Source organism: Plectropomus leopardus, chromosome 16, assembly GCF_026936395.1.
Source record: "Plectropomus leopardus strain MGB_pleo_1.0 chromosome 16, ASM2693639v1, whole genome shotgun sequence".
Taxonomy (NCBI): domain Eukaryota; kingdom Metazoa; phylum Chordata; class Actinopteri; order Perciformes; family Serranidae; genus Plectropomus; species Plectropomus leopardus.
This window is the reverse complement of record NC_142191.1, coordinates 33,883,028-33,992,749: the sequence shown is the minus strand read 5'-3', so window position 1 is coordinate 33,992,749 and position 109,722 is coordinate 33,883,028. Positions and strand designations below refer to the sequence as shown.

The following is a 109,722-nucleotide window of genomic DNA, read 5'->3' as shown; positions in this document are numbered from 1 at the left end:
TTTGGGATGATGACTACTTTTATGTAAGAGTGCATGTGTATCCGTGTCCTTAAAGTGAACTTCAACATCCAATTGATTGTGTAGTGTAAATTTGGGGCCTTTAAATGTGGTTGTGTCCAAAAAATTAACCGAATTACGATGTGTTGTGGCTTTTAATTTGAAAGAGGGATTGTGATTGTTTAAGGTGTCCAAAAAAGCAGCAAATTCATCCTCAGAATAGGTCCAAATACCCCAAATGTCATCAAGGTATCTATAATAATGCAAGGTTTTTTTTTTTTTTTTTTAATAAAATTTGTCCAATTTTGCAGTCTCCCATGGGCCCATAAAAATATCAGCGTATGCTGGAGCAAATTTCTTGCCCATGGCTGTACCTTTTATTTGGAGAAAAAATTGTCCATCAAATTCAAAATCGCTATGGGTCATATTAATTTCCAATAATTTGAATAATTCCTTATCTGGTCTTCTTTTGTCGTGAAATTTATTAAAAATGTCTCTAACGGCTTGGATGCCTTCTTGTGTGTCTATATTAGTGTAAAGGCTCTCGACATCAGTAGTGAACAAAAGGGACCCTGTGGGGATGGTGAGGTTTTTAATTTTATCTATGAAATCACAAGTGTCCTTAATATAGCTTTTATGTTTTTTTGCCAATGGGTTTAAATAATAATCAATAAATTCAGCAGACCTGTATGTCTCGCTGCTACAGTCAGACACTATAGGTCGCCCTGGAGGAGTTTGAAACGGTTTGCTCCAAGTGCTCGGATCCTTATGGATTTTGGGAAGGAAATAAAATCTTCTGGGTCTAGGTTCTGAGTCTCCAGTTAAATAATTCCTTTGTTTAGCATTAATCAATTTTTTCTCATATGTTTTGTTAAAAATTTGGGTGATCTGAGTGAAAGTCTCCAGAAAAATGGGTTTATTTAATTTAGAGTAATATCTAGTATCCCTCAGTTGTCTACGTCCTTCCCATAAATACTGGTCAAGGTCCATCACCACCACCACACTCCCTTTGTCAGCTGGTTTAATAATGATGTTGTTATTGTTCCTAAGTTCCTCAAGAGCCAGATTTTCTTCAGGCGTCAGATTACATTTAACCCTGAGAACTTCAAATGAATTTTCAAAGAAGCTGAGATCCATCTTAATCAAATCACGAATGTGAGAAGGTAAATTTAATTCTGGGGGGGTCCAATTGGAAGCAGGAGTAAAAGGCTGTTTGACTGAGGTCCCCTTATCTTCATAATAAGCTAAAAGTTTTCATCTCCTGTGATAGGTTTGGAGGTCCAGCCTAGATTGGGGTTTGATATTTTTATTACTGCCCCTGGTGGGAATGAAATTCAAACCTCTGTTGAGTAGAGATATTTGACGAGTGGATAATTCAGTATGTTTTGCTAGGATCAAAACATTTTTAACCCCCTCCTGGAAAACCGGGCTCTCGGGGGCCTCTAGTTTACCCGGCGCATCCAATGGTCCAGCATTTTAGAGGCTGTGCGGTGAGTCCAGTGGGTTGTGTCCCTTTCTGTGTCGAAATCTTTGCTGGGAAGCTCTGCAATGAAATCACAGTTTTTCATGATGTGGTTGTTCAGTACCTGCAGGTTAAGCTGTTCCTTCTGTGGAAGAGCGGTGGAAAAGTTTATGACAGGTACGAGGATTGTGGCGTCAGGGAATCTGTGTTTTGTCACTCTCAGGGCTCCCTGCAGCTGTTTGATGGTGGTGACACGGGTCTTCTGCTGCCTGTTGTTGAGTCCAAAGGCCAGGATGATCACCTCAGCCTCGGCGGTGCAGACAGCCTTACGCAGGAGAGCCTCGGCGTGGTGGAACGTTGCTCCAGGATAGCTGTCGACCTGCAAGTCCTGGATCTGAAAGGGAGGAAACCTGGACACATTGGAGTCGCCGATAATGAGGAATTTTTTCCGCACACACAGACTCCAGTCTTTAAGTTTTTTTGTGGTGTTAACGTGTCTTGTAGGTCTGCGTGTGGGTGTGTGTGAAGAAGAACGTGACAGAGGATCTTCTGGAGGATCTGCCCCAGACCGGATGGCGTCCGTCTGAAGAGCAGCGGTGTCCTGTCTCAGAAGTAACAAATATGGAGTACATCACAGAAAAGATACAATATTTTTGGGGGGATGGATGGCATACAACATGCGTCACTGTAAAGTGGTTGATTCTCAATGGTAACAAGTACATGAGTGAACGGTCTCTGATAGTCACCAATGCAAATGAGACAGTACCTGTCTTTGGACTTATAAAAAACATTTATGTTCATTGTATTGTTTTGAATATCAGCTGTCCACTAGGACATTGATATGTTGCAGTAGTGATGAGGAATGTGGGTAAAAAGACAGAGTGTAGGTGATAAAAAGTCAGGTAAGAAGGCAGTGGAGATTATGAAAGCCATTTATTTATCTGTCAAATCAGAAATGTAGTTATGCTGGTGTGGAGCAACTGTTTGAGAGTTTAGGGTTAGATCAAGCAACCTTTGAGGCGGAGTATTATATTAATGTATTAGCAGAAATACACATACTGTATTAAAAAGACAGGTTGATGAAGTATTTATTAATCAATACAGCAAACAACTTTTAAAATGATGTTAACATGAAAATTGTTGTTAATGCATGTGTGTTTTGTGGATATTATTTCTTACATTTCTAAAGAAGAGAAGAAAATGGGATTATTGTTCGGGAATGCACATAGAGAAGCATCTAAACAGGGTAATGTGGATACAAGGATGCACTGAAAAAATTAGGGAGTGTTTATTTGCATGACAGAGATGTTTAGCTGCAGAGGCTGTGTATAGATGAACAAATATGCCTTTACAGGAATGTTGACAGAAGGTTCAGTTTGTGCCGACAGGACACAGTACTGCAAAAATCAGTTTATCTTGCAGAATTTTAATTTATTTTTTTTCTCATTTTAATGTTTTGCTAATAAAAGCTGCTTTACAGCAAACTTAGATATGTTAGTTATATGTTAATTTGCAAACTAGACAAATGGGATAACAAAATCTCTGTTTCACATTTTAAAAGTAATCTAACACTGTGTTTGCAAATAAACCCCGATCTTACGTGCAGACAATGAAAATGACATATGTTATAATATTCACCTACTAAAAATGAATGAACTTGCCCACAAGACAAAATCAACTTAAAAAAAATACGAAGGGACAAAAGGCTCCATTCTTACAGCAGGCCTAACTTTAGAAAACATGAGAAATGGGTCGAAAAAAAAGCACGATTATATATCAGTCTGAGCAAGAGAGAAATTGAGAACTCCGATTGTCAGCTCTTCCACAGTGACACGTGACGATACATACGATATATAGCCCGAATTAACATTACAAACAATAAAAAAACGTTCATTTCGTATTGCCTGGCAAAAAAAACCTGAGTTAAACAATAAAAGTTGAGCCTATTTTGATCAATAGTATACAGTTTACGCACATATACATCGAAATTTAGTACTTAAAAAACAGCTCACTTACATTCGTCAAGTTTGACTTTACGTTTGACACCGCAGTCGGAAAAAAAACAGTCAAATGGAAAATCCCCACTGAAATCACTGCTGCTCCAGTCGTCTGTCACTCAAAGGACAAGATAAACTCATCTCTTTAAAAAAAGTGGGGGAAACAGCGCCACCACAATCCACTTTTGGCCAAAAATATATTGCATCTGTAGTGATAATCGCTACCATAGACAATGAATGGGAAAAGTTAGTAAAGTTAGTGATCACTATATCCGGCTCCTGCACGAAAGGTCTCCGGTTTCTAAACCGGGCGGAAACATATGACACGTTTTGGAACAACTTGTTGTTTAAACTGTACAACGTGACCATAGGTCGCTTTCAGCACTTATTAACCAAGCATGGAAGACTAATATCTGATTTTCAGTTGATGCAGCACAAAGCTAGATATCAAGTTTCCGTAGTGTAGTGGTTATCACGTTCGCCTAACACGCGAAAGGTCCCCGATTCGAGACCGGGCGGAAACAATAAGATGTTTTCATTATCATGTTTCAAACATCACACATTTCCTGACACCGAATGACTAGCTCCTGCTGCTGGAGATGATCAAGAGGTCTGTAACTTCAGATGCGGCCCTGAACGTGGCCCTCAGGGGGAGTACATGTGTGGTGGTGCTCTGCTGTTTGGTGGCATGTTGCAGAGCTGTAGAGCCTCGTGAGGAGTCGTAGGCTACAAAACTAAACAAACATATACTTCATTCACATTTACAACCACAGGGGACGCCGGTTATTCCTCTGGTCTTTGGTAAGTGCTCCGGTGTAGCCCGTCTGTGCTAAGTACTACAAAGGACAACTGCATTGGCTGACAAGACAAAGAAGTTGTGCAACCATTGAGTCCATACAGCAATAAAGACTCAGTGCATTGGCCGGGAATCTGTCTAACTTACAAAGAAGTACTAAGTGGTTCAAAACCTGCCAATTGCAAATGACTTTGAGGTGCTTTCTGATGGTGTTCAACATTTCTGCTGTTTGCTCACATGCACAACACTGATGAGGCAGTACATGGATTTGCCAAATGTGCATGAGGCTCAGCAGATTCTTGATTCTGACTTAGGGATAGCATTGGTGGTTCAGTGGTAGAGTTCTCGCCTGCCTGACTGTAGAATGTTACAGTTCTGCAATGTTGATGTAACTGAAGAATGTTACAGTTCTAGAATGTTATGATGTAACTGTGGAATGTAAAAGTAATAGAATGTTATGATGTAAGTTTTGAATGTTAAAGTTCTAGAATGTTATGATGTAACTAGAATGTTACAGTTGAAGAATGTTGCTGTTACTGTAGAATGTTACAGTTCTAGAATGTTATGATGTAACTGTAGAATGTTAATATTCTAGAATGTTGCTGTTATTGTTCAATGTAATTGTTCTAGAATGTTATGATGTAACTGTGGAATGTAAAAGTAATAGAATGTTATGATGTAAGTTTTGAATATTAGAGTTCTAGAATGTTATGATGTAACTAGAATGTTACAGTTGAAGAATGTTGCTGTTACTGTAGAATGTTACAGTTCTAGAATGTTATGATGTAACTAGAATGTTACAGTTCCACAATGTTATGATGTAACTGTAGAATGTTAATATTCTAGAATGTTGCTGTTATTGTTCAATGTAACAGTTCTAGAATGTTATGATGTAACTGTGGAATGTAAAAGTTCTAGAATGTTATGATGTAAGTGTAGAATGTTAAAGTTCTAGAATGTTGTGATGTACCTAGAATGTTACAGTTGTAGAATGTTGCTGTTACTGTAGAATGTTACAGTTCTAGAATGTTATGATGTAACTGTGGAATGTTAAAGTTCTAGAATGTTGCTATTACTGTAAATTGTTACAGTTCTAGAATGTTATGATGTAACTGTGGAATGTAAAAGTAATAGAATGTTTTATGTAAGTGTAGAATGTTAAGGTTCTAGAATGTTATGATGTAACTAGAATGTTACAGTTCTAGAATGTTGTTGTTACTGTAGAATGTTACAGTTCTACAATGTTATGATGTAACTGTAGAATGTTAAAGTAAGAAAATGTTATAATGTAAGTGTAGAATGTTACAGTTTTAGAATGTTGATATAACTGTAGAATGTGACAGCTCTACATTTTTTATGATGTAACTGCAGAATGTTACAGTTCTAGAATGTTGATGTAACTGAAGAGTGTTACAGTTCTAGAATATTGCTGTTAATGTAGAATGTTACACTTCCACAATGTTATGATGTAACTGTAGAATGTTAATATTCTAGAATGTTGCTGTTATTGTTCAGTGTAACAGTTCTAGAATGTTGCTGTAACTGTAGAATGTTAAAGTAATAAAATGTTATGATGTAAGTGTAGAATGTTACAGTTCTACATTGTTATGATGTAACTGTAGAATGCTACAGTTGTAGAATGTTATGATGTATCTGTAGAATATTACAATTCTAGAATGTCTAGAAGGCTACAAAACTAAACAAACATATACTTCATTCACATTTACAACCACAGGGAACGCTGGTTATTCTTCTGGTCTTTGGTAAGCGCTCCTGTGTAGCCCGTATGCGATAAGGACAACTGCATTGGCTGGAAATCGAACCCAGGCCTCCCGCATAGCAGGTGAGAATTCTCCTACTGAACCACCAATGCTCATTGACACTGAATGACTAGCTGCTGCTGGCGATGATCAAGAGGTCTGTAACTTCTAATGTGTCCCTAAACGTGGCCCTCAGGGGGAGTACATGTGTGGTGGTGTGCTGCTTGGCGGCATGTCGCAGAACATGAAAATGTACTGCTGGTATAAATCTGGTCAGGTGGTCCCACAGCTTTGATATAGAAAGGCTCCCATTGATACCACGTTTCCGTAGTGTAGTGGTTATCACGTTCGCCTCACACGCGAAAGGTCCCCAGTTCAAAACTGGGCGGAAACATTGATAGATTTTAATTATCATATCTCAAAAGATCACACATTTCCTGACGCCTCATGACGCCTCTGCTGGCGTTGATCAAGAGGTCTATAACTTCTGATGCGTCCCTGAACGTGGCCCTCAGGGGGAGTACATGTGTGGTGGTGCTCTGCTGTTTGGTGGCATGTTGCAGAGCTGTAGAGCCTCGTGAGGAGTCGTAGGCTACAAAACTAAACAAACATATACTTCATTCACATTTACAACCACAGGGGACGCCGGTTATTCCTCTGGTCTTTGGTAAGTGCTCCGGTGTAGCCCGTCTGTGCTAAGTACTACAAAGGACAACTGCATTGGCTGGAAATCAAACCCAGGCCTCCCACATAGCAGGTGAGAATTCTCCCACTGAACCACCAATGCTCATTGACTCCAATACCACTTTGGTGATGGCACGTGCATACACCTGGAAGTTTGACTCTCCGCCTTCTGCGCCAAACAGGCACAAAATGCAGCTAAATTTAAGATAGGAGCAAGCCTTTTCTTACCCAAGAAAAACAGGGGGAAAAGAGTCACAAGTGTTGCTTCTGGTGTGGTGTATGACGTGTCACCAACGCCAGCATCTTCTAATGCTCCTCTCCCGGGTATTAACTGTAAGAAGACAAAGAAGTTGTGCAACCATTGAGTCCATACAGCAGTAAAGACTCAGTGCATTGGCCGGGAATCGGACCCGGGTCTCCCGCGTGGCAGGCGAGAATTCTACCACTGAACCACCAATGCTCACATGGCAGTGACAGCCACAGCCACCACTGCTTCTTTGACGCAATCTTGTCTTCATATTCTTCCTAGGCCGAATCAGGCGGGACACGACCGATCCATTTTGCGCCCATCAAGACTGCAACGGTGCGCCAAACGTCTTCTTTCATGGGGACCTGCACAGAGCCTGAGGGAGAGAAAGCCTGGGTAAACAAAGCTAGTTGATCGCCACCGTCGTGGTGCCAAGTTATTATGATCATATGACTACTGTAACTCACATTCATATGGTCACAAAAATATACAAATAGTTATGAAAATTAATAATAATTTGGCAACTAAAATAACAGAAATATAAAGTAGAACTATTTAAAATCCAGAGCCAAACAAAGGAACTTATATAATGAATAAAACAATTCTGATGAATATTAGGATTACTGTCATTTATTCAAAAAAATTTAGTTCAGATAATTCTTACGGGTGGCAGGGAGCACCAACGAGACAGAAGAGGCAGGAAAACATCAAGAGTGAACCCCTGCTTGTTTATACATGAAGACAGAAATGAATGGTTGTCACCAGTGCTCATGTGACAGTGCTGAAAGTTGTCCCTAATCCGTCTACGTCTGTTGAAGATTAAAGAGGAGTTCCACATCCTCGGGAATGAAGCTCCTCCCAAGGTTTAAGACAGAATAATCTCTGTTGCTCCTCTGTAGAAGTTAACCAGGATCTTGCTCCAGAATGTAGCCTTGCCAAGTTTCCGTAGGATGTAGAGCCTATTCTGTCCATTTCTTTTAGCCTGGATGGTGATGTGTGATGACCAACATATGCTCTCAGTGACTGTGATATTAAGGAACGTACAGCTGTTCTCCTGCTGCACCTCAGCTCAACTGATGCAGACAGGGTCTGTGTTTTTGCCTCCTTCTTTCTACAATCAACAGTCGCCTCAGTGGTTCAGCTGATGTTGAGCAGGAGGTACTTCTCTGCGCACCACTCTGCCAGATTTATTCCCTCCCAGGTAAGGGTTATATGTGTTTGCAAGGCTCAGCCTGACCATGATTTTTTTGAATTTTCCCCGTACAGGGACAAGGCCCGTCAATGGCTGACTGGCACCAACGGTGCAAGACACAGCCAAACCTAGGTCGACAAATGCTCACCAACAGTCCAACATTGAGCGTCGGACGACCGTGGGCTCGGTGTGTCAGGGCCCAAAGTGTGTCTTACCTGTCGAAATGAGCAGCCTAGACTGGGGAACTGCAAGGAAATTTGGGCTGTTTTCTCCTACTGATTTTTTGAAAGCAATTATGTGCTACATAACAAACCTGACACTGCAATTTCAGTCTTGCCAAAAGGTGTTGCATTGACTGGGAATCAGATGGCAACAACAAAAACAAAAACGAAACAACATTCCTGAATTGGCAGGAAAGTACCGACAATAGCAAGAGCACTGTAACGGTCATTGCCTGATTGCCCACTGACATAAAACACATAAAAGGCCCTATGATACAGTGTCAATGAAGCAACTGACAACTACATTGGCTGGGAATCGAATGCAAGGCCTCCTGCATGGCAGTTGAGAATTGAACCACCAATGCTCACATGGTTGTATTACCCACAGCCACAATGCAATCTTTTACCATAGGTCGCTTTCAGCACTTATTAACCCAGCATGGACGACTAATATCTGATTTTCGCTTGACGCAGGACAAAGCTAGATATCAAGTTTCTGTAGTGTAGTGGTTATCACGTTCGCCTAACACGCGAAAGGTCCCCGGTTCGAGACCGGGCGGAAACTATAAGATATTTTCATTGTCATGTTTCAAACATCACACATTTCCTGACACCGAATGACTAGCTCCGGCTGCTGGAGATGATCAAGAGATCTGTAACTTCTGATGCGGCCCTGAACGTGGCCCTCAGGGGGAGTACATGTGTGGTGGTGCTCTGCTGTTTGGTGGCATGTTGCAGAGCTGTAGAGCCTCGTGAGGAGTCGTAGGCTACAAAACTAAACAAACATATACTTCATTCACATTTACAACCACAGGGGACGCCGGTTATTCCTCTGGTCTTTGGTAAGTACTCCGGTGTAGCCCGTCTGTGTGAAGTACTACAAAGGACAACTGCATTGGCTGACAAGACAAAGAAGTTGTGCAACCATTGAGTCCATACAGCAATAAAGTGCATTGGCCGGGAATCTGTCTAACTTACAAAGAAGTACTAAGTGGTTCAAAACCTGCCAATTGCAAATGACTTTGAGGTGCTTTCTGATGGTGTTCAACATTTCTGCTGTTTGCTCACATGCACAACACTGATGAGGCAGTACATGGATTTGCCAAATGTGCATGAGGCTCAGCAGATTCTTGATTCTGACTTAGGGATAGCATTGGTGGTTCAGTGGTAGAGTTCTCGCCTGCCTGACTGTAGAATGTTACAGCTGTAAAATGTTGTTTTTACTTTAGAATGTTACAGTTCTAGGATGTTGCTGTTGCTGTAGAATGTTACAGTTCTACAATGTTATGATGTAACGTAGAATGTTACAGTTCTAGAATGTTATGATGTATCTGTAGAATATTACAATTCTAGAATGTCTAGAAGGCTACAAAACTAAACAAACATATACTTCATTCACATTTACAACCACAGGGGACGCTGGTTATTCTTCTGGTCTTTGGTAAGCGCTCCTGTGTAGCCCGTATGCGATAAGGACAACTGCATTGGCTGGAAATCGAACCCGCTCCCCGCATAGCAGGTGAGAATTCTCCTACTGAACCACCAATGCTCATTGACTGCAATACCACTTTGGTGATGGCACGTGCATACACCTGGAAGTTTGACTCACCGCCTTCTGCGCCAAACAGGCACAAAATGCAGCTAAATTTAAGATAGCAGCAAGCCTTTTCTTACCCAAGAAAAGCAGGGAGAAAAGAGTCACAAGTGTTGCTTCTGGTGTGGTGTACTGTAGAATGTTACAGATCTACAATGTTATGATGTAGAATCTTTTGATGTAAGTGTAGAATGTTAAAGTTCTAGAATGTTATGATGTAACTAGAATGTTACAGTTCTAGAATGTTGTCGTTACTGTAGAATGTTACAGTTCTAGAATGTTGCTGTTGCTTTAGGATGTTACAGTTCTACAATGTTATGACGTAACTGTAGAATGTTAATGTTCTAGAATGTTGCTGTAGCTGTAGAATGTTAAAGTAAGAAAATGTTATCATGTTATCATGTTACAGTTTTGGAATGTTGATATAACTGTAGAATGTGACAGTTCTACAATTTTTATGATGTAACTGTAGAATGTTACAGTTCTAGAACGTTATGATGTAACTGTGGAATGTAAAAGTAATAGAATGTTATGATGTAAGTGTAGAATGTTACAGTTCTAGAATGTTATGATGTAAGTGTCGAATGTTAAACTTCTAGAATGTTGTTATGTAACTAGAATGTTACAGTTGGAGAATGTTGCTGTTACTGGAGAATGTTACAGTTCTAGAATGTTATGATGTAACTGTGGAATGTAAAAGTGATAGAATGTTATGATGTAAGTTTTGAATGTTAAAGTTCTAGAATGTTATGATGTAACTGTAGAATGTTAAAGTAATAAAATGTTATGATGTAAGCTCTGGTGTAGCCCGTATGCGATAAGGACAACTGCATTGGCTGGAAATCGAACCCAGGCCTCCCGCATAGCAGGTGAGAATTCTCCCACTGAACCACCAATGCTCATTGACTCCAATACCACTTTGGTGATGGCACGTGCATACACCTGGAAGTTTGACTCACCGCCTTCTGCGCCAAACAGGCACAAACCGTGGGCTCGGTGTGTCAGGGCCCAAAGTGTGTCTTACCTGTCGAAATGAGCAGCCTAGACAGGGGAACTGCAAGGAAATTTGGGCTGTTTTCTCCTAATTATTTTTTGAAAGCAATTATGTGCTACATAACAAACCTGACACTGCAATTTCAGTCTTGCCAAAAGGTGTTGCACTGACCGGGAATCGAACCCACGTCTACTCCGTGGAGGGCTATTCCCTACAGACATATCCTCATTAGTGTAGTGGTGAGTATCCCCGCCTGACTCGCGGGAGACAATAGTAACACTGTAACAGTCATTTCCCGATTGCCCACTGACAGACGTGTCAGAGCTCACATAAAAGGCCCTATGGTACAGTGTCAATGAAGCAACTGACAACTGCATTGGCTGGGAATCGAATGCAAGGCCTCCTGCATGGCAGGTGAGGATTCTGCCAGTGAACCACCAATGCTCATATGGCTGTATTACCCACAGCCACCACTGGTTTTTTGATGCAATCTTTTCTTCATCAAGAGTGCAACAGCACCTGCACAGAGCCTGAGGGAGAGAAAGCCTGGGGAAACAAAGCTAGTTGATCGCCACTGTCGTGGTACCCATGTTGAGTTGCAGTCTTTGTGGAGCCAGCTAGGGCAAACAAAGTCCTGCGCTGTCTAACTTACAAAGAAGTACTAAGTGGTTCAAAACCTGCCAATTGCAAATGACTTTGAGGTGCTTTCTGATGGTGTTCAACATTTCTGCTGTTTGCTCACATTGTCAACTCAAAGAGGAAATGAAACATTTGAAATGTTCAGCTGAAGAAACTGCTTTAATCTGAATCTCATGTCATCAAAGTGTTATTGTGCTCAGAGCTCCTCAGAGCTCCAAAATCCAGGTCCCAGGTGTGCTGCTGATCAGGAGCTATTGGCTGCAGCTGTGATGTTCTCCCTCAGCTGCTGCCAATCAGCCTGCTGGGAGGCTCTATAGGGAGGTGGGCTTCTCCTGCTCACTTGCTCGTGTGTTTCCAGAGAGTCGACACCTTCAGTCGGCTTTCTGTGCTTTTGCTTTTTGACTGGTGATGTGAGTTGAGTGTGTGTTGGAAGTGAGCTTCTTCTTTTGGCCGTTCATTTAGTTTCCCCTCTATTCACTGACTCCCACTTTACTTTGGTTTGGGGAGCAAATCTTTGCTTTGTCTATCAGTCAGAGAGAATCAGTGGAGGCTGCTGGGAGCTTTATTTATATGTGATGAGGTTCTATCTGCCGCCTCTTGTGCAGCTCACGACGTTCTTGTAGAACTCTGCAGAATCCTGCACAGACTCTGAGGAGGGAAACTCAGTCTCATTTCAGGATAGTTGAAATAATTTCAGAGAATGAATCTCAGCAGTGACAGGTGAAGGATTTTGGAGCTCTTGACACAATAGTTGGCAATTCACTCACGTTTGTACAATAAAGTAAAGCATACCAAAAATACACAATATATCCTAACAATTAATAAATGCGTGTGTGTGTGCTCGGTTATGTGCACAACACTGATGAGGCAGTACATGGATTTGCCAAATATGCATGAGGCTCAGCAGACTGCACAACACTATAATGAGGCACACAGAAAACCCCAGGCCTTTGGAGCAATCAGCTCCTCCAGAAAAGCTGCTCTTCACTTCTCTGCCAGATCATTCTGCCTCGTTCCGTAGTGTTTCACTCCGTTCCTTCCTCCAGTGGTTTTCCCTAACCTTCCCGTGTATCCGGTCTCTCTGCTGCGTGTTTGGAGCAAGTGTTTTTCAGCCTTTGTTCCCGCTCATATAAATGATATTTCTTCATTGGTGGTTCAGTGGTAGAATTCTCGCCTGCCACGCGGGAGGCCCGGGTTCGATTCCAGGCCAATGCAAGATTCCTTTGCTCCACTGAATTCGTCTGTCAATGGAATCTTGCCATCTGGAAATGACTAATACAGTGCTCGTGCTTGTTGCCACTTTTCCAGCCGATTCAGCAATGTTGTTTAGCCATCTGACATGGATGAGTTGAGGTGATGCAGTATGTTTTGAAAAGGAAACTAACCTCCCCGTCGGGGAATTGAACCCCGGTCTCCCGCGTGACAGGCGGGGATACTGACCACTAAACGGGACTTCACCACCCTAATTGACCACCTGCTGGACACGGGGAAGCGGCTAATTATCTCAGGCCCGCTTTCCCCACCTCGTTACGGTGACGTCACCACCTCCCGTCTTCGTCAGCTGCACGTGTGGTTGAAGGGATACTGCCTGGGAAAAGGTATCCCATTTGTTGACAACTTTGCAGCTTTTTTAAACAGGCCCCACCTTTTCAAACACGACGGCCTCCACCCAAACAAGAATGGTTCACATCTTTTATCTGTGAACATTGACTTGACTATCCGTTCATGCTCCACACCCCTCCTGACTCACTAAGGACACACACACTTACAGACCCCCTGCCTCCCAATTACCTTCACCTCCACCGTCACCCTCCACTATACAGGCGCAGGATAATATTCAGACAATCAAAACCAGAATTACAAACAACAGACAGGTAAGACCAGGGTCTGTTCATAGAAATAACTGTATTTTAAACATCCCCCGAGTTGGAGGTGACAAGCACACGTCCAGTGCAGACACTAAAATAGCTGTCCTGAACGTGCGCTGCCTTTTAAACAAATCATTTATTATAAATGACATTATTGTAGACAACGACTTAGACATCATTCTCCTGACAGAGACGTGGCTTGGCACTGATGCACCTGTCGTTCTCACTGAGGCTTCCCCACCAAATTTTAACTTTTTATTTTCAACTCGAGAGGGCAAAAAAGGAGGCGGAACTGCTTCGATTACAAAGATTACCATGTGCTCAAATGAAGTATTTTTTAACAACTTCGTATCATTTGAGCATCATGCCTTTGTTTTTAGCAACCCCCCCATTCTTTGCTTAACCGTCTACAGACCACCCAGGTACTCATCATCTTTTATCAATGAATTTTCCGAACTTTTATCAATTATCTATAGTAAATACAATAGAATTTTAATAACTGGTGATTTTAACTTGCACATGGACAACTCCTCAGACACAGTGTCCAGAGAATGTTTAAACCTTTTACACTGCCTAGATTTTAGACAGCATGTCACACAGCCAACTCACAGCAGGGGGCGCACCCTGGACCTGGTCATAACTTATGGCCTGTCCATTGGTGCGCCCTCTGTTGTGGATCTGGCTGTGTCTGACCACTTTTGTGTGTTTTTTACAGTCACCAGTTTTAATCAACGGGAGGCCCCGGTGAGATCAGTGAGGAAACGCTACCTAACTTCTGAAGTGGCTGCAAAGTTTATCCGGATTTTACAGAGCACTCCAGCAGATATTTTACCAGAACCGTGTGATTTCATTGTTGACAGTTTTAACAATAAATTAAAGACAACACTGGACTCAGTGGCCCGACTTCAATTGAAGACTGTTAAAACAAAACTTACACCGCCCTGGAGAAATATGAACATCAAAAAGCTGAAGAGAAACTGCAGGAGTGCTGAGAGGAGATGGCGAAAGTCAAAGTTAACAGTTCACGAAATATTCCGTGAACACCTCAAAACCTACAATAACACAGTCAAACAGGCAAGAATTTCTCACTTTCAAAAATTAATCAACGACCATAAAACCAACCCGAAATTCCTCTTCTCCACAATTGACCTTTTAACAAACGCAAATTTTAATAGACCCTCCAAGATACCAAGTGACGCCCTTTGTGAGGATTTTGCAGACCACTTCAGAAGTAAAATCAATGACATCAGATCGAGTCTTTTACCGCATCAGATTTTAAGTGTTGACTTACCCAGATCATTGATTTTACCGGAGGAAACACTGGAGAGTTTTGCCCTGGTAGATGCGAAGACACTTGGTCGAGTTTTCTCCCAAGTAAAGCCCACAACCTGCCTCTTAGACCCAATTCCCACTCCATTTTTTAAAACGTTTCATGCATTCTTTGAGGAACAATTGTTATACATGGTGAATTGCTCTCTTCAGACGGGTGTCTTCCCCACCTCCTTTAAAACGGCGGTGGTGAAGCCCTTTCTGAAGAAGAGCAATTTAGATCCCAACATTTTTAATAATTATCAGCCTGTATCGAACTTACCATTTTTAAGTAAAATCTTGGAAAAACTTGTGTTTAACCAAGTAAATGACTTTTTAATCACAAATAACATTTTAGAGAGGTGTCTAAACCGGGCGGAAACCTATGACACGTTTTGGAACAACTTGTTGTTTAAACTGTACAACGTGACCATAGGTCTCTTTCAGCACTTATTAACCAAGCATGGAGGAGTAATATCTGATTTTGGCTTGATGCAGCACAAAGCTAGATATCAAGTTTCCGTAGTGTAGTGGTTATCACGTTCGCCTAACACGCGAAAGGTCCCCGGTTCGAGACCGGGCGGAAACAATAAGATGTTTTCATTATCATGTTTCAAACATCACACATTTCCTGACACCGAATGACTAGCTCCTGCTGCTGGAGATGATCAAGAGGTCTGTAACTTCAGATGCGGCCCTGAACGTGGCCCTCAGGGGGAGTACATGTGTGGTGGTGCTCTGCTGTTTGGTGGCATGTTGCAGCCAAGAAGATCCTTGATGAGGAGTGCGGTTTCCACGGCCCCACGTGTCCTGGGCCAACAGTGGAGCCTCCACACCTCCTTGGAGATCCTCTTCATCACCTCAGCATCAGTCAGGCCAACCATCCCGTGCTTCCTGTCCAGCTTGGACCGCTTAGCCTCGGTGAGACGGCGGGCATCTTCGGCGTCGACCTCGAAGATGCAATGAGACAGCTGCCTCATGAAGGTTGGGTACAGGTCGTGGCACTCTGTGGTCACACCTGATGCGAAGTGTCGCATCAGGTGCCAGATGTCGAGGCGCACCACGAGCTGTCCCCACTCCTGTGATAGAAGAACGTTTACATCAGCGGCACTCCAGGTATTCAGTGGCCATGAGATACCAGCCGTCGATGTCTAGGACCCTCCGGATGGTCCTGTACAGCCCAGCCTTTGTCATGGACCCTTTGCACAAAGGCTGGGGGCATGTCAGCTGTAGATGCCAGATGCGGTGTGGCATCCATAGGAACAGCCGACATGCAAAGAAGGGGTCGGGGGACACGGGAGGCTGGTTGTAGACCGGCCGGGGTTGTGGGGCTACCACCAGACGTTCAGCTCACTGATGAGCCGAGGCCTCCCCTAGCTGTCCCTGGAAAACAGCACCCGACCGATCCACTGCTGCTGCTCCACAGTGAGAGCTGCCCGCCAGGACTCTGGCAACAGCTGAAAAACAGAGGAACACAAGGAGCATTTTACAATCTGAGGACATCGATTTATGAGGTGGGTGGGCAGAGCGGCCACAGGTGCGGCCTGACGTGTTAGACAGACAACCTTTACCTCAGCACTGCTAGCAGGTGGTGGGGGAGGGAGGAAGGCAGGCCCGGGCAACTCCTCCTGTACTCCCTCCTCCGCGGCGGAGGCTTGGGCGGGGGCAGGTTTAGGTGAAGGATGGGGAGCTGGTGTCTCTGCTGGCTCGGCGATGACGAGGGCTGCTGGGGGTTGCAGGAGGGGGTGATGTTCTTGGCTGGCCTCCAGCAGCTCCTCGTCGGTGAGCTCACCCAGCGCAGCAGAGTCACCAGCCCCCATCTGAGTTTCCAGTGAGGTGAGGGTGGGAGGTGGATGCTGCTGGAGCGAGAGAGGGGCCGGTACATCTGACGTTGAAAGAGAAAAAGAACGATTCAGTGACATGAAAGAATTAGATTTTAGCGTTGACATTAAATGACAGACACAGTCAGCCAAGCTGCTTCTACAGAAACCAGGAGAAATACTGTTATGTTTTAATAACATGGTATTACAATATTTTATATTAAAGAGAGAAAGTGAGCGATGCAGGCTGCAGACAGGCGGGTTACACAGGCAGCGAGGAAAAGGATGATGAGGAGAATGTTACAGATAACAGATGCTCTCATTAGTGATGCTTTGACCGGCGATCAGCAGGCAGAGCTGTCAGTGATTGGAGACGAGCCGACGCAAGATATTTTTTCATTCGACCAAAACTTTCCTGTTGTTTGCTGTCCTCTCTGATTACAGAAGCATTTATAAAGCAAAATAAAAAATGAAATTAAAAAAGAGAGGCGTCAAGTCGAGGGGGCTTGTTGGATCAAATCAAGCCATCCATCTTTGGATGCCCAAAAGTTGGATCCTGTGTTTGGCAAAACAGCTTATAATGCTGTTTTGTAGTATTTGTTTACAATTACATATATAACAAACTTTGGCCACAGAGCTCACAATTTGGAAATTGGTTAGCTTGTGTGTCACTTGTGTTGCTGCTTACGGCCACACCACCCTGAACACTCCCGATCTCGTCTGATCATAAGTCAAGCTCATTCTTGGTAGTGAAGGCCAATCACCTTGCCATGTGTTACCAAGAATTCTAACAAGATTTAACCAATCGGCGCTCGTATCGCTACCAAGACTTGAACCCGCCTCCTCCAGCGGTGCAGAACACCAGTAAATGGAGACGGAGGACACCGACCGCCATACTTTTTTGGAAAGTAGGTCAAAGTTTTACAGTCTGGCTGTTGTCATTACCAAATAGTAATAGTTTCTGCATATGTATATTTGGTTTTTTTTATTGAATGAATGAATGAATGAATGACCCGTCGCTCAGCGATGTTGTTGACGACTTGTTTGCTAACGTTATCTCTCCCTTTACTTACTTAAATAGCCTGAATGTTTATTTGTTTGTCCTGCTTCTGATTTATTTATTTCTTATTTAGCTGTTATACAGACACACACATGTTTTTCTAAGTGTTTTTTTTTGTTGTAATAAAACAGGTTGCAACGTTTCTCTTTTCATTTCATCTTTGTCTTTTTCCATTTACTATGACTTGATCAAATTATTACAACGACTTAAAAATCTACAACTTTTATTATCTCACAAGACAGAATTATCTGAACTTTTTGTGTGTACAATTTGCATCAGGCAACTAGGCGTTGGTGGTTCAGCGGTACAATTCTCATTTCCCATGCGGGAGACCCAGGTCTGATTCCTGGCCAATGCAACGTGTTTCAGACTGCAGACTGTTAGAAATCAGCCCTTGAAAAATGTCTTTGTGTTATTGTAGTCAATAGCTGGAGAGACACATCAGAAGGTGCTGCCCCCCCCCCCCTTTCAGAACTAAGCCAAAGATTTACTGCTGTCTGTACTTTGGCTACATTATGCACCTGGTTTACGCAGCAGGCAGTGCGTCACTGTCGCAATCCGCAGGTCTTGAGTCACCTGTGCTGTCTTACTTACTACTTTGTAAGTTAGACAACGCAGGACTTTGTTTGCTCTAGCTGGCTCCACAAAGACTGCAACTCAACATGGGTACCACAACGGTGGCGATCAACTAGCTACTTTGTTTTCAGGTCCCCATGAAAGAAGACGTTTGGAGCACCGTTGCAGTCTTGATGGGCACAAAATGGATCGGTTGTGTGCTGCCTGTTTCGGCCTAGGAAGTATAGTGGATAGTAGTTGTAGTGGCTATCATAATAATGTAAGCATTGGTGGTTCAGTGGTAGGCCCGGTTTCGATTCTCGGCCAATGCAAGAATGCTTCGTTGAAATTGTTCAAAAGGGCCTTTTATGTGAGCTCATCATGAAATGACTAATACAGTGCTCTTGCTGCCACTTTTCCAGCCGATTCAGCAATGTTGTTTAGCCATCTGACATGGACGAGGTGAGGTGATGTGATGCAGTTCGTTCGAAAAGGAAACAATTCTCCCCGTCAGGAAATTGAACCCTGGTCTTCCGTGTGACAGGTGGGGATACTCACCACTATACTAACGAGGAGGTTATCTGCATCTGTGTCCTTTTGGCAAGACCGAAACTGCAGTGTCAGGTTTGTTATGTAGCACATAATTGCTTTTAAAAAATCAGTAGGAGAAAACAGCCCAAATTTCCTTGTGGTTCCCGTGTCTAAGCTGCTCATCTCGACAGGTAAGACACACTTTGGGCCCTGACACACCGAGCCCACGGTCGTCCGACGCTCAATGTCGGACCGTTGGTGAGCATTTGTCGACCTAGGTTTGGCTGTGTCTTGCACCGTTGGTGCCAGTCAGCCATTGACGGGCCTTGTCCTTGTACGGGGAAAATGAATAAAATCATGGTCAGACTGAGCCTTGCAAACACATATAACCCTTACCTGGGAGGGAATAAATCTGGCAGAGTGGTGCACAGAGAAGTACCTCCTGCTCAACATCAACTGAACCACTGAGGCGACTGTTGATTGTAGAAAGAAGGAGCCAAAAACACAGACCCTGTCTGCATCAGTTGAGCCCAGGTGCAGTAGGTGAACAGCTGTACGTTCCTTAATATCACAGTCACTGAGAGCATATGTTGGTCATCACACATCACCATCCAGGCTAAAAGAAAAGGACAGAATAGGCTCTACATCCTACAGAAACTTGGCAAGGCTACATTCTGGAGCAAGATCCTGGTTAACTTCTACAGAGGAGCAATAGAGATTATTCTGTCTTAAACCCCATCATGAGTTGACATAGTTTGTGCACTGCCCACGACAGGAAGGATCTGCAGCGGGTGATTGAAACTGCCCAGAACATCACTTATTCCCATTGACAGAGCTTCAGTGACATGGTTGACGTGAAATGGCTGCACGGGGTCCAAAGGATGCTGAGAGACAACACCCACCCCAGCCACCTTGCTGTTCACCCTGCTGCCATCTGGCAAAAGACTCAGAAGTATCTGCTGTCATAACGCCAGATTTTGGAGGAGCTTCATTCCTGAGGATGTCGAACTCCTCTTTAATCTTCAAAAGACGTAGACGGATTAGGGACAACTTTCAGCACTGTCACATGAACATTGGTGACAACCATTCATTTCTGTCTTTGTTCATGTATAAACAAGTATGAGTTTCACTCTCGATGTTTTCCTGTGTCTTTAGAATGTTACAGTTCTAGAATGTTGCTGTTTCTGAAGAATGTTGCAGTTCTAGAATGTTATGATCTAACAGTGGAATGTAAAAGTGATAGAATGATATAATGTAACTGTAGAATGTTAAAGTAAGAAAATGTTATAATGTAAGTGTAGAATGTTACAGTTCTACATTGTTATGATTTATCTGTAGAATGTTACAGTTTTAGAATGTTGCTGTAACTGTAGAATGTTACAGTTCGAGAATGTTATGATGTATCTGTAGAATGTTACAGTTCAAGAATGTTGATGTAACTGAAGAATGTTACAGTTCTAGACTGTCATGATGTAACTGTGGAATGTAAAAGTAATAGAATGTTATGATGTAATTTTAGAATGTTAAAGTTCTACAATGTTATGATGTAACTGTAGAATGTTAATGTTCTAGAATGTTGCTGTAACTGTAGAATGTTACAGTTCTAGAATGTTATGATGTATCTGTAGAATGTTACAGTTCTAGAATGTTGCTGTCGACTGTTACAGTTCTACAATGACATGATGTAAGTGTAGAATGTTAAGTTCTAGAATGTTATGATGTAACTAGAATGTTACAGTTCTAGAATGTTGTTCCTGTAGAATGGTACAGTTTTAGAATGGTGCTGTGACTGTAGAATTTTACAATTCTACAATATTATGATGTAACTATAGAATGTTACAGTTCTAGAATGTTGCTGTTATTGTTGAATGTTATAGTTGTAGAATGTTGCTGTGACTGTAGAATGTTACAGTTGTAGAATGTTATGATGTAACTAAAATGTTACAGTTGTAGAATGTTGCTATTACTGTAGATTGTTACAGTTCTAGAATGTTATGGTGTTACTGGAATGTTACAGTTCTAGAATGTTGCTGTTACTGTAGAATGTTATAGTTCTACAATGTTATGGTGTAACCAGAATGTTACAGTTGTAGAATGTTGGTGTTACTGTTGAATGTTACAGTTCTAGAATGTTATGATGTATCTAGAATGTTACAGTTCTAGAATGTTGCTGTTACTGTAGAATGTTACAGTTCTAGAATGTTATGATGTAACTGTGGAATGTAAAAGTAATAGAATGTTATGATGTAAGTTTTGAATGTTAAAGTTCTAGAATGTTATGATGTAACTAGAATGCTACAGTTCCACAATGTTATGATGTAATTGTAGAATGTTAATATTCCAGAATGTTGCTGTTATTGTTCAATGTAACAGTTCTAGAATGTTATGATGTAACTGTGGAATGTAAAAGTAATAGAATCTTATGATGTAAGTGTAGAATGTTAAAGTTCTAGAATGTTGTGATGTACCTAGAATGTTACAGTTGTAGAATGTTGCTGTTACTGTAGAATGTTACAGTTCTAGAATGTTATGATGTAACTAGAATGTTACAGTTCCACAATGTTATGATGTAACTGTAGAATGTTAATATTCTAGAATGTTGCTGTTATTGTTCAATGTAACAGTTCTAGAATGTTATGATGTAACTGTGGATTGTAAAAGTTCTAGAATGTTATGATGTAAGTGTAGAATGTTAAAGTTCTAGAATGTTGTGATGTACCTAGAATGTTACAGTTGTAGAATGTTGCTGTTACTGTAGAATATTACAGTTCTAGAATGTTATGATGTAACTGTGGAATGTAAAAGTAATAGAATGTTTTATGTAAGTGTAGAATGTTAAGGTTCTAGAATGTTATGATGTAACTAGAATGTTACAGTTCTAGAATGTTGTTGTTACTGTAGAATGTTACAGTTCTAGAATGTTGCTGTTGCTGTCGAATGGTACAGTTCTACAATGTTATGATGTAACTGTAGAATGTTAATGTTCTAGAATGTTGCTGTTACTAATGAATGTTACAGTTCTAGAATGTTGCTGTAACTGTAGAATGTTAAAGTAAGAAAATGTTATAATGTAAGTGTGGAATGTTACAGTTTTAGAGTGTTGATATAACTGTAGAATGTGACAGTTCTACATTTTTTATGATGTAACTGCAGAATGTTACAGTTCTAGAATGTTGATGTAACTGAAGAGTGTTACAGTTCTAGAATATTGCTGTTCATGTAGAATGTTACAGTTCCACAATGTTATGATGTAACTGTAGAATGTTATAGTTCTAGAATGTTATGGTGTAACCAGAATGTTACAGTTGTAGAATGTTGGTGTTACTGTTGAATGTTACAGTTCTAGAATGTTATGATGTATCTAGAATGTTACAGTTCTAGAATGTTGCTGTTACTGTAGAATGTTACAGTTCTAGAATGTTATGATGTAACTGTGGAATGTAAAAGTAATAGAATTTTATGATGTAACTGTGGAATGTAAAAGTAATAGAATGTTATGATGTAAGTTTTGAATGTTAAAGTTCTAGAATGTTATGATGTAACTAGAATGTTACAGTTCCACAATGTTATGATGTAATTGTAGAATGTTAATGTTCCAGAATGTTGCTGTTATTGTTCAATGTAACAGTTCTAGAATGTTATGATGTAACTGTGGAATGTAAAAGTAATAGAATGCTATGATGTAAGTGTAGAATGTTAAAGTTCTAGAATGTTGTGATGTACCTAGAATGTTACAGTTGTAGAATGTTGCTGTTACTGTAGAATGTTACAGTTCTAGTATGTTATGATGTAACTAGAATGTTACAGTTCCACAATGTTATGATGTAACTGTAGAATGTTAATATTCTAGAATGTTGCTGTTATTGTTCAGTGTAACAGTTCTAGAATGTTGCTGTTATTGTTCAGTGTAACAGTTCTAGAATGTTGCTGTAACTGTAGAATGTTAAAGTAAAAAAATGTTATGATGTAAGTGTAGAATGTTACAGTTCTAGAATGTTATGATGTAACTGTAGAATGCTACAGTTCTAGAATGTTATGATGTATCTGTAGAATATTACAATTCTAGAATGTCTAGAAGGCTACAAAACTAAACAAACATATTCTTCATTCACATTTACAACCACAGGGGACGCTGGTTATTCTTCTGGTCTTTGGTAAGCGCTCCTGTGTAGCCCGTATGCGATAAGGACAACTGCATTGGCTGGAAATCGAACCCAGGCCTCCCACATAGCAGGTGAGAATTCTCCTACTGAACCACCAATGCTCATTGACTCCAATGCCACTTTGGTGATGGCACGTGCATACACCTGGAAGTTTGACTCACCGCCTTCTGTGCTTTTGCGTTTTGACTGGTGATGTGAGTTGAGTGTGTGTTGGAAGTGAGCTTCTTCTTTTGGCCGTTCATTTAGTTTCCCCTCTATTCACTGACTCCCACTTTACTTTGGTTTGGGGAGCAAATCTTTGCTTTGTCTATCAGTCAGAGAGAATCAGTGGAGGCTGCTGGGAGCTTTATTTATATGTGATGAGGTTCTATCTGCCGCCTCTTGTGCAGCTCACGACGTTCTTGTAGAACTCTGCAGAATCCTGCACAGACTCTGAGGAGGGAAACTCAGTCTCATTTCAGGATAGTTGAAATAATTTCAGAGAATGAATCTCAGCAGTGACAGGTGAAGGATTTTGGAGCTCTTGACACAATAGTTGGCAATTCACTCACGTTTGTACAATAAAGTAAAGCAAACCAAAAATATACAATATATCCTAACAATTAATAAATGCTTGTGTGTGTGTACTCGGTTATATGCACAACACTGATGAGGCAGTACATGGATTTGCCAAATGTGCATGAGGCTCAGCAGACTGCACAACACTATAATGAGGCACACAGAATACCCCAGGCCTATGGAGCATGGATCTATTATAAATCTGGATACAGCCGTGGGGGCGGGGCCTCATTCATTCCCATGAGAGCTGCTAAGTGGCACATGAAGCAGAGAAAACTCTTTTTCCGGGTTTAGTAAAGTTCAAAATACCCACATCCACTGGCCCATAGAGCATCCGTGAAGTGACTAATGACAGCTGAACGCGGCCGAGTGTACCCGAGCACGGACTCCGACTCACTGGCTCACTCACACAGATGATCCAAGAAGCTCGCTTACATTTGTCGAGTTTGACTTTACGTTTGACACCGCAGTCGTAAAAAAAACACTGTCAAATGGAAAATCCCCACTGAAATAAGATAAGATAAGATAAGATAATCCATTTATTAGTCCCACAGTGGGGAAATTTCCAACATTGCAGTAGCAAAGGGATAGCAAAGTAGCAAGATAACTGTGCAAAATAAACTTAATAATAATAAAAAATTAATAAATAAGTACAAAAACGTGCAGGATGAAGATGAAGGAAATAAGCACACAGGACGACATAAACAAACAATATATACAGTATTTACAACGCCGAGAAACTCAACAGTTAAATAAAGAATGTTCACAGTTGCATGGGTGAAATTGAAATTGCACTTATGGTATTAAGCTGTACAAGTGGAGTCAGTTATTGTTGTGTGTGGTCTACTGGGAGCAGTGCTGGTTGTACAGTCTGACTGCAGCAGGGAGGAAGGACCTGCGGTTACGCTCCTTCACACACTTGGGGTGAAGCAGTCTGTCACCGAAGGAGCTTTCCAGTGCAGTCAGGGTGTCATGCATGGGATGGGAGTCGTTCTCCAGCATGGATGACAGCTTAGCCATCATCCTCCTTTCTCCCACCACCTGCACTGAGTCTAAGGGGCACCCCAGGACAGAGCTGGCCTTCTTGATAAGTTTGTCAAGTCTCTTCCTCTCAGCAGTCGTGATGCTGCTGCTCCAGCAGACCACTCCATAGTAAATGGCTGATGCCACTACAGAGTCAAAGAAGGTCCTCAGGAGTGCTCCCTGCACTCCAAAGGACCTGAGTCTCCTCAGCAGGTATAGTCTGCTCTGACCCTTTTTGTAAAGTGACGTTGTGTTGATTGACCAGTCCAGTTTATTGTTCAGGTGAACACCCAGGTACTTGTAAGAGTCCACTATCTCAATGTCCATTCCCTGGATGTTCACCGGTGTCAGAGGGGAGCGTCTGCACCTGCGGAAATCCACCACCAACTCTTTGGTTTTCCCCGCACTGATGTGGAGGCGGTTCCGCTGGCACCAGTCCACAAAGTCCTGAGTCAGTTCTCTGTACTCACTGTCGTCCTCATCTATGATGAGACCGACAATTGCAGAGTCATCAGAGAACTTTTGCAGGTGGCAGTTGGTGGAGTTGTACATGAAGTCTGCAGTGTAGAGGGTGAAGAGGAAAGGAGCCGGCGGGGCCCCCGTGCTGCAGACGACCATGTCGGAAACACAGTCCTTAGCCCTCACGTACTGCGGTCGGTCCGTGAGGTAGTCCAAGATCCAGGATGAAAGGTGGGAGTCCACACCTGAGTCCTCCAGCTTGTCCCTCAGAAGCTCAGGCTGAATGGTATTGAAAGCACTGGAGAAATCAAAAAACATGATTCTCACAGTGCTCCCAGGCTTTTCCAGGTTAGAGAGAGAAATCACTGCTGCTCCAGTCGTCTGTCACTCAAAGGACAAGATAAACTCATCTCTTTAAAAAAAGTGGGGGAAACAGCGCAACCACAATTCCACCTTTGGACAAAAATATATTGCATCTGTAATAATAATCACTACCATAGACAATGAATGGGAAAAGTTAGTAAAGTTAGTAAAGTTAGTGATCACTATATCCGGCTCCTGCACGAAAGGTCCCCGGTTTCGAAACCGGGCGGAAACCTATGACACGTTTTGGAACAACTTGTTGTTTAAACTGTACAACGTGACCATAGGTCTCTTTCAGCACTTATTGACCAAGCATGGAAGACTAATATCTGATTGTGGCTTGACACAGCACGTGTTTCCGTAGTGTAGTGGTTATCACGTTAAGCCTCACATCGCTGAAAGGTCCCGGTTCGAAACCGGGCGGAAACAATAAGAGGTTTTCATTATCGTGTCTCAAACATCACACATGTCTGTGTGGTCTGATGTCCTGACACCGAATGAGCTGCTGCTGGCGATGATCAAGAGGCCTGTAACTTCTAATGTGTCACTAAACGTGGCCCTCAGGGGGAGTACATGTGTGGTGGTGTGCTGTTTGGCGGCATGTCGCAGAACATGAAAATGTACTGCTGGTATAAATCTGGTCAGGTGGTCCCACAGCTTTGATATAGAAAGGCTCCCATTGATATCACGTTTCCGTAGTGTAGTGGTTATCACGTTAAGCCTCACCGCGAAAGGTCCCCAGTTCAAAACTGGGCGGAAACATTGATAGACTTTAATTATCACATCTCAAAAGATCACACATTTCCTGACGCCTCATGACGCCTCTGCTGGCGTTGATCAAGAGGTCTGTAACTTCTGATGCGTCCCTGAACGTGGCCCTCAGGGGGAGTACATGTGTGGTGGTGCTCTGCTGTTTGGTGGCATGTTGCAGAGCTGTAGAGCCTCGTGAGGAGTCGAAAGGCTACAAAACTAAACAAACATATACTTCATTCACATTAACAACCACAGGGGACGCCGGTTATTCCTCTGGTCTTTGGTAAGTGCTCCGGTGTAGCCCGTCTGTGCTAAGTACTACAAAGGACAACTGCATTGGCTGGAAATCAAACCCAGGCCTCCCACATAGCAGGTGAGAATTCTCCCACTGAACCACCAATGCTCATTACTCCAATACCACTTTGGTGATGGCACGTGCATACACCTGGAAGTTTGACTCACCGCCTTCTACGCCAAACAGGCACAAAATGCAGCTAAATTTAAGATAGCAGCAAGCCTTTTCTTACCCAAGAAAAGCAGGGGGAAAGAGTCACAAGTGTTGCTTCTGGTGTGGTGTATGACGTGTCACCAACGCCAGCATCTTCTAATGCTCCTCTCCCGGGTATTAACTGTAAGAAGACAAAGAAGTTGTGCAACCATTGAGTCCATAAAGCAGTAAAGACACAGTGCATTGGCCGGGAATCGGACCCGGGTCTCCCGCGTGGCAGGCAAGAATTCTACCACTGAACCACCAATGCTCACATGGCAGTGACAGCCACAGCCACCACTGCTTCTTTGACGCAATCTGCGCCCATCAAGACTGCAACGGTGCGCAAAACGTCTTCTTTCATGGGGACCTGCACAGAGCCTGAGGGAGAGAAAGCCTGGGTAAACAAAGCTAGTTGATCGCCACCGTCGTGGTGCCAAGTTATTACGATCATATGACTACTGTAACTCACATTCATATGGTCACAAAAAATATACAAATAGTTATGAAAATTAATAATAATTTGGCAACTAAAATAACAGAAATATAAAGTAGAACTATTTAAAATCCAGAGCCAAACAAAGGAACTTATATAATGAATAAAACAATTCTGATGAATATTAGGATTACTGTCATTTATTCAAAAAAATTTAGTTCAGATAATTCTTACGGGTGGCAGGGAGCACCAACGAGACAGAAAAGGCAGGAAAACATCAAGAGTGAACCCCTGCTTGTTTATACATGAAGACAGAAATGAATGGTTGTCACCAGTGCTCATGTGACAGTGCTGAAAGTTGTCCCTAATCCGTCTACGTCTGTTGAAGATTAAAGAGGACTTCCACATCCTCGGGAATGAAGCTCCTCCCAAGGTTTAAGACAGAATAATCTCTGTTGCTCCTCTGTAGAAGTTAACCAGGATCTTGCTCCAGAATGTAGCCTTGCCAAGTTTCTGTAGGATGTAGAGCCTATTCTGTCCTTTTCTTTTAGCCTGGATGGTGATGTGTGATGACCAACATATGCTCTCAGTGACTGTGATATTAAGGAACGTACAGCTGTTCACCTGCTGCACCTCAGCTCAACTGATGCAGACAGGGTCTGTGTTTTTGCCTCCTTCTTTTTACAATCAACAGTCGCCTCAGTGGTTCAGCTGATGTTGAGCAGGAGGTACTTCTCTGTGCACCACTCTGCCAGATTTATTCCCTCCCAGGTAAGGGTTATATGTGTTTGCAAGGCTCAGCCTGACCATGATTTTTTTGAATTTTCCCCGTACAAGGACAAGGCCCGTCAATGGCTGACTGGCGCCAACGGTGCAAGACACAGCCAAACCTAGGTCGACAAATGCTCACCAACGGTCCGACATTGAGCGTCGGACGACCGTGGGCTCGGTGTGTCAGGGCCCAAAGTGTGTCTTACCTGTCGAAATGAGCAGCCTAGACACGGGAACTGCAAGGAAATTTGGGCTGTTTTCTCCTAATTATTTTTTGAAAGCAATTATGTGCTACATAACAAACCTGACACCGCAATTTCAGTCTTGCCAAAAGGTGTTGCACTGACCGGGAATCGAACCCACGTCTACTCCGTGGAGGGCTATTCCCCACAGACATCTCCTCGTTAGTATAGTGGTGAGTGTCCCCGCCTGTCATGCGGGAGACTGGGGTTCAATTCCCCGACTGGGAGGGTAGCTTCCTATGCGAACCCACTGTGTCAGATGGTAACAACAAAAACAAAAACGAAACAACATTCCTGAATTGGCAGGAAAGTACCGACAATAGCAAGAGCACTGTAACAGTCATTGCCTGATTGCCCACTGACATAAAACACATAAAAGGCCCTATGATACAGTGTCAATGAAGCAACTGACAACTACATTGGCTGAGAATCGCATGCAAGGCCTCCTGAACCACCAATGCTCACATGGTTGTATTACCCACAGCCACAATGCAATCTTTTACCATAGGTCGCTTTCAGCACTTATTAACCAAGCATGGACGACTAATATCTGATTTTCGCTTGACGCAGCACAAAGCTAGATATCAAGTTTCCGTAGTGTAGTGGTTATCACGTTCGCCTAACACGCGAAAGGTCCCCGGTTCGAGACCGGGCGGAAACAATAAGATCTTTTCATTGTCATGTTTCAAACATCACACATTTCCTGACACCGAATGACTAGCTCCTGCTGCTGGAGATGATCAAGAGGTCTGTAACTTCAGATGCGGCCCTGAACGTGGCCCTCAGGGGGAGTACATGTGTGGTGGTGCTCTGCTGTTTGGTGGCATGTTGCAGAGCTGTAGAGCCTCGTGAGGAGTCGTAGGCTACAAAACTAAACAAACATATACTTCATTCACATTTACAACCACAGGGGACGCCGGTTATTCCTCTGGTCTTCGGTAAGTGCTCCGGTGTAGCCCGTCTGTGCTAAGTACTACAAAGGACAACTGCATTGGCTGACAAGACAAAGAAGTTGTGCAACCATTGAGTCCATACAGCAATAAAGACTCAGTGCATTGGCCGGGAATCTGTCTAACTTACAAAGAAGTACTAAGTGGTTCAAAACCTGCCAATTGCAAATGACTTTGAGGTGCTTTCTGATGGTGTTCAACATTTCTGCTGTTTGCTCACATGCACAACACTGATGAGGCAGTACATGGATTTGCCAAATGTGCATGAGGCTCAGCAGATTCTTGATTCTGACTTAGGGATAGCATTGGTGGTTCAGTGGTAGAGTTCTCGCCTGCCTGACTGTAGAATGTTACAGTTCTGCAATGTTGATGTAACTGAAGAATGTTACAGTTCTAGAATGTTATGATGTAACTGTGGAATGTAAAAGTAATAGAATGTTATGATGTAAGTTTTGAATGTTAAAGTTCTAGAATGTTATGATGTAACTAGAATGTTACAGTTGAAGAATGTTGCTGTTACTGTAGAATGTTACAGTTCTAGAATGTTATGATGTAACTGTAGAATGTTAATATTCTAGAATGTTGCTGTTATTGTTCAATGTAATTGTTCTAGAATGTTATGATGTAACTGTGGAATGTAAAAGTAATAGAATGTTATGATGTAAGTTTTGAATGTTAAAGTTCTAGAATGTTATGATGTAACTAGAATGTTACAGTTGAAGAATGTTGCTGTTACTGTAGAATGTTACAGTTCTAGAATGTTATGATGTAACTAGAATGTTACAGTTCCACAATGTTATGATGTAACTGTAGAATGTTAATATTCTAGAATGTTGCTGTTATTGTTCAATGTAACAGTTCTAGAATGTTATGATGTAACTGTGGAATGTAAAAGTTATAGAATGTTATGATGTAAGTGTAGAATGTTAAAGTTCTAGAATGTTGTGATGTACCTAGAATGTTACAGTTGTAGAATGTTGCTGTTACTGTAGAATGTTACAGTTCTAGAATGTTATGATGTAACTGTGGAATGTTAAAGTTCTAGAATGTTGCTATTACTGTAAATTGTTACAGTTCTAGAATGTTATGATGTAACTGTGGAATGTAAAAGTAATAGAATGTTTTATGTAAGTGTAGAATGTTAAGGTTCTAGAATGTTATGATGTAACTAGAATGTTACAGTTCTAGAATGTTGTTGTTACTGTAGAATGTTACAGTTCTACAATGTTATGATGTAACTGTAGAATGTTAATGTTCTAGAATGTTGCTGTTACTAATGAATGTTACAGTTCTAGAATGTTGCTGTAACTGTAGAATGTTAAAGTAAGAAAATGTTAAAATGTAAGTGTAGAATTTTACAGTTTTAGAATGTTGATATAACTGTAGAATGTGACAGCTCTACATTTTTTATGATGTAACTGCAGAATGTTACAGTTCTAGAATGTTGATGTAACTGATGAGTGTTACAGTTCTAGAATATTGCTGTTAATGTAGAATGTTACAGTTCCACAATGTTATGATGTAACTGTAGAATGTTAATATTCTAGAATGTTGCTGTTATTGTTCAGTGTAACAGTTCTAGAATGTTGCTGTAACTGTAGAATGTTAAAGTAATAAAATGTTATGATGTAAGTGTGGAATGTTACAGTTCTACATTGTTATGATGTAACTGTAGAATGCTACAGTTCTAGAATGTTATGATGTATCTGTAGAATATTACAATTCTAGAATGTCTAGAAGGCTACAAAACTAAACAAACATATACTTCATTCACATTTACAACCACAGGGGACGCTGGTTATTCCTCTGGTCTTTGGTAAGTGCTCCTGTGTAGCCCGTCTGTGATAAGGACAACTGCATTGGCTGGAAATCAAACCCAGGCCTCCAGCATAGCAGGTGAGAATTCTGCCACTGAACCACCAATGCTCATTGACTCCAATACCACTTTGGTGATGGCACGTGCATACACCTGGAAGTTTGACTCACCGCCTTCTGTGCTTTTGCGTTTTGACTGGTGATGTGAGTTGAGTGTGTGTTGGAAGTGAGCTTCTTCTTTTGGCCGTTCATTTAGTTTCCCCTCTATTCACTGACTCCCACTTTACTTTGGTTTGGGGAGCAAATCTTTGCTTTGTCTATCAGTCAGAGAGAATCAGTGGAGGCTGCTGGGAGCTTTATTTATATGTGATGAGGTTCTATCTGCCGCCTCTTGTGCAGCTCACGACGTTCTTGTAGAACTCTGCAGAATCCTGCACAGACTCTGAGGAGGGAAACTCAGTCTCATTTCAGGATAGTTGAAATAATTTCAGAGAATGAATCTCAGCAGTGACAGGTGAAGGATTTTGGAGCTCTTGACACAATAGTTGGCAATTCACTCACGTTTGTACAATAAAGTAAAGCAAACCAAAAATATACAATATATCCTAACAATTAATAAATGCTTGTGTGTGTGTACTCGGTTATATGCACAACACTGATGAGGCAGTACATGGATTTGCCAAATGTGCATGAGGCTCAGCAGACTGCACAACACTATAATGAGGCACACAGAATACCCCAGGCCTATGGAGCATGGATCTATTATAAATCTGGATACAGCCGTGGGGGCGGGGCCTCATTCATTCCTATGAGAGCTGCTAAGTGGCACATGAAGCAGAGAAAACTCTTTTTCGGGGTTAGAAAAGTTCAAAATACCCACATCCACTGGCCCATAGAGCATCCGTAGAAGTGACTAATGACAGCTGAACGCGCCGAAAGTGTACCCGAGCACGGACTCCGACTCACTGGCTCACTCACACAGATGATCCAAGAAGCTCGCTTACATTTGTCAAGTTTGACTTTACGTTTGACACCGCAGTCGTAAAAAAAACACTGTCAAATGGAAAATCCCCACTGAAATAAGATAAGATAAGATAATCCATTTATTAGTCCCACAGTGTGGAAATTTCCAACATTGCAGTAGCAAAGGGATAGCAAAGTAGCAAGATAACTGTGCAAAATAAAGTTAATAATAATAAAAAATTAATAAATAAGTACAAAAACGTGCAGGATGAAGATGAAGGAAATAAGCACACAGGACGACATAAACAAACAATATATACAGTATTTACAACGCCGAGAAACTCAACAGTTAAATAAAGAATGTTCACAGTTGCATGGGTGAAATTGAAATTGCACTTATGGTATTAAGCTGTACAAGTGGAGTCAGTTATTGTTGTGTGTGGTCTACTGGGAGCAGTGCTGGTTGTACAGTCTGACTGCAGCAGGGAGGAAGGACCTGCGGTAACGCTCCTTCACACACTTGGGGTGAAGCAGTCTGTCACTGAAGGAGCTTTCCAGTGCAGTCAGGGTGTCATGCATGGGATGGGAGTCGTTCTCCAGCATGGATGACAGCTTAGCCATCATCCTCCTTTCTCCCACCACCTGCACTGAGTCTAAGGGCACCCCAGGACAGAGCTGGCCTTCTTGATAAGTTTGTCAAGTCTCTTCCTCTCAGCAGTCGTGATGCTGCTGCTCCAGCAGACCACTCCATAGTAAATGGCTGATGCCACTACAGAGTCAAAGAAGGTCCTCAGGAGTGCTCCCTGCACTCCAAAGGACCTGAGTCTCCTCAGCAGGTATAGTCTGCTCTGACCCTTTTTGTAAAGTGACGTTGTGTTGATTGACCAGTCCAGTTTATTGTTCAGGTGAACACCCAGGTACTTGTAAGAGTCCACTATCTCAATGTCCATTCCCTGGATGTTCACCGGTGTCAGAGGGGAGCGTCTGCACCTGCGGAAATCCACCACCAACTCTTTGGTTTTCCCGCATTGATGTGGAGGCGGTTCCGCTGGCACCAGTCCACAAAGTCCTGAGTCAGTTCTCTGTACTCACTGTCGTCCTCATCTATGATGAGACCGACAATTGCAGAGTCATCAGAGAACTTTTGCAGGTGGCAGTTGGTGGAGTTGTACATGAAGTCTGCAGTGTAGAGGGTGAAGAGGAAAGGAGCCAAGACGGTTCCCTGCGGGGCCCCCGTGCTGCAGGACCGACCATGTCGGAAACACAGTCCTTAGCCCTCACGCATCTGCGGTCGGTCCGTGAGGTAGTCCAAGATCCAGGATGAAAGGTGGGAGTCCACACCTGAGTCCTCCAGCTTGTCCCTCAGAAGCTCAGGCTGAATGGTATTGAAAGCACTGGAGAAATCAAAAAACATGATCCTCACAGTGCTCCCAGGCTTTTCCAGGTGAGAGAGAGAAATCACTGCTGCTCCAGTCGTCTGTCACTCAAAGGACAAGATAAACTCATCTCTTTAAAAAAAGTGGGGGAAACAGCGCCACCACAATTCCACCTTTGGACAAAAATATATTGCATCTGTAATAATAATCACTACCATAGACAATGAATGGGAAAAGTTAGTAAAGTTAGTGATCACTATATCCGGCTCCTGCACGAAAGGTCCCCGGTTTCGAAACCGGGCGGAAACCTATGACACGTTTTGGAACAACTTGTTGTTTAAACTGTACAACGTGACCATAGGTCTCTTTCAGCACTTATTGACCAAGCATGGAAGACTAATATCTGATTGTGGCTTGACACAGCATGTGTTTCCGTAGTGTAGTGGTTATCACGTTCGCCTCACATCGCTGAAAAGGTCCCCGGTTCGAAACCGGGCGGAAACAATAAGAGGTTTTCATTATCGTGTCTCAAACATCACACATGTCTGTGTGGTCTGATGTCCTGACACCGAATGACTAGCTGCTGCTGGCGATGATCAAGAGGCCTGTAACTTCTAATGTGTCCCTAAACGTGGCCCTCAGGGGAGTACATGTGTGGTGGTGTGCTGTTTGGCGGCATGTCGCAGAACATGAAAATGTACTGCTGGTATAAATCTGGTCAGGTGGTCCCACAGCTTTGATATAGAAAGGCTCCCATTGATATCACGTTTCCGTAGTGTAGTGGTTATCACGTTCGCCTCACACGCGAAAGGTCCCCAGTTCAAAACTGGGCGGAAACATTGATAGACTTTAATTATCACATCTCAAAAGATCACACATTTCCTGACGCCTCATGACTGGCGTTGATCAAGAGATCTGTAACTTGCTGGCGTTGATCAAGAGGTCTGTAACTTCTGATGCGTCCCTGAACGTGGCCCTCAGGGGGAGTACATGTGTGGTGGTGCTCTGCTGTTTGGTGGCATGTTGCAGAGCTGTAGAGCCTCGTGAGGAGTCGAAAGGCTACAAAACTAAACAAACATATACTTCATTCACATTAACAACCACAGGGGACGCCGGTTATTCCTCTGGTCTTTGGTAAGTGCTCCGGTGTAGCCCGTCTGTGCTAAGTACTACAAAGGACAACTGCATTGGCTGGAAATCAAACCCAGGCCTCCCACATAGCAGGTGAGAATTCTCCCACTGAACCACCAATGCTCATTACTCCAATACCACTTTGGTGATGGCACGTGCATACACCTGGAAGTTTGACTCACCGCCTTCTACGCCAAACAGGCACAAAATGCAGCTAAATTTAAGATAGCAGCAAGCCTTTTCTTACCCAAGAAAAGCAGGGGGAGAAGAGTCACAAGTGTTGCTTCTGGTGTGGTGTGTGACGTGTCACCAACGCCAGCATCTTCTAATGCTCCTCTCCCGGGTATTAACTGTAAGAAGACAAAGAAGTTGTGCAACCATTGAGTCCATAAAGCAGTAAAGACACAGTGCATTGGCCGGGAATCGGACCCGGGTCTCCCGCGTGGCAGGCGAGAATTCTACCACTGAACCACCAATGCTCACATGGCAGTGACAGCCACAGCCACCACTGCTTCTTTGACGCAATCTGCGCCCATCAAGACTGCAACGGTGCGCCAAACATCTTCTTTCATGGGGACCTGCACAGAGCCTGAGGGAGAGAAAGCGTGGGTAAACAAAGCTAGTTGATCGCCACCGTCGTGGTGCCAAGTTATTATGATCATATGACTACTGTAACTCACATTCATATGGTCACAAAAAATATACAAATAGTTATAATAATTTGGCAACTAAAATAACAGAAATATAAAGTAGAACTATTTAAAATCCAGAGCCAAACAAAGGAACTTATATAATGAATAAAACAATTCTGATGAATATTAGGATTACTGTCATTTATTCAAAAAAATTTAGTTCAGATAATTCTTACTGGTGGCAGGGAGCACCAACGAGACAGAAAAGGCAGGAAAACATCAAGAGTGAACCCCTGCTTGTTTATACATGAAGACAGAAATGAATGGTTGTCACCAGTGCTCATGTGACAGTGCTGAAAGTTGTCCCTAATCCATCTACGTCTGTTGAAGATTAAAGAGGAGTTCCACATCCTCGGGAATGAAGCTCCTCCCAAGGTTTAAGACAGAATAATCTCTATTGCTTCTCTGTAGAAGTTAACCAGGATCTTGCTCCAGAATGTAGCCTTGCCAAGTTTCTGTAGGATGTAGAGCCTATTCTGTCCTTTTCTTTTAGCCTGGATGGTGATGTGTGATGACCAACATATGCTCTCAGTGACTGTGATATTAAGGAACGTACAGCTGTTCACCTGCTGCACCTCAGCTCAACTGATGCAGACAGGGTCTGTGTTTTTGCCTCCTTCTTTCTACAATCAACAGTCGCCTCAGTGGTTCAGCTGATGTTGAGCAGGAGGTACTTCTCTGTGCACCACTCTGCCAGATTTATTCCCTCCCAGGTAAGGGTTATATGTGTTTGCAAGGCTCAGCCTGACCATGATTTTTTTGAATTTTCCCCGTACAAGGACAAGGCCCGTCAATGGCTGACTGGCGCCAACGGTGCAAGACACAGCCAAACCTAGGTCGACAAATGCTCACCAACGGTCCGACATTGAGCGTCGGACGACCGTGGGCTCGGTGTGTCAGGGCCCAAAGTGTGTCTTACCTGTCGAAATGAGCAGCCTAGACACGGGAACTGCAAGGAAATTTGGGCTGTTTTCTCCTAATTTTTTTTTTTGAAAGCAGTTATGTGCTACATAACAAACCTGACACCGCAATTTCAGTCTTGCCAAAAGGTGTTGCACTGACCGGGAATCGAACCTGTGTCTACTCCGTGGAGGGCTATTCCCCACAGACATCTCGTTAGTATAGTGGTGAGTGTCCCCGCCTGTCATGCGGGAGACTGGGGTTCAATTCCCCGACTGGGAGGGTAGCTTCCTATGCGAACCCACTGTGTCAGATGGTAACAACAAAAACAAAAACGAAACAACATTCCTGAATTGGCAGGAAAGTACCGACAATAGCAAGAGCACTGTAACAGTCATTGCCTGATTGCCCACTGACATAAAACACATAAAAGGCCCTATGATACAGTGTCAATGAAGCAACTGACAACTACATTGGCTGGGAATCGAATGCAAGGCCTCCTGAACCACCAATGCTCACATGGTTGTATTACCCACAGCCACAATGCAATCTTTTACCATAGGTCGCTTTCAGCACTTATTAACCAAGCATGGACGACTAATATCTGATTTTCGCTTGACGCAGCACAAAGCTAGATATCAAGTTTCCGTAGTGTAGTGGTTATCACGTTCGCCTAACACGCGAAAGGTCCCTGGTTCGAGACCGGGCGGAAACAATAAGATCTTTTCATTGTCATGTTTCAAACATCACACATTTCCTGACACCGAATGACTAGCTCCTGCTGCTGGAGATGATCAAGAGGTCTGTAACTTCAGATGCGGCCCTGAACGTGGCCCTCAGGGGGAGTACATGTGTGGTGGTGCTCTGCTGTTTGGTGGCATGTTGCAGAGCTGTAGAGCCTCGTGAGGAGTCGTAGGCTACAAAACTAAACAAACATATACTTCATTCACATTTACAACCACAGGGGACGCCGGTTATTCCTCTGGTCTTTGGTAAGTACTCCGGTGTAGCCCGTCTGTGTGAAGTACTACAAAGGACAACTGCATTGGCTGACAAGACAAAGAAGTTGTGCAACCATTGAGTCCATACAGCAATAAAGACTCAGTGCATTGGCCGGGAATCTGTCTAACTTACAAAGAAGTACTAAGTGGTTCAAAACCTGCCAATTGCAAATGACTTTGAGGTGCTTTCTGATGGTGTTCAACATTTCTGCTGTTTGCTCACATGCACAACACTGATGAGGCAGTACATGGATTTGCCAAATGTGCATGAGGCTCAGCAGATTCTTGATTCTGCTGTGCTAAGTACTACAAAGGACAACTGCATTGGCTGGAAATCAAACCCAGGCCTCCCACATAGCAGGTGAGAATTCTCCCACTGAACCACCAATGCTCATTGACTCCAATACCACTTTGGTGATGGCACGTGCATACACCTGGAAGTTTGACTCTCTGCCTTCTGCGCCAAACAGGCACAAAATGCAGCTAAATTTAAGATAGGAGCAAGCCTTTTCTTACCCAAGAAAAGCAGGGGGAGAAGAGTCACAAGTGTTGCTTCTGGTGTGGTGTATGACGTGTCACCAACGCCAGCATCTTCTAATGCTCCTCTCCCGGGTATTAACTGTAAGAAGACAAAGAAGTTGTGCAACCATTGAGTCCATACAGCAGTAAAGACTCAGTGCATTGGCCGGGAATCGGACCCGGGTCTCCCGCGTGGCAGGCGAGAATTCTACCACTGAACCACCAATGCTCACATGGCAGTGACAGCCACAGCCACCACTGCTTCTTTGACGCAATCTGCGCCCATCAAGACTGCAACGGTGCGCAAAACGTCTTCTTTCATGGGGACCTGCACAGAGCCTGAGGGAGAGAAAGCCTGGGTAAACAAAGCTAGTTGATCGCCACCGTCGTGGTGCCAAGTTATTATGATCATATGACTACTGTAACTCACATTCATATGGTCACAAAAAATATACAAATAGTTATGAAAATTAATAATAATTTGGCAACTAAAATAACAGAAATATAAAGTAGAACTATTTAAAATCCAGAGCCAAACAAAGGAACTTATATAATGAATAAAACAATTCTGATGAATATTAGGATTACTGTCATTTATTCAAAAAAATTTAGTTCAGATAATTCTTACGGGTGGCAGGGAGCACCAACGAGACAGAAAAGGCAGGAAAACATCAAGAGTGAACCCCTGCTTGTTTATACATGAAGACAGAAATGAATGGTTGTCACCAGTGCTCATGTGACAGTGCTGAAAGTTGTCCCTAATCCGTCTACGTCTGTTGAAGATTAAAGAGGACTTCCACATCCTCGGGAATGAAGCTCCTCCCAAGGTTTAAGACAGAATAATCTCTGTTGCTCCTCTGTAGAAGTTAACCAGGATCTTGCTCCAGAATGTAGCCTTGCCAAGTTTCCGTAGGATGTAGAGCCTATTCTGTCCTTTTCTTTTAGCCTGGATGGTGATGTGTGATGACCAACATATGCTCTCAGTGACTGTGATATTAAGGAACGTACAGCTGTTCTCCTGCTGCACCTCAGCTCAACTGATGCAGACAGGGTCTGTGTTTTTGCCTCCTTCTTTCTACAATCAACAGTCGCCTCAGTGGTTCAGCTGATGTTGAGCAGGAGGTACTTCTCTGTGCACCACTCTGCCAGATTTATTCCCTCCCAGGTAAGGGTTATATGTGTTTGCAAGGCTCAGCCTGACCATGATTTTTTTGAATTTTCCCCGTACAAGGACAAGGCCCGTCAATGGCTGACTGGCGCCAACGGTGCAAGACACAGCCAAACCTAGGTCGACAAATGCTCACCAACGGTCCGACATTGAGCGTCGGACGACCGTGGGCTCGGTGTGTCAGGGCCCAAAGTGTGTCTTACCTGTCGAAATGAGCAGCCTAGACACTGGAACTGCAAGGAAATTTGGGCTGTTTTCTCCTACTGATTTTTTGAAAGCAATTATGTGCTACATAACAAACCTGACACTGCAATTTCAGTCTTGCCAAAAGATGTTGCATTGACTGGGAATCAGATGGCAACAACAAAAACAAAAACGAAACAACATTCCTGAATTGGCAGGAAAGTACCGACAATAGCAAGAGCACTGTAACGGTCATTGCCTGATTGCCCACTGACATAAAACACATAAAAGGCCCTATGATACAGTGTCAATGAAGCAACTGACAACTGCATTGGCTGGGAATCGAATGCAAGGCCTCCTGCATGGCAGTTGAGAATTGAACCACCAATGCTCACATGGTTGTATTACCCACAGCCACAATGCAATCTTTTACCATAGGTCGCTTTCAGCACTTATTAACCAAGCATGGACGACTAATATCTGATTTTCGCTTGACGCAGGACAATGCTAGATATCAAGTTTCCGTAGTGTAGTGGTTATCACGTTCGCCTAACACGCGAAAGGTCCCCGGTTCGAGACCGGGCGGAAACTATAAGATATTTTCATTGTCATGTTTCAAACATCACACATTTCCTGACACTGAATGACTAGCTCCGGCTGCTGGAGATGATCAAGAGGTCTGTAACTTCTGATGCGGCCCTGAACGTGGCCCTCAGGGGGAGTACATGTGTGGTGGTGCTCTGCTGTTTGGTGGCATGTTGCAGAGCTGTAGAGCCTCGTGAGGAGTCGTAGGCTACAAAACTAAACAAACATATACTTCATTCACATTTACAACCACAGGGGACGCCGGTTATTCCTCTGGTCTTTGGTAAGTACTCCGGTGTAGCCCGTCTGTGTGAAGTACTACAAAGGACAACTGCATTGGCTGACAAGACAAAGAAGTTGTGCAACCATTGAGTCCATACAGCAATAAAGACTCAGTGCATTGGCCGGGAATCTGTCTAACTTACAAAGAAGTACTAAATGGTTCAAAACCTGCCAATTGCAAATGACTTTGAGGTGCTTTCTGATGGTGTTCAACATTTCTGCTGTTTGCTCACATGCACAACACTGATGTGTTGGGTGAGGACCATCTTTACACGCCCTGTTTATTAGAAATGTTAATTAGAAAGTTAATAAAAGATGAAGCAAGGAGCAAAAGTCATTAGAATGTATTTTAAAATTGTGTATTTTATTTTCAGGTTGAAAATGTTTCAAGGTACCTCTACTATGTGGACCCTGAGGCACCATCCCTGCAGTTTGTTAAAAACAGAGCGAAGCTCCGACAGTACCTCCTTGAACTGTCTGAGGCAAAACTGAAAAAACAAACGCAGCAGAACTACCTCAAGAGTTTGAAAAGGTTGGTAGCATTTTATTATTATTATTATTATTATTATTATTATTATTATTATTATTATTATTATTATTATTATTATTATTATTATTATGGTGTCAACAGTGTAGATAGTACATGCGTAACATAAATCCCTGTACTTCCTCTGACAGATTCCTGCTTTTCCACACTATTCAAACCAACCTGAGGCATGAGGATGAGGCGCTGCATACAGAGTGCAAGCATTTCATTGATTTCATTGGTTCTCTGCAGAAAGTCACATCCAAGCAAGTCAGCAAAGAGATCGCCCAGAAGAGGTAAATTTAAGTGTTTGTCCCCATGTGAATGGATTACACTACAGAACTGGCAGTCCTCTCTCTCCCTGCTGCAATATGATTTCTTAACACAGTTGATGGGTTTTTTTTCTCATAGGTATAACATGTTGATTGACGAGCAACAATTAACACCGGGTGACTGCCGAGCTGTGCTGGTGAGGGCCAAGCCGCACTTTTGGAGATTATGAAAGAGCTGTCTGACAGTTGTTCTGGCACCCTGGAGCCTGCCCAGGCCATCTTTGTGGTGTACTACCTCGAGGCCATAATCATCCTGCAACACCTCCAACGACCGGGCGTGGTGGCGAACATGACTGTGAGTGTTACTGTGCTCTTTTGGTCTGTATTGATACATTTGTCCAGACAGCTAAGCCATTGCATTTACTAATCGTTGGGATATCTTACTTTTTTACAGGTCGGTGAGTGGGTTGACAGGATTGAAAAAAATCAACTGTACGTGATTGGCGTAAAAGAACACAAAACGGCAGCACATCAAGTGGCAGTGTTTGCCCTGTCACAGGAGGAGGAGCGCGTAAGTTCATCACAATGAGATCATATTTCCTGTCAGAACGTGCTCAACAGCAGAAATGAATCTTAACACCCTTCTCTCCTCTGCCAACAGTGGTTTGATATATACTACAGACTGGTGCGTCCACAGCTCCTGAGACCCTGTAAGAAAAGGAAGAGGGACGTGGAGGATGACTGCAGTGCAGAAGAGATGTTCTTTGTCTCCTCCACAGGGAAGCCAATTCACAACCCCTCTAATGACCTGATGCGGCTGCAGCAAAAGTAAGTGAATCATTTCCCCTCTCTGCTCATGTGCCGTTCATCACCGTCTCAGATGAGATGTCTCGATACATTTCTAACATACTGTTCAAACTTGCATTTTAGATACGATCTCCCGTGCGTGACCAGCCAGATGGCGCGCAGAGCATTTGAGACGGCAGCTCAGTACTTGCCGGAAAGTCAGAAGTCACTGGTGGCCGATTACCTGACCCATTCGAAGTGCGACTGCTGAGAAGCATTTCTGCATGAAGCAACGTGACCTCATTGTGAAGACTTCTCAGCTGTTGAGCACGATGAGCAAAGTTTCAAGGTGAGCATGTTTTATATTTGCCAACACAATGCAAACATAACCAAACACACCATAATCTATATTTAGACAATCTGAAAGTCTAATGTTTTTCTTATAATCTCAGTAATTTCTTTTGTTTCATGTAGTGCTGAGGCTTCTGGGGAAGGTACTGGATGTGAGCTTTCTGATGCCTGTTCCAGCCATGCTGTCCAAGACTCACCAACCAAACAGCCAGTGATCTGTCTGCCAAGGCTCCCTGCTGATAATGAGAAGGTCAAATTCTTCACCGCTCTTGAAACCCTACTGAAAACGTACCCTCTTTCACTGTCTGGGAAAGGGCCACACGTGAAACACCGGAAGGATGTGTCTGAAGAATTTGAGCGGAAACTTTACACATACTGGAGGAGGAAGCAGTTTGAAAAGCGTGTTGAACATGTCCGCTGTAAGTAGTTTTCTTACCATATTTCACATTATTTTCAAGCAAAAATGATTGCACTATTCAAAGTTTTCAATGATTGTATTCATGACTAACAAAACTTTTGTTATTTATTTTGACAGCACAATTCAGTCGGCGCGCGCCAACAAGAGATCGCCTCGAGGCTTGGATAAAGAAGCAGGGATGGAAAAACACTGGCTGCATCGCTGATGAAGTACTCAACAACTGGGCACCGTCTGGATCGGAGGACACCATCATGGACAGTAAACAGATTCAGATGTTGGTGAAGACACAGAAGTGGAGAGGACTTCATATCAACCAATGTGAAGACAAGGGCAGAGGGATCGTCACGACCCGCAGATTTGAGGCTGGCGAGGTGCTCTGCGACTACCACGGAACGGTTGTCACACATCGTGAGGGACAGAACATTCACAAAAGCACCACTGGCAAAGAGACTGACCATGGCTTCTTTTTTACAAATAAAAAGGGTGAGAAAATGTGCATTGATGCAAAATCAGAAACGTGTGATTGCCACCCTGGGATGCAGACTATCGGCAGGTTGATCAACCACTCGAAGAAAAAAGCCAACATCAAGCGAAGTACTTCAGCGTGGAAATAGACGGAGAGCAAAGAGATGTAATCCTTTTCCTCGCAACCAGGACTTTGATGGTCAATGAAGAAGTTCTGTTTGATTATGGTGTCAACAAGAACTCTTAAGGGAGAGGGTCAAGGACTCGACAGGCTCAACTAACTTGCCGAAGCGCCATGCTTTAGACCTTCTGTTGCACTTCTGTCTACAGTACATACACCGTACAGTACACCTGTACATTGCACCTCCCCTCCCTCCCACTCTCTCCAGAGACCGCAACAGATCACTTTCCAGTTTGGGCATATCAGATGAATATTTATTTCTCTCCTTTTTTGTTTCGTTGTTTTGGTTTCTGAATGTATATATATATCACCGTGCACTTTGGCAACATATATTGTGACTGTACTTTTTAAATATGTCTGTCTTAGTAAAGTGTGGTGTTGCTAATGCAATTATTTGTCTCCTGTGTATCATTTGGGGAATGTCAGCACAGGTAAGAGTGAGGGCCAGAACAAAAGCAGGGTCATTACAGGAACATGGCTCATCGGGGGATGGGACATGGCAGCTGCCCACAGAGCAGCAGTAGTTGCAGTAGTAGTAAGCCTGGACCCTGGCTTGCTGTGGGGGGAGGGGGGCTTTCAAGTGGGTAGGCTCATTCTGTGTAAGATACAGGTCACTGAAGGCAAGGAAGCCTGACAAAGTGATCACAATTATGGGGAGGTGTGTGGAACAATATCCCCCTGGCTGAGTCTCACCTCCTACACAAAGGCTACTACTGTATGAGAGGGCCAGAACAAAGTGCTGGTCTGTGGGGGTCAAGTTGGTAGGCTCATTTGTCCCAAGCTATGGAGGGGGATGTTCACCGGTGTCAGAGGGGAGCGTCTGCACCTGCGGAAATCCACCACCAACTCTTTGGTTTTCCCCGCATTGATGTGGAGGCGGTTCCGCTGGCACCACATTGGGAAAAGTTAGTAAAGTTAGTGATCACTATATCCGGCTCCTGCACGAAAGGTCCTCGGTTTCGAAACCGGGCGGAAACCTATGACACGTTTTGGAACAACTTGTTGTTTAAACTGTACAACGTGACCATAGGTCGCTTTCAGCACTTATTGACCAAGCATGGAAGACTAATATCTGATTGTGGCTTGACACAGCATGTGTTTCCGTAGTGTAGTGGTTATCACGTTCGCCTCACACGCGAAAGGTCCCCGGTTCGAAACCGGGTGGAAACAATAAGAGATTTTCATTATCGTGTCTCAAACATCACACATGTCTGTGTGGTCTGATGTCCTGACACCGAATGACTAGCTGCTGCTGACGATGATCAAGAGGTCTGTAACTTCTAATGTGTCCCTAAACGTGGCCCTCAGGGGGAGTACATGTGTGGTGGTGTGCTGTTTGGCGGCATGTCGCAGAACATGGAAATGTGCTGCTGGTATAAATCTGGTCAGGTCTGCAATCAGCTTTGACATAGAAAGGCTCCCGTTGATATCACGTTTCGTAGTGTAGTGGTTATCACGTTCACCTCACACGCGAAAGGTCCCCAGTTCAAAACTGGGCGGAAACATTGATAGACTTTAATTATCATATCTCAAAAGATCACACATTTCCTGACGCCTCATGACGCCTCTGCTGGCGTTGATCAAGAGATCTGTAACTTCTGATGCGGCCCTGAACGTGGCCCTCAGGGGGAGTACATGTGTGGTGGTGCTCTGCTGTTTGGTGGCATGTTGCAGAGCTGTAGAGCCTCGTGAGGAGTCGAAAGGCTACAAAACTAAACAAACATATACTTCATTCACATTAACAACCACAGGGGACGCCGGTTATTCCTCTGGTCTTTGGTAAGTGCTCCTGTGTAGCCCGTCTGTGCTAAGTACTACAAAGGACAACTGCATTGGCTGGAAATCAAACCCAGGCCTCCCACATAGCAGGTGAGAATTCTCCCACTGAACCACCAATGCTCTCCCGGTATCATCATAATCATCATAAAAACAAAATTTGCTACCAACCTTTTCAAGCTCTTGAGGTAGTTCTGCTGTGTTCTCTTTTCAGTTTTGCCTCAGAGAGCTCACGGAGGTACTGTCGCAGCTTCTCTCTATCACCGACAAACTGCAGGGATGGTGCCTCTGGGTCAGCATAATAGAGATACCGAGCAACATTTTCAACCATCTAGTCATGACTGTTTTGCCTTTTTATTAAACTGCATACAAAGTTTCTAATAAAAACAGTGTTTAACGGTGGCCCTCACCTCCTGTTTGTAATTCTCATTGCTGAGATCCTTCTTTAGGTAGTTGGCAAAGTCTTTCAGCAGTGGATGGTCCAGAGAATGCCTCTGATATAGGCCCTTCTCAAGCATGAGCTGCTTGGTCTGGATGCTGTATTTTGGAGCTTGGACACTGCAATGAGGGATAAGAGTTTTGTTTTAATAGTGCATCATAGTTATTGATGTGAGCCACATGCAAAAACAAGCATCAGATACGTAGAAAAACTGAGACTCACCATTGAATCACCTCGCCACAGTCCACAGCGGCCTCAGACAGCTCACCCTCTTCACTGTCAGGAGTCTGTCTTGTGGATGGTCCAGCTATAGCACTGGCATCAGGCAGTGTGTGAGCATCTTCAGGTGGCTGCCTGGTCGGTGGTCCAACTGTAGCATTTGCGCTGGGCAGTGGTTGAGGAGCTCCAGTCACAATCAGGTGATGACGCTCCAGCTCCTCAGTCAGTCTTTCAATAAAGAAAAACATATTTGAAAATGGTTCATGAAGTGAATGAAACTAAAGTGTGTGAAACTAAACTCAAAAGAAATATTACAGGGGACTGTGATGAAAGCAAACAATACTTGAGTGTGAAAGCATGGTATGAAGGCTTTTCACACACACTCACACAGCAGCACAGAGCCATCAACTAGAACAAAAGGATGGTCGTTAACTAAATAAAACAAAGAAAGTGGCCCATTGGGGGCTGGGACATGAGCAATAACATGATTCTGACGATGTGTGTTTTTGAGAGTGGCTCACATTATATCATTATTATGCAAAGTATTATAACAAGTGTTATCCCACATTGCAGTGACCGAGATGTGAAGTGCTCTGTCACGCCCAGGAGTCACATGCTGGAGAAGGGGCTTTATCAAAAGCATTCCTTGGACCATCCTCTACTGAGGGACTTTGAATATGGCTTATTATACCTTAAATCACATGTACAGGTCCTGGGCTTTCAGAAAATATAAGTATAGACAGTTTTTAAAGCTGTCTGGATGAAGGGGGACCCTAAAACTATCCCTAACCTAACCTACAGGCTGACCATTTAGGGCTCCAATTCGCTCTTTTGGGGAAGCCTCAGCATTTGTGACAGCATATGTGCCTTAAACCCAACATGTTAGACACCAAAATAAAGCTTAGATTGTGCTCTTTCCAACAGTATCAGACTTGTGTGTATATCTAGTAGTACTGCTGTGTAATTAGACAGTATGTGTAGTGTATTTCTGGCAAAGGCCTTTCCATTTTGAAACCCACCTAATGTCTGACCTCCTTTAGAGGTCTGACCTCCTTTAGAGAGCTCATAATGCTTTAAACCCAACACGTTAGACACCAAAATAAAGCTTAGGTTGTGCTCTTTCCAACAGTCCCATCCCCCGATGAGCCACGTTCCTGTAACGACCCTGCTTTTGTTCTGGCCCTCACTCTTACCTGTGCTGACATTCCCCAAATGATACACAGGAGACAAATAATTGCATTAGCAACACCACACTTTACTAAGACAGACATATTTAAAAAGTACAGTCACAATATATGTTGCCAAAGTGCATGGTGATATATCGTACTTTTATAGTACTATTCATCTGATATACAGCCCATTAGCCCATTAGCTGTAGATGTGGTTTAAAATAAAATATTTCATGGTAAACTCTCCTAGTGAGATTATTTATTTTGAATGTACATGTTTTCAAATATTGGCATCAGAAATCTCAATAGTCAGAATATAGTTTTAGACTAATCCTTCATTGAGAAAACTTTTAAACCTGTCTCTACTAATATTTCCTGAGAGCCCAGGACCTGGGTGGGTGGGGGAGTGGGGGAGTTACCTGTTAATGTGAAATGTGGGTGGGGCTGTAAGGTGCACAGTTTAAATACAGGAGGAACTTGGTCACTCACACAGACCTAGAGTCAGACCTCTAGCTGTAAACTACACTGCACCAGAGATTTTCATTTTTCTTGCTGCTGAAATGGCTTCAAGGTAAGTAACATTAATACTTGCTTAGATACTGGATTGTAAATAGGTGAAGATGGTTCTGCCTTTTTATTTGTCAAGGAAACCTACATCCAGACACTATCTGCTGTGCCCATTGTGTCTGCTTTTGCAAAGTTCAGAGTGCATGCTTAGCTTTTGAATTAGACCAACTGTGTTTTTCAGATTGTATATTTCATGCACCTTAATTAATGCATGTTAAGTAACCTTTTTTATTCCTATATTAACCACACTATCCTTACTGTCTTTTTGTCCAGGAAACCTTCAAACCGACACTGCCTGCTGTGCCCAAAGTGTATGAGGACTCACGAGGCCCTCTCAGTCCATCTGCGGAGGTCTTGCATGAAGAACAGCACTGAAGCAGCCATTGAAGCTGTGGTAAAAAAGGCCAAGTTAGACGTTGTTGACCTCCTGAAGAATGGCAGGACTTTTAATTACAAAGTCCTCAGACAAATTCTGTCAGATGCATGCCCATTGCAAAGGTAGGTGGCTTTACTTCAATATTACCTCCTCCTTCCTCACTGCTCATGCCCCCACTCCCCATTTTCAAATATATTGTTTTACTATTTCTTTGAGTTTTAGTTTCACAAACTTTATTTCATTAACCATTTCCAAAAATCTTGTTTTCCTTTTTGAAAGACTGACTGAGGAGCTGGAGCGTCATCACTTGTATGTGACTGGAGCCCCCCCCCCTCTGCCCAATGCAAATGTAGACACCAGGCGGCCAACTGTGGCCGAAGTCCAGGCTGAGCCGTCTCAAGTGTTTGAGCCATTGGACGAGGCGTCAAACAGCAGTGGAGAGCTGTTTCAATGGTGAGAACCTCAGTTTCACAACTTTTCTGATGATGTGTGTTTTTGAGAGTGGCTCACATTATATCATTATTATGCAAAGTATTATAACAAGTGTTATCACACATTGCAGTGAACGAGATGTGAACTACTCTGTCACGGCCAGGAGTCACATGCTGGAGAAGGGCTTTATCAAAAGCATTCCTTGGACCATCCCCTGCTGAGGGACTTTGCCACACACCTTAAGATTGAGCTCCTCAATGAAAGTTTCAAACAGGAGGTGAGGACCATCTTTACACGCCCTGTTTATTAGAAATGTTAATTAGAAAGTTAATAAAAGATGAAGCAAGGAGCAAAAGTCATTAGAATGTATTTTAAAATTGTGTATTTTATTTTCAGGTTGAAAATGTTTCAAGGTACCTCTACTATGTGGATCCTGAGGCACCATCCCTGCAGTTTGTTAAAACAGAGAGAAGCTCCGACAGTACCTCCTTGAACTGTCTGAGGCAAAACTGAAAAAACAAACGCAGCAGAACTACCTCAAGAGTTTGAAAAGGTTGGTAGCATTTTATCATTATTATTATTATTATTATTATTATTATTATTATTATTATTATTATTATTATTATTATTATTATTATTATGGTGTCAACAGTGTAGATAGTACATGCGTAACATAAATCCCTGTACTTCCTCTGACAGATTCCTGCTTTTCCACACTATTCAAACCAACCTGAGGCATGAGGATGAGGCACTGCATACAGAGTGCAAGCATTTCATTGATTTCATTGGTTCTCTCCAGAAAGTCACATCCAAGCAAGTCAGCAAAGAGATCGCCCAGAAGAGGTAAATTTAAGTGTTTGTCCGCATGTGAATGGATTACACTACAGAACTGGCAGTCCTCTCTCTCCCTGCTGCAATATGATTTCTTAACACAATTGATGTTTTTTTTTTTCTCATAGGTATAACATGTTGATTGACGAGCAACAATTAACACCGGGTGACTGCCGAGCTGTGCTGGTGAGGGCCAAGCCGCACTTTTTGGAGATTATGAAAGAGCTGTCTGACAGTGGTTCTGGCACCCTGGAGCCTGCCCAGGCCATCTTTGTGGTGTACTACCTCGAGGCCATAATCATCCTGCAACACCTCCAACGACCGGGCGTGGTGGCGAACATGACTGTGAGTGTTACTGTGCTCTTTTGGTCTGTATTGATACATTTCTCCAGACAGCTAAGCCATTGCATTTACTAATCGTTGGGATATCTTACTTTTACAGGTCGGTGAGTGGGTTGACAGGATTGAAAAAAATCAACTGTACGTGATTGGCGTAAAAGAACACAAAACGGCAGCACATCAAGTGGCAGTGTTTGCCCTGTCACAGGAGGAGGAGCGTAAGTTCATCACAATGAGATCATATTTCCTGTCAGAACGTGCTCAACAGCAGAAATGAATCTTAACACCCTTCTCTCCTCTGCCAACAGTGGTTTGATATATACTACAGACTGGTGCGTCCACAGCTCCTGAGACCCTGTAAGAAAAGGAAGAGGGACGTGGAGGATGACTGCAGTGCAGAAGAGATGTTCTTTGTCTCCTCCACAGGGAAGCCAATTCACAACCCCTCTAATGACCTGATGCGGCTGCAGCAAAAGTAAGTGAATCATTTCCCCTCTCTGCTCATGTGCCGTTCATCACCGTCTCAGATGAGATGTCTCGATACATTTCTAACATACTGTTCAAACTTGCATTTTAGATACGATCTCCCGTGCGTGACCAGCCAGATGGCGCCAAGAGAGCATTTGAGACGGCAGCTCAGTACTTGCCGGAAAGTCAGAAGTCACTGGTGGCCGATTACCTGACCCATTCGAGTGCGACAGCTGAGAAGCATTTCCGCATGAAGCAACGTGACCTCATTGTGAAGACTTCTCAGCTGTTGAGCACGATGAGCAAAGTTTCAAGGTGAGCATGTTTTATATTTGCCAACACAATGCAAACATAACCAAACACACCATAATCTATATTTAGACAATCTGAAAGTCTAATGTTTTTCTTATAATCTCATTAATTTCTTTTGTTTCATGTAGTGCTGAGGCTTCTGGGGAAGGTACTGGATGTGAGCTTTCTGATGCCTGTTCCAGCCATGCTGTCCAAGACTCACCAACCAAACAGCCAGTGATCTGTCTGCCAAGGCTCCCTGCTGATAATGAGAAGGTCAAATTCTTCACCGCTCTTGAAACCCTACTGAAAACGTACCCTCTGTCACTGTCTGGGAAAGGGCCACACGTGAAACACCGGAAGGATGTGTCTGAAGAATTTGAGCGGAAACTTTACACATACTGGAGGAGGAAGCAGTTTGAAAAGCGTGTTGAACGTGTCCGCTGTAAGTAGTTTTCTTACCATATTTCACATTATTTTCAAGCAAAAATGATTGCACTGTTCAAAGTTTTCAATGATTGTATTCATGACTAACAAAACTTTTGTTATTTATTTTGACAGCACAATTCAGTCGGCGTGCGCCAACAAGAGATCGTCTCGAGGCTTGGATAAAGAAGCAGGGATGGAAAAACACTGGCTGCATCGCTGATGAAGTACTCAACAACTGGGCACCGTCTGGATGGGAGGACACCATCATGGACAGTAAACAGATTCAGATGTTGGTGAAGACACAGAAGTGGAGAGGACTTCATATCAACCAATGTGAAGACAAGGGCAGAGGGATCGCCACGACCATGATTTGAGGCTGGCGAGGTGCTCTGCGACTACCACGGAACGGTTGTCACACATCGTGAGGGACAGAACATTCACAAAAGCACCACTGGCAAAGAGACTGACCATGCCTTCTTTTTTACAAATAAAAAGGGTGAGAAAATGTGCATTGATGCAAAATCAGAAACGTGTGATTGCCACCCTGGGATGCAGACTATCGGCAGGTTGATCAACCACTCGAAGAAAAAAGCCAACATCAAGCCGAAGTACTTTAGCGTGGAAATAGACGGAGAGCAAAGAGATGTAATCCTTTTCCTCGCAACCAGGACTTTGATGGTCAATGAAGAAGTTCTGTTTGATTATGGTGTCAACAAGAACTCTTAAGGGAGAGGGTCAAGGACTCGACAGGCTCAACTAACTTGCCGAGCGTCATGCTTTAGACCTTCTGTTGCACTTCTGTCTACAGTACATACACTGTACAGTACACCTGTACATTGCACCTCCCCTCCCTCCCACTCTCTCCAGAGACCGCAACAGATCACTTTCCAGTTTGGGCATATCAGATGAATATTTATTTCTCTCCTTTTTTGTTTCGTTGTTTTGGTTTCTGAATGTATATATATATCACTGTGCAATTTGGCAACATATATTGTGACTGTACTTTTTAAATATGTCTGTCTTAGTAAAGTGTGGTGTTGCTAATGCAATTATTTGTCTCCTGTGTATCATTTGGGGAATGTCAGCACAGGTAAGAGTGAGGGCCAGAACAAAAGCAGGGTCGTTACAGGAACGTGGCTCATCGGGGGATGGGACATGGCAGCTGCCCACAGAGCAGCAGTAGTTGCAGTAGTAGTAAGCCTGGACCCTGGCTTGCTGTGGGGGGAGGGGGGCTTTCAAGTGGGTAGGCTCATTCTGTGTAAGATACAGGTCACTGAAGGCAAGGAAGCCTGACAAAGTGATCACAATTATGGGGAGGTGTGTGGAACAATATCCCCCTGGCTGAGTCTCACCTCCTACACAAAGGCTACTACTGTATGAGAGGGCCAGAACAAAGTGCTGGTCTGTGGGGGTCAAGTTGGTAGGCTCATTTGTCCCAAGCTATGGAGGGGGATGTTCACCGGTGTCAGAGGGGAGCGTCTGCACCTGCGGAAATCCACCACCAACTCTTTGGTTTTCCCCGCATTGATGTGGAGGCGGTTCCGCTGGCACCACATTGGGAAAAGTTAGTAAAGTTAGTGATCACTATATCCGGCTCCTGCACGAAAGGTCCTCGGTTTCGAACAACTTGTTGTTTAAACTGTACAACGTGACCATAGGTCGCTTTCAGCACTTATTGACCAAGCATGGGAGACAAATATCTGATTGTGGCTTGACACAGCATGTGTTTCCGTAGTGTAGTGGTTATCACGTTCGCCTCACACGCGAAAGGTCCCCGGTTCGAAACCGGGTGGAAACAATAAGAGATTTTCATTATCGTGTCTCAAACATCACACATGTCTGTGTGGTCTGATGTCCTGACACCGAATGACTAGCTGCTGCTGACGATGATCAAGAGGTCTGTAACTTCTAATGTGTCCCTAAACGTGGCCCTCAGGGGAGTACATGTGTGGTGGTGTGCTGTTTGGCGGCATGTCGCAGAACATGGAAATGTGCTGCTGGTATAAATCTGGTCAGGTCTGCAATCAGCTTTGACATAGAAAGGCTCCCGTTGATATCACGCTTCGTAGTGTAGTGGTTATCACGTTAGCTCACGCCGAAAGGTCCCCAGGGCGGAAACATTGATAGACTTTAATTATCATATCTCAAAAGATCACACATTTCCTGACGCCTCATGACGCCTCTGCTGGCGTTGATCAAGAGGTCTGTAATTTCTGATGCGGCCCTGAACGTGGCCCTCAGGGGGAGTACATGTGTGGTGGTGCTCTGCTGTTTGGTGGCATGTTGCAGAGCTGTAGAGCCTCGTGAGGAGTCGTAGGCTACAAAACTAAACAAACATATACTTCATTCACATTAACAACCACAGGGGACGCCGGTTATTCCTCTGGTCTTTGGTAAGTGCTCCTGTGTAGCCCGTCTGTGCTAAGTACTACAAAGGACAACTGCATTGGCTGGAAATCAAACCCAGGCCTCCCACATAGCAGGTGAGAATTCTCCCACTGAACCACCAATGCTCTCCCGGGTATCATCATAATCATCATAAAAACAAAATTTGCTACCAACCTTTTCAAGCTCTTGAGGTAGTTCTGCTGTGTTCTCTTTTTCAGTTTTGCCTCAGAGAGCTCACAGAGGTACTGTCGCAGCTTCTCTCTATCACCGACAAACTGCAGGGATGGTGCCTCTGGGTCAGCATAATAGAGATACCGAGCAACATTTTCAACCATCTAGTCATGACTGTTTTGCCTTTTATTAAACTGCATACAAAGTTTCTAATAAAAACAGTGTTTAACGGTGGCCCTCACCTCCTGTTTGTAATTCTCATTGCTGAGATCCTTCTTTAGGTAGTTGGCAAAGTCTTTCAGCAGTGGATGGTCCAGAGAATGCCTCTGATATAGGCCCTTCTCAAGCATGAGCTGCTTGGTCTGGATGCTGTATTTTGGAGCTTGGACACTGCAATGAGGGATAAGAGTTTTGTTTTAATGGTGCATCATAGTTATTGATGTGAGCCACATGCAAAAACAAGCATCAGATACGTAGAAAACTGAGACTCACCATTGAATCACCTCGCCACAGTCCACAGCGGCCTCAGACAGCTCACCCTCTTCACTGTCAGGAGTCTGTCTTGTGGATGGTCCAGCTATAGCACTGGCATCAGGCAGTGTGTGAGCATCTTCAGGTGGCTGCCTGGTCGGTGGTCCAACTGTAGCATTTGCGCTGGGCAGTGGTTGAGGAGCTCCAGTCACAATCAGGTGATGACGCTCCAGCTCCTCAGTCAGTCTTTCAATAAGGAAAAACATATTTGAAAATGGTTCATGAAGTGAATGAAACTAAAGTGTGTGAAACTAAACTCAAAAGAAATATTACAGGGGACTGTGATGAAAGCAAACAATACTTGAGTGTGAAAGCATGGTATGAAGGCTTTTCACACACACTCACACAGCAGCACAGAGCCATCAACTAGAACAAAAGGATGGTCGTTAACTAAATAAAACAAAGAATATGGCCCATTGGGGCTGGGACATGAGCAATAACATGATTCTGACGATGTGTGTTTTTGAGAGTGGCTCACATTATATCATTATTATGCAAAGTATTATAACAAGTGTTATCCCACATTGCAGTGACCGAGATGTGAAGTGCTCTGTCACGCCCAGGAGTCACATGCTGGAGAAGGGCTTTATCAAAAGCATTCCTTGGACCATCCTCTACTGAGGGACTTTGAATATGGCTTATTATACCTTAAATCACATCTACAGGTCCTGGGCTTTCAGAAAATATAAGTATAGACAGTTTTTAAAGCTGTCTGGATGAAGGGGGACCCTAAAACTATCCCTAACCTAACCTACAGGCTGACCATTTAGGGCTCCAATTCGCTCTTTGGGGAAGCCTCAGCATTTGTGACAGCATATGTGCCTTAAACCCAACATGTTAGACACCAAAATAAAGCTTAGATTGTGCTCTTTCCAACAGTATCAGACTTGTGTGTATATCTAGTAGTACTGCTGTGTAATTAGACAGTATGTGTAGTGTATTTCTGGCAAAGGCCTTTCCATTTTGAAACCCACCTAATGTCTGACCTCCTTTAGAGGTCTGACCTCCTTTAGAGAGCTCATAATGCTTTAAACCCAACACGTTAGACACCAAAATAAAGCTTAGGTTGTGCTCTTTCCAACAGTCCCATCCCCCGATGAGCCACGTTCCTGTAACGACCCTGCTTTTGTTCTGGCCCTCACTCTTACCTGTGCTGACATTCCCCAAATGATACACAGGAGACAAATAATTGCATTAGCAACAGCACACTTTACTAAGAGAGACATATTTAAAAAGTACAGTCACAATATATGTTGCCAAAGTGCACGGTGATATATCGTACTTTTATAGTACTATTCATCTGATATACAGCCCATTAGCCCATTAGCTGTAGATGTGGTTTAAAATAAAATATTTCATGGTAAACTCTCCTAGTGAGATTATTTATTTTGAATGTACATGTTTTCAAATATTGGCATCAGAAATCTCAATAGTCAGAATATAGTTTTAGACTAATCCTTCATTGAGAAAACTTTTAAACCTGTCTCTACTAATATTTCCTGAGAGCCCAGGACCTGGGTGGGTGGGGAGTGGGGAGTTACCTGTTAATGTGAAATGTGGGTGGGGCTGTAAGGTGCACAGTTTAAATACAGGAGAAACTTTGGTCACTCACACAGACCTAGAGTCAGACCTCTAGCTGTAAACTACACTGCACCAGAGATTTTCATTTTTCTTGCTGCTGAAATGGCTTCAAGGTAAGTAACATTAATACTTGCTTAGATACTGGATTGTAAATAGGTGAAGATGGTTCTGCCTTTTTATTTGTCAAGGAAACCTACATCCAGACACCATCTGCTGTGCCCATTGTGTCTGCTTTTGCAAAGTTCAGAGTGCATGCTTAGCTTTTGAATTAGACCAACTGTGTTTTTCAGATTGTATATTTCATGCACCTTAATTAATGCATGTTAAGTAACCTTTTTTATTCCTATATTAACCACACTATCCTTACTGTCTTTTTGTCCAGGAAACCTTCAAACCGACACTGCCTGCTGTGCCCAAAGTGTATGAGGACTCACGAGGCCCTCTCAGTCCATCTGCGGAGGTCTTGCATGAAGAACAGCACTGAAGCAGCCATTGAAGCTGTGGTAAAAAAGGCCAAGTTAGACGTTGTTGACCTCCTGAAGAATGGCAGGACTTTTAATTACAAAGTCCTCAGACAAATTCTGGCAGATGCATGCCCATTGCAAAGGTAGGTGGCTTTACTTCAATATTACCTCCTCCTTCCTCACTGCTCATGCCCCCACTCCCCATTTTCAAATATATTGTTTTACTATTTCTTTGAGTTTTAGTTTCACAAACTTTATTTCATTAACCATTTCCAAAATCTTGTTTTCCTTTTTGAAAGACTGACTGAGGAGCTGGAGCGTCATCACTTGTATGTGACTGGAGTCCCCCCCCCTCTGCCCAATGCAAATGTAGACACCAGGCGGCCAACTGTGGCCGAAGTCCAGGCTGAGCCGTCTCAAGTGTTTGAGCCATTGGACGAGGCGTCAAACAGCAGTGGAGAGCTGTTTCAATGGTGAGAACCTCAGTTTCACAACTTTTCTGATGATGTGTGTTTTTGAGAGTGGCTCACATTATATCATTATTATGCAAAGTATTATAACAAGTGTTATCACACATTGCAGTGAACGAGATGTGAACTACTCTGTCACGGCCAGGAGTCACATGCTGGAGAAGGGGCTTTATCAAAAGCATCCCTTGGACCATCCCCTGCTGAGGGACTTTGCCACACACCTTAAGATTGAGCTCCTCAATGAAAGTTTCAAACAGGAGGTGAGGACCATCTTTACACACCCTGTTTATTAGAAGTGTTAATTAGAAAGTTAATAAAAGATGAAGCAAGGAGCAAAAGTCATTAGAATGTATTTTAAAATTGTGTATTTTATTTTCAGGTTGAAAATGTTTCAAGGTACCTCTACTATGTGGATCCTGAGGCACCATCCCTGCAGTTTGTTAAAATACAGAGAAGCTCCGACAGTACCTCCTTGAACTGTCTGAGGCAAAACTGAAAAAACAAACGCAGCAGAACTACCTCAAGAGTTTGAAAAGGTTGGTAGCATTTTATCATCATTATTATTATTATTATTATTATTATTATTATTATTATTATTATTATTATTATTATTATTATTATTATGGTGTCAACAGTGTAGATAGTACATGCGTAACATAAATCCCTGTACTTCCTCTGACAGATTCCTGCTTTTCCACACTATTCAAACCAACCTGAGGCATGAGGATGAGGCGCTGCATACAGAGTGCAAGCATTTCATTGATTTCATTGGTTCTCTCCAGAAAGTCACATCCAAGCAAGTCAGCAAAGAGATCGCCCGGAAGATTTGTCTGGATGCTGTATTTTGGAGCTTGTCCCCATGTGAATGGATTACACTACAGAACTGGCAGTCCTCTCTCTCTCTGCTGCAATATGATTTCTTAACACAGTTGATGTTTTTTTCCTGATAGGTATAACATGTTGATTGACGAGCAACAATTAACACCGGGTGACTGCCGAGCTGTGCTGGTGAGGGCCAAGCCGCACTTTTGGAGATTATGAAAGAGCTGTCTGACAGTGGTTCTGGCACCCTGGAGCCTGCCCAGGCCATCTTTGTGGTGTACTACCTCGAGGCCATAATCATCCTGCAACACCTCCAACGACCCGGGCGTGGTGGCGAACATGACTGTGAGTGTTACTGTGCTCTTTTGGTCTGTATTGATATATTTCTCCAGACAGCTAAGCCATTGCATTTACTAATTGTTGGGATATCTTACTTTTACAGGTCGGTGAGTGGCTTGACAGGATTGAAAAAAATCAACTGTACGTGATTGGCGTAAAAGAACACAAAACGGCAGCACATCAACTGGCAGTGTTTGCCCTGTCACAGGAGGAGGAGCGCGTAAGTTCATCACAATGAGATCATATTTCCTGTCAGAACGTGCTCAACAGCAGAAATGAATCTTAACACCCTTCTCTCCTCTGCCAACAGTGGTTTGATATATACTACAGACTGGTGCGGCCACAGCTCCTGAGACCCTGTAAGAAAAGGAAGAGGGACGTGGAGGATGACTGCAGTGCAGAAGAGATGTTCTTTGTCTCCTCCACAGGGAAGCCAATTCACAACCCCTCTAATGACCTGATGCGGCTGCAGCAAAAGTAAGTGAATCATTTCCCCTCTCTGCTCATGTGCTGTTCATCACCGTCTCAGATGAGATGTCTCGATACATTTCTAACATACTGTTCAAACTTGCATTTTAGATACGATCTCCCGTGCGTGACCAGCCAGATGGCGCAGAGCATTTGAGACGGCAGCTCAGTACTTGCCGGAAAGTCAGAAGTCACTGGTGGCCGATTACCTGACTCATTCGAGTGCGACTGCTGAGAAGCATTTCCGCATGAAGCAACGTGACCTCACTGTGAAGACTTCTCAGCTGTTGAGCACGATGAGCAAAGTTTCAAGGTGAGCATGTTTTATATTTGCCAACACAATGCAAACATAACCAAACACACCATAATCTATATTTAGACAATCTGAAAGTCTAATGTTTTTCTTATAATCTCATTAATTTCTTTTGTTTCATGTAGTGCTGAGGCTTCTGGGAAGGTACTGGATGTGAGCTTTCTGATGCCTGTTCCAGCCATGCTGTCCAAGACTCACCAACCAAACAGCCAGTGATCTGTCTGCCAAGGCTCCCTGCTGATAATGAGAAGGTCAAATTCTTCACCGCTCTTGAAACCCTACTGAAAACGTACCCTCTTTCACTGTCTGGGAAAGGGCCACACGTGAAACACCGGAAGGATGTGTCTGAAGAATTTGAGCGGAAACTTTACACATACTGGAGGAGGAAGCAGTTTGAAAAGCGTGTTGAACATGTCCGCTGTAAGTAGTTTTCTTACCATATTTCACATTATTTTCAAGCAAAAATGATTGCACTATTCAAAGTTTTCAATGATTGTATTAATGACTAACAAAACTTTTGTTATTTATTTTGACAGCACAATTCAGTCGGCGTGCGCCAACAAGAGATCGTCTCGAGGCTTGGATAAAGAAGCAGGGATGGAAAAACACTGGCTGCATCGCTGATGAAGTACTCAACAACTGGGCACCGTCTGGATGGGAGGACACCATCATGGACAGTAAACAGATTCAGATGTTGGTGAAGACACAGAAGTGGAGAGGACTTCATATCAACCAATGTGAAGACAAGGGCAGAGGGATCGTCACGACCCGCAGATTTGAGGCTGGCGAGGTGCTCTGCGACTACCACGGAACGGTTGTCACACATCGTGAGGGACAGAACATTCACAAAAGCACCACTGGCAAAGAGACTGACCATGCCTTCTTCTTACCAAATAAAAAGGGTGAGAAAATGTGCATTGACGCAAAATCAGAAACGTGTGATTGCCACCCTGGGATGCAGACTATCGGCAGGTTGATCAACCACTCGAAGAAAAAAGCCAACATCAAGTCAAGTACTTTAGCGTGGAAATAGACGGAGAGCAAAGAGTTGTAATCCTTTTCCCCGCAACCAGGACTTTGATGGTCAATGAAGAAGTTCTGTTTGATTATGGTGTCAACAAGAACTCTTAAGGGAGAGGGTCAAGGACTCGACAGGCTCAACTAACTTGCCGAGGCCATGCTTTAGACCTTCTGTTGCACTTCTGTCTACAGTACATACACTGTACAGTACACCTGTACATTGCACCTCCCCTCCCTCCCACTCTCTCCAGAGACCGCAACAGATCACTTTCCAGTTTGGGCATATCAGATGAATATTTATTTCTCTCCTTTTTTGTTTCGTTGTTTTGGTTTCTGAATGTATATATATATCACTGTGCAATTTGGCAACATATATTGTGACTGTACTTTTTAAATATGTCTGTCTTAGTAAAGTGTGGTGTTGCTAATGCAATTATTTGTCTCCTGTGTATCATTTGGGGAATGTCAGCACAGGTAAGAGTGAGGGCCAGAACAAAAGCAGGGTCATTACAGGAACATGGCTCATCGGGGATGGGACATGGCAGCTGCCCACAGAGCAGCAGTAGTTGCAGTAGTAGTAAGCCTGGACCCTGGCTTGCTGTGGGGGGAGGGGGGCTTTCAAGTGGGTAGGCTCATTCTGTGTAAGATACAGGTCACTGAAGGCAAGGAAGCCTGACAAAGTGATCACAATTATGGGGAGGTGTGTGGAACAATATCCCCCTGGCTGAGTCTCACCTCCTACACAAAGGCTACTACTGTATGAGAGGGCCAGAACAAAGTGCTGGTCTGTGGGGGTCAAGTTGGTAGGCTCATTTGTCCCAAGCTATGGAGGGGGATGTTCACCGGTGTCAGAGGGGAGCGTCTGCACCTGCGGAAATCCACCACCAACTCTTTGGTTTTCCCCGCATTGATGTGGAGGCGGTTCCGCTGGCACCACATTGGGAAAAGTTAGTAAAGTTAGTGATCACTATATCCGGCTCCTGCACGAAAGGTCCTCGGTTTCGAAACCGGGCGGAAACCTATGACACGTTTTGGAACAACTTGTTGTTTAAACTGTACAACGTGACCATAGGTCGCTTTCAGCACTTATTGACCAAGCATGGGAGACAAATATCTGATTGTGGCTTGACACAGCATGTGTTTCCGTAGTGTAGTGGTTATCACGTTCGCCTCACACGCTGAAAGGTCCCGGTTCGAAACCGGTGGAAACAATAAGATATTTTCATTATCGTGTCTCAAACATCACACATGTCTGTGTGGTCTGATGTCCTGACACCGAATGACTAGCTGCTGCTGGCGATGATCAAGAGGTCTGTAACTTCTAATGTGTCCCTAAACGTGGCCCTCAGGGGGAGTACATGTGTGGTGGTGTGCTGTTTGGCGGCATGTCGCAGAACATGGAAATGTGCTGCTGGTATAAATCTGGTCAGGTCTGCAATCAGCTTTGACATAGAAAGGCTCCCGTTGATATCACGTTTCGTAGTGTAGTGGTTATCACGTTCGCCTCACACGCGAAAGGTCCCCAGGGCGGAAACATTGATAGACTTTAATTATCATATCTCAAAAGATCACACATTTCCTGACGCCTCATGACGCCTCTGCTGGCGTTGATCAAGAGGTCTGTAATTTCTGATGCGGCCCTGAACGTGGCCCTCAGGGGGAGTACATGTGTGGTGGTGCTCTGCTGTTTGGTGGCATGTTGCAGAGCTGTAGAGCCTCGTGAGGAGTCGTAGGCTACAAAACTAAACAAACATATACTTCATTCACATTAACAACCACAGGGGACGCCGGTTATTCCTCTGGTCTTTGGTAAGTGCTCCTGTGTAGCCCGTCTGTGCTAAGTACTACAAAGGACAACTGCATTGGCTGGAAATCAAACCCAGGTCTCCCACATAGCAGGTGAGAATTCTCCCACTGAACCACCAATGCTCTCCCGGTATCATCATAATCATCATAAAAACAAAATTTGCTACCAACCTTTTCAAGCTCTTGAGGTAGTTCTGCTGTGTTCTCTTTTTCAGTTTTGCCTCAGAGAGCTCACGGAGGTACTGTCGCAGCTTCTCTCTATCACCGACAAACTGCAGGGATGGTGCCTCTGGGTCAGCATAATAGAGATACCGAGCAACATTTTCAACCATCTAGTCATGACTGTTTTGCCTTTGTATTAAACTGCATACAAAGTTTCTAATAAAAACAGTGTTTAACGGTGGCCCTCACCTCCTGTTTGTAATTCTCATTGCTGAGATCCTTCTTTAGGTAGTTGGCAAAGTCTTTCAGCAGTGGATGGTCCAGAGAATGCCTCTGATATAGGCCCTTCTCAAGCATGAGCTGCTTGGTCTGGATGCTGTATTTTGGAGCTTGGACACTGCAATGAGGGATAAGAGTTTTGTTTTAATGGTGCATCATAGTTATTGATGTGAGCCACATGCAAAAACAAGCATCAGATACGTAGAAAAACTGAGACTCACCATTGAATCACCTCGCCACAGTCCACAGCGGCCTCAGACAGCTCACCCTCTTCACTGTCAGGAGTCTGTCTTGTGGATGGTCCAGCTATAGCACTGGCATCAGGCAGTGTGTGAGCATCTTCAGGTGGCTGCCTGGTCGGTGGTCCAACTGTAGCATTTGCGCTGGGCAGTGGTTGAGGAGCTCCAGTCACAATCAGGTGATGACGCTCCAGCTCCTCAGTCAGTCTTTCAATAAGGAAAAACATATTTGAAAATGGTTCATGAAGTGAATGAAACTAAAGTGTGTGAAACTAAACTCAAAAGAAATATTACAGGGACTGTGATGAAAGCAAACAATACTTGAGTGTGAAAGCATGGTATGAAGGCTTTTCACACACACTCACACAGCAGCACAGAGCCATCAACTAGAACAAAAGGATGGTCGTTAACTAAATAAAACAAAGAATATGGCCCATTGGGGGCTGGGACATGAGCAATAACATGATTCTGACGATGTGTGTTTTTGAGAGTGGCTCACATTATATCATTATTATGCAAAGTATTATAACAAGTGTTATCCCACATTGCAGTGACCGAGATGTGAAGTGCTCTGTCACGCCCAGGAGTCACATGCTGGAGAAGGGCTTTATCAAAAGCATTCCTTGGACCATCCTCTACTGAGGGACTTTGAATATGGCTTATTATACCTTAAATCACATCTACAGGTCCTGGGCTTTCAGAAAATATAAGTATAGACAGTTTTTAAAGCTGTCTGGATGAAGGGGGACCCTAAAACTATCCCTAACCTAACCTACAGGCTGACCATTTAGGGCTCCAATTCGCTCTTTTGGGGAAGCCTCAGCATTTGTGACAGCATATGTGCCTTAAACCCAACATGTTAGACACCAAAATAAAGCTTAGATTGTGCTCTTTCCAACAGTATCAGACTTGTGTGTATATCTAGTAGTACTGCTGTGTAATTAGACAGTATGTGTAGTGTATTTCTGGCAAAGGCCTTTCCATTTTGAAACCCACCTAATGTCTGACCTCCTTTAGAGGTCTGACCTCCTTTAGAGAGCTCATAATGCTTTAAACCCAACACGTTAGACACCAAAATAAAGCTTAGGTTGTGCTCTTTCCAACAGTCCCATCCCCCGATGAGCCACGTTCCTGTAACGACCCTGCTTTTGTTCTGGCCCTCACTCTTACCTGTGCTGACATTCCCCAAATGATACACAGGAGACAAATAATTGCATTAGCAACAGCACACTTTACTAAGAGAGACATATTTAAAAAGTACAGTCACAATATATGTTGCCAAAGTGCACGGTGATATATCGTACTTTTATAGTACTATTCATCTGATATACAGCCCATTAGCCCATTAGCTGTAGATGTGGTTTAAAATAAAATATTTCATGGTAAACTCTCCTAGTGAGATTATTTATTTTGAATGTACATGTTTTCAAATATTGGCATCAGAAATCTCAATAGTCAGAATATAGTTTTAGACTAATCCTTCATTGAGAAAACTTTTAAACCTGTCTCTACTAATATTTCCTGAGAGCCCAGGACCTGGGTGGGTGGGGGAGTGGGGGAGTTACCTGTTAATGTGAAATGTGGGTGGGGCTGTAAGGTGCACAGTTTAAATACAGGAGAAACTTTGGTCACTCACACAGACCTAGAGTCAGACCTCTAGCTGTAAACTACACTGCACCAGAGATTTTCATTTTTCTTGCTGCTGAAATGGCTTCAAGGTAAGTAACATTAATACTTGCTTAGATACTGGATTGTAAATAGGTGAAGATGGTTCTGCCTTTTTATTTGTCAAGGAAACCTACATCCAGACACCATCTGCTGTGCCCATTGTGTCTGCTTTTGCAAAGTTCAGAGTGCATGCTTAGCTTTTGAATTAGACCAACTGTGTTTTTCAGATTGTATATTTCATGCACCTTAATTAATGCATGTTAAGTAACCTTTTTTATTCCTATATTAACCACACTATCCTTACTGTCTTTTTGTCCAGGAAACCTTCAAACCGACACTGCCTGCTGTGCCCAAAGTGTATGAGGACTCACGAGGCCCTCTCAGTCCATCTGCGGAGGTCTTGCATGAAGAACAGCACTGAAGCAGCCATTGAAGCTGTGGTGAAAAGGCCAAGTTAGACGTTGTTGACCTCCTGAAGAATGGCAGGACTTTTAATTACAAAGTCCTCAGACAAATTCTGGCAGATGCATGCCCATTGCAAAGGTAGGTGGCTTTACTTCAATATTACCTCCTCCTTCCTCACTGCTCATGCCCCCACTCCCCATTTTCAAATATATTGTTTTACTATTTCTTTGAGTTTTAGTTTCACAAACTTTATTTCATTAACCATTTCCAAAAATCTTGTTTTCCTTTTTGAAAGACTGACTGAGGAGCTGGAGCGTCATCACTTGTATGTGACTGGAGTCCCCCCCCCTCTGCCCAATGCAAATGTAGACACCAGGCGGCCAACTGTGGCGAAGTCCAGGCTGAGCCGTCTCAAGTGTTTGAGCCATTGGACGAGGCGTCAAACAGCAGTGGAGAGCTGTTTCAATGGTGAGAACCTCAGTTTCACAACTTTTCTGATGATGTGTGTTTTTGAGAGTGGCTCACATTATATCATTATTATGCAAAGTATTATAACAAGTGTTATCACACATTGCAGTGAACGAGATGTGAACTACTCTGTCACGGCCAGGAGTCACATGCTGGAGAAGGGGCTTTATCAAAAGCATTCCTTGGACCATCCCCTGCTGAGGGACTTTGCCACACACCTTAAGATTGAGCTCCTCAATCAAAGTTTCAAACAGGAGGTGAGGACCATCTTTACACCCTGTTTATTAGAAGTGTTAATTAGAAAGTTAATAAAAGATGAAGCAAGGAGCAAAAGTCATTAGAATGTATTTTAAAATTGTGTATTTTATTTTCAGGTTGAAAATGTTTCAAGGTACCTCTACTATGTGGATCCTGAGGCACCATCCCTGCAGTTTGTTAAAAACAGAGAAGCTCCGACAGTACCTCCTTGAACTGTCTGAGGCAAAACTGAAAAAACAAACGCAGCAGAACTACCTCAAGAGTTTGAAAAGGTTGGTAGCATTTTATCATTATTATTATTATTATTATTATTATTATTATTATTATTATTATTATTATTATTATCATTATTATGATGGTGTCAACAGTGTAGATAGTACATGCGTAACATAAATCCCTGTACTTCCTCTGACAGATTCCTGCTTTTCCACACTATTCAAACCAACCTGAGGCATGAGGATGAGGCACTGCATACAGAGTGCAAGCATTTCATTGATTTCATTGGTTCTCTCCAGAAAGTCACATCCAAGCAAGTCAGCAAAGAGATCGCCCGGAAGAGGTAAATTTAAGTGTTTGTCCCCATGTGAATGGATTACACTACAGAACTGGCAGTCCTCTCTCTCCCTGCTGCAATATGATTTCTTAACACAGTTGATGTTTTTTTTTTCTCATAGGTATAACATGTTGATTGACGAGCAACAATTAACACCGGGTGACTGCCGAGCTGTGCTGGTGAGGGCCAAGCCGCACTTTTTGGAGATTATGAAAGAGCTGTCTGACAGTGGTTCTGGCACCCTGGAGCCTGCCCAGGCCATCTTTGTGGTGTACTACCTCGAGGCCATAATCATCCTGCAACACCTCCAACGACCGGGCGTGGTGGCGAACATGACTGTGAGTGTTACTGTGCTCTTTTGGTCTGTATTGATACATTTGTCCAGACAGCTAAGCCATTGCATTTACTAATCGTTGGGATATCTTACTTTTACAGGTCGGTGAGTGGGTTGACAGGATTGAAAAAAATCAACTGTACGTGATTGGCGTAAAAGAACACAAAACGGCAGCACATCAAGTGGCAGTGTTTGCCCTGTCACAGGAGGAGGAGCGCGTAAGTTCATCACAATGAGATCATATTTCCTGTCAGAACGTGCTCAACAGCAGAAATGAATCTTAACACCCTTCTCTCCTCTGCCAACAGTGGTTTGATATATACTACAGACTGGTGCGTCCACAGCTCCTGAGACCCTGTAAGAAAAGGAAGAGGGACGTGGAGGATGACTGCAGTGCAGAAGAGATGTTCTTTGTCTCCTCCACAGGGAAGCCAATTCACAACCCCTCTAATGACCTGATGCGGCTGCAGCAAAAGTAAGTGAATCATTTCCCCTCTCTGCTCATGTGCTGTTCATCACCGTCTCAGATGAGATGTCTCGATACATTTCTAACATACTGTTCAAACTTGCATTTTAGATACGATCTCCCGTGCGTGACCAGCCAGATGGCGCGCAGAGCATTTGAGACGGCAGCTCAGTACTTGCCGGAAAGTCAGAAGTCACTGGTGGCCGATTACCTGACTCATTCGAGTGCGACTGCTGAGAAGCATTTCCGCATGAAGCAACGTGACCTCATTGTGAAGACTTCTCAGCTGTTGAGCACGATGAGCAAAGTTTCAAGGTGAGCATGTTTTATATTTGCCAACACAATGCAAACATAACCAAACACACCATAATCTATATTTAGACAATCTGAAAGTCTAATGTTTTTCTTATAATCTCATTAATTTCTTTTTTTTTCATGTAGTGCTGAGGCTTCTGGGGAAGGTACTGGATGTGAGCTTTCTGATGCCTGTTCCAGCCATGCTGTCCAAGACTCACCAACCAAACAGCCAGTGATCTGTCTGCCAAGGCTCCCTGCTGATAATGAGAAGGTCAAATTCTTCACCGCTCTTGAAACCCTACTGAAAACGTACCCTCTTTCACTGTCTGGGAAAGGGCCACGTGAAACACCGGAAGGATGTGTCTGAAGAATCTGAGCGGAAACTTTACACATACTGGAGGAGGAAGCAGTTTGAAAAGCGTGTTGAACATGTCCGCTGTAAGTAGTTTTCTTACCATATTTCACATTATTTTCAAGCAAAAATGATTGCACTATTCAAAGTTTTCAATGATTGTATTAATGACTAACAAAACTTTTGTTATTTATTTTGACAGCACAATTCAGTCGGCGTGCGCCAACAAGAGATCGTCTCGAGGCTTGGATAAAGAAGCAGGGATGGAAAAACACTGGCTGCATCGCTGATAAAGTACTCAACAACTGGGCACCGTCTGGATGGGAGGACACCATCATGGACAGTAAACAGATTCAGATGTTGGTGAAGACACAGAAGTGGAGAGGACTTCATATCAACCAATGTGAAGACAAGGGCAGAGGGATCGTCACGACCCGCAGATTTGAGGCTGGCGAGGTGCTCTCTGCGACTACCACGGAACGGTTGTCACACATCGTGAGGGACAGAACATTCACAAAAGCACCACTGGCAAAGAGACTGACCATGCCTTCTTTTTACAAATAAAAAGGGTGAGAAAATGTGCATTGATGCAAAATCAGAAACGATGTGATTGCCACCCTGGGATGCAGACTATCGGCAGGTTGATCAACCACTCGAAGAAAAAGCCAACATCAAGCGAAGTACTTTAGCGTGGAAATAGACGGAGAGCAAAGAGATGTAATCCTTTTCCTCGCAACCAGGACTTTGATGGTCAATGAAGAAGTTCTGTTTGATTATGGTGTCAACAAGAACTCTTAAGGGAGAGGGTCAAGGACTCGACAGGCTCAACTAGCTTGCCGAGCGTCATGCTTTAGACCTTCTGTTGCACTTCTGTCTACAGTACATACACTGTACAGTACACCTGTACATTGCACCTCCCCTCCCTCCCACTCTCCAGAGACCGCAACAGATCACTTTCCAGTTTGGGCATATCAGATGAATATTTATTTCTCTCCTTTTTTGTTTCGTTGTTTTGGTTTCTGAATGTATATATATATCACTGTGCAATTTGGCAACATATATTGTGACTGTACTTTTTAAATATGTCTGTCTTAGTAAAGTGTGGTGTTGCTAATGCAATTATTTGTCTCCTGTGTATCATTTGGGGAATGTCAGCACAGGTAAGAGTGAGGGCCAGAACAAAAGCAGGGTCGTTACAGGAACGTGGCTCATCGGGGGATGGGACATGGCAGCTGCCCACAGAGCAGCAGTAGTTGCAGTAGTAGTAAGCCTGGACCCTGGCTTGCTGTGGGGGGAGGGGCTTTCAAGTGGGTAGGCTCATTCTGTGTAAGATACAGGTCACTGAAGGCAAGGAAGCCTGACAAAGTGATCACAATTATGGGGAGGTGTGTGGAACAATATCCCCTGGCTGAGTCTCACCTCCTACACAAAGGCTACTACTGTATGAGAGGGCCAGAACAAAGTGCTGGTCTGTGGGGGTCAAGTTGGTAGGCTCATTTGTCCCAAGCTATGGAGGGGGATGTTCACCGGTGTCAGAGGAGCGTCTGCACCTGCGAAATCCACCACCAACTCTTTGGTTTTCCCCGCATTGATGTGGAGGCGGTTCCGCTGGCACCACATTGGGAAAAGTTAGTAAAGTTAGTGATCACTATATCCGGCTCCTGCACGAAAGGTCCTCGGGAAACCTATGACACGTTTTGGAACAACTTGTTGTTTAAACTGTACAACGTGACCATAGGTCGCTTTCAGCACTTATTGACCAAGCATGGGAGACAAATATCTGATTGTGGCTTGACACAGCATGTGTTTCCGTAGTGTAGTGGTTATCACGTTCGCCTCACACGCGAAAGGTCCCCGGTTCGAAACCGGGTGGAAACAATAAGAGATTTTCATTATCGTGTCTCAAACATCACACATGTCTGTGTGGTCTGATGTCCTGACACCGAATGACTAGCTGCTGCTGACGATGATCAAGAGGTCTGTAACTTCTAATGTGTCCCTAAACGTGGCCCTCAGGGGAGTACATGTGTGGTGGTGTGCTGTTTGGCGGCATGTCGCAGAACATGGAAATGTGCTGCTGGTATAAATCTGGTCAGGTCTGCAATCAGCTTTGACATAGAAAGGCTCCCGTTGATATCACGTTTAAGTAGTGTAGTGGTTATCACGTTAAGCCTCACACGCCGAAAAGGTCCCCAGGGCGGAAACATTGATAGACTTTAATTATCATATCTCAAAAGATCACACATTTCCTGACGCCTCATGACGCCTCTGCTGGCGTTGATCAAGAGATCTGTAATTTCTGATGCGGCCCTGAACGTGGCCCTCAGGGGAGTACATGTGTGGTGGTGCTCTGCTGTTTGGTGGCATGTTGCAGAGCTGTAGAGCCTCGTGAGGAGTCGAAAGGCTACAAAACTAAACAAACATATACTTCATTCACATTAACAACCACAGGGGACGCCGGTTATTCCTCTGGTCTTTGGTAAGTGCTCCTGTGTAGCCCGTCTGTGCTAAGTACTACAAAGGACAACTGCATTGGCTGGAAATCAAACCCAGGTCTCCCACATAGCAGGTGAGAATTCTCCCACTGAACCACCAATGCTCTCCCGGGTATCATCATAATCATCATAAAAACAAAATTTGCTACCAACCTTTTCAAGCTCTTGAGGTAGTTCTGCTGTGTTCTCTTTTTCAGTTTTGCCTCAGAGAGCTCACGGAGGTACTGTCGCAGCTTCTCTCTATCACCGACAAACTGCAGGGATGGTGCCTCTGGGTCAGCATAATAGAGATACCGAGCAACATTTTCAACCATCTAGTCATGACTGTTTTGCCTTTTATTAAACTGCATACAAAGTTTCTAATAAAAACAGTGTTTAACGGTGGCCCTCACCTCCTGTTTGTAATTCTCATTGCTGAGATCCTTCTTTAGGTAGTTGGCAAAGTCTTTCAGCAGTGGATGGTCCAGAGAATGCCTCTGATATAGGCCCTTCTCAAGCATGAGCTGCTTGGTCTGGATGCTGTATTTTGGAGCTTGGACACTGCAATGAGGGATAAGAGTTTTGTTTTAATGGTGCATCATAGTTATTGATGTGAGCCACATGCAAAAACAAGCATCAGATACGTAGAAAACTGAGACTCACCATTGAATCACCTCGCCACAGTCCACAGCGGCCTCAGACAGCTCACCCTCTTCACTGTCAGGAGTCTGTCTTGTGGATGGTCCAGCTATAGCACTGGCATCAGGCAGTGTGTGAGCATCTTCAGGTGGCTGCCTGGTCGGTGGTCCAACTGTAGCATTTGCGCTGGGCAGTGGTTGAGGAGCTCCAGTCACAATCAGGTGATGACGCTCCAGCTCCTCAGTCAGTCTTTCAATAAGGAAAAACATATTTGAAAATGGTTCATGAAGTGAATGAAACTAAAGTGTGTGAAACTAAACTCAAAAGAAATATTACAGGGGACTGTGATGAAAGCAAACAATACTTGAGTGTGAAAGCATGGTATGAAGGCTTTTCACACACACTCACACAGCAGCACAGAGCCATCAACTAGAACAAAAGGATGGTCGTTAACTAAATAAAACAAAGAATATGGCCCATTGGGGGCTGGGACATGAGCAATAACATGATTCTGACGATGTGTGTTTTTGAGAGTGGCTCACATTATATCATTATTATGCAAAGTATTATAACAAGTGTTATCCCACATTGCAGTGACCGAGATGTGAAGTGCTCTGTCACGCCCAGGAGTCACATGCTGGAGAAGGGCTTTATCAAAAGCATTCCTTGGACCATCCTCTACTGAGGGACTTTGAATATGGCTTATTATACCTTAAATCACATCTACAGGTCCTGGGCTTTCAGAAAATATAAGTATAGACAGTTTTTAAAGCTGTCTGGATGAAGGGGGACCCTAAAACTATCCCTAACCTAACCTACAGGCTGACCATTTAGGGCTCCAATTCGCTCTTTGGGGAAGCCTCAGCATTTGTGACAGCATATGTGCCTTAAACCCAACATGTTAGACACCAAAATAAAGCTTAGATTGTGCTCTTTCCAACAGTATCAGACTTGTGTGTATATCTAGTAGTACTGCTGTGTAATTAGACAGTATGTGTAGTGTATTTCTGGCAAAGGCCTTTCCATTTTGAAACCCACCTAATGTCTGACCTCCTTTAGAGGTCTGACCTCCTTTAGAGAGCTCATAATGCTTTAAACCCAACACGTTAGACACCAAAATAAAGCTTAGGTTGTGCTCTTTCCAACAGTCCCATCCCCCGATGAGCCACGTTCCTGTAACGACCCTGCTTTTGTTCTGGCCCTCACTCTTACCTGTGCTGACATTCCCCAAATGATACACAGGAGACAAATAATTGCATTAGCAACAGCACACTTTACTAAGAGAGACATATTTAAAAAGTACAGTCACAATATATGTTGCCAAAGTGCACGGTGATATATCGTACTTTTATAGTACTATTCATCTGATATACAGCCCATTAGCCCATTAGCTGTAGATGTGGTTTAAAATAAAATATTTCATGGTAAACTCTCCTAGTGAGATTATTTATTTTGAATGTACATGTTTTCAAATATTGGCATCAGAAATCTCAATAGTCAGAATATAGTTTTAGACTAATCCTTCATTGAGAAAACTTTTAAACCTGTCTCTACTAATATTTCCTGAGAGCCCAGGACCTGGGTGGGTGGGGGAGTGGGGGAGTTACCTGTTAATGTGAAATGTGGGTGGGGCTGTAAGGTGCACAGTTTAAATACAGGAGAAACTTTGGTCACTCACACAGACCTAGAGTCAGACCTCTAGCTGTAAACTACACTGCACCAGAGATTTTCATTTTCTTGCTGCTGAAATGGCTTCAAGGTAAGTAACATTAATACTTGCTTAGATACTGGATTGTAAATAGGTGAAGATGGTTCTGCCTTTTATTTGTCAAGGAAACCTACATCCAGACACCATCTGCTGTGCCCATTGTGTCTGCTTTGCAAAGTTCAGAGTGCATGCTTAGCTTTTGAATTAGACCAACTGTGTTTTTCAGATTGTATATTTCATGCACCTTAATTAATGCATGTTAAGTAACCTTTTTTATTCCTATATTAACCACACTATCCTTACTGTCTTTTTGTCCAGGAAACCTTCAAACCGACACTGCCTGCTGTGCCCAAAGTGTATGAGGACTCACGAGGCCCTCTCAGTCCATCTGCGGAGGTCTTGCATGAAGAACAGCACTGAAGCAGCCATTGAAGCTGTGGTGAAAAAGGCCAAGTTAGACGTTGTTGACCTCCTGAAGAATGGCAGGACTTTTAATTACAAAGTCCTCAGACAAATTCTGGCAGATGCATGCCCATTGCAAAGGTAGGTGGCTTTACTTCAATATTACCTCCTCCTTCCTCACTGCTCATGCCCCCACTCCCCATTTTCAAATATATTGTTTTACTATTTCTTTGAGTTTTAGTTTCACAAACTTTATTTCATTAACCATTTCCAAAAATCTTGTTTTCCTTTTTGAAAGACTGACTGAGGAGCTGGAGCGTCATCACTTGTATGTGACTGGAGTCCCCCCCCCTCTGCCCAATGCAAATGTAGACACCAGGCGGCCAACTGTGGCCGAAGTCCAGGCTGAGCCGTCTCAAGTGTTTGAGCCATTGGACGAGGCGTCAAACAGCAGTGGAGAGCTGTTTCAATGGTGAGAACCTCAGTTTCACAACTTTTCTGATGATGTGTGTTTTGAGAGTGGCTCACATTATATCATTATTATGCAAAGTATTATAACAAGTGTTATCACACATTGCAGTGAACGAGATGTGAACTACTCTGTCACGGCCAGGAGTCACATGCTGGAGAAGGGCTTTATCAAAAGCATTCCTTGGACCATCCCTGCTGAGGGACTTTGCCACACACCTTAAGATTGAGCTCCTCAATCAAAGTTTCAAACAGGAGGTGAGGACCATCTTTACACACCCTGTTTATTAGAAATGTTAATTAGAAAGTTAATAAAAGATGAAGCAAGGAGCAAAAGTCATTAGAATGTATTTTAAAATTGTGTATTTTATTTTCAGGTTGAAAATGTTTCAAGGTACCTCTACTATGTGGATCCTGAGGCACCATCCCTGCAGTTTGTTAAAAACAGAGAGAAGCTCCGACAGTACCTCCTTGAACTGTCTGAGGCAAAACTGAAAAAACAAACGCAGCAGAACTACCTCAAGAGTTTGAAAAGGTTGGTAGCATTTTATCATCATTATTATTATTATTATTATTATTATTATTATTATTATTATTATTATTATTATTATTATTATTATTATTATGGTGTCAACAGTGTAGATAGTACATGCGTAACATAAATCCCTGTACTTCCTCTGACAGATTCCTGCTTTTCCACACTATTCAAACCAACCTGAGGCATGAGGATGAGGCACTGCATACAGAGTGCAAGCATTTCATTGATTTCATTGGTTCTCTCCAGAAAGTCACATCCAAGCAAGTCAGCAAAGAGATCGCCGGAAGAGGTAAATTTAAGTGTTTGTCCCCATGTGAATGGATTACACTACAGAACTGGCAGTCCTCTCTCCCTGCTGCAATATGATTTCTTAACACAGTTGATGTTTTTTTTTTCTCATAGGTATAACATGTTGATTGACGAGCAACAATTAACACCGGGTGACTGCCGAGCTGTGCTGGTGAGGGCCAAGCCGCACTTTTTGGAGATTATGAAAGAGCTGTCTGACAGTGGTTCTGGCACCCTGGAGCCTGCCCAGGCCATCTTTGTGGTGTACTACCTCGAGGCCATAATCATCCTGCAACACCTCCAACGACCGGGCGTGGTGGCGAACATGACTGTGAGTGTTACTGTGCTCTTTTGGTCTGTATTGATATATTTCTCCAGACAGCTAAGCCATTGCATTTACTAATCGTTGGGATATCTTACTTTTACAGGTCGGTGAGTGGGTTGACAGGATTGAAAAAAATCAACTGTACGTGATTGGCGTAAAAGAACACAAAACGGCAGCACATCAACTGGCAGTGTTTGCCCTGTCACAGGAGGAGGAGCGCGTAAGTTCATCACAATGAGATCATATTTCCTGTCAGAACGTGCTCAACAGCAGAAATGGATCTTAACACCCTTCTCTCCTCTGCCAACAGTGGTTTGATATATACTACAGACTGGTGCGTCCACAGCTCCTGAGACCCTGTAAGAAAAGGAAGAGGGACGTGGAGGATGACTGCAGTGCAGAAGAGATGTTCTTTGTCTCCTCCACAGGGAAGCCAATTCACAACCCCTCTAATGACCTGATGCGGCTGCAGCAAAAGTAAGTGAATCATTTCCCCTCTCTGCTCATGTGCTGTTCATCACCGTCTCAGATGAGATGTCTCGATACATTTCTAACATACTGTTCAAACTTGCATTTTAGATACGATCTCCCGTGCGTGACCAGCCAGATGGCGCGCAGAGCATTTGAGACGGCAGCTCAGTACTTGCCGGAAAGTCAGAAGTCACTGGTGGCCGATTACCTGACTCATTCGAGTGCGACTGCTGAGAAGCATTTCCGCATGAAGCAACGTGACCTCATTGTGAAGACTTCTCAGCTGTTGAGCACGATGAGCAAAGTTTCAAGGTGAGCATGTTTTATATTTGCCAACACAATGCAAACATAACCAAACACACCATAATCTATATTTAGACAATCTGAAAGTCTAATGTTTTTCTTATAATCTCATTAATTTCTTTTGTTTCATGTAGTGCTGAGGCTTCTGGGGAAGGTACTGGATGTGAGCTTTCTGATGCCTGTTCCAGCCATGCTGTCCAAGACTCACCAACCAAACAGCCAGTGATCTGTCTGCCAAGGCTCCCTGCTGATAATGAGAAGGTCAAATTCTTCACCGCTCTTGAAACCCTACTGAAAACGTACCCTCTTTCACTGTCTGGGAAAGGGCCACACGTGAAACACCGGAAGGATGTGTCTGAAGAATCTGAGCGGAAACTTTACACATACTGGAGGAGGAAGCAGTTTGAAAAGCGTGTTGAACATGTCCGCTGTAAGTAGTTTTCTTACCATATTTCACATTATTTTCAAGCAAAAATGATTGCACTATTCAAAGTTTTCAATGATTGTATTAATGACTAACAAAACTTTTGTTATTTATTTTGACAGCACAATTCAGTCGGCGTGCGCCAACAAGAGATCGTCTCGAGGCTTGGATAAAGAAGCAGGGATGGAAAAACACTGGCTGCATCGCTGATAAAGTACTCAACAACTGGGCACCGTCTGGATGGGAGGACACCATCATGGACAGTAAACAGATTCAGATGTTGGTGAAGACACAGAAGTGGAGAGGACTTCATATCAACCAATGTGAAGACAAGGGCAGAGGGATCGTCACGACCCGCAGATTTGAGGCTGGCGAGGTGCTCTGCGACTACCACGGAACGGTTGTCACACATCGTGAGGGACAGAACATTCACAAAAGCACCACTGGCAAAGAGACTGACCATGCCTTCTTTTTTACAAATAAAAAGGGTGAGAAAATGTGCATTGATGCAAAATCAGAAACGTGTGATTGCCACCCTGGGATGCAGACTATCGGCAGGTTGATCAACCACTCGAAGAAAAAAGCCAACATCAAGCCGAAGTACTTCAGCGTGGAAATAGACGGAGAGCAAAGAGATGTAATCCTTTTCCCCGCAACCAGGACTTTGATGGTCAATGAAGAAGTTCTGTTTGATTATGGTGTCAACAAGAACTCTTAAGGGAGAGGGTCAAGGACTCGACAGGCTCAACTAACTTGCCGAGCGTCATGCTTTAGACCTTCTGTTGCACTTCTGTCTACAGTACATACACCGTACAGTACACCTGTACATTGCACCTCCCCTCCCTCCCACTCTCTCCAGAGACCGCAACAGATCACTTTCCAGTTTGGGCATATCAGATGAATATTTATTTCTCTCCTTTTTTGTTTCGTTGTTTTGGTTTCTGAATGTATATATATATCACCGTGCACTTTGGCAACATATATTGTGACTGTACTTTTTAAATATGTCTGTCTTAGTAAAGTGTGGTGTTGCTAATGCAATTATTTGTCTCCTGTGTATCATTTGGGAAATGTCAGCACAGGTAAGAGTGAGGGCCAGAACAAAAGCAGGGTCATTACAGGAACATGGCTCATCGGGGGATGGGACATGGCAGCTGCCCACAGAGCAGCAGTAGTTGCAGTAGTAGTAAGCCTGGACCCTGGCTTGCTGTGGGGGGAGGGGGGCTTTCAAGTGGGTAGGCTCATTCTGTGTAAGATACAGGTCACTGAAGGCAAGGAAGCCTGACAAAGTGATCACAATTATGGGGAGGTGTGTGGAGCAATATCCCCCTGGCTGAGTCTCACCTCCTACACAAAGGCTACTACTGTATGAGAGGGCCAGAACAAAGTGCTGGTCTGTGGGGGTCAAGTTGGTAGGCTCATTTGTCCCAAGCTATGGAGGGGATGTTCACTGGTGTCAGAGGGAGCGTCTGCACCTGCGGAAATCCACCACCAACTCTTTGGTTTTCCCCGCATTGATGTGGAGGCGGTTCCGCTGGCACCACATTGGGAAAAGTTAGTAAAGTTAGTGATCACTATATCCGGCTCCTGCACGAAAGGTCCTCGGTTTCGAAACCGGGCGGAAACCTATGACACGTTTTGGAACAACTTGTTGTTTAAACTGTACAACGTGACCATAGGTCGCTTTCAGCATTTATTGACCAAGCATGGGAGACAAATATCTGATTGTGGCTTGACACAGCATGTGTTTCCATAGTGTAGTGGTTATCACGTTCGCCTCACACGCGAAAGGTCCCCGGTTCGAAACCGGGTGGAAACAATAAGAGATTTTCATTATCGTGTCTCAAACATCACACATGTCTGTGTGGTCTGATGTCCTGACACCGAATGACTAGCTGCTGCTGACGATGATCAAGAGGTCTGTAACTTCTAATGTGTCCCTAAACGTGGCCCTCAGGGGGAGTACATGTGTGGTGGTGTGCTGTTTGGCGGCATGTCGCAGAACATGGAAATGTGCTGCTGGTATAAATCTGGTCAGGTCTGCAATCAGCTTTGACATAGAAAGGCTCCCGTTGATATCACGTTTCGTAGTGTAGTGGTTATCACGTTCGCCTCACACGCGAAAGGTCCCCAGGGCGGAAACATTGATAGACTTTAATTATCATATCTCAAAAGATCACACATTTCCTGACGCCTCATGACGCCTCTGCTGGCGTTGATCAAGAGATCTGTAACTTCTGATGCGGCCCTGAACGTGGCCCTCAGGGGGAGTACATGTGTGGTGGTGCTCTGCTGTTTGGTGGCATGTTGCAGAGCTGTAGAGCCTCGTGAGGAGTCGAAAGGCTACAAAACTAAACAAACATATACTTCATTCACATTAACAACCACAGGGGACGCCGGTTATTCCTCTGGTCTTTGGTAAGTGCTCCTGTGTAGCCCGTCTGTGCTAAGTACTACAAAGGACAACTGCATTGGCTGGAAATCAAACCCAGGTCTCCCACATAGCAGGTGAGAATTCTCCCACTGAACCACCAATGCTCTCCCGGGTATCATCATAATCATCATAAAAACAAAATTTGCTACCAACCTTTTCAAGCTCTTGAGGTAGTTCTGCTGTGTTCTCTTTTTCAGTTTTGCCTCAGAGAGCTCACGGAGGTACTGTCGCAGCTTCTCTCTATCACCGACAAACTGCAGGGATGGTGCCTCTGGGTCAGCATAATAGAGATACCGAGCAACATTTTCAACCATCTAGTCATGACTGTTTTGCCTTTTTATTAAACTGCATACAAAGTTTCTAATAAAAACAGTGTTTAACGGTGGCCCTCACCTCCTGTTTGTAATTCTCATTGCTGAGATCCTTCTTTAGGTAGTTGGCAAAGTCTTTCAGCAGTGGATGGTCCAGAAAATGCCTCTGATATAGGCCCTTCTCAAGCATGAGCTGCTTGGTCTGGATGCTGTATTTTGGAGCTTGGACACTGCAATGAGGGATAAGAGTTTTGTTTTAATGGTGCATCATAGTTATTGATGTGAGCCACATGCAAAAACAAGCATCAGATACGTAGAAAAACTGAGACTCACCATTGAATCACCTCGCCACAGTCCACAGCGGCCTCAGACAGCTCACCCTCTTCACTGTCAGGAGTCTGTCTTGTGGATGGTCCAGCTATAGCACTGGCATCAGGCAGTGTGTGAGCATCTTCAGGTGGCTGCCTGGTCGGTGGTCCAACTGTAGCATTTGCGCTGGGCAGTGGTTGAGGAGCTCCAGTCACAATCAGGTGATGACGCTCCAGCTCCTCAGTCAGTCTTTCAATAAGGAAAAACATATTTGAAAATGGTTCATGAAGTGAATGAAACTAAAGTGTGTGAAACTAAACTCAAAAGAAATATTACAGGGGACTGTGATGAAAGCAAACAATACTTGAGTGTGAAAGCATGGTATGAAGGCTTTTCACACACACTCACACAGCAGCACAGAGCCATCAACTAGAACAAAAGGATGGTCGTTAACTAAATAAAACAAAGAATATGGCCCATTGGGGGCTGGGACATGAGCAATAACATGATTCTGACGATGTGTGTTTTTGAGAGTGGCTCACATTATATCATTATTATGCAAAGTATTATAACAAGTGTTATCCCACATTGCAGTGACCGAGATGTGAAGTGCTCTGTCACGCCCAGGAGTCACATGCTGGAGAAGGGGCTTTATCAAAAGCATTCCTTGGACCATCCTCTACTGAGGGACTTTGAATATGGCTTATTATACCTTAAATCACATCTACAGGTCCTGGGCTTTCAGAAAATATAAGTATAGACAGTTTTTAAAGCTGTCTGGATGAAGGGGGACCCTAAAACTATCCCTAACCTAACCTACAGGCTGACCATTTAGGGCTCCAATTCGCTCTTTGGGGAAGCCTCAGCATTTGTGACAGCATATGTGCCTTAAACTCAACATGTTAGACACCAAAATAAAGCTTAGATTGTGCTCTTTCCAACAGTATCAGACTTGTGTGTATATCTAGTAGTACTGCTGTGTAATTAGACAGTATGTGTAGTGTATTTCTGGCAAAGGCCTTTCCATTTTGAAACCCACCTAATGTCTGACCTCCTTTAGAGGTCTGACCTCCTTTAGAGAGCTCATAATGCTTTAAACCCAACACGTTAGACACCAAAATAAAGCTTAGGTTGTGCTCTTTCCAACAGTCCCATCCCCCGATGAGCCACGTTCCTGTAACGACCCTGCTTTTGTTCTGGCCCTCACTCTTACCTGTGCTGACATTCCCCAAATGATACACAGGAGACAAATAATTGCATTAGCAACAGCACACTTTACTAAGAGAGACATATTTAAAAAGTACAGTCACAATATATGTTGCCAAAGTGCACGGTGATATATCGTACTTTTATAGTACTATTCATCTGATATACAGCCCATTAGCCCATTAGCTGTAGATGTGGTTTAAAATAAAATATTTCATGGTAAACTCTCCTAGTGAGATTATTTATTTTGAATGTACATGTTTTCAAATATTGGCATCAGAAATCTCAATAGTCAGAATATAGTTTTAGACTAATCCTTCATTGAGAAAACTTTTAAACCTGTCTCTACTAATATTTCCTGAGAGCCCAGGACCTGGGTGGGTGGGGGAGTTACCTGTTAATGTGAAATGTGGGTGGGGCTGTAAGGTGCACAGTTTAAATACAGGAGAAACTTTGGTCACTCACACAGACCTAGAGTCAGACCTCTAGCTGTAAACTACACTGCACCAGAGATTTTCATTTTTCTTGCTGCTGAAATGGCTTCAAGGTAAGTAACATTAATACTTGCTTAGATACTGGATTGTAAATAGGTGAAGATGGTTCTGCCTTTTTATTTGTCAAGGAAACCTACATCCAGACACTATCTGCTGTGCCCATTGTGTCTGCTTTTGCAAAGTTCAGAGTGCATGCTTAGCTTTTGAATTAGACCAACTGTGTTTTTCAGATTGTATATTTCATGCACCTTAATTAATGCATGTTAAGTAACCTTTTTTATTCCTATATTAACCACACTATCCTTACTGTCTTTTTGTCCAGGAAACCTTCAAACCGACACTGCCTGCTGTGCCCAAAGTGTATGAGGACTCACGAGGCCCTCTCAGTCCATCTGCGGAGGTCTTGCATGAAGAACAGCACTGAAGCAGCCATTGAAGCTGTGGTGAAAAAGGCCAAGTTAGACGTTGTTGACCTCCTGAAGAATGGCAGGACTTTTAATTACAAAGTCCTCAGACAAATTCTGGCAGATGCATGCCCATTGCAAAGGTAGGTGGCTTTACTTCAATATTACCTCCTCCTTCCTCACTGCTCATGCCCCCACTCCCCATTTTCAAATATATTGTTTTACTATTTCTTTGAGTTTTAGTTTCACACACTTTATTTCATTAACACTTTCCAAAATCTTGTTTTCCTTTTGGAAAGACTGACTGAGGAGCTGGAGCGTCATCACTTGTATGTGACTGGAGTCCCCCCCCCTCTGCCCAATGCAAATGTAGACACCAGGCGGCCAACTGTGGCCGAAGTCCAGGCTGAGCCGTCTCAAGTGTTTGAGCCATTGGACGAGGCGTCAAACAGCAGTGGAGAGCTGTTTCAATGGTGAGAACCTCAGTTTCACAACTTTTCTGATGTGTGTTTTTGAGAGTGGCTCACATTATATCATTATTATGCAAAGTATTATAACAAGTGTTATCACACATTGCAGTGAACGAGATGTGAACTACTCTGTCACGGCCAGGAGTAACATGCTGGAGAAGGGGCTTTATCAAAAGCATTCCTTGGACCATCCCCTGCTGAGGGACTTTGCCACACACCTTAAGATTGAGCTCCTCAATCAAAGTTTCAAACAGGAGGTGAGGACCATCTTTACACACCCTGTTTATTAGAAGTGTTAATTAGAAAGTTAATAAAAGATGAAGCAAGGAGCAAAAGTCATTAGAATGTATTTTAAAATTGTGTATTTTATTTTCAGGTTGAAAATGTTTCAAGGTACCTCTACTATGTGGACCCTGAGGCACCATCCCTGCAGTTTGTTACAAACAGAGAGAAGCTCCGACAGTACCTCCTTGAACTGTCTGAGGCAAAACTGAAAAACAAACGCAGCAGAACTATCTCAAGAGTTTGAAAAGGTTGGTAGCATTTTATCATCATTATTATTATTATTATTATTATTATTATTATTATTATTATTATTATTATTATTATTATTATTATGGTGTCAGCAGTGTCGATAGTACATGCGTAACATAAATCCCTGTACTTCCTCTGACAGATTCCTGCTTTTCCACACTATTCAAACCAACCTGAGGCATGAGGATGAGGCACTGCATACAGAGTGCAAGCATTTCATTGATTTCATTGGTTCTCTCCAGAAAGTCACATCCAAGCAAGTCAGCAAAGAGATCGCCCGGAAGAGGTAAATTTAAGTGTTTGTCCCCATGTGAATGGATTACACTACAGAACTGGCAGTCCTCTCTCTCCCTGCTGCAATATGATTTCTTAACACAGTTGATGTTTTTTTTTTCTCATAGGTATAACATGTTGATTGACGAGCAACAATTAACACCGGTGACTGCCGAGCTGTGCTGGTGAGGGCCAAGCCGCACTTTTTGGAGATTATGAAAGAGCTGTCTGACAGTGGTTCTGGCACCCTGGAGCCTGCCCAGGCCATCTTTGTGGTGTACTACCTCGAGGCCATAATCATCCTGCAACACCTCCAACGACCGGGCGTGGTGGCGAACATGACTGTGAGTGTTACTGTGCTCTTTTGGTCTGTATTGATACATTTGTCTAGACAGCTAAGCCATTGCATTTACTAATCGTTGGGATATCTTACTTTTTTACAGGTCGGTGAGTGGCTTGACAGGATTGAAAAAAATCAACTGTACGTGATTGGCGTAAAAGAACACAAAACGGCAGCACATCAAGTGGCAGTGTTTGCCCTGTCACAGGAGGAGGAGCGCGTAAGTTCATCACAATGAGATCATATTTCCTGTCAGAACGTGCTCAACAGCAGAAATGGATCTTAACACCCTTCTCTCCTCTGCCAACAGTGGTTTGATATATACTACAGACTGGTGCGTCCACAGCTCCTGAGACCCTGTAAGAAAAGGAAGAGGGACGTGGAGGATGACTGCAGTGCAGAAGAGATGTTCTTTGTCTCCTCCACAGGGAAGCCAATTCACAACCCCTCTAATGACCTGATGCGGCTGCAGCAAAAGTAAGTGAATCATTTCCCCTCTCTGCTCATGTGCTGTTCATCACCGTCTCAGATGAGATGTCTCGATACATTTCTAACATACTGTTCAAACTTGCATTTTAGATACGATCTCCCGTGCGTGACCAGCCAGATGGCGCCAGAGCATTTGAGACGGCAGCTCAGTACTTGCCGGAAAGTCAGAAGTCACTGGTGGCCGATTACCTGACTCATTCGAGTGCGACTGCTGAGAAGCATTTCCGCATGAAGCAACGTGACCTCATTGTGAAGACTTCTCAGCTGTTGAGCACGATGAGCAAAGTTTCAAGGTGAGCATGTTTTATATTTGCCAACACAATGCAAACATAACCAAACACACCATAATCTATATTTAGACAATCTGAAAGTCTAATGTTTTTCTTATAATCTCATTAATTTCTTTTGTTTCATGTAGTGCTGAGGCTTCTGGGGAAGGTACTGGATGTGAGCTTTCTGATGCCTGTTCCAGCCATGCTGTCCAAGACTCACCAACCAAACAGCCAGTGATCTGTCTGCCAAGGCTCCCTGCTGATAATGAGAAGGTCAAATTCTTCACCGCTCTTGAAACCCTACTGAAAACGTACCCTCTTTCACTGTCTGGGAAAGGGCCACACGTGAAACACCGGAAGGATGTGTCTGAAGAATCTGAGCGGAAACTTTACACATACTGGAGGAGGAAGCAGTTTGAAAAGCGTGTTGAACATGTCCGCTGTAAGTAGTTTTCTTACCATATTTCACATTATTTTCAAGCAAAAATGATTGCACTATTCAAAGTTTTCAATGATTGTATTAATGACTAACAAAACTTTTGTTATTTATTTTGACAGCACAATTCAGTCGGCGCGGCGCCAACAAGAGATCGTCTCGAGGCTTGGATAAAGAAGCAGGGATGGAAAAACACTGGCTGCATCGCTGATAAAGTACTCAACAACTGGGCACCGTCTGGATGGGAGGACACCATCATGGACAGTAAACAGATTCAGATGTTGGTGAAGACACAGAAGTGGAGAGGACTTCATATCAACCAATGTGAAGACAAGGGCAGAGGGATCGTCACGACCCGCAGATTTGAGGCTGGCGAGGTGCTCTGCGACTACCACGGAACGGTTGTCACACATCGTGAGGGACAGAACATTCACAAAAGCACCACTGGCAAAGAGACTGACCATGCCTTCTTTTTTACAAATAAAAAGGGTGAGAAAATGTGCATTGATGCAAAATCAGAAACGTGTGATTGCCACCCTGGGATGCAGACTATCGGCAGGTTGATCAACCACTCGAAGAAAAAAGCCAACATCAAGCCGAAGTACTTTAGCGTGGAAATAGACGGAGAGCAAAGAGATGTAATCCTTTTCCTCGCAACCAGGACTTTGATGGTCAATGAAGAAGTTCTGTTTGATTATGGCGTCAACAAGAACTCTTAAGGGAGAGGGTCAAGGACTCGACAGGCTCAACTAACTTGCCGAGCGTCATGCTTTAGACCTTCTGTTGCACTTCTGTCTACAGTACATACACCGTACAGTACACCTGTACATTGCACCTCCCCTCCCTCCCACTCTCTCCAGAGACCGCAACAGATCACTTTCCAGTTTGGGCATATCAGATGAATATTTATTTCTCTCCTTTTTTGTTTCGTTGTTTTGGTTTCTGAATGTATATATATATCACTGTGCAATTTGGCAACATATATTGTGACTGTACTTTTTAAATATGTCTGTCTTAGTAAAGTGTGGTGTTGCTAATGCAATTATTTGTCTCCTGTGTATCATTTGGGGAATGTCAGCACAGGTAAGAGTGAGGGCCAGAACAAAAGCAGGGTCGTTACAGGAACGTGGGTCATCGGGGGATGGGACATGGCAGCTGCCCACAGAGCAGCAGTAGTTGCAGTAGTAGTAAGCCTGGACCCTGGCTTGCTGTGGGGGGAGGGGGGCTTTCAAGTGGGTAGGCTCATTCTGTGTAAGATACAGGTCACTGAAGGCAAGGAAGCCTGACAAAGTGATCACAATTATGGGGAGGTGTGTGGAACAATATCCCCCTGGCTGAGTCTCACCTCCTACACAAAGGCTACTACTGTATGAGAGGGCCAGAACAAAGTGCTGGTCTGTGGGGGTCAAGTTGGTAGGCTCATTTGTCCCAAGCTATGGAGGGGGATGTTCACCGGTGTCAGAGGGGAGCGTCTGCACCTGCGGAAATCCACCACCAACTCTTTGGTTTTCCCCGCATTGATGTGGAGGCGGTTCCGCTGGCACCACATTGGGAAAAGTTAGTAAAGTTAGTGATCACTATATCCGGTTCCCGCAGGAAAGGTCCCCGGTTTCAAAACGGCGGAAACCTATGACACGTTTTGGAACAACTTGTTGTTTAAACTGTACAACGTGACCATAGGTCGCTTTCAGCACTTATTGACCAAGCATGGAAGACTAATATCTGATTGTGGCTTGACACAGCATGTGTTTCCGTAGTGTAGTGGTTATCACGTTCGCCTCACGCTGAAAGGTCCCGGTTCAAACCGGGTGGAAACAATAAGAGATTTTCATTATCGTGTCTCAAACATCACACATGTCTGTGTGGTCTGATGTCCTGACACCGAATGACTAGCTGCTGCTGACGATGATCAAGAGGTCTGTAACTTCTAATGTGTCCCTAAACGTGGCCCTCAGGGGGAGTACATGTGTGGTGGTGTGCTGTTTGGCGGCATGTCGCAGAACATGGAAATGTGCTGCTGGTATAAATCTGGTCAGGTCTGCAATCAGCTTTGACATAGAAAGGCTCCCGTTGATATCACGTTTCGTAGTGTAGTGGTTATCACGTTCGCCTCACACGCGAAAAGGTCCCCAGGGCGGAAACATTGATAGACTTTAATTATCATATCTCAAAAGATCACACATTTCCTGACGCCTCATGACGCCTCTGCTGGCGTTGATCAAGAGGTCTGTAATTTCTGATGCGGCCCTGAACGTGGCCCTCAGGGGAGTACATGTGTGGTGGTGCTCTGCTGTTTGGTGGCATGTTGCAGAGCTGTAGAGCCTCGTGAGGAGTCGTAGGCTACAAAACTAAACAAACATATACTTCATTCACATTAACAACCACAGGGGACGCCGGTTATTCCTCTGGTCTTTGGTAAGTGCTCCTGTGTAGCCCGTCTGTGCTAAGTACTACAAAGGACAACTGCATTGGCTGGAAATCAAACCCAGGCCTCCCACATAGCAGGTGAGAATTCTCCCACTGAACCACCAATGCTCTCCCGGGTATCATCATAATCATCATAAAAACAAAATTTGCTACCAACCTTTTCAAGCTCTTGAGGTAGTTCTGCTGTGTTCTCTTTTTCAGTTTTGCCTCAGAGAGCTCACAGAGGTACTGTCGCAGCTTCTCTCTATCACCGACAAACTGCAGGGATGGTGCCTCTGGGTCAGCATAATAGAGATACCGAGCAACATTTTCAACCATCTAGTCATGACTGTTTTGCCTTTTTATTAAACTGCATACAAAGTTTCTAATAAAAACAGTGTTTAACGGTGGCCCTCACCTCCTGTTTGTAATTCTCATTGCTGAGATCCTTCTTTAGGTAGTTGGCAAAGTCTTTCAGCAGTGGATGGTCCAGAGAATGCCTCTGATATAGGCCCTTCTCAAGCATGAGCTGCTTGGTCTGGATGCTGTATTTTGGAGCTTGGACACTGCAATGAGGGATAAGAGTTTTGTTTTAATGGTGCATCATAGTTATTGATGTGAGCCACATGCAAAAACAAGCATCAGATACGTAGAAAAACTGAGACTCACCATTGAATCACCTCGCCACAGTCCACAGCGGCCTCAGACAGCTCACCCTCTTCACTGTCAGGAGTCTGTCTTGTGGATGGTCCAGCTATAGCACTGGCATCAGGCAGTGTGTGAGCATCTTCAGGTGGCTGCCTGGTCGGTGGTCCAACTGTAGCATTTGCGCTGGGCAGTGGTTGAGGAGCTCCAGTCACAATCAGGTGATGACGCTCCAGCTCCTCAGTCAGTCTTTCAATAAGGAAAAACATATTTGAAAATGGTTCATGAAGTGAATGAAACTAAAGTGTGTGAAACTAAACTCAAAAGAAATATTACAGGGGACTGTGATGAAAGCAAACAATACTTGAGTGTGAAAGCATGGTATGAAGGCTTTTCACACACACTCACACAGCAGCACAGAGCCATCAACTAGAACAAAAGGATGGTCGTTAACTAAATAAAACAAAGAATATGGCCCATTGGGGGCTGGGACATGAGCAATAACATGATTCTGACGATGTGTGTTTTTGAGAGTGGCTCACATTATATCATTATTATGCAAAGTATTATAACAAGTGTTATCCCACATTGCAGTGACCGAGATGTGAAGTGCTCTGTCACGCCCAGGAGTCACATGCTGGAGAAGGGGCTTTATCAAAAGCATTCCTTGGACCATCCTCTACTGAGGGACTTTGAATATGGCTTATTATACCTTAAATCACATCTACAGGTCCTGGGCTTTCAGAAAATATAAGTATAGACATGTTTTAAAGCTGTCTGGATGAAGGGAACCCTAAAACTATCCCTAACCTAACCTACAGGCTGACCATTTAGGGCTCCAATTCGCTCTTTTGGGGAAGCCTCAGCATTTGTGACAGCATATGTGCCTTAAACCCAACATGTTAGACACCAAAATAAAGCTTAGATTGTGCTCTTTCCAACAGTATCAGACTTGTGTGTATATCTAGTAGTACTGCTGTGTAATTAGACAGTATGTGTAGTGTATTTCTGGCAAAGGCCTTTCCATTTTGAAACCCACCTAATGTCTGACCTCCTTTAGAGGTCTGACCTCCTTTAGAGAGCTCATAATGCTTTAAACCCAACACGTTAGACACCAAAATAAAGCTTAGGTTGTGCTCTTTCCAACAGTCCCATCCCCCGATGAGCCACGTTCCTGTAACGACCCTGCTTTTGTTCTGGCCCTCACTCTTACCTGTGCTGACATTCCCCAAATGATACACAGGAGACAAATAATTGCATTAGCAACAGCACACTTTACTAAGAGAGACATATTTAAAAGTACAGTCACAATATATGTTGCCAAAGTGCACGGTGATATATCGTACTTTTATAGTACTATTCATCTGATATACAGCCCATTAGCCCATTAGCTGTAGATGTGGTTTAAAATAAAATATTTCATGGTAAACTCTCCTAGTGAGATTATTTATTTTGAATGTACATGTTTTCAAATATTGGCATCAGAAATCTCAATAGTCAGAATATAGTTTTAGACTAATCCTTCATTGAGAAAACTTTTAAACCTGTCTCTACTAATATTTCCTGAGAGCCCAGGACCTGGGTGGGTGGGGGAGTTACCTGTTAATGTGAAATGTGGGTGGGGCTGTAAGGTGCACAGTTTAAATACAGGAGAAACTTTGGTCACTCACACAGACCTAGAGTCAGACCTCTAACTGTAAACTACACTGCACCAGAGATTTTCATTTTTCTTGCTGCTGAAATGGCTTCAAGGTAAGTAACATTAATACTTGCTTAGATACTGGATTGTAAATAGGTGAAGATGGTTCTGCCTTTTTATTTGTCAAGGAAACCTACATCCAGACACTATCTGCTGTGCCCATTGTGTCTGCTTTTGCAAAGTTCAGAGTGCATGCTTAGCTTTTGAATTAGACCAACTGTGTTTTTCAGATTGTATATTTCATGCACCTTAATTAATGCATGTTAAGTAACCTTTTTTATTCCTATATTAACCACACTATCCTTACTGTCTTTTTGTCCAGGAAACCTTCAAACCGACACTGCCTGCTGTGCCCAAAGTGTATGAGGACTCACGAGGCCCTCTCAGTCCATCTGCGGAGGTCTTGCATGAAGAACAGCACTGAAGCAGCCATTGAAGCTGTGGTGAAAAAGGCCAAGTTAGACGTTGTTGACCTCCTGAAGAATGGCAGGACTTTTAATTACAAAGTCCTCAGACAAATTCTGGCAGATGCATGCCCATTGCAAAGGTAGGTGGCTTTACTTCAATATTACCTCCTCCTTCCTCACTGCTCATGCCCCCACTCCCCATTTTCAAATATATTGTTTTACTATTTCTTTGAGTTTTAGTTTCACAAACTTTATTTCATTAACCATTTCCAAAAATCTTGTTTTCCTTTTTGAAAGACTGACTGAGGAGCTGGAGCGTCATCACTTGTATGTGACTGGAGTCCCCCCCCCTCTGCCCAATGCAAATGTAGACACCAGGCGGCCAACTGTGGCCGAAGTCCAGGCTGAGCCGTCTCAAGTGTTTGAGCCATTGGATGAGGCGTCAAACAGCAGTGGAGAGCTGTTTCAATGGTGAGAACCTCAGTTTCACAACTTTTCTGATGATGTGTGTTTTTGAGAGTGGCTCACATTATATCATTATTATGCAAAGTATTATAACAAGTGTTATCACACATTGCAGTGAACGAGATGTGAACTACTCTGTCACGGCCAGGAGTCACATGCTGGAGAAGGGCTTTACCAAAAGCATTCCTTGGACCATCCCCTGCTGAGGGACTTTGCCACACACCTTAAGATTGAGCTCCTCAATCAAAGTTTCAAACAGGAGGTGAGGACCATCTTTACACACCCTGTTTATTAGAAATGTTAATTAGAAAGTTAATAAAAGATGAAGCAAGGAGCAAAAGTCATTAGAATGTATTTTAAAATTGTGTATTTTATTTTCAGGTTGAAAATGTTTCAAGGTACCTCTACTATGTGGACCCTGAGGCACCATCCCTGCAGTTTGTTAAAAACAGAGAGAAGCTCCGACAGTACCTCCTTGAACTGTCTGAGGCAAAACTGAAAAAACAAACGCAGCAGAACTACCTCAAGAGTTTGAAAAGGTTGGTAGCATTTTATCATCATTATTATTATTATTATTATTATTATTATTATTATTATTATTATTATTATTATTATTATTATTATTATTATTATTATGGTGTCAACAGTGTAGATAGTACATGCGTAACATAAATCCCTGTACTTCCTCTGACAGATTCCTGCTTTTCCACACTATTCAAACCAACCTGAGGCATGAGGATGAGGCACTGCATACAGAGTGCAAGCATTTCATTGATTTCATTGGTTCTCTGCAGAAAGTCACATGCAAGCCCCAAGCAAGTCAGCAAAGAGATCGCCCGGAAGAGGTAAATTTAAGTGTTTGTCCCCATGTAAATGGATTACACTACAGAACTGGCAGTCCTCTCTCTCCCTGCTGCAATATGATTTCTTAACACAGTTGATGTTTTTTTTTCCTCATAGGTATAACATGTTGATTGACGAGCAACAATTAACACCGGGTGACTGCCGAGCTGTGCTGGTGAGGCCAAGCCGCACTTTTGGAGATTATGAAAGAGCTGTCTGACAGTGGTTCTGGCACCCTGGAGCCTGCCCAGGCCATCTTTGTGGTGTACTACCTCGAGGCCATAATCATCCTGCAACACCTCCAACGACCGGGCGTGGTGGCGAACATGACTGTGAGTGTTACTGTGCTCTTTTGGTCTGTATTGATATATTTCTCCAGACAGCTAAGCCATTGCATTTACTAATCGTTGGGATATCTTACTTTTACAGGTCGGTGAGTGGGTTGACAGGATTGAAAAAAATCAACTGTACGTGATTGGCGTAAAAGAACACAAAACGGCAGCACATCAACTGGCAGTGTTTGCCCTGTCACAGGAGGAGGAGCGCGTAAGTTCATCACAATGAGATCATATTTCCTGTCAGAACGTGCTCAACAGCAGAAATGAATCTTAACACCCTTCTCTCCTCTGCCAACAGTGGTTTGATATATACTACAGACTGGTGCGTCCACAGCTCCTGAGACCCTGTAAGAAAAGGAAGAGGGACGTGGAGGATGACTGCAGTGCAGAAGAGATGTTCTTTGTCTCCTCCACAGGGAAGCCAATTCACAACCCCTCTAATGACCTGATGCGGCTGCAGCAAAAGTAAGTGAATCATTTCCCCTCTCTGCTCATGTGCCGTTCATCACCGTCTCAGATGAGATGTCTCGATACATTTCTAACATACTGTTCAAACTTGCATTTTAGATACGATCTCCCGTGCGTGACCAGCCAGATGGCGCGCAGAGCATTTGAGACGGCAGCTCAGTACTTGCCGGAAAGTCAGAAGTCACTGGTGGCCGATTACCTGACTCATTCGAGTGCGACTGCTGAGAAGCATTTCTGCATGAAGCGATGTGACCTCATTGTGAAGACTTCTCAGCTGTTGAGCACGATGAGCAAAGTTTCAAGGTGAGCATGTTTTATATTTGCCAACACAATGCAAACATAACCAAACACACCATAATCTATATTTAGACAATCTGAAAGTCTAATGTTTTTCTTATAATCTCATTAATTTCTTTTTTTTTCATGTAGTGCTGAGGCTTCTGGGGAAGGTACTGGATGTGAGCTTTCTGATGCCTGTTCCAGCCATGCTGTCCAAGACTCACCAACCAAACAGCCAGTGATCTGTCTGCCAAGGCTCCCTGCTGATAATGAGAAGGTCAAATTCTTCACCGCTCTTGAAACCCTACTGAAAACGTACCCTCTTTCACTGTCTGGGAAAGGGCCACACGTGAAACACCGGAAGGATGTGTCTGAAGAATTTGAGCGGAAACTTTACACATACTGGAGGAGGAAGCAGTTTGAAAAGCGTGTTGAACGTGTCCGCTGTAAGTAGTTTTCTTACCATATTTCACATTATTTTCAAGCAAAAATGATTGCACTATTCAAAGTTTTCAATGATTGTATTCATGACTAACAAAACTTTTGTTATTTATTTTGACAGCACAATTCAGTCGGCGTGCGCCAACAAGAGATCGTCTCGAGGCTTGGATAAAGAAGCAGGGATGGAAAAACACTGGCTGCATCGCTGATGAAGTACTCAACAACTGGGCACCGTCTGGATGGGAGGACACCATCATGGACAGTAAACAGATTCAGATGTTGGTGAAGACACAGAAGTGGAGAGGACTTCATATCAACCAATGTGAAGACAAGGGCAGAGGGATCGTCACGACCCGCAGATTTGAGGCTGGCGAGGTGCTCTGCGACTACCACGGAACGGTTGTCACGCATCGTGAGGGACAGAACATTCACAAAAGCACCACTGGCAAAGAGACTGGCCATGCCTTCTTTTTTACAAATAAAAAGGGGGAGAAAATGTGCATTGATGCAAAATCAGAAACGTGTGATTGCCACCCTGGGATGCAGACTATCGGCAGGTTGATCAACCACTCGAAGAAAAAAGCCAACATCAAGCCGAAGTACTTTAGCGTGGAAATAGACGGAGAGCAAAGAGATGTAATCCTTTTCCTCGCAACCAGGACTTTGATGGTCAATGAAGAAGTTCTGTTTGATTATGGTGTCAACAAGAACTCTTAACGGAGAGGGTCAAGGACTCGACAGGCTCAACTAACTTGCCGAGCGTCATGCTTTAGACCTTCTGTTGCACTTCTGTCTACAGTGCACTGCATGAATATTGCACCTCCCCTCCCTCCCACTCTCTCCAGAGACCGCAACAGATCACTTTCCAGTTTGGGCATATCAGATGAATATTTATTTCTCTCCTTTTTTGTTTCGTTGTTTTGGTTTCTGAATGTATATATATCACCGTGCACTTTGGCAACACATATTGTGACTGTACTTTTTAAATATGTCTGTCTTAGTAAAGTGTGGTGTTGCTAATGCAATTATTTGTCTCCTGTGTATCATTTGGGGAATGTCAGCACAGGTAAGAGCGAGGGCCAGAACAAAAGCAGGGTCGTTACAGGAACGTGGCTCATCGGGGGATGGGACATGGCAGCTGCCCACAGAGCAGCAGTAGTTGCAGTAGTAGTAAGCCTGGACCCTGGCTTGCTGTGGGGGGAGGGGGGCTTTCAAGTGGGTCGGCTCATTCTGTGTAAGATACAGGTCACTGAAGGCAAGGAAGCCTGACAAAGTGATCACAATTATGGGGAGGTGTGTGGAACAATATCCCCCTGGCTGAGTCTCACCTCCTACACAAAGGCTACTACTGTATGAGAGGGCCAGAACAAAGTGCTAGTCTGTGGGCGTCAAGTTGGTAGGCTCATTTGTCCCAAGCTATGGAGGGTTTATTTATTTGTTTTACCCCTCCATGGCCTGGCAGAGTCCTCCCCAAATGACCCTGGTGTACCAACTTGACCCCCACAGACCAGCTCTTTGTTCTGCTTAATGGCTCTTCTTTTGTTTAGGCACTCTCACACTGCAGCCTGCCTGCACACAACACTGCAGGCCCATATAGCTCACCATTGCCATCATGTGGTCAGAGCAGGTAATGCAGGGTCACCCCTGCCACCCCTGCCACTCAGACTCCATACTTGTAACATTGTAACATCTGTAACCTTGGTATTGTTTCCTTAGGGAATATAAATATGGGTCATAATTTGGAATATATTTATTGGCACTTGCATTGGAAGCATGCGCTTTAGATTTTTTTGAAAACTTTTTGAAAATGTAGATATTCTGAAAAAAAAAAATAAAATAAATACAAATCATATTCTTTGTGGCTTAACACGATACAGTTTTAGTTATACAAGGAAACCTGTGAGGGAAAAAAACAAACAAACAATGCATTACTGTTTGTTGTTCTGTGTTCATTCAGATCACACAGAAACTTGACCATGCCTTCATGCCGGTTCCCATCAACATGATCTTGTAGCTCAGCAGAATCTCCAGGGCCACATGCACCAGTGTCATCATTTTACCCCACATCCTAAACATAATCTAAAGGATCAGTTAATTGGAGTTTGTATTGAATAAACAGTTTAGAAAAAAAAAAAAACACCTCAATGTGCTTTGAATCAAAGCAACAAAGTAAAACACTAAACTCTGACTAGGCAGCTGTGAACTATTCTGCCCTCCCTTCCCATCAACATGATCTTGTAGCTCAGCAGAATCTGCAGGGCCACAAACACCAGTATCTTACAGGAGTCACTAATCATCTTGCCCCACACGTACATCACACAGAAACTTGACCATACCTTCAGGCTGGGTGATTCCCATCAACATGATCTTGTAGCTCAGCAGAATCTGCAGGGCCTCAAACACCAGTATCTTACAGGAGTCGAATGCTGAGGGGTGATGAAGGGTTTTCAGGTTAGACTTATCAGAAGCTTTGACGTTGCTGGGTTTTGGGTGCACTAAACTTAAAACTGTATTAACTTAACTGGTAAGTTTTGGAACTGTGTTGACTTTGCTCAGAATGCTGAAAAATCACTTACCTTGTGTTTCTTAACAGGGATTTTAAATATAGTTGGGGAAAAATATTTTAGCATAATCTTGACTAAAACAAACAGATTTCATAGCTCACTGCAGAGGCCACACCACCTGCATGCACTGTGCATTCCCCCCAAGCCCTCAGGAAGTGCGCCACCCTCTGAAGCAAAATTTACATAGTGGCCGAAAGTGGAACTACAGCGTCACGTGATGCACACTGGCCCAGAAAGACTTTTCCCCGTTTGTTAACATTGGGAAAGAGACCCCCTTAAATCACTGGATAATTATTTTTGAGACATGTTGACTTTACAGAACATACAGAACAATTAATTATGTAAGAGTCTTTAGACCAGTAGGATTTTGGCTGGTACAGGTCATGTTTAAGCACGCCTGGAAAAATGCTGATGCAGTGATTTAAAATTCCTTAATGCCTGAAAACGTTTTAATTATCTTTATGTTAATTATTAAAGCTAATAATAAATTGCATCTCAGTTTATTACATACATCTCAACCAAAGTAAGTTATTAATATAGACAATCCATCCAATCTGCGGAAGAACTGATGGTACACAGATCCTGACTGTAGAAGTCCCCACCTTTACCCTGCCCATCCCCCACCCCACTGTCTCACACGGCATACAGTACCAGCAGTAAGTTACCATACATTACACAGATCCTGACTTATAACGTCCCCACCTTTACCATGCAGAGGCCCCCACTGTCTGCAGAGGCCCTACCTCTGATGACTGTGTCAGCAAATGTAAGCTATGAGCATATATATAACACAGATCTTGACTTTTAATGTCCCCACCACTGTCTCACATAAGATGTTTAAGCTACCATGTATTACACAGGCCCTGACTTTTACAGTCCCCACCTTTACCATGGAGAGGTCCTGCCCTGACTGTCTCTCAAAGGTGGAGGAACCTACAAGCAGAATTAATACACAAATCCTGACTGTAGAAGTCCCCATTTTAACTATTCTGACCACCTCTCTGGTACAGTTTTCACAACAGCTGGGAGAATGGATTTGTTACAGTCAAACCTGCCAGCTTAATTATTTCACATCTGTGTAATGTTTCTGAAATGTGAGCAAAGTATGAAGTTGAAATAAATAAAGTTACATAAAATTCAAAGTAGCAAGAAAATGTAAAAACACAATTCAAGTGCCAGTACCTCAAAACTGTACTAAAGTACTGTACTTAAATGAATGTACTTTGTTTCACTTCATCACTGGATGGATTTTTCATAAATTATTATTATTATTATTATTATAATAAATGGCTATTCAGAGGATTACTGTTTGGTCATTGAGCTGATTAGATTGCCTCCAGTAAGTGAAATTAATCTAAACCACTAACCACCACCATGTTCACTTTCTGATGTTTATAACAAAAAAAAAATCATAAAAATGCAACTACAGCGTCACGTGATGCACACTGGCCCAGAAAGACTTTTCCCCGTTTGTTAACATTGAGAAAGAGACCTCCTTAAATCACTGGATAATTTTTTTGAGACATGTTGACTTTTCAGAACGCATTTTTTTGTAGCCATTATTAAAAATAAAAAAGTCCTAAAGAATGCGCTATTTTCCGAATCAAGATTTAGAATTCGGACATTTCTCCAGTAGGCTTTACACGATCACGATTTTTGGGCCGATCGCCGATCACCGATCAGTGAGTTTAAATAAACCGATAACCGATCACCGATCCGATCACGTTTGGAGTTTAAAGTTTGAGTCAATCCACTGGGCCGTTAAACTCAGTAGTGACATTGGGCTGACGTCTGAGGACCAAATGTCTGTAGTGAAACTGATAGAAGGATTGCCCTCCATCAGAAGGCTCTCTACACGTGAATGGACATCCCGGTGTAGCTCACTCAGACCTGTCTCACCGCAATACGCGTACCCTGGGAGGCGGTAGCGTGGATCAAAGTAAGTTAGCAGCCGTTGAAATGCAGGGTTCTCCACAATATTAAACGGCAGGTCAGACAGCACAATAAACTCCATCAGCCTCCTTGTGCCACCCCTTGCCTTCTCACTGTCCCGACGATACGGACGAGCAGCACTGTCCAAAGTTGTTTGCTTTAGCATCCGTTTCGGAGTTTGCTTTTCTTTTTCTTTCTCCGCGCTGCGTTTCTTGAACTCGACATGCTCCTCCGGATGTATCTTTTCCAAGTGCCTGATTAAATTTGTCGTGTTGAAAGTTTTTGCCGATGTTCCCCCGCGAGGTACTGTAGCGTTGCATATATTGCAGATAGCTTGTGCTATGTCTGTTTCTCTCACTTTGAAAAACTTCCACACCTCCGACATCTTTCTTTGTGTCACAAACAAAGATGTTGCTGTCGTGAAGATTCAAAGAAACTTTATTGGCCGTCACATAGCGACAGTACTCAAAACAGGAAGAGGCATGAAGACGAAAATGAAGTTTTTTTAATCATGAATCATTAGCTCTCGGATACAAACAAATAAACATGTCGATGCTGTGAAACTAGTTTGGAGTAAATGAGACAGATTAAAAAAATTTCAACACGACCATGACGTCATTGATCGGATCAGTGATTTATGACATGACGCCCGATCCCGATCATTTTAAAAAATGCCAAATATCGGCCGATCCGATATAGCCGATATGATCTGTGTAAAGCCTATTCTCCAGACATAAAATGAACTCGCATCGGACCCGCGGGACTCTACCGCGAGAACGCGCTTAAGAGTTTCTGACACAGCACAGGCTTCGTACCGGCCGTAGTAATGGATATTTTTGCTGTAATTCATCATTTTTAACATTTTACATCACATCCATACGCTGCTGGCTGTAAAGCTGTAATATGGACGTCTTACCGTGTCTGTGTCAGAGACCGTATATACAGTCTACGGTCTGTATTCAAACTACCGGTTATCAGTGAGCAGCGCGGAGCACTAGTTACAGTTACTGAAAGGTACTGAACGTAGTATTTTTAAAGTTGAGCTGTGTAATAAAACACGGGGCAATATTACAAGCACCACCTTTTATTACCTTTTTATGGGCACGACACGTTCCGATTCTGTTAATTTGATTTCTCCGGTCGAGATTACGATATGATTCCCTGATGAGTTGTATGTATATGTGTGTGAGTGTGTGTGTAAAGAGAGATAGATATACCATTATCTGATAATCACGTAAATATTAAAACCAACAGCGCTGTCGTTATACTGGCGATTAGCTGCTGTTGCTAATAAGCTAAGCTACTACGAGAGGAATGCTTGTGCACTGGCGTTGTTCGCTTTGAGCACTCGGGTCATCTGAGTGAGCGAGCCAGTGAGTCGGAGTCAATGCTCGGGTACACTCGGCCGCGTTCGGCTGTCGTTAATCACTTCCACACATGCTCTATGAGCCAGTAGATCCCAGTAGATTGCTTCATGCGCTACTGAGCAGCTCTAATAGGAATGAATGACATACTATACAATGTTTTCTAATTGTTATGACATACAACATTTTGTCTTTTTTGTATTGTAATGACATGCTATACTATAATACAAATATTTTTTTCTGCATTTTGATCACATACTATGTGATGATGTTTTATTATTGTACTACCATATGATGTTTCTATCACACACTATACTATAATTTTGTTTATTTTCATTTTTCAAACATACTGTAATATGAGGTTTTATTTGGCACTGTCAATAAAACTTCACCATGAGACTTTTTTCCTTTTATAATATACTATAGTATGTCTTTTTTCTGAATGACATACAATATTATGACATTTTTCCCCTTTTACTACTACTTTAACTTTTTTTTATTATGACACTTAGACTTTTTATTTTTATTATGACATACCACAGTGGGACTTTTTTCTGATTTTGATGATCTTTTTGCATTTAAGATTATTTTTAAGATTTTTTTTTCTGCCTTTTTGTTTTTATTGATATAATAGTGTTAAGTGTGAAAGGGAAAGAGAGAGGGGATGACATGCAGCAAAGGGTCCACCCTGGAATTGAACCCTCGGCTGCTGCGGCGAGGACGTAGCTTCTGTACATGGGGTGCCTGCCCTACCAACGGAGCCACTGGGTGCCCCACCTTTTTGCATTCTGATGACATACTACTTACTGTTTTTTGTGTGTTTTGATGACATACTGTACTTTTTAATTTTTTTATTACAATCGACACATATGTAAAATTGGTTGACATGATACTATGACTTTTTCCTTTGAATTTTGATGACATAGCATACAATAACTTTTTTGTATCTAATGAAATACTTTACTTTGATGGTTCTTATTGTGTCTTGTTTTTGCATTTTGAAACAAACTATACAGAATGAAGTGTATGTGTGGCGGTATCTGATGATGTGATGGTGAGGTTTTTTTCCCCTATTTTATGGCATATTATAGTTTCACAATTATTTCTATTTCAATGACACTTTTTGTATTCTTATGACACTCTATAACAGGACTTTTTTTGTGACATAATTTACTTGATATGATTTTTTTCATGACACATTGCAATACATTTGTTTTTAATTTGTATACCATGAGGTTTTTTGGCATTTACTGTTCATTTTTTTTTTTTTTTTTTTTGGTCTTTATACGACATAATAAAATGTGATGTTATATTTTGTATTTTAAAGACAAACTGCACAATGAGCCTTTTAACATTTTCAAGATGTGCAATACTATCCTATGATTTTTTTTGTATTTGTGAATGCTATCCAGTGACTTTTTCTGCATTTTCATGACAAACTACACAGTGTTTTTTTTCCCCCATTTTTTTGACATATTATACTAGGACTTTTTTTCTGATTTGGATGACCTTTATTGCATTTTGATGACACACTATACTATGACTTTACTTAAATTATTATGCTACACTATAACGTTTTTAATTTTATTTTTTTACATTTCTTCCTGACAGAAACACAATACTAGTTATTTTGTAAATTCAGACTTTGGCTTACAGAAAGTATCAGTATTAAAAAAAAACCAAAAACCAATATTTATATCATCAGTCATCAAACATTATGAATAGAAATGAAAAATTCACAATAAATGGAAGTTCATTTTTGGTAACAATTTTTGACGATGGCTTGGAGGGAGTTTGGCTCAAACATTCGCTTGGTTGGAAAAATTATTTGAATCTGTTTATCTAATTCTTTAGAATCCGGTGGTCAATGGTAAAAGGTCAAAGTTATGATGACCTCATAAAACAGAGTTATGGCCTGACTCAAGAATTCATACGCCCAAATTTCACACATAAACATGTATATATGTATAAATATTATATCCTATATACTGGGATATAATGATGAAATCCTGACTTGATAAACTGAAGTGGTAAAACATCTATTATGGATCACAATGTTCTGCAGAAACATGTCTGGCCCTTAATCAAAAAGTTATTTATTTCTAAAATGTATTTATTATCTTTTTGCGTTCATTTGACAGGACAGCTTTCAGCATGAAAGAGGGAGAGAGCGAGGAAGAATCAAAATATGCAGCTGTTTCAGCAAGGACACAGCGCCAGCAGGTGGGACAACTGCTTTTATCAGGTAAGCCACGGGGTGCCCCGGACTTCATTTCTATGATGTGGTTTTCTTGAATGATTTGTCTTCAAACAAAAGATTCTGAGTTTGATTGTTCTTTCTTCTGCATCAACTAAAAATGTGGCTTTATGGAGTTAACTTTCAAATTCTCTGTTATAAGGAGATTGGCAATTTAGATATGATTTGGTGCAAAAAAAAGTGTATTTTGATAAGTTAAATTTTCATTCAATAATGATAATGGGTTTTGAGTTGTGTTTTGGTTAAAGCTGTCCGATTTGACCAGAAACACAGATGCATGTGAAAATGGATTAATGATGGAGTAGCATTTCTGTCCTACTTTACATGTAAAGTCAAAATCTGCTCATTATCAAAAAGTATGACAGTTATGTACCAAAAAACACCTTTTTCAAAATATTAATCAATTTTCACATTTCTGGCATGGAAATGTGTTTCTCAGTCACTGTGGACAAAAGAGGCAACTTTGATCAAAAACGCACTCAAAATCCGCTTTTGGCGCTTACACAGCCCTGAAATAGTGGAAACAGGCCCTTTTCAGCAAAAGATATGTAAAGTCAAAATCTGCTCATAATAAATAAACACCTTTTCTATCATATTAATCCATTTTCTCACGTTTTTTGCATGGAAATGTGTTTCTCTGTGATTGTGGACATCTTTCAGTAAAAATTCATTCAAATTTATTCTTTTTTTTTTTTTTTTTAATTTTTTCATCATTTACCCTAATGATAATTTGTCTCCTGTGTTCCAGACAAAGAGTCTGTCTTCAGCCTGATTTGATTGAGTTTTTAAAGTCCTGGTCTCTGTCTCCATCCAGTGGTTTACATGAGATACTGCCAAAGTAAGACTGAAATATAAATCTTAACATATACACTTCCATGAGACATTTTCTGGTCAAATGAAAATTTGTTTTACATAATTAGGATTGAATTCATTAAGGAGTTATTCACAGGGTGGAGAAAATATAAAATTCTCTGTTGCTAATTATATAACAGAGTGAAATAATTGTAAAGTGGTGCTACTAAAAACCATTCCCAATGCTTTATTTATAATTGTCAAACTAAAAGAGTGACAGAGAATGGAAATAGCCATTTTTCAGCAAAAGACATGTCATGACAAGTCAAAAACTGCTCAATCTGCCCCCGGCGGTCCCTTTTAATCATGGCCCCAGTGCAGAGAGAAAACCCACAAAACAGAACCAGAGGCCTATTCCATTATTCCTAGCTGCAGTATTCAGGTGACCGGGCCTGCTTTGAACACTCTAATTTTTTCAAAGTAAACGCTTTGGACCCCTTTGGACCCCGCAGGAGAATCAAAATTTCAGGGGCCGAAATTGGAATGCAGGAATTGGAATGAGGAATGCACAGTGCATGCAGGTGGTGTGGCTTGGTTTGTTTTAGTCAAGATTATGCTAAAATATATTTTCCCCAACTATATTTAAAATCCCTGTTAAAGGCCAACCTTCAATTTTTCTAAATTCCATTTTTATTCCCGTATATTACCATAAATTCCAGTTAATTATCATGGAAAGTCACTAACTTTGAAAATTCATGAAATTTTGCAACCCTAATTATGAGCATTTGGCATTAGCAATGTTGCCTTTTTAAGGCTCTGTTTTTAAGCCAGTTTGCTGAGTTCAGTCCAAAACCCACACAACTTTTCCTGATGCTGATAAGTGCTTTTCTGTCATAAAAAAGTCATGCTTCTGCAGAAGGGGTCATGGTGTCGAAAAAACAGGAAAAATACAGCAAAAAGTAGCAAGGATTTGAGGAGCTACTGGCCGCTGAATCTACCTGTGCTGCCGTCGTCATAGCAACCGGAGATCAGAGCAATATAGGCGTGGCCAGCACTTTTAAAGAGAGAATCGCTCATTTCCATTTGCTTTGCTTGTTTGTTCTAGTGCACTAGGTGTGGCTGCAGGGGCTTTTTTTTTTCCATCTCCTGTTATTGAAAACGACAAGATGAGCTACTTTGATATACTAGAAGCATATTTTAACATTGAGGTGTAGCAGATGTGGAGACTATATGTATGTATATATGTATTTTTGTAAGGTTAGGGACTGTTAAATTTGATGTTATTTAAATTCATTTTATATTACAACTAACAGCATAATGATATTTTTTTTTTACTTTAAATACTAATGGAGCTGTAACTGGAGCTTTGTAGTATATAAAACAAAAACAGCTCCTTATAAACTATTAAATGTAGTATTGTAGTTATAAACAAATACAATTAGAAGTAACAATAGCAGAGAAATTTACATCATGAAAAAAAGGGGATGCAATAATATAGTGTATTAAAAGAAGGTTATGATGCACTTGCCAAAACTATTTAAAATGGCCTAGCTTCCTCAAAATCAGGTGGGTCTTATAGGTCAAATAATCAATTTACCTACTATGTGGTTTTACCTGCATGAGAGATAAAGTGTGTTGTGCTTTCTCCACAGTGATCTGGCCATTCTTGTTTTGCTGTAGTTCCTAGTGGGCCTTCAGCACCTTGAGTTCTGTCACACAGCTGTCTGCACACTTGCTGCAGGGGAGTTTAAACACACACATGCACACACAGAAACGCACACACACACACACACACACACACACACACACACACACACACACAGCTTGTGGATTTTAGGACATTCTATACTTTGGCCGGCTGAAAGAAAACTTAACTGATTCAAATACACGTTTTGCAGCGAAAGACGTGAAGTGAAATTCTGCTCATAAAACAAACTTTGACTCAAAACCATGTTTTTCACATGTTTTTGGCATACAAATGTGTTTCTAACTGATTCTGGGCAAACAGGACAGCTTTCAGTAAAAAGCCGCTCAAAATCCTCTTTTTAGCGCTCAAAGGCTCCTAGGCTGATCCAAATGTATGTTTTGCAGCAGAAGACATGTAATGTGAAAATCCGCTCATGATGCAAAATGTATCACATAAATATACTCAAAAACACACTTTCCATCATATTAATCCATTTTCACATGTTTCTGGCATATAAATGTATTTCTAACAGATTGTGGGTAAGTAGGACAGCTTTCAATAGAAAGCCACTCAAAATCCACTTTTTGTACTGAAAGACACTTGACATTGATTCAAATACACGTTTTGCAGCAAAAAACGTGAAAATCTGCTCATAATACAAAATGTATCACAGCAATATACAGAAAACCAAGTTTTCCATCATATTTATCCATTTTCACATGTTGGTGGCATACAAATGAGTTTATAACTGATTCTGGGCAAATAGGACAGCTTTTCAGTAAATGTGAAGTAGAAATCTGCATATAATTCAAAATGTATTAGTGTTACATACTCAAACACAGCTTTCCATCATATTAATCCATTTACAAATGTTAATGGCATAGAACTTGTTTTCTAATTGATTCTGGGAAGATAGGACAGCTTCCAGTAAAAAGACACTCAAAATCCACTTTTTGTGCTGAGAAACACCTGAATTCATCCAAACACATTTGCAACAAAAGACATGTAAAGTAAAAATCAGCTCGTAATACAAACTTTGTTTATTTGTTTTTTTATATATATTCAAAACCATGCTTTACATCATATTAGTCCATTTTCACTTGTTTCTAACATACAAATGTGTTTCTAACTGATTCTGGGCAAATAGGACAGCTTGGTGTGGCTGTGCCACAGGTTATTGTCTTCCCAGCGCACATGTACCATTTTATTGACAGACTTATGAAATGACTGAGAATATTTTTTATCATCTTGGAAATAAATTCTTAATTTTTCCACGTACCCCCCTGCAATGTGCTCACGTACCCCTAGGGGTAGGCATACCCCTGGGAAACACTGTTCTAATTATAGGTTTTGTAGATAGACCTTTGGCCATATTAAATACTTTCATACAGTTATAGTTGATGCTAGTACTTAAATACCTTTACTCAAAGAGGATCTTTAACAGCCTTTAATTATATCAAAGTGTTTTGACGCCGTGGTATTACACTTACTCATTTTCACACATATTCGTTACTTTTGTTAAACGTGATTAATACTGTTTTACTTAGTTAATGATCTGCCAAATAATTATTTGATTTTCTCATGTGTTTCGTATCAATCAGCAGAGGAGAGCGTCATGGTTTCAAATATTTAAGATTTGAAGGCCTGTAGTGAACTTTATCGACACTGTAGGAAGAAATTAGGTCCAGACAGTTAAAACAGTAGAAGTGATAGAAGGGAGGAGTATATTTTTCCCGCTTTGATGGTTAAGCACCACACCCCCTCTTTTCGTTTTGCAGTGACCTAATGAATGCAAATGCAAAACAAAAACTTGGTCTTGTAGCTTATATTTGGCCAGAGGAGGAGAGGGACAAGAAACTGAGTGAGAGAGTCAGACTGACTGAGACAGAGAGGACTGTGTGAGGGATTTTGGGGTGTGAAATTAAAAGAGTGACTATTTAAACAAAAACTTAACGTCTCTGCTGTAACTGTACAAAATCACCATCTGTGATTGGTCATATAGTGGCCTTTGACTCAAAAAGGTAACCGAGGTACGGTTTGGGACTGACGTATCCATCTATTGGCCCTTTGAGTCAATACATCAGCATTTGCCATTGGGTTCAGCACCCTGCTGCTCACAGACTTGATCATGCTAATCAAGCTATCAAGTTGCTTGAGAGGGTCTGCCTGTTCTCCTTCAAAAACCTTGATGGCCAACTTTACCTCAGTCAGCACTGATTTCAAAAAGTCAGATACAGGACATTTTGAAATTGAACAACAGCTAACATTAAAGAAGAGCTATTCCATCATGTAAACACCTCAGTGGACTTTAACTGGACTCTGCACCCGCTCCTTGTTGTGGCACTGACCTCCCTCAGTATTTACAGGTAGGGACTGTTCTTTACTTATGGGGGGGAACAGTTTTTTTTTTTTTAATGTAAGCACAGAAAAGTGACTTGTGTTTTTAAATTCTGGCTTAGGTGAGGGACATACACCTTAAAAAGATAATTTTTTATATTTTAAAAGTCACTCTCCTGCCACCATCATCCTCTGATAAATTAAGCACAATCCCACAACAGCAGCACGGAAGATTAGTTAGTGTCCTGCTATGGACGGGGCCTCAGCAAAATCTATTTTAGCTGCCTGGGAGTAAAGACAAAGACTGATAGACAAAGCAAAGATTTGCTCCCCAAACCAAAGTAAAGTGGGAGTCAGTGAATAGAGGGGAAACTAAATGAACGGCCAAAAGAAGAAGCTCACTTCCAACACACACTCAACTCACATCACCAGTCAAAAAGCAAAAAAAAAAGAAAGAAATGATCATCAAGCACACCTGGATTTTGGAACTCTGACCGCCATTTTTTCCTGTTCTCTGGTTTTTCTGGGCAGTTGTTCCTCAGTGGATGTGAGGGTGTGAGGACAGAGAGATGTTAAAAGCTGTAAAGCCCTCTGAGGCAAACTGTGATTTGTGATAATGGGCTTTATAAATAAAATTGACTTGACTTGAACAAGACTTTGATGGGATAAGATTCTTCAAAAATATGACATCATTAGCAATTTAGAATTGAAATAAAAAAGTAAAGTGGGCTCTCAGTCACAGAAGTGAAATGTAACACTGTCAAACTCACCCTCCTTTCCCTTCATATTTTCTCCATTATTCCTGATATAATTTCATTCAAATCATTGTTACATTTATGCAGGATATGTACAGCCTGTTAGAGCCATATGACATGATGTGGTGCTGCAAGACATCGTGGGACAGAATAAGCTCCTTTGCTTTGGTAAAGGATGCTCCAGTGTCTCCTCTGCTGAAGGAGGTGAGCACTGAAGGAAGCACTGAAGCTCCTTCAACTCAAAAGCTGCTTCAGTGCTTCCTTTATTTTCTCCTGGAGCAGCAAAGTGCTGTGACAGCGTTACTTTTCACTTCTGTCACTTTTCATTTTAATTCTTAATTGCTAATGATGTAATATTTTTGTATTTTTTTTGGTTGTCCTTGTTCAGCCTTTATAGCGCGCATGAAACAACAAGGCGAAAGCGCACGGGGAGAAGGAATTAAGATGATTTCAACAACAATAACAACAACTTTTGGAGCGCAGCCGCTGTTTATCAGTCTTTTTTCTGATTTGGAACAGAAATGTCAAATATATTCTTGAAGCAGAACTTTGTTGACTTTGTTGAGATTGAGGTGCTTTCTGATTGTGTTCAACAGATCTGCTGTTTGCTCACATTCTCAACATTGGCTCAAAGAAGAAATGAAACATTTGAAATGTTCAGAAACTGCTTTAATCTGAATCGCATGTCTTCAAAGTGTTGTTGTGGTCAGAAAAATTAAAGTGCATCATTTGTTTGTGAGGTATACTCTGCTCATAGTTACCCTGGCCCGTCTTGTTAAAGAACGGCGAGGGCATAACACCTTACAGGTGATGATAAAGGTACACATCAACATCAACAGCAAGCATTTTCTGAAAAATGAGTATCTGTTGCATCGTATTTTAGTATGTGTCGTGATTGTGATGTCAGTCAGTCAGTCATTTTCTGTAACCGCTTGTCCTCGTAAGGGTCGCGGGGGGGCTGGAGCCAATCCCAGCTGTCATCGGGCGGAAGGCGGGGTACACCCTGGACAGTTCGCCAGACTATCGCAGGGCCGACACATATAGACAGACAACCATACACCATACACACTCACAGTCACACCTAAGGGCAATTTAGAGTCATCAATCAACCTGAGCTGCATGTGTGAGGGAGGAAGCCGGAGACCCCGGAGAGAACCCACGCGGACACGGGGAGAACCCCGTTCCAACCGGGATTCGAACCAGGTGAGGCAACAGTGCTAACCACAAAGCCACCGTGCCGCCCTGATTGTGATGTGTTAATAGAAATATAAAGACGAGCATTTACAGGGAATCTAAGGGCAGAGGGATTTTGTCTGCTGTAAAGCCTTCTCAGGCTAACTGTGTTTTGTGATAATAAGCTTTGGAAATAAAATTGAATTGAACAAAGCGCATTGAAAAATGGTTACTTACAGTTAAGTGATTCTTACTCAGCATCTTTGTGCTAATGAAGTGTTACTTAAAATTAATGTCATCAAATTTACAATAAGGGTCACAAAGAGCATTAATAAATGGTTTATAAAAGTTGAGTGATGCATCTTCAGCATCAGTATATGTTAATAAAGTGTAACATCAGGGATTAATGTTTGCAACTTTGCAATATGTGTCACAAGCATCAGTATTTGTTTATGAGCCATCAGTGCAATCTACGTCGGTGTTTATCTTTCCACTGCTAGAATTATATATTTGCTGTGTTTACTATTATATTTGCACTGTTTTTGCTATTAGGAAATGTGTACATGTGGGGGGCTTTGGGATACTGTTTGTGTGATATGTGTTCTGAATTGCACATGTGTTTGTTTATTTTAAATGCACTGATCAGGAGTAGCACTCAAAATTTGTCATGTGCAATGACAATAAGGTTTCTTTTCGACTGTATTCTATGAAGTGTTACATAAGGGATCAGTGTTGCCAACTTTACAATAAGGGTCACCAGTAGCATTAGTAAATGGTTCATTACAGTTAAGTGATGCTTTTCAGGGTCCATTTGTGTCAATGAAGTGTTATTTAAGATGAATGTTTTCAACTCTACAATGAAGGTCACATGGAGCAGGGGTTCCCAATCTTTGTCATGCCAAGGACCCCCAAACTGCATTAGCCTCTGAAGCAGAGCCCTGCTGCATTTTTTTAAAACATTATGGTGGCAACTATTAAAATCAAACATACAACTTCTTAATATATTTTCCTTATTCTATTAATAATAATCAGTCTTTTCTCAGTTATAAACATTTCTTGTCACTTTTTCAACACTAGTATTAACAGTAAACACATTTTCTTTTGGATTTTTTCTCTTTTGTTAGGCCGTTTTATTCATTACATTCTGTGTCCTCTGTTATAAACATCTTGTCATTTCTGTCTTTACAATATTCTATTAAATTGGTATTTTTTCAATAAAAATTAAAAGATTGGCATCAATGGACACTGACTTTGAGATGCAACGATTGATAACATCTAAAAATACATACGGCAAGTATCTTTGGTGTTAGCAGACGACGGAACTGCTATATATATATATATGACCATATGGATTTACTGGCTCATGTTTAAAAACAATAAAACAGCAACACACAGTGCAACAATTACAGTATCTGCAAAATCAACAATAGAGTATATTTATTAGAGAAATCCATCTCTGATGTACCTTCAGGTAACACAGACACATCCATAAATGGGATTAAGCGGATGAGGACCACACAGACCACTTCACAGATCACTTACTGATTGGTCAAGACCACCACAGTTAGCACCCCTAGTGGTAATAACCAGTGGTCTGTGCTAGTGGTCAATGGTTAGTGGACAGACCACTGAATTGGCTACAACCCCATGTGGCCATAGTTTTGGATTCTCAATTGAATATTCAAAGAATGAATGATACACAGATTGTGTAGAACAGACAAAGTCAAACTGAAGGTATAAACTCACTGCCAGAATTCAAACTCATTAAACTGCCTGAATATTTTTTTCTTCCAGAACACATTACATTTGTAATCAATAAAAGTATTTACAACGGTTGTTGTTGAGGTATTTTGTTTTCATATGCCAGTATATATATATCACCATGTGATTAGACACCAGGATCCTCTTTTTCTTAAGGATTATTGTGGTTTTGGACCACTGGTGTAACTATGAAATGTTTTGATGAGCAAGCATATACCTTTGTTATGTGTCACCACGTATGTATGTGTTTTTTTCTTTTGTTACCTGTCTGTAGCATCATGTCTGGCCTCCTTTACCTATGATGTTGCTATACAACCACATAGTTAGCTGAGGTAGAGAAGTGAAGGTGAAGCTGTGCTCTAAATCTCGTGTCAGCTGAGCTTGCACACTGCCATCAGCATTTGGGTGGCCCTTTGAAGCTGTCAAACTCAGTTACTCGTTCTGTGCTGCTTATGTTGAGGCATCTCTCGCTCATAACCACCACTCCACCTGTTCCCTGTGGCAGAATACATCGATTTGTGTCAGCTTTAAATGATGGCGGCACAGAAACAAAGGCTGGATGCTAAAATAAAAAAAAGTTCATCAATCGTAACTGACTAAAAAAAAACTCAATGTATTCTTTTTAAGATAACTGTATTAGTAAGAATTTAAGGCCTTTTTTAATTTTTTCTGTTTTTATAATGCTTGATAGAAGAATGGAAAAGTGAATAATTGAAAACTGGAGAGTTTTTATTTCCATGTGTGGTGTGCAGGCCCTATGTGCCATTCTCAACATACATTTGATTAGCTGGTTAATGTTGCTTCATTCAAGGACTATGTCCCGTCACGGTCGCACATGGACACTACTGCTGCCTAGTTAGAGCAACTATTGTTATATTTCAAATAATAATGACACAGTTTACTGACTGAGATAACTTTTTCAGTGAAACCATTGCATGCCTGAGGCTGGGCCTTAGTCCATGAACATTTAGCTTTTAAATTGGGCAATCACAGTAAATCTAGATCAAACTAAAATAATATCAAAACAAATAAAAAAAATCTGCAATGCATCCCAAGTCATGTCAAGTCAATTTTACTTTTAAAGACAATTGTCATGAATCACAATTGGCCTCACAGGGCTTTCCAGCATACAGCATCCCTCTGTTCGTAGACCCTCCAACCCTCAACAAAAACTCCCCCCAAAAAATCCTGTAAAGGGGAAAAAAATTAAGAATCCTCAGGAAGAGCGAATGAGGAGGGATTCCTCTTCCAGGACGGACAGGTGTGCAATTGATGTCGTTAAAACAATTAAATTACAGTAGATGACAAAATGATACATAGGAAAAAGAGAGGGAGAGAGAGGGAGAGAAATGCACAGCAACAACCTAACATATATCAATAGTAAAAGACATAAAAATAATATTTAGAATTATAATTATAATAATTCAGCATGTAATGTTTCATGCGATTTTTTCTAATATTCATGCAATTGTCACTAGTGCCATCTCTATATGACGCAGTCTAAAACCTGACTAAAACACCTCTATTATCATAGAGAAAATCATGCAGCTTATTATTGACTGCTTTCTCATGGATTTTAGACATACAGGGAGATTAGATATTAGTCAACGGTTTGCGAAAACCTCTTGATTGAGAGTGGGCTTTTTTAGAATAGGTTTAATCACAGCTACTTAAAAAGACTGTGGTCCAAAGCCTGTTTATAAGGACATATTGATAATATCCAATAAAGAATTGTCATGTAAGGGTAAAACTTCCTTAAGTAGCCTAGTTGGGAAAGGGTCTATTTATTTATGCAATAGCCCTGTGTGAAAAGTGTCTAAAGATATCCTGGAAAACACAGATTCAGACCACTGGCAGGTTGCCACAAGTCACATTTAATCTCCTTAACCTTTAAATTAAAAAAAAAAAAAAAACACTTTACAATAAGGATATATGAAGTAGCATTAGTAAATGCTGTAATAACTATTAACTAACAGTTAAATAATGTGTCAAGTAATTGTTTATTAATGGTGTTCATATTAATTAAGGTGTTTATTCATATATTATTTAATAAAAACTGAGACAATTGAAACTGAAACTGACTCTGACACTACCCTTTCTGTCTGAAGCTAGCTGAACGGCCTGCAATCAAGAACCAAATTTGAACCTAAAGAAACAGAAGCAGGAATCCTGAACTCTACAATTTTCTTTCCTTGCAATTTAGTTTTGTCAAACAACCAGTTAAATGGGATTTATGTTGTGTGTTGTGTATGTTATGTGGATTTATGTCAGGTTATGAAGCACTGTTTAAAGAGTTATTGATGTACTGAATGCATTTATATGGTATCCACCGTAACAACCTTTATTTATTTATTTATTTTTTCTTAGTTAAAGAGGGACCCCTTGATTTTTGTTTTATGCCTACATTTTAATATAGCCTACTTTAAAGTGAAACGTATCCTGTGACTCCAGTTACTTATTGTGTCTGTCACTCTATTTCAAGTCCTCCTTTGTATCTAGATACTGGTCCTAATATATTTAAGTACTCTGATGACCTCTAGGTGGATTACACAACACACCAAGATTCTTGAGATTCACAATTCTCCAGGAAAAGTACTATGTAAGTACAAAGTAAATATTGTGTGGGTACTCTATCCAGCCTGCACCCCTGTAAATACTGTGGAAGTACAGAGTAGTTACTATGTAAGTACAGGGTAAGAAGGGGGAACAGTGGATACTCCATAATCCAGCCGGCGCCCCTGTGAATACTGTGGAAGTACATGGTAAGTACTTCCTAAGTACAAGGTAAGTATTCTGAAGGTACAGGGCAATAAAAGGGAAGAGTGGAGACTTCCAATAGTATTTATTCAGAAGTAGCTCATCTAGCGGTCTTATATGCTTCAGTTTTGAATTCACACTTACATAACAGGTTAAACTTTAATTACATGTCATTTATGATTTTGGGGGGAAATAATTCTTGCCAGCAGACCATATAGTATAGCTACGTTTGATCCACCTTAATATTTGTCTGTGACATTGTTTGATTTCTGTGTTTTGTTACTTTTTCGTCCTTGGATAACAACACAAGCCTTCTGTGGAGCTGAGAAAAGGTAAGTTTGTTTTCACATCAGCCTGCTCCTTGTGCGTTTCTGCAGTGTTGGATGAATGAGGGGTCCATCTCATGTCCACCAGCTAAATGCCTGTGATGTGTAACCAAAAATGTTTTCGTTCGCTTCAGTCTGCTGAATCAGTGCTAAGGAGCACTGAAGTTGTTGGCTCCTGGTTTTCAGTGAACAGTGAATAAGGGCCCAAAATAAACATGAACTTAAACTTTTGCTTTAATTTGTCATTCACCCTTACATTGACATGGGTGACATAGAGCTC

The 109,722-nt window shown here is 42.5% G+C and overlaps 1 protein-coding gene, 3 long non-coding RNA genes and 19 other non-coding genes across 23 annotated transcripts; 19 read left to right on the top strand and 4 right to left on the bottom strand.

Moving 5' to 3' along the window:
* The first annotated feature begins 3,907 nt into the window (after positions 1-3,907).
* On the top strand, positions 3,908-3,980 carry trnav-aac (transfer RNA valine (anticodon AAC)). Its single transcript has one exon. It is a non-coding gene; the product is annotated as a tRNA-Val (tRNA).
* Positions 3,981-6,333: 2,353 nt separating this feature from the next.
* trnav-cac (transfer RNA valine (anticodon CAC)) lies at positions 6,334-6,406 on the top strand. Its single transcript has one exon. It is a non-coding gene; the product is annotated as a tRNA-Val (tRNA).
* Positions 6,407-7,085: 679 nt separating this feature from the next.
* trnag-gcc (transfer RNA glycine (anticodon GCC)) lies at positions 7,086-7,156 on the bottom strand. Its single transcript has one exon. It is a non-coding gene; the product is annotated as a tRNA-Gly (tRNA).
* Positions 7,157-8,848: 1,692 nt separating this feature from the next.
* On the top strand, positions 8,849-8,921 carry trnav-aac (transfer RNA valine (anticodon AAC)). The gene has a single exon. It is a non-coding gene; the product is annotated as a tRNA-Val (tRNA).
* Positions 8,922-15,275: 6,354 nt separating this feature from the next.
* On the top strand, positions 15,276-15,348 carry trnav-aac (transfer RNA valine (anticodon AAC)). Its single transcript has one exon. It is a non-coding gene; the product is annotated as a tRNA-Val (tRNA).
* Positions 15,349-25,645: 10,297 nt separating this feature from the next.
* trnav-cac (transfer RNA valine (anticodon CAC)) lies at positions 25,646-25,720 on the top strand. Its single transcript has one exon. It is a non-coding gene; the product is annotated as a tRNA-Val (tRNA).
* Positions 25,721-26,731: 1,011 nt separating this feature from the next.
* On the bottom strand, positions 26,732-26,802 carry trnag-gcc (transfer RNA glycine (anticodon GCC)). Its single transcript has one exon. It is a non-coding gene; the product is annotated as a tRNA-Gly (tRNA).
* Positions 26,803-28,568: 1,766 nt separating this feature from the next.
* Positions 28,569-28,641, top strand: trnav-aac (transfer RNA valine (anticodon AAC)). Its single transcript has one exon. It is a non-coding gene; the product is annotated as a tRNA-Val (tRNA).
* A 4,871-nt stretch (positions 28,642-33,512) lies between these two features.
* On the top strand, positions 33,513-33,588 carry trnav-cac (transfer RNA valine (anticodon CAC)). The gene has a single exon. It is a non-coding gene; the product is annotated as a tRNA-Val (tRNA).
* A 262-nt stretch (positions 33,589-33,850) lies between these two features.
* On the top strand, positions 33,851-33,923 carry trnav-cac (transfer RNA valine (anticodon CAC)). The gene has a single exon. It is a non-coding gene; the product is annotated as a tRNA-Val (tRNA).
* Positions 33,924-34,623: 700 nt separating this feature from the next.
* On the bottom strand, positions 34,624-34,694 carry trnag-gcc (transfer RNA glycine (anticodon GCC)). Its single transcript has one exon. It is a non-coding gene; the product is annotated as a tRNA-Gly (tRNA).
* A 1,755-nt stretch (positions 34,695-36,449) lies between these two features.
* On the top strand, positions 36,450-36,522 carry trnav-aac (transfer RNA valine (anticodon AAC)). Its single transcript has one exon. It is a non-coding gene; the product is annotated as a tRNA-Val (tRNA).
* Positions 36,523-37,485: 963 nt separating this feature from the next.
* Positions 37,486-37,556, bottom strand: trnag-gcc (transfer RNA glycine (anticodon GCC)). Its single transcript has one exon. It is a non-coding gene; the product is annotated as a tRNA-Gly (tRNA).
* Positions 37,557-39,196: 1,640 nt separating this feature from the next.
* On the top strand, positions 39,197-39,269 carry trnav-aac (transfer RNA valine (anticodon AAC)). Its single transcript has one exon. It is a non-coding gene; the product is annotated as a tRNA-Val (tRNA).
* A 4,372-nt stretch (positions 39,270-43,641) lies between these two features.
* trnav-cac (transfer RNA valine (anticodon CAC)) lies at positions 43,642-43,714 on the top strand. Its single transcript has one exon. It is a non-coding gene; the product is annotated as a tRNA-Val (tRNA).
* Positions 43,715-43,977: 263 nt separating this feature from the next.
* On the top strand, positions 43,978-44,049 carry trnav-cac (transfer RNA valine (anticodon CAC)). Its single transcript has one exon. It is a non-coding gene; the product is annotated as a tRNA-Val (tRNA).
* Positions 44,050-51,605: 7,556 nt separating this feature from the next.
* Positions 51,606-51,678, top strand: trnav-cac (transfer RNA valine (anticodon CAC)). Its single transcript has one exon. It is a non-coding gene; the product is annotated as a tRNA-Val (tRNA).
* Positions 51,679-54,915: 3,237 nt separating this feature from the next.
* LOC148186996 (uncharacterized) lies at positions 54,916-55,744 on the top strand. Its single transcript, XR_015779246.1, has 3 exons — positions 54,916-55,158; positions 55,315-55,488; positions 55,598-55,744. It is a non-coding gene; the product is annotated as an uncharacterized LOC148186996 (long non-coding RNA).
* An 8,132-nt stretch (positions 55,745-63,876) lies between these two features.
* LOC148186995 (uncharacterized) lies at positions 63,877-66,298 on the top strand. Its single transcript, XM_088089216.1, has 8 exons — positions 63,877-64,004; positions 64,148-64,291; positions 64,407-64,623; positions 64,721-64,837; positions 64,928-65,094; positions 65,197-65,400; positions 65,527-65,546; positions 65,937-66,298. Exons 1-8 carry the CDS (start codon positions 63,877-63,879, stop codon positions 66,296-66,298), a joined length of 1,359 nt encoding a protein of 452 aa, XP_087945342.1.
* Positions 66,299-67,539: 1,241 nt separating this feature from the next.
* On the top strand, positions 67,540-67,612 carry trnav-cac (transfer RNA valine (anticodon CAC)). The gene has a single exon. It is a non-coding gene; the product is annotated as a tRNA-Val (tRNA).
* A 7,908-nt stretch (positions 67,613-75,520) lies between these two features.
* Positions 75,521-75,593, top strand: trnav-cac (transfer RNA valine (anticodon CAC)). Its single transcript has one exon. It is a non-coding gene; the product is annotated as a tRNA-Val (tRNA).
* Positions 75,594-80,381: 4,788 nt separating this feature from the next.
* On the top strand, positions 80,382-81,163 carry LOC148186993 (uncharacterized). Its single transcript, XR_015779205.1, has 3 exons — positions 80,382-80,769; positions 80,860-81,026; positions 81,129-81,163. It is a non-coding gene; the product is annotated as an uncharacterized LOC148186993 (long non-coding RNA).
* Positions 81,164-87,553: 6,390 nt separating this feature from the next.
* LOC148186992 (uncharacterized) lies at positions 87,554-88,158 on the top strand. Its single transcript, XR_015779255.1, has 3 exons — positions 87,554-87,630; positions 87,750-87,907; positions 88,063-88,158. It is a non-coding gene; the product is annotated as an uncharacterized LOC148186992 (long non-coding RNA).
* Positions 88,159-109,722: the final 21,564 nt, after the last annotated feature.

Bases quoted from the DNA above. Each gene is read 5' to 3' on its own strand.
- LOC148186995 (XM_088089216.1), top strand. From the start codon at position 63,877: ATGTGGATCCTGAGGCACCATCCCTGCAGTTTGTTAAAAACAGAGAAG. The intron at 64,292-64,406 runs GTAAATTTAAGT...TTTTTCTCATAG, and splicing joins AAAGAGATCGCCCGGAAGAG to GTATAACATGTTGATTGACG. The intron at 65,095-65,196 runs GTAAGTGAATCA...CTTGCATTTTAG, and splicing joins CTGATGCGGCTGCAGCAAAA to ATACGATCTCCCGTGCGTGA.